At 39.3% G+C, this 144,179-nt stretch overlaps 3 protein-coding genes across 8 annotated transcripts; 1 reads left to right on the top strand and 2 right to left on the bottom strand.

Moving 5' to 3' along the window:
• The first annotated feature begins 4,032 nt into the window (after positions 1 to 4,032).
• LOC142031270 (neurabin-2-like) lies at positions 4,033 to 48,711 on the top strand. 4 transcript variants are annotated; one of them, XM_075028436.1, is made up of 19 exons: positions 4,033 to 4,135; positions 4,693 to 6,561; positions 18,258 to 18,390; positions 18,883 to 19,003; positions 19,479 to 19,583; positions 19,761 to 19,881; positions 20,351 to 20,494; positions 22,324 to 22,377; positions 24,203 to 24,432; positions 26,589 to 26,685; positions 26,766 to 26,955; positions 27,752 to 27,903; positions 28,719 to 29,052; positions 32,491 to 32,578; positions 33,654 to 33,725; positions 34,313 to 34,508; positions 40,780 to 40,896; positions 45,742 to 45,930; positions 47,309 to 48,711. In XM_075028436.1, the coding sequence occupies exons 2-19, from the start codon at positions 4,948 to 4,950 to the stop codon at positions 47,474 to 47,476; spliced, it is 4,125 nt and encodes a 1,374-aa protein (XP_074884537.1). In that variant the 5' UTR covers positions 4,033 to 4,135; positions 4,693 to 4,947; the 3' UTR covers positions 47,477 to 48,711. The 4 variants fall into 4 exon arrangements, with proteins under 4 accessions (XP_074884537.1, XP_074884538.1, XP_074884539.1 ...); XM_075028437.1 differs by having other exon boundaries at positions 32,494 to 32,578; XM_075028438.1 differs by lacking the exon at positions 40,780 to 40,896.
• Positions 48,712 to 49,417: 706 nt separating this feature from the next.
• On the bottom strand, positions 49,418 to 64,330 carry PDK1 (pyruvate dehydrogenase kinase 1). Of its 2 annotated transcripts, XM_075028445.1 has the most exons (12): positions 64,182 to 64,290; positions 62,112 to 62,220; positions 60,702 to 60,843; positions 59,164 to 59,235; positions 58,329 to 58,513; positions 57,941 to 58,030; positions 57,565 to 57,642; positions 55,443 to 55,519; positions 54,640 to 54,738; positions 53,573 to 53,683; positions 52,280 to 52,393; positions 49,418 to 52,155 (listed from the first exon to the last, which is right to left on the bottom strand). In XM_075028445.1, the coding sequence occupies exons 3-12, from the start codon at positions 60,809 to 60,811 to the stop codon at positions 52,015 to 52,017; spliced, it is 1,077 nt and encodes a 358-aa protein (XP_074884546.1). In that variant the 5' UTR covers positions 60,812 to 60,843; positions 62,112 to 62,220; positions 64,182 to 64,290; the 3' UTR covers positions 49,418 to 52,014. The 2 variants fall into 2 exon arrangements, with proteins under 2 accessions (XP_074884546.1, XP_074884544.1); XM_075028443.1 differs by lacking the exon at positions 62,112 to 62,220 and having other exon boundaries at positions 64,182 to 64,330.
• Positions 64,331 to 71,530: 7,200 nt separating this feature from the next.
• Positions 71,531 to 117,776, bottom strand: ITGA6 (integrin subunit alpha 6). 2 transcript variants are annotated; one of them, XM_075028442.1, is made up of 26 exons: positions 117,444 to 117,776; positions 96,891 to 97,018; positions 96,404 to 96,483; positions 94,265 to 94,520; positions 92,608 to 92,739; positions 90,011 to 90,221; positions 89,362 to 89,555; positions 89,141 to 89,229; positions 88,242 to 88,369; positions 86,438 to 86,533; positions 85,869 to 85,930; positions 84,339 to 84,496; positions 83,329 to 83,484; positions 82,482 to 82,597; positions 81,366 to 81,555; positions 81,198 to 81,281; positions 80,918 to 80,997; positions 80,688 to 80,765; positions 80,481 to 80,583; positions 79,187 to 79,360; positions 78,063 to 78,161; positions 77,566 to 77,676; positions 77,384 to 77,482; positions 76,909 to 77,034; positions 75,328 to 75,457; positions 71,531 to 73,622 (listed from the first exon to the last, which is right to left on the bottom strand). In XM_075028442.1, the coding sequence occupies exons 1-25, from the start codon at positions 117,602 to 117,604 to the stop codon at positions 75,350 to 75,352; spliced, it is 3,219 nt and encodes a 1,072-aa protein (XP_074884543.1). In that variant the 5' UTR covers positions 117,605 to 117,776; the 3' UTR covers positions 71,531 to 73,622; positions 75,328 to 75,349. The 2 variants fall into 2 exon arrangements, with proteins under 2 accessions (XP_074884543.1, XP_074884542.1); XM_075028441.1 differs by lacking the exon at positions 117,444 to 117,776 and adding an exon at positions 116,610 to 116,668.
• Positions 117,777 to 144,179: the final 26,403 nt, after the last annotated feature.

Consider the following 144,179-nt stretch of genomic DNA (forward strand, 5'->3'; position numbering starts at 1 on the left):
TACTCGGCCGTGCCCTGCCCAGAGAGCTGTAGGGATCGGTAGGGCAGCAATGGAGAGAGAGGGAGCTTTACCATCCAGCCCCCAGCCAAGGCATTTGCTTGCTCAAGTTTTTTAGTTTCTTAAAAGACTTAAGACCAAAATTTTCATGAGTTGATTAAAGTATGTTAATGGAGTGATGATACCAGTTTCAAACTTGTTTGGTGTAGAACATGCACTTAATGATTTCTCATGCTCATCTTGAACAAACAGCAGCAACTGAATCCACCAGCATCAACAAATATTAACCCAGACCACTAAATACCTGCCCCGTTTTAGCTACATTAATCGTTCAAGTGAAGTCTAAAAGGATGGCTGTCCTTACAAGCTGAAAGTATACAAACCATTTAAGGAATGTTGGTTTATCTAAGCTCATCTATTTATATATTTATTGGTTCTTTCTTACGGGATAATTTCACACCAAAACCAGAATATCACTCTCATCCAGACCTCCTGAGAGTCTTTTTCCTTGCTCAGTTCTGTTTTAGACACTCTTTTGATGTACTCATAGGGAATGCCTGTTGTTCCACTGTTAACATTGCCCCCAAACCATACGCACAGGCATGTGTGTGCAATAGGGGAGGGATTTTGAAACAGTTAAGCCAAGACAAGAGTAGTCACAGGGATATTCAGAAGATGCTTAATCACACTCTGATGACCACTGAAATGGATTCCTTTTGTGCATACATGCCTCTGTAATCAGAGTGAATACTGAAATAAACACTGTACCTCAGTGGCAGTTTAAACAACTGGGTTTGTAGAAGTGCCCTCAATTTTTTTTTTTTTTTTTTTGAAACACTTTCCTCTTTGTCTGTCTTCATGAGATTCATGAGTTCATATACTGCAACACTGATTCCCTTTTTCCCCAAGAAGATTTTGAGCTGCCAAGGTCCCCATTGAAACTCCTATTTTTTTAATAAGCTTAGATTACAAAACGTAGATGCTTCTTGCTCAGTGCAAACCATTTGCTTACTCACCGTTGTTTCACCATCTTTCAAGGAAACAACCACACACTGAATGTGTAAGATACTCTTCCCAGGTTTTATTGCAGTTATTTGCTATGATGAAATCATAAATCACGTCACCTTTCTAGACTTCTTGCTCAAATTCTAGAGGTCTTTATCTTGAATTCTTCTGATCTTTTTAATCATTGTTTCCGTAAACAATTCTATTATTTCTTTCACATCAGTTCACCTAGAATGCAATTCAGAGTCTTTCCTCACTAGAAATCAGTTGACTGTGATAAATGTTGTCCTTCCTAAGCAGCACGGCTAGCTAAAATAACCTGTATGTTTTCCTAGTTAGGATAGGAAATTGTAAGGAAATAAGGGTCCTTTGATGCAACTAAATCTGTTTTCAGGATCTGTAATTACAATTCCTGCTTTCTCAGGCATGGGAGAATTCAAAACACAAGAGTATCTTCCTGTTCCAGCCTTTTAGCCAGCACCCAGTACAAAGGCCTCTGACTTCCCTGGGCACGCTTCAGAGCTGCTTTGGGCTTTATTATGTTGTTCCTGAGCTCTACCTTTGTTTTCTTTCAACAGTCTCCTATGTACTGCCAGGCTCCCCAAGCAGCATGCAGAATGTTCTCTGTCCACAGTGTTCAAACTGCTGAGCAACCTTCTATTTACCTTTGGTTTGTGAATGTCCTGGTTTCAGCTGGGATAGAGTTAACTGTCTTCCTAGCAGCTGGTACGGTGCTATGTTTTGAGTTCAGTATGTGAAGAATGTTGATAACACTGATGTTTTCAGTTGTTGCTAAGTAGTGTTTAGTCTAAATCAAGGATTTTTCAACTTCTCATGCCCAGCCAGCGAGAAAGCTGGAGGGGCACAATAAGTTGGCACAGGACACAGCCAGGGCAGCTGACCCAAACTGGCCAACAGTGTATTCCATACCATGGGACATCCCATCTAGTATAGGAACTGGGAAGTGGGGGCGGAGAATCGCCGCTCGGGGACTGGCTGGGTGTTGGTCGGCGGGTGGTGAGCAATTGCACTGCGCATCATTTGTACATTCCAATCCTTTTATTATTGCTGTTGTCATTTTATTAGTGTTATCATTATCATTGTTTCTTCTTTTCTGTTCTATTAAACCGTTCTTATCTCAACCCACAAGTTTTACTTCTTTTCCCAATTTTCTCCCCCGTCCCACTGGGTGCAGGGGGAGTGAGTGAGCGGCTGCGTGGTGCTTACTTGCTGGCTGGGGTTAAACCATGACAGTGAGAGAGACATTTGCTTAGTATTCTCCTGCAGTCCATGTTATTGAAAGATGGTGGTTAAGTCCTGCAATTTCAACCCAATCTACAAACATGATACGAAGGACAATCTCGGGAGCATGTGGCAGAAAGATCACCGCTACTCGCTCTAGATAAGACCTACATACTCTCAAAATAAAAAACATTTGTTGCACTTACAGTGAAACTATCTGTATTAAAATTTTATTCAAAACGGTGTTTCCAAGTGTACCTAAGACTGCCAGTGGCAGGTCTTGGTGAAATGCCATTGTCCCTGTGATGTTTGAAAACACAGAATAAAGAGTCAACAATTTTGTCCCTGCTTTGTATTGGAAAAACAAAGCGTTAGAAACATTTATCAATAATAAAATTTTCTTTTTATTGCAAAATCACGATGAAGGCTAATTTGAAACTGTATCATTGATTTTGAATCAAGCTGTGAAATATTCCGGGCATTGTGATTCCCAGACAAGCCAGAGTCAATTGGGATGTCTGGGAGAATGTATAAATTTCACCATTGATTTGAGTAATAAACTAGTGAAACAATTCTTTTCAAAGAGTCTAAATAATCGCTACACAATTTGGTAACAACAGTTGCTAAATAATTGGTAACTACCAGTGCTCTTTAGTGCTCGCCTAGTTATTTTGTGTGATTTTTATATGTGCTCCGTGGAAGTGGCTACACGACGAGCCAGTCAGTCGTCCAAATTCTGTCTTTAACTGACAAACAGGTTGAAGCCAGTGCTTTTATGCGGACTAACTAACGAGAGAACTGGATATACGCAATACTCCCTGCAAAACCGCAGTCATTGCTGCCTGCGGCTGCCGATGACGGGCATCACGTCCTCCGTCTCGGGGAGCTCCAGCGACTTCCAGCCCGCGGAGCGTGCGTGGGAACGCGGCCGGCTCGGCCGATCGATCGCCCTGCGCGGACATGTCAAAGCATCCACGAGCATTGCCCGCAGGGCGCAGGGAACGGCGCTGCGCGTCTCCCACGCTGCGGGAACGGGCAGCAGGTGGGCGCGGGCAGCCCCGGACCCCTCCGGCGCCGCGGGGAGGCCGGGAGCTGCCCCGGCTATGTACCTTTGCTTGGGTTCGATACTTACCTGTTCGGGAGGAGTTGAAAACAGCATGATTTAAAAAAAAAAAAGAGGGGGGGGACGTTTGGCACTGTTGTTACTTCCGGCTGTCAGAGCCTGGGTCGTGGCAGCTGCCGCGACTTTCCCTCCACCCGGGAACTGCGCTGCCCCGCGGTGAAGCCGGGGCTACCGCTACCCCCGCCGCGGTGGCCGCCCGGGCTTTGAAAATAGCGCGCAGCTCCCCATCGCCGGCAGCCCGGCGCCCACGCTTCTTCAGGGCCGCGTGGCGCGCCCTCCCTCGCTCTGGGACGCCCCGGCGTCCCCAGTCGCAGCCGTTCCCCCGGCGAGCGACCCGCACCCACCGGCGCTGCGCGGCGCCGCGCCGCCACGCCCTCAGGGCCGCCGGCCCCGCGCCCGCTCGCCTCCCTCACGCGGAGAGGAACAAGGGCGCGCCCGCCGCTCCCTCTCTTTGTGTGCGAGCGAGGCAGCGCGCGCGGGCGGGCGGGCCCGAGACACAGCGCGGAGGAGGGCGCCGAGCGGCGTGAGAGCGGGGCGGGCGGCCGTTTGGAGCGCCGCCGCAGGGGCGGGAGGAAGGTGGAGTGAGGAGCGCGGGGCGGCGGCGGCGGCGGGGGGGGGGGTGAGAGGGAGGGAGGGAGGGAAGGACGGACGGAAGGAGGGCGGGCGGGCGGGCGGCTGGCGGCAGCGGATAATGATGGCGTGGTGTTCGCGGCCGCTGGGCGGCCGGGAGCGCTGAGGGGAAGGAGCCGGCGGGACCCCCGCCCCCAGGTAGGCTGCCTCGGAAAGTTTGGGGCGAGGTACCGGGGCGGCTCCGCGGCGCGCCCCGCAGGCCCCGCGGCGCAGAGGCGCCGCCACGGGGAAGCCCCAACTTGGGGCCGAAACTTGCGGCCGCCCGCCCCGCCCCGCCCCGCTCCGGGCAGCGCGAGGGCGCCCGGGCCCCTCCGTCCCGCCGAGCCGCGGTGCGTGCGGCGGGGTCCGGCCCGGGCCCAGCCTCCCTCGGGCGGCAGGAAGGGCCGGGCGCTGCCCCCCTCCCCCGCCGCCCGGCTCGGTCCGGCCCGGGACGGCCGTTGGCGGGAGGGGCGGGCAGCCGGGAGCGGCGCGGGGGGGGGGCGGGGGCCGCCTGCGGCCGCATCCCCCGCCGGAGCCGCCGGGTCGGTGCCCGGGCGGGCGGCTGGGAGCAGCTGGGTCCGCGCGTCCCGGCGGACACAATGGGCTTTATCCCGCGGGGAGGTCTCGGGCGGCGTTTGCCACCCCGAGTTTCGGATTCGTGTCACACGCCGGCGAGGGAGGCCCCGAGTTAATGAAAACTCTCTGTCTCTTCGCAGATGGCTTTCCGGATACCGCGATCCGCACTGGGGATAATACCCAATGTGGCCATTTACACGCTGTGATTTCTTTCTCTCTACGTCTGCTCCCCTGCGCTCCATTTCAGTGCGAGCGGGGAGGCTGGCCAAGTGAAAGGCTGCGTTTCAGATCTTCTGCGGGATCTATTCTGCCTGGTGTTGGAGGGTGGAAGCTTTGTGCCTGGGAGTTGTCCTTCCCGTTCTTCTTCAGGAGTCGAAGGAGCTTTCTCCCTGACAATGATGAAAACCGAAGGCAAAGGGGAAAGGACTTTGAGAAGTGCTTCTCCACACCGAAATGCCTATAAATCCGATTTCCATGCTATCAAATGTTCTTTTGATGGCGTAAACAATCCTGAAAATGCTTCCAACAAAACAGCCTTGCATCAGAAGCTGAGCACCTCTTCCAATGGAGGCGGAAATGACCCACACAGTCGAGGCAGAGCTGCCACTTACGGCAATAGAGTACACAAGATCAAAAATATGTTTCTGCAAATGGGAGGCTCTTCTTCCACACCCTCTTGTGAAAGCAGTCCACCTGCTGAGACCAAATTAATCAGCCGGGCCGTGGCAGCAGACTACGGACCTTCTCCAGGTAGCCCATCTTTCCTCATTGTCCAAAAAAATAACCATCTTAATACAAGTACCAGCCCCTCTGGCAGCCCTGTGGATTCATTATCTGTGCCTTCTGCTGCCGACAAGGTCATCCGTAGCAACGATGAGGCGGACTTGGACAAAGTTGCCCTGGCAGAAAAATTTTCAGAGACCAGGAAGCTATTTGAGAGAAATATAAAACAGCGGAGCTCAGTGGACAGATACTCCCCCAGCAAATGTGAAAGAAGTGAGGATAAGAGGAGACGCAGTTCAGCTTCTGATTGCAGCAACGTGGTGGACCACTTCAGTTTTAATACAGAAACGAGTCTTCCAGTTGCCCCGGAGAAATCTGAAAATCAAGGTAATGAGGAGTTGAAACAGCAATATCCCAACAGTGGTTCCAAGTCCTCCTTCCTGAATGCAGGGCCCATTTCTAGGAGGCTGGAAAGCTTTCTGGGTGACAGTGATACTGAAGAATCCAAAGAAATTTCCAAAAATGATAGTCCTCCAAATCGGGACCCTTTGAGAGGCCACCGCAGTTTGGATTCATCTGTTGTTGCTGAAGGATGTCCTGAGAAGGCTGCGTCCACCAAAGTGCCTGTGATCCTCAGAGATGAGATGGGCGAGGCACTTCAAAAAGGCAAAAGAGAGCAACTGCTACTTGAGAGAAGCCTGTGGGATGTGGGCAGTACACCTGGTCAGGAGGCTCAGCAGAGATCAGATAGTGTTCTGTCCCGGGTTTCCCCCACTGAGGGGACTTGCACAGAGCTGGGTGCACCAGGTGAAACCTCAGGGCATGAAAAAGAAGGTTTGGAGAAAGATCACATTATTCAAGAGGATCAGCTGTTCAGATGTCACGTACAGGAAGGGAAGAGGAGCGACTACTCCTTGGAAGTGGTAGAAGAGTTTACAGAAGGCAGCAAGACCAATGGGGAAGAAGAAAGAGATAGAGTGTCTGGGAGAGATGGTCCAGTTACACGAGTCCAGGATGTTCTAGAGCAGGAAGGGGATACAGAAGAAGAGGAGCAAGTGGTGGAAAAGCAGAGCGAGAACTTCAGTGCTTTTGGAATAGAGAATGCAGCTTTTGATGATGACAGGGATACAGAGCCAGAAAACCAAGGGCCTGAAGGCAAAGAAATTTTCGAGGGAGAGGAGGAGGAGTATATGTATGACAGTGAATACGAGGAGTTTCCTGGACTTTCTGAAGAGGAAGATCCTGAGCCAGACCGAAAAGTCAAGTTCTCAACAGCTCCTATCAAGGTAAGTACATTTGAATTTTCTTTTTTTTTATTGTTCTGTAGTCAAAAATACCCAGGTAATACATTTTTCAAAGCTTTGAAAAATGTAAGTTTATGGCTTTTATTCAAAACTGAATAAGAGAGAAGTTACAACTTTATGAATTTTATTGAAAAATTTATTAATTAGTCACAAGTGATTTCTGAATCACAGCAGCTTCATAAGATAGCATAGTGAAACGTGAGATTTTACGTACTGGGCGTTTTCAGGAGCACTAAACTTTTAGCAATAGTTGCAAACATGTGACCTGTAATACTTGCCTTCATTTGTTTAAAATTGAGGTGTTGCATTAGGAAGGATTTTTTCACTTTTACTTTTTGTACAAAAGTTCAAAAAAAGAAACCAAACCAAACAACAAAAACCCCCATAGCAAACCTTCAGATTCAACTTCTGACTTGTTTTCAGAATTAACTGTGACAAAATATCAAATGACTGGTTCCCATTATTTAAGAATTTAGAATTCTCTCTAATAATAACCATATATATATGTTGTTTGGGTTTTTTTTATACTGGCTTGGTGAACAAGCTGTAGGAGCATTAGCATGAGTATTTTTTAGTTACGAACTTGCAGAAGTAGAAGTCATAGGGCAGACTGGATAATGAGGAGTAGTGTAAGTTAAAACACTAACAAATTAAAAAGATTTAGGTGTCTGATCTTCCCTCACCAAAAACACCCACAAAATAAGTCATTCCACAACTCAGACAGTAGTTACCCATAGTCTTGTTGCAGACTTCAGTTATTCTAGTCCCTCTTAAAGTTTGGGAGGAGAATTGGGAGGTACAGACCAGGATGGAATGAGAAACTGTTCAGGCTTTCTCAAGCATATTTCTCTTCTTCTACAATTTTTACACTTCGTTAGCACAGAGTCAGGACTCACTTTTACTCATCAGAGGGATGTAAAAAATCTGTTCACTCCTGTACTTCCTACAGCGGAGAGCTGTAATTTCCCAGTTTGCTGAACACACGCCAGTGCTGTACCCCAAAAAATGTTTTGGCTGTGGCAAAAAACGAGTTTTGTTGCGTGTGGGTTTTTTTATAGTCTCTCCATAGACAGGCTGACTTTATATGGCTTTCTTGTAGTTGATGCTGCTTTAGTGGTGACCTGGAGCACTGAAGGGGAGAGTGCCACTATTGGAAACTGCATAACAAGTCTGGTGAGGGCTGTGAGAGAGCCGGAGGGGCATCAGTCCATTTCCCCTTGCATTTGTGCACTGATGAAAGTGCTATGTGGAGTCTACTGTAAATGTGTGTTCGTTGAGTGGCTGCTGGTATCCTGCTGTAGGCAGGGTTTTACTGATCATTGCCGAAACTACTGAGGCATGGAGTGAAGGCTTTTCCTGCCTTCTCTGTTATGTCTATGCCAGACTTAGTTGAAAGCATTAGTAGAAATCTCTGTGCCAGCTGCGATGGAAGCTCTTGTGTAGGCAAAACTCAGTTTTTGGTAAATAGCACTGTTCAATTACAGCTGCTTCTCTGAAAGCCAGAGGAACCAACCTGTACCAGATTATCAATTACACAACCAAGGAATGAATGATTAGCAGCAACTGCTAGCAGTTTGCGATTAAAAATAATGTAGGGAATGAGTCCTGGTGTATGGTTTTCAGCTTTTGTACTCTATAAAATAAAGAATTCCAGCTTTATTTGCACTTACTCAAAATCTTTTTTAGTAATGTACCTTTAATATCTCAGTAACTTTTTAGAAAAATCTCACTTCTACCTCACAGAAGGAAATCTCTCTTGTTTGACTTTATGCACAGATTTTTAGTGCATCTTAAATTGGAAGAGGGGAAAAAACATCCCGAGTGGTAGCAGAAGATTATTCCTCGTCCCCACCACAGCTTAGAGCAGTGCCACAGTGAGAAATGTATCCTAGTAGCTTCTTTTTTCAACTTTATTTAGACGAGTAAGTTTGACCAAAATGTGACTGCCATTCCAGACATCCATAGCCACTAGAGGAGAAGGCCTGCGTTTCTCCTCTTGGATGCTCCTGAGAAAGGCCAGGCTGGCCTTGGCGTTCTTGCTGTTTTCCTTCTGCACCTATCTAGTGATTATGAAGAAACCATCTCTGTATTTTGCAGTTGCTGTTTAGCAGGTGTCTGATAGAGTTGGAGAATTCAAAACATTCAGAAGGTATTTGGACAAGAAAAAGCACATTCTCAGGTCGTCAAGGTTCTGCAGTGATGGAGCTCTGACCATTGTACTTGATATACCTAAAAGGGAAGTTGGATATGTGTGTAGGTAATGGATATAACTTACACACAGGCACCCTAAAACCAGTATTTATGCTGCAGTAGCAAAGAGAACTTGATTAATATCTCTGTTTCAAAGTTTCTAGTCAGTTGCAAATTGGCAAGGCTTTTGAGTAAAAGAAGGAGACTGTGGAGCTCCCAGGGGATGTATAAGGTAGCTAATACTGTTAGCACTGCAGCTGACCCATGCCAGAGATCCATAATTGCTGACATCCTGTAGCAGGGCTTAAAGAACATAAGTTGATCTGATAATTTCAGGAAAGATGGAACATAATTATACAAATACTCTTTTATTTTGTGTTGCCCTGTGCCTGTGAAAATAAGCATAGATGAGACATCTTAAAGTAAGTGTTCTGATTCCGTAGAAGCTGGTCATAAATGATGTGTGGGAAGATTTCTTGCTTGCCATGGGTGACCTGACTCTTTAAGTCCTGCTGCTGTTTGATGTCTGCAGACGTTAAGGAACATTATGTCTCAATTGCTTTTCCTTCCTACAGTAGTGAAGAGAGTGATACTGTACAGTTATTAGCAGAACTTCACAGGCTGGGTTTGTGTTATGGTACATGAGCTATTTTTAGTGTCATGCCACATATGAAGCCAGTAAGGAATGTAAAGCACACTCAGCTGTCCAAGGTATTTGCGAGGGAACCGAATTTGTCTTTGTCTTGAAGCTTTCTGAATAAACTGTGTAAACAATCAGCATTACAGACAGTGCAAATAATGTCAGGTAACTGTGCTGTCATCCCTTTATATTTCACTTTGCTTTTGTAATGTAGAGCTTAAACTCGCTTTCAAACGTGATTACCTTGAGAGGCTTTAATTAACTTAAATGTAAAGACTGAGTGCTGTTTGACATTTGTAATTTTGAAACTTTCCATTGGGAAAACAAATGTGTGTTTCCAAATTGACTTCTTGAGATGTTTTTACCTCTGACTGTGTCAAACTTTGTCGTCAAAACCTTTAATAGCACTATGACTAACTTGTGCAATGATTTATAATCCTTAGAAATTCTGTAGCTCAGGTAAACTGAAAAGATAGTACAGCTGCTGTTTGCTTCCATAAGTCTGTTTAATTAGCAGCGTTATCCAGTTTATGTTGCATGGGAGTCTCTGTTCCCAGCTTTTTGTGAATAATACTTTCATTTAAAATCAGTTAAAAAAAAAAAAAAGAGAAACAAAACTGAAACCTTCACAAAGGCTTTACTTTTATATTTGTCACAGCTGAGCAAAAGTTTAAACTTGTTTCTTTAAAAAGGAAACTGAAAGCAGTTCCATAGCTTGTGTCTTGGTCCTAACCAGCTGAGTATCAGCTGCTCCTGAGAGAATCTGGAAGTCCTTCATAATATTGCCATTTGTCTTGCATATCATAATAGAGCTGTTTTATGTATAGCTGGGACACAAACAGTAATCTTGTTCAGGCTGGCATACTCTTCAATCTTTTTAGTACAGAACTGCTTACTGTGGGAAGTTAATGAAGCAGTAAATGAAGATACACTTGAATTAGATTGCCTGTATAACAGCATATCTGTAAATGCTTACCACTTCTAGGAGATGCACAATTTTTCTAGGTCAACATATATTCTTCTGAACACTTTTAACAAAATCTTGCTGAGTAGTGCTTCGGCTTCATACATCCTCTGATTTTTGAACTGTAACTTCTATACCTACGATGTCATACACAGAAAGGGATACAAAATACACTAACTGGTGGAAGATACCCAGACCCTGGAGTTTCTTCAGTAATTAGAGAATTGATGACTGCATAAATGGTCAATTGTTTGTCAGCCACTGGTCAAGCACTTCAGTGGCATTAAGAAACAAGTATGTGACATGGATGTAGGTTGATCTAGGAAAACAGAGATTTAATTTGACAGTAGATTTAAACAGAATGGACTTGTATGTGGGAAGTCATCTGCTTTTTTTCTTGGCACAAATAATGTAAGTGTATTTCCATCATGCTTTGTTTGGGATCTTTTGCAATGACAGTTTTGTTTGTTGTAACTCATAGTTTTTAATTGTTTTGAAGCTCTGTTTATCACTTGCATCAACATTACAACGTTTGTAACTTAACATCATAACAACTCTTCTTCATATTTTTATCTCAAACTTAAACTTTCCATGGTAGTTTTCAGTGACTTTTCACAAAAAGTAACCCTGTTGTGTTCTGCCTGCATCTGAGAGTATGGCATTTCCAGCTGGTTAACTTAACAGTATAAGATATTAAAAACAGGGATACTAACTGGAAGAAGAGGGTACATATTTTCACACATGTGAAAATTTTGTTATTTTGGGGTTTGGTTTGGGTTTGGGTTTTTTTTGAGAAAAGATAATCTTTAAAATCTTACTGAATTTGAAAATTCAATTTTCATAAAAGTTAAATGTTTATTAAGCCTAAATTCATTTAATTGTGCGTATAGATTTACCTGGGTTTAGAAAGTTCCATATCCAGTATTTCTGATGCCTTTCTGGTCCTTGTTACGTTTTGATTCCACAACCTTTGTTCAGCTCTCCAGAAAGAAGCACTTTCAACTCAAGCTTTCTTTGGCTTTTGTTTTTTTAATCACACGTCTTCTGTTTTGATTTTTAGGAAATATTTGATATGTAAGTTTTACAATGGTAGATTGATTTGGCATTTCAAGAGCCTTTGGATGAGAGTCCAGTGGGAGGGTTTGGGGCTGTAGAGCAGCAATCTAAACCAGAACAGAAAAAGAAAAGAATTTCTTTTTATATCCTGGATCACTGCTGCAGCAGCTTGACTCTTTACCTTAATATCTCAATGTATTTCTAACTGCAATATTCCCTGTATGCAGTTATATGACATACTAGCTGCCCTGTTTCATGTACTCGATGATGGTATAAAACTACAGACAAGTAAGAGAACACTCAGGTTATGGATGTCAGGTGAGGTGACAGTGAGGATGACGGGTTATGACCTGTCTGTCCTCACTCCTTTTTCAGTCCCTCCAACTTCTAACTTCCTAGCAGTTTCACCTGGATTTGACAGGGAAGAGAGAGAGATTTTTAAAGGTATTTTTAAAATACTGCTTCGTTTGGGGAAAATTAGCACATCTGTCAGAGTTGCAGATTTGTGCCCTCACTGATGGCAGGACTACAGCTTTAGTTTTAGTTGTTCTTTTTTGACTTAATGTTAGTTGATCACTATGCATGTCCAGCCTGTGCTGTTTTGCTCTGAGAGTAGCTGTGGGGAGCAGGAGGGAGGAAAGGAAGCGAATAGGAGGCTCATGAGGGTTTCATGGGAGATGTAGTCAGAAGAAACACTGAGCAAAGACAAGCAGATTTATAGGAGGCAAGTTCATTAGCTTAACAGTTAAGCTGCTGGAAGATTCAGCATCTTTTTGATGATGATTGCTGTTATTAGCACCTGCGAATACTTAATCTAGACTGATAAACATGAACAGGCAGTAGCTTAAACTTGTTTGTAGTTTACCTTTTGAGAGATGGAAAAAATAAATTATCCCTTTTCATATCATTCTAACATAAAAGAGAAGGTGAACACTCAGAGGACATCAATAAGAAGAAGTATGCCTCTATTATCTGAGTACATATTTTGTAATCTTGAGATCATGAAGGTGCAGTGTAGCAGAGGGGTTTTTTCAGGGTTCTTATATTTTTATTGCGTAGTAAAGTATTATTCCAAAAGGCACCATGCAAACTCTTTAGATTTATTTCTCAATCATTTTCCTCCATCGCCCTCTGATGTGTCTCGGTATAGTGAGATGATCCTCCTTTTCAGACCTGGGGTATTGATCATTGTTAGTGACAGTATTACTGCAGATTAGGTAATTAAGTTGATCTGGTATGGCAAGGTTACTTTGTCGTTGTTTCTTCTTATGGCCTTTAGAAAACAGCCAGGTCGACCATTTTTGTGTTCATTGTTTTTCTTTTTAAGTTCCTCTTAACAATTTGCTTGCTATTTAGATTTGGTCAGGTCAAGATTTTTGTTTTGGTGAATACTAAATGAAAACACATATCTAATTCTTCTGGATTGCCAGGCTTAAATTGGTGGTACCAAGGCACCTGTGAAGCTTGTGGATGTTGATAATTTAATCACTTTCTTTATATAAAGTCTTTCAGGAGCTAAGATTTTTGGGGGATGCCCCCCCTTTATGTGGTATTGTGAGTAGTTTTTGCCTCTTCTGATCATATGCTATTTATTTGGAGTCTTTCAGTCTCTTTGTCAGTCAGAGAGCAATGCCATCTCAACTGAGATGGTGGTGGAGTACAACCAGGTCACAGTGGAGCTCCACTTCCACAGAGGGAGGACATGGATTGTCTCTCAACTGCTCCTCTGAATGTTTGAACTGAAGTAGAATCAGTGCACCAAATGTGAATGGATGCTTTTCTCTGTCTTCCAATGTTTCTTTCACTGGGATTTAAAAATGAAATACCTGAAAGTGAAGGAGTGTCTCTCCTGGAGTAGGTAGCATGACCTGACTGAAACAGATACCATGTTGTCTTTCTTGCTTTCTAGCTAGCTCCAGTGCCTTTGCCCCTGCAGTACAATACAGAACTAGAGAATAATTTTTATTGGTTTTATTGAGAATTAAGTAGAGAATAGTGAGACTGGTAAAAAACCTGATTTATTTATGATGAAATTATCTATATGAAATTGTCTGTACTGTAGATCTGAAGCAAGGTTGCACCTATGCCTTTATGTAAACTGATTGTTTGGGGTTTTTGATTAAGTCATGCAGAGCTACAGGATTGAGTGCGGAAGTGTGCACAGCCTGCCTGTCCACCTGTTTGGTAACAGAAAATGCTACATTGAGTGTAATGGCTTGTAGTATTAACCTGTTTAACAGTTACCAACCATTCTGAATACTTTTTGGAGAAGAGTGAAAGTGTGTTTAAAAAAAAAAGTAAGCAAGGTATTTCTGTTTGCTGATTAAAGGATTTGATAGCATGAATTGACTTAAATCAGGTATAGTCACTTATTCACTTAAAATGTAACAAGTAGTCGTAATAAAATACTAACTGTGTAGCTTTCAGAAACAGAGGGAACAGTGGGTTGCCGTAATGAGATGTCTACTTTAACCAAAGAGATTTTAAGAGTAAACTGTGAAGTGTACCTTATACTACAGCCCTACTTCAGTGCTACTGTTTCAAATGATTATTCACGTTTGCCTGGGCACTTCACATTTTGCCAGGCATGGCAAAGGCAATTGGTTTGAAAAGCTGAAACTGTTCACTGCTGGACAGTTTTCCCTGAGCTGTAACTTGTGTTTTGAATGTTTGGCTTTATTAGGTGTCAGTAAACTTGCACGTTCAAAGTAAGAATTGTGTTTCAGAGGTGTGGTGTCCTGGCAGAGGTGTTAGTAACACTTCAGTGCCTCTCTCAGCCGTTAAGTGTTCCTTTAATTGCCTGTGCAGGTGTTGTGAGGCTTTCCAGCAAATACTACGGTATTTTAAATTTTAAAGTGATACTGATAGTGCTTCTGTTCCAATTAGTTGGGAGCCCTTTTGGGCAGTTACTGATTTCTTAATCTTAGTTTAATTACTTTTGTAATGTTCTGGTTTTGATCAGGCACAAATTATCTACTAGAAATGAATATAGGAGTGAAGGTCTTTGGACTGTGTTTTATGACTCCATAGCAGTTTCATGCAAACACGTGGTAAATTAGTGTTTACCCTCTAACAAAATGAATGTTCTGCTAAAACTAACATACTTCTTAAGTAGAGCTTTTTATGTGCTGCTAAGATTTTGAATTAAGCGAAGTTGTTGTTTTTCTGTGATGATGCTGTTTTCTGTGATAGTACTAAAATGATAAAATGGAGTTTATTAGTTCCATATGGTAACAGGAACTGAACAGTAAGATCTTTTAGACAGTAGGCTGCATTGATTGTTTTTGAGTGCTGATCTTGATGATGTTGATATTAGCATGTTCATAGGAGGAGGCAAACTGAGTTTTGCATTCAAAAAGTGACTCATTTTCCTGGTGTGAAGAATGCAGTTTGTTCTGTCTCCAAATAAATATGTTTGCTGTCCAAGGACTAAGTATAAAAGACTAAGTTGAAAATTTCCAGTTATGTATATTAACAATTTAATTAAAATAATCTTTGAAAATTCAGCAGTCTGCCAGAACTTTTTTAGATTCAAATTATTTTTATTCATTCTGAAGAAAAGAAGTCTTGAGTGTAAAAAGAAATTCTTTTTTCAGATAGCAGGGTTCTTCATCATTTATTAGCTTGACAGGATCCAGAAGTTATTAATGGTATGTTAAGCTTCTGGATATGTAACAAGCTATGGTAAAAGGCTTGTAAAGTTCACATGGTTTCCACAGTAAAAATTCATCTGGTTTCTCCTATGTTGAGACAATAACTTGTGTTTGCTAAAGCATATCTTTAAAAAATATCACTTGCACACTACACTTTTATGATCTCTGGCTAGCAGTGGCTTTTAAACAGTAAGATCAGAATTTCTTTTGTCCTTTACGCATTTGATTCAGTGACTAAACCCCGCCAGACATGGGGCAGGGGTGAACTGTGTTTAGCATTCTCATCAATCTTCTAAACTTTGTAACTTATTATTTATTATCCACATTTTAACTGTGTTTAATGTTACTTTTGCTGCTTGGCAAGAACAACTTGCTGAGCAGTTCTGTGTTTTCTATATTAGTATCAACAATTTTACTGTTTCCATCTCACAAAAGATGAATACCGTGTTATGATTCCACATGTACACAACAAAAATTTCCGTCTTTTGCCCTTGACTCTTTGGCCATAGTTTTCTTAGTGTGCTCTTGCTTTTCTTTTTGTTATTGCAGTGTTTCACTTCTGGTTATATATCAGTTTTGCTTTTCCTCTATTCTTTGTAAATTCATGTTTTTCCTCAAAATTATTTTTCTGGAGTTGGGGGGGGGGGGATTCTTACCATTTTGAAATGGGTCTATCTTGTCTTAATTGTGAAGTTATGTTTTTTAGAATATTACCTAAACGTCATCACACATTTGCCATCTGTCACTTTAAGAGCAAATTGTGTATTCTTTCTCTCAGTTGATTAGTCAGAATTGATTTCAGATAGGTTTTTCTTAAAAAGCTAGTGTGCATAAATATTAGTAGTTTTCATCTGCATAGATATATTTGTGCTATTATTTTATGAGTAACAATTATAAAGAACACTGGAATCTAAGCTACCACTAATTTTAAATTCTGTGATCCACTCCCGGCAGATGATCAATTCCTATGATCAATTTTGTGTCAAAATAGGCAAATTCCATGAGACTCTCAAGTACAATGGTGTTACTTTCAAACTGGAAAAATATTTAATAATTTTTAGAAATTCCAGAGATATTTTAGGGCTGGCAGCCTAAGATTTGCAGCATATGTAATGCTGTTATGATGGTCCAACTTTGCTTACCCCACATTTCCAGCACTTTATAAATGGTTGTGTAAGAAACTGGTCATTCCTTTGCTAATGTAATTCTTCAGTAGATAGTGAGTACTTGCATCATCTTCTGCTTTGTGAGTTAGACCACTGAATTATAAAGAATCAAGAAAATACAGTTGCCAGTGTCTCCAAAATGAACTACTACCATTATCCACCTTTTGCTCATTCAGCCATTTGGTAGTGATCTTTAACATTTTACTCATATTATTAATACTAGAACATATGTACACTTAGAAATAAGCAAACTTGATTTTTTTCATGCCCCAGTATTAGATTTGTTCTCAAGAATTCACATATTCTCATTAACAAGTTACCATTTGTCCACTCATTAACTTCCTTTTTATAATTATTTTGTAATTCATCTTCTTATAACTTGATTATATTTTTAGAGAGATTGTTTTTTCTATTGAGATGGAAAGGAACCAAACTAGACGGGTCTTGTTCCAAAGGGAGAATAGTGCTTCATGAAATGCTTATGCTTCATATCCTATTTACTGATTTGAGGGGGTGGGGAGGGACATTAAATTAAAGAACTTGGCCACCTTTTTTCTTATAGTGATAGAGTAAGAATACTTGAGACCATTTGGATGGTTTTCTTTGCCTATTTTGCAGATTTTTCTGTAAAATTTATGGAAGACGGATACTGTAATTGCAACCCTTGTTTCAGTGCCCAGTTGTTGCTTACTGGTGTCTGTATGGTAGTCCAAAGGAGTTTATTAGTTTGTCTACCTTTATGCAAGACTTGGGAAGAACAACTTTTCAGGAAGGTTCTTTTATTAGGGGAAACATAAGACTTCCGAGAGTGGGTTTCTTCCTTCCCTTTCAGCCAAGTGCACCTAATCTTGCTTACTTACTGGGCTGGTATATGGCCATGCCATGTTTCTGGAGTAGCTGTTCTGTAGGATTTGGCAAAGAGTTTGTGAAGCTGTCCGCCAGCTGTAATCTGGAGGTGAAGCAGTAAACTCCCCATGGGAAATGCTGAGTTACATTAGTTGCTTTTTGGTAATCTGTTTCAATAAACGTTTTCCTGTGTCTGAGGCTACTGCCATGCAGTGCTAACACCATATACTAGTGGATGTAAATTCACTGGGAAAATGTTAATTACAGCTAATTACAGTTAATTCTGTCTTATTTACATGATTGCAGTTACCTGTCTAGGTAGTCTTAGTGGGAAAATGCAAAAGTTGCAAAAACTTAGTAGGCTCGTGTAAATTAACTGTATGTCAGCACTGTATGTTCTTGATTAGGGAGATGGCTGCTGCAGCTGCAATCCATAACTTTTCTCTTACAGTGACCTTGAGTAAAACACTCAGTGCCTGCAAAAACTTAAGCAGATAAACCTTGTTTTTCAGATAAAGGGGTGGTGGTGTATTATTTTTTCTTTTTTTTTCTAACTTATGAATTTAAATACAATCAATGAACATGCTGATAAGTAAAATTAACCCTGTTACGTGTAGCTCATTATTCTAGATTTCTGTCTTAATTCATGTTGTTTGTTTATCTTTTATTTTTAACAATTCAGAAATTCAGTTGGAGTGATTACCAAAAATAGTAATGTATGTAACAAGGCATTTCCTTTTCCTGGGAAACTGCGTGATTCCCTAGCAAAATCAGAAAACTACATCTGTTTGAAGCACTGCAATTGGCAGATGGTGTGGGGGGAGGGAAGAAGAGAGGAAGAAGGATTTGGGGAAATGTAGTCCTAAAAAAAAAAAAGTCATATCAAAGAGGAGATGACTGATTGCTTGACTGATTTCTTTTAACTGTTTGGTGCATTTACAACACAAAAAGTGTTTAAGGAATTGTTTGAAACTTCTAAAATGTTACTTCTCTGCAAGTTAAAAACTGTCTTGCAGCAGCAGTATTTATTAAATTGATGGTTGTTTAGAAAATGGGATCTCTAAAAATACCACTTTAATTTCCTTACTGATTTTCTTTCAATTATGTCATGTTTGAAATGGGGTGGGAAAGCACTAAAAAAAGTTTTCTGTTACCTTTCTTAGGTTTTCAGTACTTACTCAAATGAAGACTATGATAGACGTAATGAAGAAGTTGACCCTGTGGCAGCCTCAGCTGAGTATGAACTTGAGAAAAGGGTGGAAAAAATGGAAGTGTTTCCTGTGGAAATTGAAAAAGGTGCAAATCAAACCTTGAACATTTGCAAGAGCTACTATGTGCACAAAAGATAAAACAACTGTAAACTCTATTTTCCCTGAAATTAGGTCTTGAATTTTTGAATGTGTGTTCAGGCTTACATTTATGGCTAGTTCTATTGAATTTAGTGAATGTTAACTGGACAGGCCTCTACTAAGTGCAAATTGTCATACTTAATTGAAGTTAGGAAGGCTACATTACTGAGTGACAGATCTGCACCAAAATATATACAATTCATAAACGTTGCTATCTCTTCCAGATACCATGAAGCTTTGAATCTAACAGGCAGTCATAACTGCAGAACAAAAAGGCTTTAAGTAGTATCTAGATAGATAAATATGTTGTCTTTTTTTTTTTAAGTGAATTTTCATATCTTTTGCGTGGAAGGACTTGGAGTGCTTTGAAACAGCTCACTACTGCGAAGTGTTACATCTTGTGTTATGCGGCTAACATTAGATTTTTTTAATCCCTTAGGTGACAGTGGTCTGGGCATCAGTATTATTGGAATGGGAGTTGGTGCTGATCAGGGACTGGAAAAACTAGGTATTTTTGTAAAAACAATAACAGATGGTGGAGCTGCTCAGAGAGATGGACGGTGAGTTTTTCATTGAATTGATTATGCTTTTTACAAATTTCTAACTGAGCCCAATCGTTTTCATTGAATATGCTAAATACTGTGAATAAAAGTACAAAAGCTGAATGTGGCTGAATAAATATTACATTCCTGCATTATTTTAATTTTTTAAAAAAACAATTTTTATTTAATATAGGACATTTTTGCAAAATAAGTGTAGATCTGCTTACAGCATAGATGAGAAAAGCTTAGGATGTACCCAAGTGTAAAAGTGCCACAAAATCATGTTGATACCCCAGGACAGCAATCACTGTGTAAACAGTATAAAAAATATCAAGGCAAATACCATGTAAATGTTAATTGGTGATCTGCATAGTAACTGAGAATTTCTTATTATAAATACTAGTGACTTTTAAGTGATACTTGTCATGTCAAAAATCTGTCAAGCCAAAATATTTTTGTTGAAGTGTTAGCTAAGCATTTATTTATTTTGCAGAATTCAAGTAAATGATCAGATTGTTGAGGTTGATGGCATAAGTCTGGTCGGAGTTACTCAGTTCTTTGCAGCCACTGTATTAAAAAACACCAAAGGCACAGTGAGGTATGTATGTTTTCTATGAAATACAACTTTATTTTTTTCATTCTTCATTAATGGAGAATACAAAACCATAATCTGAAAGTTTTACGAAGACATTGCTGAAGGCAGCAGTATGGCAAACTAATTTCTTAAGCATATCTCAAACTTTTTGCTTCAAGGTAATTTGTTTCTCTTCTGTAGTTTTCTCATTGGGAGAGAGAAGCCAGGGACTCAGAGTGAAGTAGCCCGCCTCATTAGTGAGACCTTAGAGCAAGAGAGATGTCTGTATGAGCAGCACTATGTTCATGATGATACAGAGCAGGTAAAACATCGTACATACTTAAATATTTTTAAAAGTACATGAATACTGCTACGTGCAATAATTTCTGCAAGTGGAATAAATGTTTTTTGAATCAAATTGAAGCAAAAAAAGGGTAAAAGAGGCAACTTGTTAAAAACAGAAAGTACAAACTTCATTCATTACTATTATCAAGGCACATGATTAGCACTACTTGCTATACTTCCAATTTATCAGTAATCCAAAAGGTATCAGCTGTGTGTGATTGTTTTGTGCATGGCTGGCTTAGCTCTCTCTTGTGGTACTTTGATGAAGGTGTTTGCAAGTCATCTTTAAAACTTATCATAGGTATAAGAAACTAAAATGGCATAGTAACTAGTTGAGAAAAGTTTTGCAACTGTTTGGATTCCTTGATTGTATGCTTTTGTTATTGCTGCTACTATAATGCAAAGTGTGTGTGTTAGAGAATGTCATGATCTTCCCATTTTGTCAGGATGATGACTATGATGATGATGATGATACATATGAGTCACATTTACATGGAAAATCTGTAGAAGTTTTTGATCTTCCTGAAAATGAAGATATTGGTTTGCCACTGGATATGGATTCAGCACAGTCTCTTCTTAAATTTAAAGAGGTGTGGTAGCAGTTTCTTAAATATTCTTTGTGATGCACTGGGGAGCACCTGAACCTTGTAAGATTTGGATATAATGTCCTTCATGTCCCCCTTCATGTGGTTTGGGGTTTGTTTCAACATCGCCAATAATCTCTCTGGTAAATGTCCCTTGAAATGTAGGTCTTCTGTAATTTTCTGATCCCAGCTTCCCTATACCTATTCATATTAAATGGTCCTTTCATTTAAACTAAATTAAAAAAAGCCCTGGGAAACAGGTGTTAGAACCCAACATCACCTCCCTCCTTGTTGTGATGTCAGAACATTGCATTAAATAGATATGACACTTCTCTTAGTTCTTCTGTGGCCCATTGGACTTGGCTTTTATTTGCTGCGTAGTAGAATGGCTGTAGCTGTGGGGGGAGCATGGGGGGACAAGTATGCCCATTCTGAATGGTCTTGAATGTTGTGGTTAGATATTCTTCAGAAAGACAAGAAATACACATCTAATCTCTTGCTCTAGTCCCTGAGGTTTTCTGGGTAATATCTGCATACATAAAAGCACTTGATTCTGTAGATAGGCACGTTTTTGGCTTGGAGGGTTTTTTCAGGTAATCCCTTCTGGGTTTTTTTTTTATGTGTATTTTTCTGAAGTAATGAATTTGTAAAGTCAATAGGGCATTCCAGACTGTGAATCCCAACTTAACATAATTGGAAAATTCAGTTCCCTTTTCCCAGGGTTTTTATAAAGGAGCATATTTGCTTTATTCAGGTCTGTGGAATTTAGTTGGGGATTTAAGTGGTATAGTCTTTGGCATTTAGGGGTCTGGGCTTCTTTGGTAGATTTAAGTCCCTGTCATTTTCACTCTGGAGGAGAAAAATATACTGCAAAGAAACTGTTTTGTCAGGTGCCATTTGTACATACACCAGCTTATTTTTTAAAGGATCAGTATTTTGCAGATCTCCTTAAGTTTGCTCTCTTGATGATATTGATGATGTTGTTGGGGAAGTTGAAATTTCAGGCTATTGATCACTAGAGAACATTTACAGTTTTGCTAGGTTAGGAAGCATAGCAGCAGGCTACAGCATCTTTTCATAAGTGCTATATTTACTTGGGATACAATTAAATTCTCAGCTGGAATCATTACTATGCTGTTATTAACATAATCTAAAGAAAGGATAGTCATGGATTCATTTGTTTTAATGTGTTTGGTGCATTATGCCTTGCCAAAAAAAAAAAATCCCCCGAGGGTTACAGATGGAAAGAGATATAAGAAATAACTAACAGTTGTCAAAAAAATGTGCTTTTGTACTCATATATGTGCTGTTTGCTTAAGACATGTAAACAATAATCTTTACATTTGGCTTAGGTGTAGCCTTTATCCATTTCTAATAATCCTATGCAGATTTGTGGTGTAAAGTACAAGGCTTAATTTTAAAACAAAGCCAGCATGTTTATTTGTAAGTGCTGAATAAGTAAAAATATTTACTACTGTTAAATTTTTACTAGATTCTGTGTACCAGTTGTCATCATAAATGCTTGCTGCCTTTTCATTCTTCTGGCACATTGAAACATTATTTTAACCTCCTCGCTTAATGTATAGAAAATGATCACCTATAATTAAAAATCCCACATCATGTATTGATTTTTGTAGCAAGTGGAATACTGTGGAACCTTTTTGGTTTTAATTTGAGTTCAACTTTCTTTTAATAAAAGCTCATGATTGCTTCTCCTGTAATTGACAAATAATTAAGTTGACTTCATGCTACTATAAAAATGGTTTGAGGAAGAAGGGAATCATGGACAAATGCATTTTGTGTATGCTCATACAATTGTTTGTTTGTTGTTTCAGCTACAATTAAAACATGCAGTAACAATAGCTGAAGTGAATCAACTGAAGGAGAAAGTAAGTTTTCAAAGAATCTTATTTGGGGGGGGGGGTTATGTGTTGGGGTTTTTATTTATTTATTTATTTATTTCTACCTACAAATTTTACCAAGAGTAGGCTGAATGCAGAAGGCAGCAATCTGTTTTAGGTCTCAGGCTCAATATAGTCTGTGTTATGCTAGACAGACATTTCTAAGCTGAAGACCTGTGCTCAAATTAAAAAAAAAACAAACAAAACCGAAACAAACCCACTCCCCCAACCCCACAAAACAAATAAACAAACAACCCCCCAACCCCAAAATCCCCCCTGTGCCATTATAAAGTGAACGCTTCAGTATTACTGCTTAGAGCAGAACTGAATATAGTGGAGTACTGTATGAAACAAGCTCCCAAACAAGTATTAGAACATTTTCAGCAGATAGAACTTGATCTGAGTATAGATTTGGCACTTAGAGACAATGGTTTGCAACTGACTTTTTGTTACCAGAAAGTTATTTCTGTTACCTTGTTTCCCCTCTTTCCCTCCTCAAATTTCTGACCTGCTATGGGGAGGGAGTTTTTTCCCAGCTTTTTTTTTTTTTTTTTCTGCGAGAATTGGTTCAAGACTTCTGCTTTCTCTGAGAAAGGGTTTCTTGTTCTTTTTGCTGCTTTTTCCACTGATGGAGATCTGTGCGTGGTTTTTTTCTGGAAATATTTGTTGTAGGTGAGCAGCTTCTTTTATTCCATTGCCCTTCTGTGTTGCCTTACTGAGAAATGTGTACCCTAGGACAAGGTGCAGCACATTGCTGGGCGTGCGTAGCAAGTGCAGAGGGGATAGTGCTTCAGACTGTGATAATTTTGAATAACAGTATCTATTGGGTGTTTTCTTGCACTCTGCAAATGTTCAGAGCTCCAAGCGTAGAGAGGCAAGGCAGCCAAAACTTCTTTGTGTTCTTATGATTTCTGATTTTGATTTCTGACAGTGCTCCTCCTCCTTGCAGTATTCTTGAATTTTGGCCCAACTGGATTGCTAAAAAAGCTGTTTAAAATGTTGGCATTAGTACAACTTACTGCCCCATTTTAAATTCAAGAAATTCTTGGTCCTTACAACATCTCTGTTCCATCAGCAGGTGATCTTAACTGGCTTCAAAAGCAGTGATTTCCTCAGTGTAAATGGTGTCCCCAAAGAAGGAGGCATGGACAAATTAACTGGTATCCTGCTTGCTCATTCCTCCAAGGCCTGGAGAACTTCAGATGTTAACATTCCCTTTTATAATGTGGCTGCTGTCAAGCTGAAGGGGCCCTATCCCTCTCCTTTGTTGAGGGAATGTTTGGTGTTTTTATAAATTAGCCCCAGGAAAGCAAACCATGAGTATATAATAAATTATTAGGAAGACCAATGTTGTATAAAGTACCAGGGAAGATCAACCGGTCTCATTAGCTTTATTCAAAAAGCTGTTGGTAGCAAAGTAGTAGGACAGGGAGCTTGTCTTATACAGGTTAAGATTCTGTATCTCCAGTTGTCTTTGAAGGTAATCAAAATAGGCCTCTCCAGAGGTATTAAGAAATGGTGAGATCTTGAACAAGTCAACATAAGCTAATAATAAAGGTCTCACTCATTTTATCTCTTTAAAAAGAAGCAATACTAATGAGGAAGTAGTAAAAGACTCTTGGGTTTAAGTTCTGAACTTACTTGTATTAGCAAGGGTTAGAAGAGTTGATACCTTTTCTTTAAAAGTTCAGTGTCTTTAATATTAATGGTAAGTACTTGTTATTAGCTATTCTCTACTTACATATGTATAAACAACTGGTTTTTTATTTCATCTTTTAGTTTATATTAATTCCTTAAGTATTAATCTTTTCAGTTAAAAATTGTTGAAGCGGAAAAAAATGAATGGAAACTGAGTCGAGCCCAACTTCAGCAAAACTTAGAGGAAAGCAAAGAGAAAATTAAAAAGTTAGAGACCTACTGGTTAGAGGCACAGAGTTTATGCAAAACAGTAAATGAGCATCTTAAAGAAACTCAAGAACAATGTGATGCCCTTGAAAAGAAATACAAGGCAGCCAAGAAATTGCTTAAAGATTACCAACAAAAGTAAGTACCCCAAAATACCATGTCTCCCTTTCTTGCTGGTACATTTTGTACATTATGGGGAAAACTGACAATGATATGTAGGATTAGGATTTGCTTAACACATTTTCTTTTCATTTGTCAGAGTTCAGTGGGTTATACATGCTGAATTCTTCCATACCTTAAGTCACCAGCTTCTGGAAGGGTTCTCCAAAAACTTTGCTGCTACTTTTGATTCTGTCGTGGTTTAACCCCAGCCAGCAACTAAGCACCACACAGCCGCTCACTCACTCCCCCCCATCCAGTGGGATAGGGGAGAAAATAGGGAAAAGAAGTAAAACTCGTGGGTTGAGATAAGAACAGTTTAATAGAACGGAAAAGAAGAAACTAATAATGATAATGATAACAGTAGTAATAAAAGGATTGAAATGTACAAATGATGTGCAGGGCAATTGCTCACCACCCACTGACCAACACCCCGCCAGTCCCCAAGCGGCGATTCCCAGCCCCCGCTTCCCAGTTCCTAAACTAGACAGGATGTCACATGGTATGGAATACACAGTTGGCCAGTTTGGGTCAGGTGCCCTGGCTGGGCATGAGAAGCTGAAAAATCCTTGACTATAGTCTAAACACTACTTAGCAACAACTGAAAACATCAGTGTTATCAACATTCTTCACATACTGAACTCAAAACATAGCACTGTACCAGCTACTAGGAAGACAGTTAACTCTATCCCAGCTGAAACCAGGACAGATTCTAAGCTTAGGAAAAATTATTGAAATATTTCAAGAACAAATTTTTAAAACAACTTAGTTGAGAAACTGTAATGCATCTATACTTTTGGAAGGACTACTTGAAATTTGGCATGAGGTATTTGCCAATACCTTTTGCTGTTTATGAAAAACCCTCTAGCTTTGACCAACCTGAATGTTCCAGATAGGGTAGGCATCAAAGGATATAAAAGCCAGATATGTGTGATTCAGCCTGACTTAGGAATTATATCTTGTAGGGGGAATAAAAGCAATTCTGAGAAAAATTAAGAGTTTGGCATATGTATCTAGCCGATCAAAATCGCAGCATGAAAACAGTATCTTCAATCTGTTAACAGGTTTGGGTTTTTTAGTAAAGGTAATATTGCTTATTAGATACATCTGTGTAAGACTTGTACACTATTGTCATGCAGTTGTGTCTATTTGTTCTGCCTTCTTTCCTCTCAGCTAAACAAGAGCTAATTGCAAAATACTTGTAGAAGTGTCTCGATAATACAGAACACAACTGTTGCTTTTGGTAGTTATTGTAAGCACATAATTCTCTTGTCCCCAATTTCTCTACTTGTTACTTATTTTTAAAGGCAGTTTGCATGCTTTTTTGCTCTCTAGTCCACATGCAGAAATGTTACTTTTCATAGTGCATTTTTGTGCTGTTTGGTGAGCTTTTTAAAGGTCTTCTTTCCCCTCTCCTCCCAAGATTATATGCGAGGAAGCTCAAAAGTATGTTAAGATGACTGCTAACATGCTAGTTTCTGTTTCCTCGCTGTTTAGCAAATTCCCATTACTCTTCTGACTGTCCCTGAAGCTTTTGCATTTTGTGTAGATGTTCTACACTAATTTTCTATTTTTGTGTGTTATTCCATCTGACTTACAGGAAAAAGCAGCTTTTATTTTTGTTTCCTTCTTGTAATCGTTGTTTCTTTTTTGTAAAACCCAGACATTGCAATTTCTATAGGATGAACCAAGTAGAAACTTGAAATGCAATTTATTTTCCTACAGAGAATTTTACTGTAGCTTTTGGAAGGAAAATACCATGTGTGCATGTATCTTTGTGGAAGAGAGTAAGCTGTAATGGTTGGAGTCGCTTTAAATGTATATGCAACTTGCCAGTTTTAAAGGTAGAGAAATGGCTGTAACTTTTAGAAGAAGTGTTGCAAAGCATCCTTTTTCAGCCCAGAGTAAATTATAGTGTCATATGTACTTTCTTTTGAAGACAGTAGAAACATAGGTCTTTTTGTGACGTTACAAGATTAATGAATCAGTTATACCTTACAGACTGATTTTTTTTTTCAATGTTTACTAACAGAATACTTTTTAGTAAATGCAACTGTGCATATTTCTATTTTATGTATTTTGCTACATTTCTATATGTTACTGTTTCATATATATGTATATATTTCTTTTACCAGAGAAATAGAATTTATGAAAAAAGACGATGACCATTCAAGGCTACTTGAAGAGAGAGACCAGAAATATGCAGAACAGCTGAAAATATATCAGGAAAAAGTAAAGCAGTATTATATTTTGAAATAAACTTCTGCATTCTTGGAGGGTTGTATCTCACTCCTGAATTTTAATTCTTGCAGATTTCAGAGCTTGAAAGTAAATTGAAAGTATATGAGAGAATGCCATACATGTTTGGAAGTGGTAGTTTATTGGCAGATGGCTGTCAAAGTCCAGGCCAATATAATGAGCAGTCAAAGATAAGAGAAGAAAATGAAAAAGAAACAGAATCAATAGAAGAAAGACTAAATTCTTCAGAAATGTTAATTTCTGGTAAGTAGGTCGTAGGATCTTTGATTTGCATTTAACAAAAATCAGGAGTTATATGTGTACTTGTTTTTGTTGTTAAAAAGTTAAGCGTTTGCTGTTTCCTACTGACTGGGTAAATGTTTGACCTGAGCCAGTCTGGATATTTTTGTTTAGGTCCCCCAACATTTTCAGTATTGTAATAATGTATTTCTTAAATTCTGTGGGAAAGAGGAGATAGATGGAGAGAGATCCGTCTTCACTGTTCCTCAGATTCTCTATTAGTGAAACCAATAACGTTAGTAGGACTAATACACTGAGATATGTCAGTTAAAATCCCATTGATTTTAAGCTATGATTTGCACCAAAACTTGCTATGATTTTTTAAATTTGTCTTGTAATTTTATGCCTAGAATGTTATAAAATATCAGATGGTGGTTCAAATGAGAAGCGTATTTTAAAAAGATTTGGTAGATGCTTATGTACTTTGTAAAGAGTTTCTATCTTAAAGAACAAGCATAGGAAAGTACATTTTGGGCACAAATTCTCATCTGTTTGAGAATAAAATTCAGAAATTATATCCTGATTGATTTTTTTTTTTTAATTGAAGAAATTGGGTAGAAATATATTTCAAATTAATTAGAAATTGCTACCACAATGTGTTAAAATATTGTAGTATTATATAAAACAGTATTTCCAGATAGTAATCATTACCAGGTAGAATAATTCTGATTTAACTTCTGAATATTTTTCTGGACAGTGGGTTGGAGAACTTGCCTACCAGTTTGTTTTGTTTTTTAAAAGAACTACATATTTGTTGCAGATTTTGATGCTTTTGTTGGGGATACTCCCAGATTAGATACCAGTGCCCACAAAGCAAAAGCTCAGCTTGCTTTGAAAGTCAAACGCCAGCCACCTTCTCGATCAAAGCTGAAAGAATCTCTTGGGGCTGGACAACAGACTGCAAATCTACAGGTACCGATATTGGTAGATAATTATGCATTCAGGAGCCTGAATGTGTGTTCAGTTTTATCTGTATTTGCAATTTTAAGTGTTCTCTGTGCTTCATTCACACTGTGCCGAAGCATCATATTTTTATGCTGTATCGAGTGAAAAACCCTCTTTGGGTTCATACCACATATGTGATCTCTGACGTTTTTTGTGGCACAGTTAATTTGAAGTTAGCAAAGAAGTATGCAGGCTTGTTGTATTCTACTTCTATTTCCTGAAATATTTTGATACAGTGACAGTGGTATGTTGTGAAATTTGCTTATCTATCTTATAATTCCTTCGTCTGAAATAAGTTAGTTACCAAATTTCTTCAAAAACCGAACACTTCTGAAATGCTTCATTATTCCATAAATAATCATTTAAGGCCACAAAAAATATACCAATAAAATGTTCTTGCACGTTTCTGGAAAACAGTTGAAATACTGAGGTGTATATAGTTGGTATAAGAGAGAGCCTGTCATAGATGGAGAAGATTGAACTACTTCAGTTAGACTGAAAAATGGTTGCATTGAATTGGAATGGCCAAGATATACCAGAACATTTCTGACTTGGCTAGAAAAAGAGGATTTGGGATGTGCACAAGATCTGTATAGAGGTAGGTAAAGAAAAGTCTCTAAAATCAGCTTCATGTGATTCAGATGGTATCTGCAAGTGATTAAGTTAAAATCTTCTGAACTGGGAAGTTTGTCTGTAGCATAGCATATCCTTATATCCTGGTAAAAGATCAGATAGTAAAGGAATATGTCATGCTTATAAAATAACTTTTGAATTTGTTGAAGGATGAGGATTCAGAAGATACTGTTCTCAACAGAGAACTTTCCACTGTGTACCTAACCAAGACCTTAGAAACAAGTGAAAAATTAACTCTCCCATGCCTGGATGACATAGATCGAAAGAGTGAAAAGCCTGAGCAAACAGAAAGCACAGAAAGTCCTCTAGAGTCAAGTCCTTCTGCTTCCACACACTCTTCTCCAGTACACAAACCAAACAACGAAAACAGCACAACTACCGCACGTTCACCTCCTCCTGAAGAGATGGCTTCCAATTCTCCTCAAGGATATCCCAAGAATGTTAAGCAAAGAGAAGCAAAAGGGAAAGGGAAAGAGGCCAAGGGTAAGACTTAAGGGTTTGTTATTATTTTAATCCTTCAGGGTTAAAGTATTACAGATTTTAGATATAAATAAATATTGAACAATAAGCTATTTTAAGGGAAAATGAACTGACTAAAAAACTAATTACTTACTCTAAAACCACTTGTTAACTCTTCAGCAAAGTTTGAAGTTAGCAAAAAAGTATGCAAGTTCTTTGTATTCTATTTTTACTTACTGAAAGATTTTGATAAAATAGTAGTATGTTCTGAAATACGCTTATCTGTCTTTTAATTTCTTCATCTGCAACAAATTAGTTACCAGATTTCTACAAAACCTCAACATTTCCAAAATAATTTATAGTGCCGAGAATCTAAAAGGTGCCTGCAGAATAAATGTTGTTTCAATTAAACAGTTACAGAAAGGACTATGTCTAAGTCAGTTTGGTAAAAGCTCAAACCTCTAAATCTAGAGAGTCTAAATGGTTGCCTTGACATAAGCCTAGAGGGGAGCTAAGTAATTGACTGTGGATAATGAGTAAAGCTCATAACACGTTTCTGCAAAACACTAGCCTCATAAGTGGCAATGTATTGGAGAGCAAGTTTGACTAATTTCCCAATTCCCAGAAAAATTCAGTGTTGACTTTGTGTTTCCCCAACGTTATCCAGGTGTTTAAACAAGATACGGATTCTGAACGTTACGGGAATTACTGCATTATTCATCTTACCCTCTTAGGATATTTCTCACTAGGCAAAAGTTAAAGGTATTATAATCAGCCTAGTCACTACTAATCATTATTTGATAGAAATATTTGGCTTTTTTTCTTGTGAATAATTGAAAAAGGGATCAGATAGAATATTTTAGATGCTTGATGTTTCCTTTAGTCAGCTAGCAGAATATATAAAGGCAGATTATACTTGCTGTCTTTTCTATACAGCTCAGACAAAACCTTTGAGTATTCTGAAAATAGGATTTGTTTTATACTCTCCTCATACTATGTGTTTCTAGAAAGTCTTAAACAAAAACTGTCTCTACCCCAGCTTCTGTTTTGTTTGTTTTTCAAAAAAATCATATGAAAACAAGTACCTAATATATAAGTGATTTTGCTTTCTTTTCTACAACTTTTTTATGATGGCTGAAGCATTGCAAATGTTTTCTTAAAATTGGCAGACTCACTGGAAGAGCTAATTAATGCAGTACATCAAAGACGAGGATTAGTATTGAAAGCTAGCTCTTTGCAGGCACAATGACACTAAATGCTACTTTCTGTTAGATTGTTGCTTTCTAACTATTTAAATATCTACCTATTATTTCATTGAAATAATCCTTTCAATTACCTTCCCATCCATTCGTGTATCAGTCTGTTTTTTAACCTATTGTAATGTGGTTTAGAAGTTACCTCTTTTCTTAAAATATTACCTCTGGAGAGAGAGCTGGTGTTGTGGTTTAACCCCAGCCAGTGACTAAGCACCACGCAGCCGCTCACTCACTCCCCCTTACCCAGTGGGATGGGGGAGAGAATCGGGAAAAGAAGCAAAACCCGTGGGTTGAGATAAGAACAGTTTAATAGAACGGAAAAGAAGAAAATAATAATGATAATGATAATGATAACACTAATAAAATGACAACAGCAATAATAAAAGGATTGGAATGAACAAATGATGCGCAGTGCAATTGCTCACCACCCGCTGACCGACACCCAGTTAGTCCCTGCGCGGCGATCCGCTGTCCCCACTCCCCCCAGTTCCTATACTAGATGTGACATCCCATGGTATGGAATACACTGTTGGCCAGTTTGGGTCAGCTGCCCTGGCTCTGTGCCATCCCAGCTTCTTGTGCCCCTCCAGTTTTCTCGCTGGCTGGGCATGAGAAGTTGAAAAATCCTAGATTTAGTCTAAACATTACTTAGCAACAACTGAAAACATGAGTGTTATCAACATTCTTCTCATACTGAACTCAAAACATAGCACCATACCAGCTACTAGGAAGACAATTAACTGTATCCCAGCTGAAACCAGGACAGCTGGAAACACATGTCAATATTAAAATTAATTCTTCTGGTTTTGTATTTAAGTTGACAGAAAAAATAACCAGTTTAACTGGTAGTTACAATTTATTGGATGTTACATGTTTAGGAAGAGTGGTTAACTAATTAGATAAAGTTCTGATGTTGATCAGAAACTACTGATCAGATATGAAAAAAACCAAAACAAAACCACAAAAACCCTGACTATCCTGACTATTCAGCATGTAAACTTTGAGATAACCACTATATGTTTCAGGAAGGATTATTAGCTGATGGGGTGGTGGGGAGTTGTCCTCAGTTTTGTGTAGTAAACATGATTTTTTTGTTTTTTTATGATCCCTGAAGGCATCTGTGTACATTACTTCATGTCAGGGGTTGTCTTAAAGACAGAGCTTAAAACCTACTTTGTCTCACAAAAAGCAGGGTGCATGTCTTTCATAGGCAGCTTAGTTATGAAACACCTGATTTGCAATATGAAACGTATTTCAATTATTTAAAAAAGTAATAATCTAGTAGCCTGAGAATTCAAAAGGAAGTACGGTCAGGATTTGCAGTAATGTGTCGCATTGGGATGAAGTAGTGTGATGCTTAAATTTGTCACTTAATTTCACTTGATAATTGAGTAGTTGGAATTGAACATGCTCCCTCTGATGAAAAATTAGATCCTAGCAGGTTGTATTCCAGTTTTGAAAATACCACAGTCTTGGAGGAGCTTCAAAGTCCCAATTATTTCTTTAGAATAGTTATAGTTTGTATACTGTTTCCAAGAAACTCGGCTTGTTGGGATCTGTCTGCTCTCCAGGTACTGGCTATCATGTTGGTGAGGCACTCATTCTGGAGCTAGCAACTTGCATATGTAGCCCATGTTCCAAGTAGCTAGCCTGGACTAGCTACTGAACCAGAAAAAATGTAGAAGGAACATCTTTTAATACTTCAGGTGTAATAAAGGATGATTAAATGCTGTACTTGCTCAACTGTTGCTTTAAAACTGAGTTTCTTTCATGCATTTATACTGTTATCTAGTTGTTGTATTTTCAAGTTGATATTTTGCAGAAGAAAGAGGTACTTTTTTCTAAACCTATCTTAAACTATCTTTGTAATTCATTGAATCAAAATACTGTAGTAAGTTTTATCTTTCTGTAGACAGTATAGAATTACTGTTTATCAAAAGCAATATTTTTGATCAGTCATAAGCAACTGTTGTGTTGCCATTTTTCAATGGTACAGCACAGCCAGCATGGTGGGAAGATGCCATAGGAATAACTTATGTTGATATGGCTGTAGTATTTTCAGCTAGTATCTGTATGTGCGAATGAGAATTTTAACACTGTTACTTAGGTTTTAGTATCTTCTTTACTTACAAGCATCATCGTAAGTACTTGAAACTTGCAAGTGTCTTTAGAATAATGTTTTTATTTTTCATCCCTCTATGAAAAGCAGAAGAAAAGAAAAATGAAGACAGGACAATAGAAACAAATGAAGCAACATCATCAGGGAGGTCCAAACGGAGATTTCCAGATTTTGGGTAAGATTTTACTTGTGTTCATTTGGAAATACATGGTTTTCAGTGTTATTTTTGGAGAATATCATGTTCTCTAAATAAAATGTTCAGGAAATCTAGTAATGCTACATCATAGCAACACCACTGGAGAGAGTCTTTTTCATCTAGAATTTGTAACATTGCATTCATATTTCTACCACATTTTGATTTTATTTATCTGTACTTTTTTCCCTCAAAGAATTTCTTCAGGTTCTTCAGTTTTTATCTGAATACACAACTTCTCGATGAATTAAATTGGAAATCCATGCATAGTTTTATGCCAAAAATACTGTTGGAGCTTAGACTCTAATGTTATGTCATGCTGGCATTACAGTCTAAAATAGACACCTGTCTTGCCTTAATTCCTTCTCCAGTAGAGGTGTCATTGCACAGGGTTTGGCTATAGTAGCTGCTTACTGAACTGTTCCTTGGAGGCAGGCAGCAGTGATGAGTGGATTTCTGAATTCCTTTAGAAGATGAGAATGCGAACAGGGGTAAAAAAAAAAGAGCAAGCTGCATATTATCTGGAAATGCAGTGTGGTAACTGAACTCTGGGGATTTGAGAGAGAGTTGCTATGTTTTGCAATAAGCCTTGCTCCTGCGGAGCCAGGTATAAAGCTTGTTGAAGCCAGCTAACATCAAAGACTCAGACTCGTACTGCAACAAATATAACAAATAACATAAAAATGATAACCTCACACAAAGAGGCTCAACTCGCTCTACGTTGCATATGAACATTTATATAGCAGTAAAACTGTGTTCTTCCTCTTGGTTGTATCTACTACATGCTAAGTTTCTTTGGTCATTTCCTGTGTTTATTTTGATTATAGGTGGTCTTTGAAAAGTACTTTCATAATTCTGTCATGGTTCTTAAATAAAATATAACAGTACTTTTTTTAATTGGCATGCATAATCTGCAAAATCGTGCTCTGTGTAACAACATAGGTGTGGCTTTTTCTAACTGTTGAAATCGATGTAAAAACTACCTTGCTGATAAAAAAAAAAATGTTGTACCCTGTAAATGTAAATGCTTTATGAAAATTGTGGTTTTTCACTTCAGTGGATTACGGAAATCTGGGGGCAAGGGCAAGAAACAAGAAAAAGAAAATCTAAGAGGTTCTCTGGATAGCAGGTAGTTGTTTTGTTTTGTTTAATACATACATGCTGCATTCCTAAAATTTTTAACCTAAGAATATCTTTAAAACTATCATGACTGTTTGACCTTAAAGTATATTCAAGTATAACAGTAGCAAAATTCTGTGAAGATTAATACAATGATGTGAAGATGAGTTTCTAATCTCCCGAAATAAGAAAAATACATAGAATATTATAGAGGAAACAGTAAAGCAGAGTTACATTTTAAAGTGGCTCATAAGATTAACATGTTATACCCTATCTTAAATATAAAAACCGTATTTTGCTTAGGAAGATGAATGTTGAGTAAATTAAATTAACAATTTCAAATAATTTGCAAAATTGTTGTGTGAAATACTGCAAAAGCTCTTAAATTTGTGTTGTTCAATAACAAATTATTTTGCATGTATATTTAAAGGCAAGTATTAGTTTTCATTTTAAATATCAATTGTGCTGTGAAACAGGTAAAAATTAGTGGTGTGTGTTTTGAGTTTGTTGCTTTGCGGGTGGGGGTTGTGTCTTTGGTGGGAAGGGTGGGGGTTTTTGCTGCTGTTGTTTAAACACAATTTAATCTACTTATTTCAGGGGTTCCCGAGAACTGCTGGATGACTCTGGCAACAATCTATCTGCATCAGATTCAGATTCCCCTGTCCCTACTTGCATGCCTTTCTCTTGGTTTGGAGACAGCCACAAAGAACCTCACATTTCTAGTAGCAGCCTGCACGTTACTCAGAGTGGGCAGGACAGTTGTGAACATGGTCAAGAGAAGAACAGGAACAAGGTAAAGATGACTTATTTGTGCTTTGAATATTTAAGTGTTGCATCTTGATAAAGTAAAAACATCAGTGCTTAGTATGTGGAAGCTTGATGACTTAGTCCTTGACCACACCACCTCTTACAAACATTGCTGCAGAAGTTTTGAGACTTTACAGCCCTCACAAGCAGAAATGGTGTGTTCCCATTCCCTCCTGTTCAGTTGAAGCATCAGTGGAGGCTATTCAGGCTGAAGTAGCATGAAGGAACAATCACAGGGTATGGTTTTTTTACTGGTTTATAATGCTAAAAGTAACACTAGCTGTAGGACAGTATAGTTTTAAAAGCCAAATCTGTTTCCCTGTTGTTGTGGTTTAAGCCCAGCCAGCAACTAAGTACCACGCAGACACTTACTCACTCCCAGTGGGATGGGAAGGAGAATCGGAAAAAAAAGTAAAACTTGTGGCTTGAGATAAGAACAGTTTAATAACTAAAAGAAAATATAATAACAATAATAATTAAAAATAATTGCAATGAAAAGTAATATAAAAAAGAGAGAGAAATAAAAGCTAAGAAAAAACAAGTGATGCACAGTACAGTTGCTCACCACCTGCTGACCAATGCCCGAGCAGTGATTCATGCCTCCTGGCCAACTCCCCCCAGTTTATATACTGAGCATCATGTTCTATGGTGTGGAATATCCCTTTGGCTAGTTTGGGTCAGCTGTCCTGGCCATGCTCTCTCTCAGCGTCTTGTACACCTGCTTGCTGGCAGAACATGGGAAACTGAAGAATCTTAAATTAAACATAAGTGCTACTTAGCAACAACTAAAACATCAATGTGTTATCAACATTATTCACACACTAAATCCAAAATACAGCACTGTACCATTGTACCAGAAAATTAATTCTATCCCAGCTGAAACCAGGATGCCTGTCTAATACAGTCTTATACTTGGAGGAAGTATACCTAGAGGTCAGGTTCCCAGTCAGCTGGCCAACCAGTTGTTACCATACTGGTATGTAGGGGTGGAGTACCAGACAGGTGGATGAAGATAGCATCCTGGTTTTCATTAATGAATTTAGTATTGAAAGCTAAGAGACACTTCTAGGAAACTGCTTCTGAGTAACTGATAATGTTCTAATAATTTAAAGCCTTTTAACTAGATCTTAAGAGTGAGGCTACACAGTTCAGTCTATAACCATAAAGTTACCATCTTTACAGTTTAAAGTATTTGTAAGAAGTGGCTCTAAAAAGTAAGAAGTTTAATGTGTGCACTCTCTAAATATTTTGTTAAAACCTATTGCAATGTAAGACTATTACTAACAATCTCATTAACTTACCTTCATTCTTGTTTCCTTTGGATTTTGTCAGATTCAAAGTTGTAGCTGTTTGAGTAACCTCATAAGCTAGGTTTATTCTTGAGTTTCACACTTTTTCTTCACTTTGGTTGTCTAAAATACCCTTTCACTTTTTTCCTTTTCCTCTGTGTTATTAGAGAGAAATGAGTTACAAATCTAGAAAAGAAACTTGCCTGGTTGTAGTCCATGAAGTCACTGATATTTTGCACAGATGGCAGATAGCAACAAGTTGGCTTTCCATTTTTCCAGATGCTGATTGCGCTAAAATGCTCTTAAAATAAATTTTTTTTAAATTACCTTGTTTTCTTAGTGTGAATTTACAGTCCCTGTGACAGGAGTAAGCTGTCTGCATACATAGTTTGTAAAAAAAGACAGAAAGTGGTTTTAGAACCATACCATACCTTACTGTAACACTAGAACTCAAGAGTAGGAAATTTTTAATTTCTGAAGTAGAACAACACTTTACAGAATACTATCCAGTGTGTGTCAGTCTTGTGTATTTACACCTCCTGAATTGTTTGCTTCTGTTGAAGCATGCAGTGGCCAAAAGATGTTTCTGTAAATAACCTGAGGATCTTGGGACTGCAAGATCCATGTTGAAGGGGATATGCATACACTTTGGTACAATTTTTTATTAAATAGGAGTGCATGGTTGATCTCTTAATAGGCTGTAGCAAAGCTATCAAGAGATGTTTTCTGTATACAGAAACATACAGTGGTTTAGCTTTCAAAGTCATTGGTTCAGAATAACCCATTCAGGCCCTCTTCATTCCTCCTTTCTGTCCAATTCAAATAATTGTTTTGAGCACAGTAAAAGTCCCACTGCTGCATTTCTACTATAAGCACCCATAATGTGCTTAAGCACCAGACACTTTTTTTTTTGGCAATCAGAAAGGTATAGATCGTACAGATTGGGTGCTCTCTTCCTTTTCACATTGCCCAGAAATAATAGCGTTTTCTTCTCATCGTTGTATCCTTTATCCAAGTTGATTATCACTTCAACCTTCCACCTGGTTTCTTGCCTACTGTTTTATGTTTCCTTCTCATGCTCCAGTATGTAATTGCTGCTTGCTGCTCTTTTCCTTAGTGCCAGTTGCAAACCAGCAGCTGGAAGAATATACAAGTTTTCAGCTGTATTCCTGCTTTGTAAAACAGTAGAAAGCTGACCCTATTAAAGAACAGATTCTCATATATAAATTGATCCTAAAATCATACTCGGCCTCTCCGAAGTCAGGTTGTTTGTTTTAACTTTGCAACATTTGGGCTCTTCTATGAAGATGGTAGTAATTCCAGCTACTGCTGGGAATGACTGATCTTTGTAGATATTAACCTGCAGCTGACCACTATGTTTGCACTACAATAACAAGGCTTTGGCTGGTAAACATCACTTTGAAAAGACATTAAAACTGAGAAAGAAATGTGCTTGACCACTCAGCAGTGAGTCTTGCTACTAAACCAAAATAACAGCAGGGACAAAATCATCTTCCCAGAATTTAACAAAAGAATACTCCTTTTTCTTGATGTTAACTCCATAATATTTATTGCTTTTATGTCTGTAGTATCCCATATGATCAGGCGAAAGCATTTATTAAAGAGCAGGTAAAAGTTGAAACCCTAAAATAAGAACTTTGTCATGTAAAAATCTCTAACTGTTGTATTGAGTCTTTCGCATTATGTATAATTTCTGTAGATGTGTTTTAATATTGATGGTGTAAGCAATGTACCTATATTTTAACTGTTTTCTGTTTCTGCAAAATTTGCCTCCTAAAAATTACTGCACCTAGGAGGATTTTGTTTTCTTAAAATTATACTGAAGTTAATCTTGAAATTATAATTGAGCAAAGTAATGAATCACCTTCTTGTTGCTTGTGAAAACTAGAAACACAAGTACTAAAATCCTGTGATCTGAGTGTTTGCAGACTGTTTAGATTTAGGAGATTCCTGAATTATACAGTTCTTAAATTAGTCCCTTTACATAATCTGCCCCTTGATGTAGTCCCATTCTCTGATACAATACAAACACATGCATACTGTTCATATTAATTATTTTTCTAGAGCATTATTTAGCTTCTGTAAGCTTGTATGCAGTGTTTCATTTTCATTGTGAGGAAGAACAATGTGGTGTAAACTATTTATATCCTAGTACCTTAAATCTTAGGAAGCATACCTATAAAACCTTTCCTATCCAAATTCTGTGCTCTTCAAGAATAAAAAATCTTTGCAACTGGCTCTAAATCCTTAAAAGGAAATTACTACTTTAAACCAAATAGGAGCAGAGGGAGGAGAAAACATTACAACTGGTGATGAGATGCTTTACTTTTGGCTATGTTTTCTTCATGTTTTTTCTAAAGTCTCATTAAATATTTTGCTCAAATATCATCCTGTCTTTTTTGTGTGTGTGTGTTTATACAGTTTTGTTTCTGAATTATTCTCAATTGCTCTGCAAAGGTAGAAGGAGTGAGCTAAGGGTAGCCAAAAGAAAAGCTCCTAAGTAGATTTTCAGTTTGGGTTGAAATTAATTTGAGAATAGGTTGGTAGACATAGTAATTCTGTCATTTCTAGTAATGCTTTTTATATCTAAAAGACTGAAGAAGTCCCTAAAATATAATGTAACTAATAAAATTATCTGCATGATAAATAGAACACCATTTTTCAGTCAGGTACAGTATCACACTCCATGAAAAGGTAGCAGGAAAACTCAAGTTGTGGTTTGGGTTTTTTGGTTGTGGTTTTTTCTTGGTTTTTTTTTGGTTTTCTTTACTTTTTCTCCTTTTTTTTTTTTTAAGACTGGAATGCATATCAGTAACTTAGCGTAAAAGGGAGTGTGAAGATCAAGTATCCACCCCCAAAACAAAAATAGAATAATCTAGAAAATTTAGAGTTCAAGTTAAACTGAAATCAGAACATAAATACAGAAGAGCTCAACGAAGACAACTGCAAGAACATGCTCTTATAGGAGCATAAGTTACTGAAGAAAAATGTCTTTACATTCAGCTTAATTAGGATCTCAGATTATTTATGCATATAGGGATATGGTATGGCATCCTTACAAAGTATACTTAGTTGATTAGAGACTTAGAGAAAATTAGAGAACATAATGATAAATAATTGCTTACTGTTTGAAGGACAGAGTAGTGCTGAGAAGTAAATTTTAGAAAGGCAAAAGTAGGAGGCATGCTTTTGGCAGAATTATTTTTCACTCACTAAAGAAAAATGATGTAGAGGTCAGGATCTGAGTTGGAATGGAGGTAATCAAATCAGAAAATATTCTGGGGAACGCATACATAAGTAGTCTTTAGAAGGATTTTCTTACCAAACCTGCTGTGAAGTTTTCAGGTGTAGCATATGTTTTTTTCATAGTCTTCAGCTTGAGTCACAGGCTGCTCAGGTAACCTGCCTGAGGTTGTATGAGTACTGGCTGCTGGATGAGTTTGAACCTAGGTCCTGCTGCTTTTAGATGCTAAGGCAGGCATACAGATCCAAAAACTTCCTTTAAACACAGACTAAGTGCAAAACTGAATGTAAACAGTAAATGCTATGAAGATTTTACAGTCTTTCAATATGATAGTTCTTACATTAGTCATATTTTTAACCTAAATTTTACTTTGTTACATTAAAAAAAAAGTATTTTATTGATTTATTAAAAGAATAAATCTGTCAAAATCTTTTCTTTCAGAAGACTTTTCTATTTTGCAAATAACTTATTCAGGCTGTCAAACTGCATAATTACTGTAGTTTTACAGTGTTAAACAATTTTTTGTAAAGACAGCCGAGTAATTGTTTAACTTCTTAAATGTTCAGCTTCATTATAAGTTTTTTACATTATTTGGTGCTTTAACTATAAAGAAGACTTTACATAGCTTGATATGGTCCATTTATTATAAAAATTCTTCTAAAGTTATTTTACATCTATGTGGTATTTTTCATATCAAGGTAATTTTCAGATGATGTGATTCTGTGCCTCAAATGCAGCCACCTCAAAATTGAATCATAGAATCATAGAGTAGTTTGGGTTGGAAGGGAGCTTTTAAAGGTCATCTCGTCCAAACCCCTCATCTTCAACTTGATCACGTTGCTCGGAGCCCTATCTGACTTGACCTTGAATGTTTCCAGGGATGTGGCATCTACCACCTCTCTGGGCAACCTGTTCCAGTGTTCAACCACCCTCATTGAAGCTGTTCAAATGAACAGCAATACAATACAGTATCTTGAATCAGAATTTAAAGTTTTGGGAAAGGTTGTCCTTAGGCAAGCTCTCTATTATCTATTAATGAACTAATTTAAACCCTGATCTGCAAGCTGCTGAAAGGTCCTTGCTCTTCTAAGTCTTAATGTATGTCAGGCAAAGACAGCCTATTTGTTTCACTGTTAACTACAGTGCTTCAATAGCAGGTAACTATGAAGTCTAAACCTAGCTCTTGATTTCAGAAACTTTGTAAGTTATGGGGGCACTTCTGTGCCATAAGAATCTTAATGACCGTAAACAATTAGGACTGATTTTTATCTCACCAACAGAAGAGCACCTTCTGAAGCACATTCATAGTGCTTGCGTAGATTTCAGTTGAATACAAAGTTGGCATAATAATTCCACCAAACGAATCTTAAATTGCTTCTCCCCGAGTGTGGTATGCCTGCTGAAAAAGTAACCATGTGTGTTTCCTTGTGTACTTTAACACCATTTCAGTTTATCACCGATTCTCCACACAAGGTGCTTTTATTGGGGATATTGCTTTAAATTTGTTATTGCATTTTTGAATTCAGAAGTTTAACAAAGACAAGTCAGATGCTTGATGTAGTGAGTGCATTTCATATGTGATCTAAAGATAACTGAGTCAAAGTATTCTTTTTTTACCAAAAATCAAAATTACTAGGATGTCACCTTATGACCTGCTTTTCCAAGGAGTGAGTTAATAAAACATTATTTCCACTTGTTTGCAGAGTAGAATTGTCATAGATGATACATACCATAGCAAGCCAAGTTGTGAACTTTCAGGGTTAGTGACAGAACCAAATCTGTCAGGTCGTTCACACACTTTAACCTTCTCTTCAAATGAGGTGAGTTTCAAAGTGTGTATGTGTCTTGTTGATGTTGTTGTTCACACTACAGCATGTTTAATAGAAACGGATTTGTGTAATATGAAACTAGATGGCTGTTTCCATATTTGAATGTTGAAGAGCACTGTAAAGAATTGTTAAGGTGTTACTGAACTAAGGACACAGACTAGTAGATGCCATAACAGCCTTTGTGTTCTGATCCTAGTTATATGATAAAAATTGGAATGAATTAACTGTGATCAAATTGCAGTTTTTAATTTTAAATGTAACACCTTTCTGTTCCACTAATTTAAAGCAACTTCCTGGGTGAATGAAAACTGCAGCGTTTTTGACCTTGCCTTCACATCCGTGCAGGTTTGTTTTACCATAAAATTTCATCTATATAAAAACAAACAGAAGAAAAAAGAACAACCAAAAAAAAAAAGCAGAATATAGTGGTTCTGATATATAGGTAGAAACTAGATGCCTGAAAGTCAGTGTTCATTCCACTGGAGAACTAACTCCTTTGGCTACAGCTGAAACCTGAAGTCTACATTTTGGTAACATTCTGAGATATTGTCTCATTCGATGTTTACGATGGGCGTCTTTATAAATTAAATCCTGTATAGACTAGGAGGAGTCATTAAAAGCTGAACACAGTCATCTTCCAGAAATGAGTTAGAGGGCTTGCCAAACTGGTAGTGATAATGTTTGAAGAAAAAAATTAAATGGTGGTTCATGAATGTGCGGGTTATTAGCTATCTTAAACCAGGCTTTGGTGAAAATCTTAAAATAGTCCAGTAATATGTAGAAAGCCGGAACAGTCTTACAAACAATGTTATAAATATGAAATCACAAACATAAAAATCTGGGGTGTCAAAAATCATATAACTAGTTTACAGGTTTCAGTAGTGGTTTTATTTCTTGCAGATTTTTATCAGAGATGACAGTCATAGATCTAACGAAAACCAGAGGAACTTCAGCTAATACTTGTCATTGCAAGTGCTCCGTGCAGATTTTTGAATTGAATCATTCATGAATAGAATATGTGTTTTTAAAACTTTCAAGCAGTATAAATCATAAGATATATCTTCTTGAATATTGTTCTTTGATCAGTGTTACAACTTTCAGTAAACTTCTGGTCCTAAAACTCAAATGAAAGTTGTCCGTTACTAATTCTGCATGTGTAAAGTGATGATTTTTTTGTTGTTGTTACAGATGAGTCTGATTCTAGTGTTCTGTCTAGTTTATATGTTGCTTAAGTGTATGACCAATGAAAGTCGTTTGTACCTTTTCAGTAATTACATTGGTTATCAGGGTCTGTTCTGAGGATAATGATAAATAAACACTGAGCTAGTTTCTCTTTTGGAAAGCTGTATGTGTAAAGAAAAATAGGTAGTTCTGTTCTTGGGGTTTTTTAAGTAGTAGTAGTATACATTGAGGTCTAGGAAAAAATAATAAACCAATCGTATAGCAATTTTAGATATTTCAAATCCTTAAGCCCTTCACAAGTAGAATTTCTACCTGGTGCTTGTTGTTTGGATGGGTTCACAAATATCCTGCAGGGATCATGCTAGCCAGTGTAACAACCCCTGCTTTCAGAGGAATGGGCTACTGCATGCTGCCCAGAAATCCTGGAACTGTTAGTAGACAGGAGATGGGAACACCTCTTGGAAATCTAGATGGGAGCAACACTGAAGAGTCTGCTTCTGCTGGGCAGGTACTCATGAGCAGTTTGGGGAAGTGACTGCATGGTGAGAATTAGGTTGTTAGCAGCCAGCTGGTTACAGCAAAGGCAAGCTAGCTGGTAATCCCTCCTACCTTTCTAAAGTTTTTTATCTGTTAAATGGTGTGACAGCATTGGTGTTTTCTTGGGTTTTGTATATTTTATCGTTAGAGCTTTCAGTATTTCTGTACTTGCTTTCTGCATCACCTGCATTTTTATGCAGGAGCACATGATTTTCTCATGTTTCCATACCTTATAAGTAGTTTTAGTTCTGCTTTCTGAATTTGTAGCTGATCTTTTGTGTGTGTGTGGTGGCTGTTTTGGGGACTGTAACTCTGATGTACACACAGCTTGGGACAGTCCTTCTGCCTCTGGAAGGACAGTAAACAATTGTAAAAAAAAAAAAAAAAAAAAAAGATGTAGAGGTGTTATTTAATGACCAATAAGCATTACTCAAAAATCTGTGTTCTTCATCTTATTCTTCTACACTTTTATTAACAAAATAGTTATAGATGTGCTTTTCCTTTGTGCAGTAGTGAAAAATTCAAATTATACAGCATTAAATATCTTTCTGTTCACTTCTGTGAGGAGAGGATGTCTAAGTGTTTTAACACAGATTCAGTTTTTGGTACAACTTCTTCTAGTTTTAGGGTTGTGTCTTTACCAATAAGAAGTAGGAGGACTTCATTAGCAACTGATGATGCTGAAAGCCTAGACTGGAATTAGTAGCTCAGTCTGGAGGACTCCTCCCTGGTACAGTCTGTTAGCTGCTCTAATCCGTGCTGCTTGGAGGAACTGGTGCAGAATGCCCCCGAGATTCTGTCGAGGGACTGCATTCCCCTGGCAAAATTAATTAATCTGGGCCTCTTTGTTTGACAGGAGTACACCTTCTTCAAGTATTTACAGTTTGAAATTACAGAAGTGAAGTTGTTGCATGGCTAGCACAGATTAGATAAAACTAGTGAGTGAGTTCCAACTGGAATAAAACATTTTACACATTTCTCAGTTTAAAAGAGATAGATAGATAGATGCACACACACACACACAAAGGATAAAAGTAGTTATATATATATATAAAATATATATATATGTGGCAATATATATTTTAGTATTTTTTTGCTGCTGATAGACCACACACAACTCTAAGATGCAGGATGCAGGTCAAACTTGAAATGTAAAGAGTTTCCTCTTTTTTATGTATTATTCATGAACACTTGCTAGTATGAGACAAAGTTACCAATATATATTTTGTATTACAATATCAGGTTGGGGAGTACTGTTACCTAAAATGATTTAAAATAAACAGGCATTTTTAAATTCCTTTAGTAATTTATACAATGAATCTTCTTTCTCTGTACGAAGCATCTCAAGCGTGATAGCTTGGATAAAAACTCACTGTGCCCCTGTTGTCTCGATACGGATGCTGTATAGAGAGCACTTCAAGCAAAACCTCTTCTAGAGCCCTCTGCTGTTATTTTATGAAAATTGCTATTCTTCTTTGCACATCAGGAGGCGGATGTGTTCACACTTGTTGTATCTACCTAAGCATTTTAATTAGGATTAGGGGTTCATTTTTGAAGTAAATCTCCTGATTGTCCCCACTTGCCTTACTTTGATTTATCTTGGAAATCAAATCAGATGTGCTCCAACAGTGTTCTTGGTGCTTTCCAGCTGCTAGTGGCCATTGAGTCTGTGTGACCAGACTAGAGCTATTCCAAAGTAAAAATCTTTTGAAATGCTTGTAGTATGGATTTAAGACCTCAGCACAAACTGTTCTGCTCTACAAACCTGTTCCTATTTATCTGTGCTACCTCCTAATGTAACCACTGTCCTTTGTTTCACAGACCAGGGAAAGCAAAATCGTTTCTAATTAGCTGTAGTCCTCTGATGCGTCGGAAATTTAAAATTGTATTTGTTTCACCTCAGATGTGTGTTCCATGTTGCACTCTCAGATCCAGTTTACTGTATGATTGATTGGATTGTGTGACAGGCCTATGTCTCAGTATCTTTCACTTGCAATTGCCAGAATTATTTTGTTACATTTAATCAACTCTCCCAAATTTTCTATCAAGGGAGTTGGATTTTGTGAGATCCCTCTGGTTGGGAGTTGTAGTTGTTCACCTGAAACTTAGAGGCCCATATTTCAAACCCATCACTAGAAAGATGCTTATTTCCATATTTTCTGTTTACAGATGACAGGTGTAAGGCTTGCTGGAAAAAATAGGCATACTTTCTGCTGGTTTGCAAATATCTTTGATAAGTGGTGAAAGCTGCCTAGTGGAGCAGTCTGCAAATCTAATGCAGCTTGTACTCAATCATGAGCTAGTGAGAGATCATTCTGGATAGTTAATAAAACTTCAGGTAACTCTGATGTTACTGATTCAAGTATTGCACTAGAATTTCTTCTGTACAGACACTGAGCTCCGTTTTATGTAGCTTTTCTTTTGTGATGAAGTAATAGAGTGCTTCAGGATGAACAGCAGTACCTTTTTCCCCTCAGAAGCCAACTGAAATTGAAGCAGAGAGCTTCAAAAGCTCTGTGAGTTGGCAAAGTGTATTTTCAGTGGAAGGCTACAAGCTCTTATGTTTCTGAAATGGTCTTCTAGGCAGACCCTTTAAAATGTTGACAGGATGTTTAGTCCTTTTTAGAAATGCCCCAAATTTAGTAAAAATGTACCTGAAACAGTCAGTAGATTTACTGACTACTAGAATTGCTTTTATTGGGGACTTCCTTCACTTAACAATAATCAATAATATAGCTGAAGTACTAATTGATCCTTCTTGATGCTGTCTGTGTAAGGCAGTATCTAACATTAGGATTGAGCTACCTTAACTGACTGAGGAAGCTTGTTCATTGTTAGGATACATCAAATTTAAATTAATGCTTTGCTATATAATTTCTTAGAGAAAACCATTTATGTTCTCTATTTCTGACTTAGTTTGTGTTGAATGTTGTAGTGTCTTTTTGTTTATAGCAAACTCCTAGGCAAACCGACTATAAACTGTGATCCCAAGAACTTAAGTCCTTGAGCTAGAGTATGTTTAAAAATGCATTTTGTTCATCAAACTCAATTGGCAACTGGAATTCAACATATAGTCAAGTAAAACATTGCTTACGGTGACTTTTCTCAATTGGTTAGGCATTAGATGATGAATTTACAACAACAGGAAAGCAAAATCAATGGCACAATAGACCTATTTCTGAATGGACCACCCAGCAAGTATGCCACTGGTTAATGGGAATGAACATGGAGCAGTATATTACGGAGTTCACAGCTATGAACATAGATGGACAGCAGTTAATGCAGCTCGACAGTGAGAAGTTAAAGGTATGTGAATATCCCAGAATAGATATGGAACGGTATAAATTTCACTGCTTATTCAGACATATCTTTAACCTACAAAGTCTGTTTTCCTGTTTTTATGGCTTTTTAAGGGATAGAGTTTTGCTTTTGAAATACTTGGAGATTATACAGTTAGATGAGAATTAATAATTGTACAATTAAAGACAAGCCGGTTTAAATCAGAAAAATACCAAGTATTTCTCCCTTGTTTGCATCTTGAGGAAATCAAAGTAAGCATAATTCCCCAAAGGGGCTTGATATATCTATCAATCTCAGCACGAGGTCATATCAAAACAAGATCCAACCAATTCAAATGCATAGAATTGCAGGATCCAGTTTTAGAAATCTGGGGTTTTCACATCTTCTCTTCAAAATCCTATTTGGTGACCTTTTAAATGTTTTTGGTTTTTACTCCTGCTGAAAAAATCTATTCTAAATCAATCTTTTGAGCTTTTTCTTGCCACTTCACCTCTGGAAGCTGCATGGTATGTATCCCTTATAATGCTAGTAAACTCAGTTTTTCTTTCTCATTAGATTATCAGACTGCATTTTGGACAGCCAAGATGTGTGACTAAAATGAGGTTCATTTGTCTGTTCTGGCATAAGACAAATTACTGTTAATGATCAATAGTAGGACTTGAGTGTTTTAGGGAGGAAAAAAAAACCTGTCTAACTTCAGCCTCCAAAATACACCTCCATTTTAGAATAGACGTGCAACACTAAATGTCCTGTGTTTTTGTTAAATAAGTATTTCCTTGAACACAGAGGAAATACCTGTTACTCATCTGTCAGATGACTGTCTCTATTTGGGGAACTTTGGATGTTGATGCTTAAAGCTTAATTTACACCTAATGCCATTCAGAGTTTCATAGAGTGTGAGCGAGTGCTGTCTCTTACTTGGAATTGGGTACTGCCACCTGCTGATTAAAAATCAAAGCATACCATGTACTTCCTGAATACACTTTTTAATAATACACTTTAAAATCCTTAATATTAAAAATTAAATATTAGTTATTGAATATAAATTCCTCTTGTATAAAAAGAGCTAGAAAAATATTTTGAGAATACTACTTAGTTTGCTATTTGCTGGAAATTCTAGAGGTGTCTACCTGTTTGTAAAATGCAATGAGAAGCTGTTATTTCACAACTGAACAAGAGTAGGCCTGTGTTTCCTTACTTACCTTGTTAACCAGATGATCATTTACGATGCTCTTAAGGACTCAGGTCCCTATTTTTCAAATAAACAGACTAGCTTTCAGCGAAGTGAATAACACTTTCTTAAACTGTTCATGCATGAGTACTGTTGACAGTGCTGTTGGAAAAATTAATGATGAGGTATTTTTCTTTTTCCCCTCCCCCAAAGGCTTTGGGAGTTTCCAGTCAAAATGACCGATCAACAATAAAGAAAAAAATTAAGGATATTAGAAAAACACAAGAAAAACTGGAAAAACAGAAGGAAAAGGTTCAAAAGAAGGAGAGAGAAGTTCGCAAGACTGGCAGAGTGGTAGCCACTCTTGAATCCAGCTGCTAAAATGACCCTGTTTTATTTTAGCACAGACTTGCTTCATGTTGAGGAAGTTCAGCAAATTTGTATATAGTTGTACAATTGAGGGAGGAGGGAAAGTGCAACAGTTTAACATGGTAGGTGGTTTTTTACTTTTTAATTATGGTCCCTCCCTGTTACAACCCAGTAAAATGAGATGTTTTCAGTATTTTATTCCTAGTTGACTCTGCCTGTACTAATAGACAATAATTTAACTTTCTGCCTTAAGTAATATTTGTGCTTCTAAGACCTCATATGCCCTTTTCATTGAAATTGATGTTTGTGAAAAGTAGAATACTGTATTAAAAATCATTCCAATATTAGTCAACTAGCATTTGATAGAGTTGAATCTGATAGAGGGACAATAGAAAAATCCTGCCAACAAATTCAGTCTGTGACAGTCTGTTTATCTGTTGCCACTAAAGATGTATAGTAAAAATTAAGTTTAAGAAAACAGTAATGTCAAATTAATTTAAAAAGAAAGCATGTATTTCAAATTTATGGATTATTTTGTTTAAATTCTTGTATTTCTGGGATTTTCTTTCAAAGTTCACTGTAGTAGCACATTGTTTTTGAGTTCTATGTGTTGCAACTTACTGAGAAAATAACAAGAAGTATTAAGTAGTTTTCACAAACTACATATACTAAGCATAATACTAAGCTTTCTGTACACTACCCGTATGGTGTTGGGACAAGGTTTAAACCTATAAATAAGATCTTTTTTAACCTATTTTCCTAAATAATACATAGTTTTATAGATTTATGCTATGAATAAGATCAATTTGCAATACATGTACTTCTCTTTTCTACCTGCTACAAGATTTTTGCGGACCAAATTTATATATTTGCTAATTTTAAACTATACTGTTTTTCAAACTTAAAATACTGAGGGAAGAATTGTAGGAAAAAATATCACTGAAGCACTGGGTTTCTGCATTGTATTTAAATGTTCAATTGTAGACTACAGATTATTTCTCTTTAAAGGAGGATTTGATTCTCAGAATAGTTTAGAACGTGGACTGGTGTTTTGTATGTTTACATACTATTTTCTAGAGATACTACAACAGCACTTCCTTTGATTATTCCAGAAACATAGACTAGTTTAAATATCAATTCCACCATAGAATGGACTAGAACAAAACTTACATAATTTGTTTATGTGGACCAAGTTCTCCTTTAAATCTATGGACTATTTTTCATTTTAATTAAATGAATGAACTTCACTGCTGGTGTTTCACAGTTGTTATTTTTTTGTGTAAATGTCTTATGAATTTCAACAGAAGGACTGTGTGAAATGCTTCTGCACACTATGCATTTCCAAAGTAAAATTTGAAAATCTTGGTAATAATTACTTTGAAAAAGAAGTTCAATTTTCAGGTTTGTGCATTAAGAAACAATTCTTTGGTCAAGATTTAACTTATTTACTTTGTTTCCAGTAGTTTCCAGTTCGTACTCCAAACTTACAGACCTTAAGCCAGAGAGGAATGCTGCCCTACTGATAAAAGAGAAGGGATTTAGAAGTATGGAATGATCAAATGCTTAGGATCACACACATAAAACCACCCTTTGATTAATTCAGTCAAGGAAGTTTTTTTTCTCTGTTGTGCTTTCAGCTAGAACAGAGAATATTGATACAACCATGTATTACCTTTTTCCTTTAAGCCTACTGAACTGAATGTTGCACCCTGTGAAGAGTTTGTTTCTCAGGAAGGAGACTAGTGGAAATAATGATTTCAAAGGTTTGCCTGTGCGCAGAGCTGTTGTAGTTAAACAGAGGCCCCAGCAGGGATGATAAACTCACTTGGCACCTGAGCATAAGAACATTGATTATCACAGACCACAGCATTTAACATCTGTCAGATGCTAAACAAGAAGGCTGGCTCCATGGAACTAGCTTAGTACCAAGCCACAAAATCACCCAACTGAAAGTTTGATTTTTAAAATAGTTTTAATGAAGAAATGTAGTGATTCTTTCAAAAAAATCAAGTTAACACAAACCAAGTTTAATTTTACAGTGCAAGACTGAGCTCATTTGCATACAAAACTATTAATCTCAGCATTTTGATAGCTGAGATAGTATACTAATTTTTTACAGTGATTCACTTCAACTTAACCAGTGTGCTAGCAATGACTTCAGTACAGTAATGAAAATATTAAACACAAAAATTATCTTCTGAACTTCTATTTAAATCAAAAGTAAGATTAAACTTGTAAGCATGGTTAAACATTGTAAACCAAAATACTACGACATTTGTGTTTTCACCACAATCATTCAGGGTGGCAGGTGAGGAGATGGATACAAATATAATTACACAGCAAGTTGTTCTAATAATCAGAATTCAATTGGTAGCTAGCTGAGAGCATGAAAGAGGTTTTATTTCAGTAATACCATATGAAATACTATAATAGACTGTAGAAAACAAACTGTGTTAGCTTTTCTTGTAGTTCTCAGATATTACTAAAATCGGTTCAATTAAGTTAGTTAAAAGAAGATTTAAAACTCAGTGTAAAAGCTACAATGTTCAGCTTCAGAGATGAGTTTTTAAAATCCCTTGCTGTAACTTTCAGCTTTAGTTTAGCAAAAGCCATAGCTGCAAGCATTCCCTCTAACTTTTGTACAGACCCCATTTCACAATGTGGAATTTCTCATATACATCCTCTTGCAGGGCTGAAGAAGAGAACAGCTATAGATTCTCCTCACTTGTAGCCATGCAGATTGAAGGGTATGCCAGTCACCACCTCACATCCTTGTAAAGAAGACAAATAGGGACCTCTCAAAGCGCTCACAAGCGTGAGTGGCGCAGGTAACTGTACTGTTGTGGTGGCAATTAAGCTAGAATAATCCTCCCTCAGTTTAACTGCATATATAGCCCATTCTTTAAATCACTCCTGTTAAAGTGACCTACGTTAGCTTGACCAGGGTATAAAACCATTTTATTGTTTTGCACAACTAGGCTAGGGAGGTAGCAGATGATAATCTTTAATCTGGCTCAGCTACAACTAGAATAGCATGACTTCAATTTCTAACATACCAGCTATTCCCTTCACTTGTGGTTTCTCACCTTCTGCTCTATGCAGACCTAGTAAACTAGCAAAATTTAGGCTTATTCTTTCTGAGCGGGATTATGCATGTCTGCTGCAGAACAAAAATCACAGAATTACATGCAATGAATTAACTGAGAAAAGGATTAGTTCTCAATGTCTTTAACTGCATCACTCCTAAAATGTTCAGGAATGACAGGGGTGGAGGTGCAACATAGATGTGTATGATTTGAACAAAGCTGGCATAATAGGCATTAAAAGAAGTTGAATCCTTTATTAAAAGAAGGACTTTGTACCTGAAATGTAATACTCATTCCCCTCTCTTATCTTCCCCAGTATGTTTTGACAGTTTGCCTTTGACTGATAAACACATTCTGCTTACCTTATTTATGTTATAGTGTGACTTCCAGTTACTACATAAACAATGCCAGAAGCACATCACAAATACAAAGGTATTTTCAAAAACTTTTAATTCCACTTTTTCTAAAATACTCCTGAGAAGGTAGTTTCTATTGTCAAAGTAATAGAGATGCCCTATTAAGGACAAATTTTAAAAATCTGTTTATTAAAATAGTTTCCATTTATAGCTGTAACCTGACACACCCGAATCTGAGATCTTACTAGGGCTAGAACATTGATACTGCATTTTGGTATTACCTACAGAAATATAAGCAAATGCAAGACAGCATTATCTTTACTGTACACAGGCCAAAACTATTTGCTAAGTCACAATGATCATGGCAAGAGAAGTTTTTCACATGTATTAAATATTCACATTACAACCAAAGAAATATGACTGATACCACATACCTGAGATACATTATACCAGTGGTAGCAGCTAGAACTGATTTTTTTTTTTTTTTTCATCCCTACAGACCTAAGTGTGATTTCTACAGCTGCAAAGAACCTTGACGTAGGCAAGGTGTGTAGGCAACATATCTAACTTTGCAAAATTAAGCTTCAGCATGCTTAAGACAAAAGAATAGAAAGTGCCATACAGGTGCAAAGGTATAGCGGTGACCTCCTCAATATTTCTTACATGAGTTTTCCATTAATCTGTAATATTGTATAATGGAAAATGCTCTGGTGAGCTTTTTCAACAGTTCTTCTAGTAAAATAATTTTGTAATTATATGAATTAATACATTTCTCACTAGATATGATATAGATTGCATTGGTCCCTGTAAAACCTGAAATTACTGCTCCTTTGACTTAGCTACTGAAAGTAGTCATAAATAGAAAGTGGAACAAATTAATTGGGGCCTCCTCACTTAAAATTTAGATGTAGAGGTTTGGGGTTTTTCTTGGTTGTTGTTGTTTGTTTTTTTTTTTAATTCCAGAAAAGAGTAATTACATTAAACCTGCTATTACTCCATTTAAAATTACTTTCACATACCAAATGTAGCTCAGCATCTTGGTGTAAATCAGGTCTTTCAAATTCCCTTCACAGACATACCTACTTCATATGAACTGTTGAGGAAAAAGCTATATACTGCGAAAAGTGGTCATGTCCTTTGGCTCACTGCTTGGCACACACCAATCATCTGCTTCATGGTTTGCTTTATAATGTTTCCAGGCTGCTTTGTTATATACAGGGAGTCTTTCAATTGAATCTGTTGATAAGGCCTGTAAGTAGAGAAGACTGTAGCTGACGATTCTTTTTAATCGAAGTTATAGTAACAGAACAAGGAGTTCTATTAGCAGTTAAGGTTGCTGACAGATTTAAAATGGTAAAGTGTTAACATCATACCTTTATGTAAATAACTGCATCTGTACCATAGCCTTCTAAGGAATACAGTTTCAGGTCTCCTTGGAAGTACTGTGCATACAGACGTGATATGGGTAAGCCATAACCAAATCCAGCCTGATCCAGGAGGAAAAAGTGTATTTTCATTAATTGTATCAACCCGTAGTGTTTTCTGTTTTAACTTAATAAGTAAATAGATGAACTAAGCATGATGTTTGACAGTAAGGGAAAGAGTTCAAATGTTAGCTATTATCCCCCCCCAGAACTATTATACACCCCAGACACAGAAGAATGCATGGATGATTGTGATTACGAGAAAACTGTTTTATTCCTTTCTTTGTCAGACAGGGCTGCTAGATGACACTCATTGTATTATGGTAGCTTTTTGAAGAAGACATGACACCATTAGAGAAAACTGTACTGAGTCTGTCCTATGACTCATGGAGCTGCTAATCTTAAGAACGCTGAGTACTTAAGTCAGATACATTTCATCATCAGTACATATAAAAAAAGTCCAAGAAACAATGTCTATGAATTTGTAGCTTATACTAAAATTCTATCAAGCCCTGTCTGTAGTAGCAGGACATAGCCCTAAAGTGTTAAGTTGGTTTTTTTATGTGCTAAATTTTAGAGGTAATCTCTCAGTGAATATACACAACACTTCTCTGTAAAGATCTAGTGTTTAATGAGTTGCAGAGTCATCTAGATGCAGAACACTATATACATTTAAAAAACACATTTTGAAGGATCCAATGTGAGAGAATAAATTCAGGAAAGCTGTTCAGAGCTTCTTACTGAAAGCTAAGGCTTTATTTCTTGTGCATCTATTAAGTTCACATGAGACCAAAGTAGATTCTTCATATGCCCTGTCGCATCTGGATACCTTCATCCTTGCTGGGGGATGGTACAACTGACTACACAGTACAAATGAAACTATGGGCTTGATCCAAAATCATTGCTGTAATTGTTCTTCCTTTCATTCAGTGGCCACAACAGGAATTCAGAGTCCTGTCCTTACTGCAGTACATGCAGCATAGCTAAGTGTTCTGCTTGAGATAGCCTATCTTTATATTTGGTAGAGAAAAAGAGAATCTTGAAGAAGTTTAAATAATTTTTATTTTAGGGTTTTATGCAATTTTCCAGTTACTTTCAGAAATATACTTGAATTAAGCTGTAACATTCAAACAGTGATACTCATTGTACCTATAAAATCAGTACTTCATAGCTTTGGCTATATGGTTTCTTTTGTGACAATTAAACACATCCAAGATGACAACGTATAAAAGATTTGCATACCAAAGGTGTAGCTTGTGATGTCTCAACACGTGGACGTGGTGCTGTTGAATACATGTAGTTGAATAGTCTGTCAATTTTCCTCATAGGAACACCTCCACCACGATCACTCATCTGGAACAAGAAGGAACATGTAGCATTATGTCCCTGAATATATTTTTATAAAAGACAGTTTCTCTCAAACAATGATGCAGAGAAAGTTCAGGTAAAACATAATATAAAGTTGTCCCTATTAAATTATGGGGTTTCTTAAATTGCCATCTCTCAGCTACAACAATGACCAGAGAGAGATGAATCCTTCCCTTTCATTCCTTATCCAAACCATTTAAATAAAATACTATCTTAAGAAGCATTCATAATCCCTTGGAAGCAAGAAAATTCAACTTAAATTATGCATTGCTTTTATCTTGTTCATAACTCCATTTTGTGTGAAGTCAGTACTTAGAACTTTTAGCAAATGCCAAGTTCTGTGTATTTTTATCTTTATTCCTCAGGAATACTGCCAGTTAAATACAATCTATTAAAACGTCTTACTGAAGGAGTAAGTCAGAAGAGTTGTTTTACTACAGTTTAGTTAGATCTACAAAAAAGACAATGCTTGCAGTTGGTCTTTGAAATCCAACATGGAAGTTGTACAGAAAAAGAAGGAATTACTCTGCAAACTGTACTTCAGAGAGGTTTGATTTGTATTGAATATACAATGTTTATTTCCCTTTTTTCAGTTGTTTCACACCTGTATAGCTCTGTCATTGTCACATACAAAATGTGAGTGACTGATACTACAATTGTATAAAGATGCTACTTCATTTTTAGTCATGGTTGCTTATAAGCTAGGCAAGATGTGAGCAGGACGAAAGCAAGTAATTCTACTGCAGAGCCTTCAGTGTGACTGTGCAACCTCTTCATGAATTTCCTACTGATGCAGTATGTGAAGTTCCATAATGGTCTTGTTAGTTACTTACAACATCACATACAATCTGTTGTTAAAACCAGATCACCAGCTAAAGTTAGTAATATGCCGCCTGTGATGGGAAAAAAAACCTAATCAAAATAACCAAAAAAGTGGGTACCTTCACAGTTAAATCCTCATTTCCCAGCGTGATGTGTACATGAATAGGAGGATAAATGCATCGATCAGCATTATGTTCCATGGTGGCTCTCATTGCATTCTGCAATTTTCAAGTACAACTTTAATCCTGTTCTTACCACTTTGTATGTTATCTTAAAACATCAACTTAGGAAAGTTATTTTTATCATATATTTCAGAATCAAGACAAATGTATATGGTTTTAGAGTAGGGTTTTTTTAGCATTTCTGGTTTATTCAGTATCAGTATTTATATAGTTTATTAGAATACACAGACTTCAAATATTTAATTTTTTTAGAACAAACATCTTAATATTTTAATGTATAGTTTTATTTGTAGATTTCTTTAGAATGCACAGTACATGCAATATGACACAAAGATCAAGAAAAGCCTAGGACTGAACAGCTTGAGAAAAGCTCTATAGGACCTGCTACACATTATACCAGATTTGAAGGTATCCCAAAAATTTTATCTCTTACTCTCACTTGCTTTATTAATTAATGTCTTTATACATTTTAAGTTTTTTTGACAAAGCTGTCTACTCAGAAGGTGTCAGATGTATTCAGTGGCTAGGCAAAGGAGATACATCTTCCAAAGCCCTTAATTTTCTGTGCGGTTACTGTTTGTCTAAGTAGTACAATTTAGGTATCTTCCTGCAGTCAAACAGCAAGAGGTTTGCACTTGCAAAAACACTGCTATCTAGAATTAAGTTCAAAAAGTCAAACAAATAAAATCTCACTAAACAAAGAGGTATAAAAAAATTGTGTAATGGTTAAGTGCACAGACCTTGAAAAGTTCAAAAACCATGTGATAGAGATGTGATGGCACATACACCACTTGCATGGGCTGTCCTGGTGATTTAGCTGGAGAAAAGAGAGTCTAAATAATTAAATAGCAAACTAGGTATCTTTTATTCATTCCCGCAGTAATTCAAAATGTGTGTTTGTATTGTTGAGAGAATTTACAAGAGAAGGAAAATTTGAACAGAAATCTTACAAAAAATTGCATGTTAATCAAAAGTCATACTCAAGATTTTCAACTGTGCCTCCTGCTTTAGAATTTAATCTTAAAACCCACTGTGGCATTACTGATTAGGGCATATAATAATTGCTTTCTAATACCTATGAGGAAGTTATGAATATAGAGCCAGGCTATTCAGGTGGTGGGAGAACAAGAAACAGTGAGTGTAGGATGAAATAACAGAGCTTCAGGCTGCATATAGAGCAAAACTTTTTACCATGACAGTTAAGGATTGAAACAGGTTGCCCAGAGATGTTACACAGTCGTCATCCATGGAGGATATGTAAGACCAAACTGAATAAAGCCCTGAGCAACCTGGTCTGACCTTGTAGCTGTCCCTGCAGGTCAGGCTAGAAACCTCCTGAGGTCCCTCCCAACCTGAATTATCTTATGATCCTATAATGCACCAAATAGTAACTACAGCACAGCCTATTCTTGGATTCATTTAGATATTAGCTGATTTCTAGCAAGAAACCGTAACAAAAATTATACAGACAATTCTGTCTATAAAACTGGTATCATTTTCAAAGTTTTTTTAAAGAATAAATTCTAGAAAATACATCATAGCAACACGTTTGTTATATGAAAGATTAAGGAAAGGCTGCTCAGAAAATTCTGCTGGCTCTTAACGTTCTTTCAGTTCAACAAATTAATAATTTCTCACCAGACTGTGTTAGTGACCAGTGCTTTATGAACATAAATGTTGAAGACTAGTGATGTCAAAAGATCGAGAACAAATTATGTACCCAGCAAAAATAAAAGGGGGGGGGGGATCACTCTTTGAAATATGTTAGGTTGCTATCCTCAAGGTAACTGCTTCCCTCCATGCCTCCACCCCCAGATCCCATGCCTAAGGTTTAAATAATGGTCTCCACTCTCAGCTGTGGGCAAGGAACGTGCATTTGCCCTGGATCAGGTTTAACTCACCTTCACAATTCATTGAGCAAAAGGTCACTCCTTTTATAAAAACAACTATTTGTTCTGGCTTCTGGAGCACATACATACACCATTAAATGACCCCTCAGTACAGAGAATTAGCTAGTGTGACTGATAGTTTCCTACAAGTGTTTTTAGTATCATGCTCCAGCAAGAGGTAAACTCTTTAACCTAGATACAGAATGACGGGTTTTGTACAGTAGGAAGAAAAGATCTAGAATGTGTAGTCGAGGCCACGCTTTCTTTGCCTTTAGCTTCACAGGCCAAGTTACTGTGGTTGCACTTTGGCTTTCACAATTACTTGTAGAAGCAATGTTGATTGCTTGTTTTTGTAGGTCTGTCTGAACTTGGCATTTAGTATCTTGTAAAGTACTCTAGTGAGTAGTGTCAGAAAGGCTCTTTAGCATTCAGCAAGACTACAAGGGCAATAGCTGACCTCTGAGTTCACAGCAACACAGCTGTGACTTGAAAAAACAGTTTACAGCCAATGGGTTCAAATAATTTTTACCACAACTTGAGTGTACTATATCTAATTACAACTACAAAAACATGACAGCTGAATAAGCAAGAGAAATTAGAATGGAATGTTTAGTATAAATCTTAAGTGTCACAAGAAATGCAGAGGGCAAGATGCAATAGACAGTGTAGGGTGAAGACATGCAAGAAAACTTAGGGAGGGAAGGAGGCTGCTAAAATCATTTATATCAACAGCTGTACTGTCAAAAACTTTTCTACAGATTCCAGTTTTCTAATTAAAGGGAGGAAGAGGGAAAGCCTTCTGCCAGATTTAACAAAAGAAAAAACACAAAAAAAGCCCCAAACTAATTATGACAGTATAGAAGAGAGAATGCATTAACTATATGAAAAGTGGAAAGAGAACATTTCACCACCAGCTACTTTAGAAGAAGCCATCACTATGTTCAAGAGAGTGCCTTGTCCCATATTCACTTACCATTCAACTCTTCAAGGATGAGTTCTGGAGAGCTCATGTAATATAAATCACAAAGTCTCTTGGCACTTTCATAGCCATCTATAATAAAAACACAGGAAGTTACATTTCCCCCTCCATTTTTTTCTTTTCCTCCTTTACAGCTTGCCAAAAAGAAAAACTAAAATTGAAACCACTGTACTGTCAAGGAGATTTTGTATTTTCTCACACAAACTAGGTTTACAGGGAAAAGTGACAAAACTGTATTACACTTTAAATGAAACTTCTCCTCCACGTAGGAAAGAACTAAACAGTATATGAATATCAAGATGTGTATTGGCTCTCAGTGTAGACGTTCATGTAAGTTTTCTGGATTCTTGTTCTTATCTGCTGAATTTACCTCTAATAACTTCAACAACATTGCAGCTAGGATCAATGCTTCCAATGTGTTTTGGATGAGCTGGATTAATTTTCCCACCAAACAGTAAAGCTGCCAAAAAAGAAAATATTATTTTATTCCCAATATAATTTTATAATTTTAGTTTGTGTCTTCAGTTTTGCTAAACAGAAATTTATAGGCAATCTATAACTCCAATCTTCACCATACTTGAAAGCCTACTACTAATAAATATTTTAAGAAGTGTATTAAGAATGAGTTTATAAATAGCAAGGCAAATAGTGTACTCCTAAGAAGCATCTAAGTACATATTCAGCACTTAAAAATGAGAAGAAAATATGCTGACGATAGTACAGGTATCATTTCCCCTTCTTTCAACAATAGCACTTACAGTGTTGATTAAGGAGCATTCTAATTGAAATGCGACTCATGTAGAAACGATCTAAAAAATACTGCACATTCTGTGAGGTCACTGGATCAATGCCAAAGCTTTCCTTGTACTCTATTACTCCTTGAGCCATCGTAGGAATTACATCATTGTGTCGATTCCGGATTTTTATCACAGTATCTGTAAAACTAAAATAAATACATTGTTAGTATTTCACTTTCAAGTGAATTTAATATTCTGGCAAACACAGTATCTGCCTACAAAAATGAAGACCATTATGTACAGAAATATCACAGGTCTGCCTATGACAATAAAAAGACAGGTCAGTCTTTACAGCATATTTCAAGCGACTAGCATTGAAACAATCATGACTCAACCTTTATTGATTATTTATGAAATTATTAGTTATTATCTTGATTACTGCCAAGAAAAAGAGAAAATTCTGCCAACCATTTTCACGCAGATCATCCCATGCCTGTCAAATGGCAGTTATGGTCAGCCAATGATGATCAAACCTACTCTACAGGTGAAAAGTTCCACACATCGGTTCCAACATTACAAGTAAGGAACTGGTAAACATTTGGTCAAATTTAATGTATTCATAGCTTCTTCAGTGTAACAAAAAAGTCCTGACCAGAATGATACGGCATAAAAGTGTTGTTTTTCATGTTTTAGTGTACCCTCCTTTTAGGGACAGGGGGTGACGTTACTACAATTCTTATGTAAAGATTGGAGATAGCTGAAATTCTTCCTAAGCTATCATTTTCTTGCCAGTACTTCTACATAATATTAACATAATATTACCATAATATTAACATATGTGACAGCAAATCCTTACCTATGAATAGCCCCTGAATCTTCTGAGCTTTTGTCCTTAAAGTCAAGGATCTCCTGAAGACTTTGGACATACCTTTAAAGGAAAGAAAAATGACAAAGACCAATTCTAATATGCCTCCCCAGATCCCTTTGGTTAGCAATTTATGGTCTTCCAAGGTTGCTTGTTTCCAAATCATTGTATTTGATACATTCCATTGACCTATCCCCTGTGAATTTTGTTAGATACTTTTGAATCTATTCATGATGTTTTCTTCCAAAATTTCCAGAGCAGTAAATTCCACAATTTAATCAGAATGCATAAAAGATCTTCTTTGTGTTTTAAACACAGTAGGTGATCACTTATTTGCAGCCCCAGTGAGTTCTGTTATTAGAAAATCTTCCCGGCTTGTTCATGATTTAAGTATTTCTGCCATCTCTTTCCTTAGATGTGCATTTTCCAAGCTGAAGAATTCTATTTGGTTTCTCCTCACGTAGAAGTTGTTCCAACCCTCTGATTATCCCTCTTGGTCTTTTCTGTTCAGGATGGAGTGACTGAAACTGCATGCAATTCAGAGGAATAATGGGCTAACGCAGTGGTACAATTATATTCCTCCCCATTTGTTACTTAGTTCCTAACACTATTTGCCTTCTTGCCCATCAACTGACATATTCAGAAAAATATCCCCAGTAGCATCAAAATTTCTTTTTCCATTGTAAGCAAGCAAGCATACAGGGAGAGGAGGTTCCTCTCTGTGCTCTGCTTTGCATTTGTCCAAGTTGGATTCATTTCCCATCTGATCAATGTCATTTAGTATAATGAGAATTTAAATATTCTTGTTTCATTTATAGCTCTTTTTATATCCAGTCATCTAATCAATCCCACTTATTCACTGGCAGATCTTCTGTTCTCTTAACTTTAAAAGCCTTTCCAGATACCCATGTGCCTTTAGCAGTTGCCAAGCAATCTCCTTGTTTTGCTCTCATCTTACAAAAGCTTATGTTTATGTGTAAGTTCCTTACTTGAAAGCAAATTTTACTTTTCCAATTATGTCTTTTTTATTTTAATAGCCTCATATTCTTTCTGTTGTTTTACATATTTTGGCTTTGGGAGCTTCCTATTGCTCTTTCTTTGTATTTTCTACACCTTCCTTTACTCTTAATCTACAATAACCTGTCTTTTAAATGGTTTCTACTAGCTTTTGCAAGCGTTTTGTGCATTAGCCTTCTTCTGTTGGTTTCTTTAACCAGATTCCTCATTTTAGGTAAGTTCCCTATTAAACATTGTTCTGGTGGATTTTTGGTTTTACTGAGTTCTCATACATGACTATCTGCAATACTTAAAGATTTTTAATTCCCTGTGGGTTCTCTGATTGCTCCTAAAGGGTTTTTTCCAAGTTTGTAAATTTAGTTTCTGATTTATGTTACATTGGGATATTTAGTCTAAATAAGCGATGTTCATGTAACAAGCACATGAAATGTTCTTTCTATGGAAGAGAATTCCTCCAACTTGTATATATGCAGAAAGTCATCTTTAAAGGTATGAAATCATGCTGTTCTTACCAGCTCTGCACCAGCTGAACTGAAGGTGTTCTTAGGAGGTTGTCTGGAAGCAGGCTTATTTCCTTCATTATATTTGCCAATCTCACAGGCAACTCTTGTCGCAGAAACATAAATGAAGTCTTTTCACAAGCATTTTCAGATCCTAAGACCAAAGTAAATATATGACAGCTTCAGAATAAAGTCAGTACTTACAGTAGAGAACTACACAAACTCTTACTTTCTTGCATAAGAGGTCTGTGGTTTGGTTTTAAAGTTGACAGGCCCGTCTGGTAAGCCAATGTTTCTTTCATGGCAGCGGCCCATTTATATTTCAAAATGTAAACTCAAATTGAAACCTACAAGCCCTGTTGCAGTAACAAGAATCTTCAATATATAAAGCATAACTCATGCAATAGTTGCAGACCCATACTATTCAACTTTAAATATTGCTTCTATCCATGTAAATTGTTCCGTTTTATTTGCAGCAAACATTGACTGTAACTAGTACTGATCAAACAGTATGTCATTCTGAGCATGTCAGAGAGGCAAATGAAACCAGCACAGGAAATGATTTGTGGGAATGATGCTTGAGAAAGTATCATAGTCCCATACACTCTGCTTGATCGCTGATCTTACTGAATTACCATAACTCATACTGGAACACTTTAGTAAAAAAATGCTGTAATATTTATCTCATTTTCAGCTAGATCTGTCATAATTTAAATTCACTGTCTTACAGGAACAGAAGACAGATGAATGAATTCACATGAATACTGAGAGAGAAATTAAAGTAGGACAGCTACGGTGCTTAGTCATGAGAATAGTAGTTCTCCCATATATTTACTTTTTAAATTTTTTACATTTTTAAAAGCTAGAAGCTAAATTACTGCACCTGTTGATAACTGACCTGTCCTTTTATAAGGACAGGTGTCATCTGTGTGGGTGGCAATTAAATGTGGTTATTAAGATCAAGACCTAAATTTACTCCCACAACGCGAGAAAGGAGGGTGTGGAGTGGGGAAGAGGCTAAGAAATGCTGTACTTTATTCTCAGCCACACTTTTTTCTAGATTTCAAGAGTGTCATGTAAACAGTATCTGGACTTACTAACCAGTTCATCTGCTGCAGTGAAGTACATACCTCAGGCTTGGTGTTTCACAACAGGTAACTCCTACAAATTAACTCTCATGTTTCTGCTTAGTTCATTCCTTCCGTTTGGCAAGGGAGAGTTGGGGAAGAAGATTAAAGGAAGGGACATGGAAAAAGAGGGAACTGGGAGTGTCTTAAACAGGAAAAATCTTCACCAAATTGAAATGGAGTAGTTTAATGCATCCAGACTCAGATACATCATAAACTACACTGATGAGAGCATGTCAGTTAACTTAATAAAAAATTAATAGCTTACAAGGAATTCCTCCCCAGTGACACTTACCAGTATTATGCGTTGTCTACATATGACCTCTGCCCAGAAACCTTTCATTCTTCTCCCTAGTCAGATTGCACTTCAGGCATGACTGTTACTGGCCTTTCGCTTTTCTCAGCTAAAATTCCATGAACAAGTCAGACTGAAGTATTAGAATGTAAAGATAATCTTCAAATACCTCATATAGTCAGCAAATGACATTCCACAAATTACTTTTTTATCTGGAGGCCGTATCTTTGCAATCCTGGGTCAAATAGGGGAGACAGCTTAGGGTAAACAAGATTTCAGTGAATGGGCAAATGACTTTGTTTCCCTGTGCAGCTATGGTCTATCTAGGCAAAGAATGGGTAAGACTCTTACAGAAAATACTGTGTGCTTATAACCCAAGATATGACAGATGTATATGACCCAGACCTAAATTTGCATATGGCATATTTAATTTGCTAGATCGAAACCTGGGGCAACTAGAAGCAGACTTTTTCTTTTTTAAAGCTAACATTACCAGATTTTATGATTTCCTCTTTGACTGCTCTCACTTTAGCGAAAGGACACAAAAAAATCCTGAATGAAAACACCATCAGATTATAATGGCTTACACAATGTCTTACAGACAAATACTCGGTGTTGCACTCTACTCTTTTTTTGCCTTTGTTATTAGTTTTTACTATCTTTACTATTAAATCCTTAAGTAAAAGAGAGAGAGAGAAAATAATAAAAAGTTTTGAAGCTTATCTTTACCTTCCTTATGTTCAGGTACTAACAGCAAAAAAGTAGCCTAACTTTTGACATGAGGAAATACTACTCCTTGAAAATAAACACTGATTTTAAGATAAGCATTATTTTATCGGTATTTTAGTAGTAAAATAACACAGGTCAAAGCAAACTCTGAATTGCGAGATTCTCTGCTTAAAAGTATGGTAGCAACAGAATGTATGCTGGGGTTCCTGTACAAATCTGGAGTTTTAAATATTGGATACCTTTTATTGCAACGTATGAAATGCTGAATAGATGGATGAAGTGAGAGTGGATAGTTAAGAGAAACTTTTCTTTGTAAGTCTTCCTACTTACACAAAGTATGGCGTTCTAGGATTAGTTCCAGTTATGTTTTACTTATGAAAATGTAAAAAGCAGTGTAACTATTACCTAGTTAAATCTTTATACACAACATTTATGTAAACATTTATGCACATGAGAGCGCCCTGGGTACAATAACAGAATTTATTATAGCATGGCTCCATCCCCAGGCTTTGGAAAGGTTTCTCGTGTGACTTACAAGACCTTTCCCTGCATAGTCTTTGCTTTGAAGCAGAACAGACCAATTCCTGTGATCCCTTTTGTTTCCAAGTGGTCAGTCAAACCTGGGAGCATTACGAGTGGTTTTAGCGCAGAGTGTAAGACTGAGGATCCTGTTATCAATATACTCATTTTCAAGGCTAGATTCCCAGTCCTCCAGAACGGCTCTTGGTGTTTGCGTCCTGCTCCTTCTCTCACACCTCTTCTAAAACAACATCATTTGGGTAAGGTGTTTTTGTAGGGCACACACACGTGGCTGAGAAGTGACATGATTTCAGCTGCTCGGCACCAGCTGAGGTTAAACCTTTCTTGTGTTTGGTGGACCTTAAAAGGTGGCATGCTGCTAGCTTGCAAAAGGCTTGACAAATCTCACTTGGTCCTGAGTCACTGCTCTAACAGTACCAATTGTCATAACTGTCCCCACCCTCTACCCAACCCTGCAGGTTTTGCAGAAAAAAACAAACTACTTCTGTGATGCCAAAAACTGGACTGTTCAGCCGAATTTCAACCTTGCCACAGTTCCAGTCCCCGGGGAAGGAGCCCACTGCGCTCTCTTCTCCCGGAAGGGAGCAGAGCCTTCTTTGCCAAAAAGGACAGTACTAAGAAGTGATAAGCAACAGCTGGGCCACGCGGCAGCGCTAACACGACGGCGTGGGGGGAGGGCAGCGAAGCTCATGGCCGCGCCGGAGCCGCCTCCTGCCTCCCCTCTCGCCCCCCCCCCCCCCCAGCTCCCTCACAGGCACCTGCGGGCAGCGGGGCGGGGAGGCGGAGGCGGCGGGGACTCACCGAAGTCCAGGAACTGCTTCATGGAGAGCGGCGAGGGGGAGAAGCGCGAGTAGAAGTCCACCTGCTGCGGGATGCTGCCCGGGGAGGCGCTGCGCAGCAGGGCGCGCAGCAGCCTCATGGCGCGGCTCTCGTCCCCCCTCAGCTCGGCCCGGCCGCCATTTCCCGCCGCGCCACCTCCCCCGGCCCCTGCCCAGGCCGCGGCCTCCTCCGCCGCGCGGCCGGGAGGAGGTGCCCGAAGAGGCGGGCGTCTCCTCCCGGCCCAGCCCCACGCAGCGGCGACGGGGCGGAGGAGAGGGCGGCACCGAGGGAGCGGGGCGGGGGCGCCCGCAGCAGCTCGGCCCCCGCTGGCAGGGTCGCAGCCGTTGAGGCGGTCGCTCAGGCGCCCCTGTGCCTCGGCCGTCCGCCGGGAGAAGGCGGCGTTCGCTTTCCGGAGCAGCCCGGCCTCGGACAGGTACGGCGGCGTTACTCACGGGGGCGGGTGCCGCCGCCTTCCCGGCGAAGGGCTGCGGGGCGCTCGCCACCCCCGGGGCGGGAAGCCGTGAGGGGGCCGGAGGCAGCGGCCGCCCCGGCGGAGGGGCGGTGGGTGTGAGGGGGCGGGCGGCGGTGGCCGGGACCGCGGGGGCCCTGCGGCGGGTGCGCTCCCGTAGCGGGGCCGAAAGGTGCCCACGCATCGGTGTCTGGGCATTCTTCCGTGGAAGGGTTACCCGAGAGGTTGGCCCGTTGGGTAAACGGCGCGCTGGGGGAGGTGGGGAGGGAGGGCGGGCGGCGCCGCCGCGGCGGTCAGCCCCGCTGCCGCTTCCCCTCGCCGCGGTCCGGGTCTGGGTCTGGGCCGTGGCGGCGGGGACTCGGCTGCCGGCCTCGGTTACCCGCGGCGCTGGAACGGGAGGTAGCACAAACCCACAAAAGCGCCGGCTTTATTCATACCGCTGCCGGCCGGCGTGAGGGCAGAGCCTGACCTGAGGGTTTTAACCCGTGACTTTACAGCCGTGTGTCTTCCTACTAGCGCACCTTGTGTCCGCTTAGCTCCGTGATGGTATGGGAAGGGGCACTACGGCCTCTTCCAGCCCTTCGCGCCTTGCACTGTGTTACAGCGTGCTAATGACAAAAACAAGAGGAGGGATAACTTTGGTTTCAGCTGTCAGGAAAAAGAGAAACAAAAAAATACAGGGGAAAAGTAGGGCTTCTGTCTTTACAGATATACTCCCGATCGGTCAACAATGAACACAGTACGTGCCTTCATTGGTTGAAAAGTATTTGGACCGTATGTCACACTCAATCACTTCACCGGCTTTTAGGCTACTAATGCAACATGTGAGGTACCAAACAGTGGTATTTAATAGTTTTTTGTCCTGCTCAGGTAGAAATATCCAGAACATTAACAAAAAAGGCAGTTAAGAGTGATTATAAGCATTTCTGATAAATTTACTGCAGTGTCGATATTGAATCCTGTAATTAAAAATAATATATAATACAGTCCTATAGTGGATCTGGCCCTATATCACTCACTTCTTTTATTGTGGATACTTGTATTTGCCCCAGAAATTCATCTTATGAAATCAACTCTTAAATATTGCTTGGTTTCCTTTAAACATGCCTTGTACCTGTGACTTGTCCATGATCTGATAGCAGGGATGGATATCCAATGGCCTCCGCTAGAGCAGGAATCATTTTGCTATTTCTGTCACATTTATCTGTTCAGCGCTTTGTTGGATTGCTTGGAGCCTCCCATGAGAGAGATGAAGATACCATAATGAATTAAGGGCTTGGGTTGGGTTTTTTTTGATGTTGCATTGAAATACAGAAAACATTGATTCAATCTGCCTCCAGAGGCAATTTTCTGAGCAGTAACTGCACCAATAGTACGTAAGAATGAATCGGTAATTCAGGATTAGACTGCTTCACGTGGTTTGTAATCAGACTGTACCTCCATCTTGTGCCAAAAAATGAATGGCTTGTTCTGTTCTGGCCAGGGAGTGGTGGCTGAGGGGGTGAACTAACAGCTTGTCTATCTCTGCAAGTCTTCTACAAATAGAGGTTACTGACAGTTTTTGCATTATTGCTGCTTGTAGACCTCCCCCAGAAGCACCAAATAGCAGCTCATGCTACTCAAGTTTGTAATAGTTTGGGACTCCTACTTACAAATTGCTGTGCTTAAAACCATTTTATAATGGCCTCTCAGTTGTGAGCTAGCACGAGTTTAAAGCAGTGCCTACAAGCAGTAAATTGGGTATTCCTAAGTTGTTGCAATCTTATGATGACTTTTGATTGGCTTCATCCTTTATGCCTGTATGTTACTGTCTTGAGGCCTGATGTTTCAACTTACAGGCATGCCTTAAAACTGGCCTACTGCCTAAAGTTATCTTTGGACAGCAGTCCCGAGCCAGAAGTTGTGGCAGAGGCTGTCAGAGGCTGAATAAATCATTGTACTTTGTAAGCTAGAGCCCATTCTCAATAATATAAACAGTGAGCACTTTTCTCAGGGAAAATCATGCAGGATGAGCAGTCACAGAAGTAACTGTGGATAAAGAATTGTGGATAATTCTTTAAGTGCTGTGTTTGGAGCAGGACAAACCCTCTCTGTTTACCTAAAGGCATTTTCTTGGTCTTGTTTAAACTACTGATCAGATACTGCTCCACGTAAACATGTTCTGTTAAAATATTGGAGAATATTTTGAATTCTCTTTCTCTCTTCTCCCAGCCCCATCCCTTTTGAAAACCCATTTCCTCTCATTGATGATCTTCTGGGGACTTACTCTGATCTCATCCAGTGTGACAGTAGCTGGAGTTCTGATGTGCCAATTTCTGCAAATTCTTATGCAAGCCAAAAAGAAGTGTATTATTTTTTTCATTTGGCATTTTTCTACTCATATTCCTGCTTACTGATGTTCCTGAAATTATAATACATCTGGATCCGTAATTTAAATGGGACAGAACAAATCAGACTTCAAGATAATTGGAAAAAAAAAAAAGGGCATTTAGTTTTAGCCTAAGCAATTACATTTTAATTTTTTTTTTTCAATTTAAGGTTTAATAAGGTAATTGGAAGCGTAGGTTTCTTGCAGGGTGTTCCACAGAAAGAATTCTTGGTTTGTTAAGGTGATACTATAAATGACCTCTTACTGGAAGTCACCATTCTTGGTTGCTGCATGTACTGGTGCTTTTTTTCTTTTCCTCCAAAATAGGTGCATCATAGATTAAGAAAAAAAACTTAAGTTGCCAGGTACATATATCCATAGAATATCTCTTTCTCTTCTTCCAATGGTTTATATGCTTTGCTATGATGCCTGCACAGTCAACTGGTTCATCTATCCATGTCTCTTTTCAGCTTGTGTACTTACTCTGCACAAAGGCTTGTTGTTGTTCTTAGGTTTTTGTCAGTAAGTTCAGCTGCTTTTGCTATGCTAGAAAATTTGTAGGGTTACATTAGTTTGATGTGGCTTTGGTCTCTTTTTTGCGGGAGTAGAAATAAAAAGAAAAATGGTGATGAAGTTGGTCAAAAGTATGGAGTGGCTTCTGTATGAGTTATGAAATTGTAGTAGATTCAAGAACAGCATACAGATGGGTTTATTTCTTTTTACCCAGTGTATAATTAAACTTTGGGTTTTGTGAATTTTTGCCACATATAACTTTGTGACTCAAGATCAGAAGGCAGTTGGAGAAGTTTTATGATTATCATGGATGGCTTTTTATTTCATAGGAAAAATATGCTGCATAGCACTGAAGTCGACACTAACTTTTTGTGGGAACAGGAACAACAAAGTATCACCATCATGCGGCTTAATTGTCATTGCCATTGTCAGAGGTGGGATGCTGATTCAGGTGGATCTGTGGTCTAGACCAGAATAGCTATTTTTATGTTCCTCCTTGCTAAGCGGAAGTCAATCACAGGCTGTCTGGTAAGCTGGCTGGCAATGATACGCTTCTCAGCTCTGTTGGTCCCCTCCACCTCAAGAAATCAAGCAATATCCCACAAACTTTCTTTTAATCAACTTAGCAGTTGCATTATTTCATACATTCCTGGCAAAAGTATTTGACTTTTCTGTCCCTTCCTTTCCTATCCCCTGAAGACACTGAGATTGAGAGAGAAAAGGAACGAAATAGTTAGCACTGTATGTCAATGGTGAGGAGGGTCTATGTTGTTCTGTGATAGCTAGGTAAGCAGCAGCAAGGACACCTGCTTGTTAAAAACTCAGTTCTCTGCCTCTGTCTTCTAGGATCTTGAAGGCAGGTACGGCCATGAAGAGGTGCTGCTTGCAAACAACCATTTTGCAGAGCTAGAAAATGAAGGAGGAAAGGGGGACTGTCTTCAAGTTTGGAAAATGCAAACTGCCGGTCCGCCACCCCTGTACAATGACAGTATCACACCCTGGCTGCGGATTAAGGCTGGTTTCTGCAGCAGTCTTTCAGGGTGAAGAGTTGCAGTGTTTTCCTCATGAGGATCATGGTTAGGACTCCAGCAGGGCTTATGAGGTTATAAAAGGTGTATAGTATTAATTATGAATCCACAGCCTGGGAAGACAAATGGACATTTTAAGATGTCTGAGGACTGGGATAAAAACTGAACCAACTGCTTACAGAGCCACCATAGGGGAATACACTGCTGGCATTCTTGTTGCCACACAGGGGTGTGTTGTCTGGCAAGCTGCCCGAAGCATGCCTGTGCACTGCCTCTGGCTCAGAGCACTGGCTACAGTTGCCTGTTTCATCACAGTTTGTTGTCCTGGGTTTTGCAAACCCACTGCTGACACTCTCACCTGCTCTGTGCTGGGAGAAGTTATTATTTCAGTTGTTTGCACATAAGCAGCTTTCTGGTTCTGTTTATTTTAGTCAAGACATGCTGCTGCAGTGATGGTTAGCATTGTAACATAGGTGCTCCAAATGGGGATTGGAGTTTCAATGCTGCTTTCAAAAGCTTCCCTTCACCTTATGTGCCAATTCCTGACATTTACATCTGAACACCCTGTTCCATATCTTCTTCCACGTACAACTTCTGCCCAGGTACTTATTGAAACTCTGCTGTGATAGTCCCTTGTATTGAATGAAAGCTTCTGTCATAAGAGATGTCTCCTGTGCTGTGACAGTGAAACATATGTGAAGGTATTGCTGTTTACTAGCATTCTATTTATGTACCTTAGGCCATAGTATGTGTGTATTATATATACATACTACGCACAAACACTATATATATATATACACACACAGCAAATATAGTACATTAGGTTTTATATATGCATGTATATACATATATACTATACACATACACTTATGTATAGTACTGTACTACTGTGTATATAGTATGTACATCTAGTACTACATGTGTGTATAGTATATATGAACATATATAAAACCTAATATATTTTTACTGCATTTCCTATGATCAGCTACTTAACTGTTCTCCCAGTCCATATTTTGTCTTGTGGGCAACGTGTGTGGGTATAGTTATGTAAATGAGAATAATTGTTTAATAAAAGCAGGTTGAGTCTACGTGCTCTGAAAGATCTAGCAGCATCTTCTGGTTCTAGTCCTAGAAGTTTCTTGGCTATAACAACACTGGTCTACCATGTATCCAGCTAACCCTTATCTTCAGGCTTTGTTTTAACAAAAGGTCTTTCCTTTCAGCAAAGGTGAGCAAGGGTTAACATCCTAAAATTGGAGATAGATAAACAACAGGTTTCCTCTGTTGGGTTAAGGGTTTTTTTTCCCTCCATCTTTTTGGCTTTTCTGAGTGTTTTGTGGAGTTGAAGCTGTACCCTGCAATCATGTAACTGACTGTCAGTATCAAACTTCCCCTGCTAAACACAGATAGGCGTGTGAAGTCCTTGACTAATTTTGGGAGATGCATCCATCTCCCCTATTTACAGAAACACCTGTCTGTCAGGGGAGCTTTTAGAAGACTGCTTGGATTGAAGGTACCCCTGGGCAGCATGAGTGAAGTGTGGAGGGAAAGGGTAGCTCTGCCCCATGGGAGCTGACACTGGGTGCTTTGCCAGAACCTGCTCTGCCATGTTTTGTGCCTGACTCAGCAATGCTGGAAACAGCAGCAAGCAGCAGAGAGCCTGTGAGCATGAGATTGTGTGTTATCTATCTCCTGCAGTTGCCTTATCTGCCTTTATTGGGTTTGTGTGGCAAGATTTTGGTAGCATGGGAGGTTACAGGGGTGTCTTCTCTGAGAAGCTGCTGGAAGCTTCCCCTATGTCCAACAGAGCCAAAACGGGCTGGCTCTAAGACGGACCTGCTGCCAGCCAAGGCCGAGCCAATCAGTGATAGTGGTAGCGCCTCTGGGATAACATATTTAAGAAGGAAAAAAGTTGCAGGGTACACAGAAATGGCAGCTGGAAAGAGGAGTGAGAACATGTAAGAGAAACAACCCTGCGGACACCCAGGTCAGTGAAGGAGGGGGAGAAGATGCTCCAGGTGCCAGAGCAGAGATTCCCTTGCAGCCCTGGTGAAGACCATGGTGAGGCAGGCTGTCCCCCTGCAGCCCATGGATGTTCACAGTGGAGCAGATCTCCACCTGCAGCCCGGGGAGGACCCCACGCTGGAGCAGGTGGGTGCCTGAAGGAGGCTGTGACTCTGCAGGAAGCCTGCACTGGAGCAGGCTCCTGGCAGGACCTGTGGAAAGAGGAGCCCACGGAGCAGGTTTTCTGGCAGGACTTGTGACCCCACAGGGGACCCATGCTGGAACACTGTGCTCCTGAAGGACTGCATGCTGTGGAAGGGACCCACACTGGAGCAGTTCATGGAAGACTGTCTCCTGTGGGAGGGACCCCACACTGGAGCAGGGGAAGAGTGTGAAGAGTCTTGCCCCTGAAGAGGATGAAGCAGCAGAGATAACATGTGATGAACTGACCGTAAACCCTGTCCCCCTGCGCTGCTGTGGGTGGTAGGTAGAGAATCCAGGAGTGAGGTTGTGCCCAGGAAGAAGGGAGGGGTGGAGGGAAGGTGTTTTGAGATTTGGTTTTATTTCTCATTACCTTACTCTGGCTGATTGGTAATAAATTGAATTAATTCCCCAAGTTGAGTCTGTTTTGCCCATGATGGTAACTGGCAAGTGATCTCTCCTGTCCTTATCTTGACCCATGAACCATTTGTTATATTTTCTCTCCCCTGTCCAGCTGAGGGGGGAGGGGGGTGGGAAGTGACAGAATGGCTTTGGTGGGCACCTGGTGTCCAGCCATGGTCAACCCACCACACTGCCCCTTTGCAGGGGGGAGGGCAGTGAGAGTTATGGCAATATTGAGAATGAGACAATTTGTTAAAGCTTGCAACTTTCAGCTTACTCTTCTAGTGAACTTGGCTAAGTTCAACTCCATTAATTATGATAAGAAATCACTATTAACAAAACAATGTTTAATTAAAAAAAATTTATTTCACACTTCTATACAAATATCCACAGGTAATTTCTAATCATGGAATGATGTAGCATTGCTATCTGGTATAAAAAAAGTTTTGAGATAGAAGTATACCAGTGACATGACTTACTTTTCAAGAACTTTCAGTTTAACACTGCTAAGACATTCATGTTCTTAGGTGAGGGCCACAATCTGCTTTTAAATCCAAGGCTATTTGTCATGCTTCTTAGCCCCTGATTAGCCTGGCTTCTGATGCTACTGAGCCTTTCAGCAAATAAGCTAGAATTTTAAAAGCTCAAAAACTGGGTAACAGCTAAATACATGTGTAAGTGTTCATAAAATCAGGGTCACAGCATACTGAGATTATTTAGTGGGAGAAAGAAGAGTCTATTATTAAATCAATGCACTTCCTATAATGATGACTTTTTAGGTGACAGCACCTTCCAAGAAGGCACGTTCAAAGTTAGTAGTAAAAATAAGACACTTGACAACTGCCCTCCTAGCAGGTTTTTACCCTATGAGGGGAAAAAGTACCAAGAGGTTTTTGCATAGTTCAAATTACTAGCAATTAACGTGCATACTTTTTGAGCAGAATTTTGTTTCACGTGGAATAAGCAATTGTGAACTAAATCTTCATTCTTAAATAGTACCAAAGCTTTAGAACATGGGTAAAAAAGTAAACTCTTTAAATAGTTATATCAGTTATGTTACAATAACTAGATTACTGATAAACACAACATTATGGTTCTACTTTTATCAACATTCAGGTATTCAAGACGATTCAGTAGTCTCAACATGGATCAGCTCAGATCCCCATACTTAAGGTAAGTTAGGCATTTATAGCCTCCTTCAAGTGCTATGTAACAGTTGCAGTAGTCAATGCCTTTTGCCAAACAGGAAGTCCTTATGAAGCTGGAAAGCTGTTTCCAGAGAACCTCTCACTTTCTTGCAGTAAGTATAAAACTGTATCTAAAAACCCTATTTCTGCTTGGTGTCCAAATCATTAAATAGTCTGAAGTAATATACAAATCATGTTACAAGACCTGATAATTCCTATTACATAAAGTTACAAGTATCAGGAAAAAAAAGCCCCCATACACATCACTGGAATAAATATTTACATTTTTAGAAAGCATTGGCACCTTCAGTGACTTATTAAAATGCAGTGAAAGCCTCAAGTCTCATAATCTGAAGTTCAAAAACACAGTGGATTTGGAAGTTCAGTTAAGTCTTTGGCCTAACAGTTAGTCAAAGACAGTGATATCTAACAAAAATAAATACAAAAACGACTAAAATATATATATATACAAAAAGTACATCTACTATTCAAGCCTCTCTTTTAAAAAAAACCTGTGTATATTTGTTGTGAATAAGAATCACACAATCTGATCTTCAAAAAAAAATAAAAATCAAGCAACATTACCTATTGCACATGTAATTTAAGATGATGCTTTTTGTTAAGCCCTAACTACTGCAGCAGGCAAAGTTTATGTCTAAAGTAGATTTGCAGGTCTTCAGATTATACTTGAACAAAGTGTGTTAAGGCCACTGTGTGTTGAGGGAAGGATGGAGAACCTGTCTTGACCTTAACCATGCGTTCCTTGCATACCTCGGAATAAGGTTAGGATCACAGGAAAAGGTCTGCTGGTAGTGGTTTTGCATATTTTGCAGAAAAGACCCTAAATCAACACAGCATTGTCTAAAGTGTGAGTTAGATTTGAAGGGGGAAAGAGGCAGTCTGGAAATTAAATAATGCAAATAAAGTCTGTTGAAGCAATTTTAACTGTGCAAACAAAAGCCTCAATATAAGTAGTAATATCTACAATCAAATGGTGAATGTCCATAGTGTTCATAGGTCTAATTCCGTCAGTATTCCATTAATCAAAACCTTAACTTCTATCTGAACTTTGTGGATGAAAAGAATCTTTCCCTAAGAGTAACTTTCATTTTCATTCCATTTTGTGAACCATTGTTTTGTCTCAAGGTCTTTACATTTCCCGTCCTTGATCTGTCGCTCTTCTTTTCGAATTCTTACAGCATGATATCGGGGGACACTGTCTTCGTACCTAGAACGCTGGAAGAACCCGCACTGGGGCAGAGAAGAAAAAGAACAGTTTAGGTTTGAATTGCTGCCAAAGCACTACAATTATAGAGGCAGTAAATTCTTCCTTTGCACAGATACACAGGTAAGAAAATTGAAAACAAACATATGTAGGCCAAAAATGTAGTGTACTTAGCTGTAAAAATGTGAGCCAGCAGGTCTACATTAGTTGTTCCAGCACCAGTTGAAGACAAATGGCACAGTCTGACAATCTGGTGGTAATCTAATACCTTAAAAATATTCCCTCCCTCCTCTAACTTTCTAAATTTGTTTTACAATTCTTAAGTCGCCTTATAAAAGCTATTCATTCATATAATGAGAGAATTTAATGCTACACAAAGAAGTAGATAGAGTTTAGGAAAGCTTGCTTCTGTATCAAAGGTCGGTATGTACTTCAGTATCTGTCTGTATGGTGACATGATTTACCTTTAAAAACCTACAGAAAGATTTCCAGGACCTTCAAGAAAAGTTACAGTAGGGCCTTGTTTTCCCAAGCACTATATCTCAACTGTAGTCACCTGAACTAACACACACATATGCAGCATTAGAACATGAGACTTGCTTAGTTTGCCATGGGATAAAAAAACCAGACATTAACTTGCAAGTTTTGTAATGTGCCACGACAAGTCTCCCTAGATGAAATCTAGTACAGCTAATTTGTGCCCTGCAATTTTTTTATTCAAAGCCACTGTAAAAACAGATTTTAAATATTTAAAATTAATTTCAGTCCATTCCTCAAAACAAAAAGTAGTTATGGCCACAGCATTACAACGATGATGATTGGTAGACACTCAACTTTACATGCTTATGGGTCACTGATGTCAAGATTAAGGTTAAGAGACATTGTGCCATCCAGCTCTCATTAGATACTACTAGAAAAAAAAAAGATTAAAGGGGCAAGATTTTGTTCATAGTATTTGAGGTGGTGAGTTTTTTGTTGTTGGTTGGTTGTTTTTTAAATAATAAAACTTACATGGAACTCAATTTTTAAAAAATTGCATTGAGGCATAGACCAAATCTTTAGCCATCTCTTAGTTTTTCATTAAGCACCGTTCTGATGTATTTTAGTTAAGAACTCCTCCCCATCCCCTCGTCCCAAGCATCACTTATTAATATAATGTACATGCATGTAACATCTTAAGTTGAGTAAAGGTTGCTAGAAGCATCGTGCATCTAGTAGCTTCAGCAGAGGAAAGTACATTCCTAGAAAAGTATACCTTAGAATTGAAGGAAAACAGATGGTTCCACAGCAAATTAAATTCTCATTATGAAAACCCCTTTCATTACAAGCAACATGTAACTTTTAGCATGCACAGAAGGTTAGTAAAGCAAGTTTATCTATTGTCCACATAGTCTTAGCTTTAAATCTCAACTCTGCAGTGTTGGATTACCATCTCTCAAGCTTAAAAACTTACTTGTACTGTTAAAACATAAATTAAAAAAAAAAAAAAAAAACCTAAAAAATTGCCATGGATCAACATTTTCTAGAGAAATAAACAAGCTTTTTAGACCAAGATAAACACTTGTTTGTTCACGTGCACCAAAAGCTGAAAATCTATTGACAGAATGAGCAAGCAAGTACGATAGTTTGAAATCCAAAAGTTAATAGAACATATGCAGTAAAAGCTTCATAGTTAGCCACCGCAACCATAGCAAGTGCCACAGCTAAAAATTAAAAAATATCACCAATTACCAATTACAGAAGTAGATCAATACTATGCATCAGAAGTAAGCCTTTCTTTATCAGATGGCTGAGCATGGATCTCAGCCTTGTGATATGTGGCATCGTAATGATCTTTCTTATTTCTCTTGAAGAAACCACACTACAAGGAAGCAAGGTATTTAGTCAATTTTTGTGGACTGGAAGAAGTCAAACCTATTAAAACTGACTTAAATTAACTCTGTGAACTATGTTCCTATTATCCCTTCACAGGCAGAAAAAAAAAAAATGTAACAAGAACTTAAGACGTTTCTAGATCTGAGAACTTGGACTAACTTGATCTGTAAAATAACAGAATAACCTGAAGTATTTTAGAGGCATTTTGTTAAATTTCTAGTGCATTTGTTGTTTTTTTTTAAGAAAAACTACTATAAAATATGTCCTTAGCAACTAAAACTGGCTGTGAAGAGCCAAAACAAGTCTATACAGAAACCTGTTTGTGAACTACTGCACAGGAGACACAAAAACAGAGGGTAGAACAAATACGAGTACTGCTTTGACCTGTACAACACAAGCATTTGTCTTAAACCAATCATGTAACTGTCTTTGAAGTACCATATTTGTCCTTCATAAGTTGGCACAGTGTTTGTCATCAAAAGAAGCACTGTACACTGTGGGTGTGCCTGTGAAAAATGTGTTTTCATGTGCAGTAAACCACTAGTAGTTATAACCTAACAGCCCACCCAAAGTATTAATTCATCAGGAAGATTTGCAGCAGGAGCTGGGCATTTATTAGAAAATATGGAAGTCAGAACTATCCTGTGAGAAGTAACCTGCAGCAAATAGTAGGTCCTCAGCAAAGCTAACTGGTGCAGCTTCTCCAGAAGAAAGCAAGTGACAGGATATTCTTCTTCCCCTCTTTCTTAATGACCTTCGGCTATCCCGTAACAGCAAATACTAACTGCCTATGCCTGTAAAAACTAAGAGTAAAAAGACTACCCTGTTATACTTGGAACCACAGTTAGTTGTAAAAATGCCAAAGGTATTTAGAAAAATAGGTACTTTATTTTTTCTTTTGCAAACTGTTAACCTTTTGTTATGCACACTCATTTCCTCCTTCAGGGTTTCTAAGATAAAAGACCAGTACTACAGACATTCACCAGCACACTTGGCTTTGTATTATTTCTGTACCTTTTGGTTATTTTCATCTACCATCAGTTGAATGGTATTTCTAGTGTTATGATAACAAAGCCCTGCTAAAACATTCGTACATAGTTCACATGAAGTTTTACACCTAACTGCAGAAGCCCCAATAAGCTGTATCCATCCATATCAAAGTAACTATGGGCTCTGAACATTTGTCTCAAGTTTTGCCCAGACCTCAAAATACTCCCTTTTGAGGATGTGCAAACAGAAAAATTTCATAACAAGTCTTCCCATGTAACCATTTTAATTACAAATGTTGCAAAACTGAAAAACTGATAAAGGTAAACTATGGTTTGGGCAGTTTTGCTCTGTTTTGAGTCCCAAATACAAACCAAAATACTTAATCGTTTGCTGTCTCATCAGCTGTAGACCAGGAAACATAAAATAACCAGATGAATAAAACCTCACCTTCCATAGTAAGAATACCAACAGTGCAAGCATCAGTATTCCAGCAAAAATGGCCACAGAGATGATCCACCAAGGTACTCCTGTATAAAGTGCTACTGGTTTTGCAGGAAAGACAGTAACACGCACCTAAAGGAGAGAAAATATGTGAAGATGGAAAGAACGTTTGAGAAGCATCCATGTTGAATATAAAGCTGCAATTTATACAGTCTTAGCTCTTCTGTAACAAGAAGTCTTCTCTCTCTCATCTACAAAATGTTTTTGAAGAAAAAGTTCCTACTGGTATCATTTCAATATGCTAGTGAATTTTTCTGACCTGATTAAAAGGTTAAAATGATAAATAATTCAAAATTAAGTTAAAGAGCTAAACTTTTAGCTACTTTTTTTTTTAAATGGTTTGGGTTTTTTCCCCAGTCTTTGAGATAAGCTGGAAACATCGCAACCGTAACACATGGTTAGCATTAAATGTTGAACCTACCTGAGCAACTTCATTTGTGAGTTTAACATTCTTAGCTGCAGCAGGAACACTGATCGAAGCCCTAACAAGAATGTCCAGGTAGTTCATTTTGGAGTATTCCTGTTCCAAAATAAAATACGGACATTAGACACAGAACAGGAAAGAACTCCGACCTTCCAAAAATGGCAGGGAAGAAGACTTACTTCTAAGAAAGTACTGTTCCACAATCTGGAACGCAGCACAATAGATGCCTTGCTGTCTAAACCCTTCAGGGGACATTTTATGTCCACACAGCGTGCATTCACATTGCAGTCCTACAATTAAAAATTTCTACGTGTAAATAAAAACAGATCCGCACAAATTGTTTAACACACACACACCCCCGATTAAAAATTGGATTATATTAATATATTAATTATGTGCAAGAACCAAAATCTGTACTGACAGCAATAGGAAAATACAATGAAGTTGCTATTGCCTGTTTATTTTAATGTAGATAACTATGCAGAAATTCTCTCCTATTTCTCTCTCATCAGTAGGATAACCTAAACGGTCAAATTTTCAAAGCATCGATACTTGGATTTAAGATAAAAACAAAGCAAAGAGATAACCTTCTTTTACCCTGCAAAACTCAGAAAAGCCCTCTTATGAGTGCAGGGGGAGGTATCTGACAAGACTACAGTTGGTGCAAAATGCTTACCAAGGTCTTGTATTTTCTTTCTGAGAAAAAAGAAAATGTTTTGCTGTCTGTAATCTGCTTCTCTGCAACCTCACGTTTCCTTCTTGAGTCATGGGATTCCTAAAAGAAAGGGGGGGGGGGAGATAGGAGTTTTAGTAGTTTATCATAACTATATCTTAATTCTCCTAATTCTGACCCCATACAAGCAAAGAAACGAGTTCAGTGTTTTTTTATTTCAAGATCAGCACACGAGTGACATCATTATACATCCCTACTTACCTATACATATTGCTAATAGTAGAGTCAGGACAATTACTAGAATTTGAGATTACCTAAAGAAACGTCAGCTGACTACTTTAATAGGTCAAGGGAGTTTTAGATTTATAAAGCTTTCAATGCTATTTCCATTTTTGTTCTACATAAAGGCTATCAATCTTACTATGCTAAAAGAGTAAGATTGTGCTAAGGTCAGTAGATGCATTTTTTTAACTGTATACTAATTACCCTCACTGAAAGTTTTACTAACTAATGTTGTCATCTGACAAGAATGGGTTTACGTGCATGCACTTTTAATAGTGAAAATTAAAACTCCCAAATGATCTTAAGATATAAAAAAATATAATGAAAATGAAGGCTCAGGGTTTAGGAAAAAATCTTGCTAGATAGGCACAATGAAGGGCTGTGAAACTTGCTTGAGAAATTCTATTTATCATATTTGTTGTAAATAAGTAAATTTAAGTGCAAGCCCTCTCTCTTTAAGAAAGTACATGGAATTCCCCCAGGATGGGGAGATGTTTCCTGTTGTTTATTGTTTTCTGTGTAAGAACTTGACCAGATTTCAAGAATGCTGATGAAATTTGTTAAAGCAATCAGCAATTTCACCCTGTAAGAGCATATGACAGCAGTCCCCATTGCAAAAACAGTCATCATGACATAGCATCTATCCTTCAGCGTATTATCCTCATTAGTTGTTAAGAAGTCTCCTAATAAGCCTAACCCTTTATACATTGTTCATGTACTGTGCTTGTGAGCTGCTCAAGACAAAAAAAAAAGTCCTTCTGAAGGCAAGCTCTTATGCCCTACTATCACATGCCGTGGTGCTTTCATGTTGTACTAATTCCTTAACAGAAGGCAGGGTGACATACCGCAACATGCAAACTATTGATTTCATTCTCAGGTTGACAGGAGACTTTTTCCAAGCCTTTGGAATCTATTTTCATCAAATAAAGCAGCCACTTGCCATTACTAATTTCTTTCGGCCACTGGATGTCCAGGGAAGCAGTACCAAATGTTTTCAGTGGTCTGCCCAAGTTAGTTACCTGTTAAAACAAATATTATTTAAACCGTGAAATACTTTTGAAAGGGATTTTCTTCTCTGTCGAAAGTGTTATTGACTTGGGCAAATTTTAAGCATGCAGCTAACAGGAAATTTAAAGGGAGATGGAAGACAGTCAAAACAGAGTATAAAAACAGAGCATATACTAAAACTAGCATACTTGGTTAGCAAGTAAATACAGAGTTTAAACATATAAGGATTAAAATTCCCTAACATGAACTTTAAGCTGTTGATTTTTAGAAATCTATCTTCATGTGAAACAACAACTCCAATTCAGAGTTAACAAATCATTCAGTTAAATAACTGAGGCAAATTGCAAGTTTATAAGGAACTCTGACACAGAAAGATAACCAGCTCTTGCTCTCCCAAGTCTGAAAGTTGTTTCCCAACCTATTTTTTGCTTTCTTCATGTTACTGTTCATGATAGCAAGTTCTAAAACAGGTATTGTAACTGCTTCTACTTTAATATATGCATGCAAGGTACAGAAGAAAGTAAAGGATTGACAGATGGACTTTAATCCTGACAAACTACTATGTACAAAGACAACGGGGCTTGCATTAATGATGTAGAAAAAGCAACTCTCTTGCTGATGAACGGAATTTTTACAGAACCAAAATTGCCTCTCTTAGCTTTCTCCTTGATTTATTAATTAGGCGGAAGACCAAAAGAGTGAAATAGACCCACACATTCAGAGTGGGTCCCACAGTGTCTTCTTGTGCCTGCTCAATCCTGCACGCAGTAAGTACACATACTCGCTGTCTGTGTGCACCAGCTAACACCTGGGCATGCCACAGTTAGGGGTCTGGGTTTAAGTTTCCTTCCCTACCTGCATAGGGTTTTATGCTGTACAACTGAACATGCATGAACTGGTCCGAAAAAAAAAAGTGTACGGCCAGCCTCAGGTCACTTTCTCAAAATATCATCATAAAACATAGAAGCTCTAGTCTGCAGCCAGACTGCATGTTCTGAACTGGAAGTCAGGATTTTGGGACAAGAAAAGCCAATTTTAAATCTAGCAACTTTTCCAAGTATTCATATGCATAAAGAGAGAAGCTGTTTGTTTGATTAAAAGCAGCTGTTGGCATTAATCTAAATTACTCACTCTGAATTCATACTCTATGAGGTTTCCAATATTATCTTCAGATTTCATAGCACTCTCACCAATGATGTTACCTCCAAAATATACCTGAGAAGGCTTAGCAACTCTGTTCAGGTGGGGATGGGGAAGGAGAATAATCAGATTTTAATGAAGTCTGCAGCAAAAGTGTCATCCCCAGCCCCCCCCATTTGTTATGCTATCAACACTTACCCAGTGAGTGATAAAAGCAATTCGAGAACCACTTTAGCACTAGCTGTAATTGGAGTCGAATTAACTTGAGTGCTTGTTCTACAATGAAAAGGAAACAATGCCGTTTATTTTACAAATTTCACAGTTTTTCACTTTACTATTAAATTGCTTTTGTAAATCGAACAAATTAATTCAAAACATTTACAACTGTATATAAAAACATAGCGAGCACACACACAAAGAAAACTTACGTTTCCAACTTCAGATTAATGTCCAAGTCTGTTGTATCAACATTAACTTTAGTGGTACTTAAGATCAGATAAAAGGTTACCTAGACAAGAAAGAACATCCATGGAATATGTAAACGTTTTATAAAATATATTAATATGTGCAGTATTACAGAAATACACCATCAATTTCTAGAGTTAAAAAAACAGATCCAAATCAAATTTCCAGTTATGACACAGAAACTTTGGACAACTGCGATCAGGAATCAGATTTTATGACTTGAGTAAAATGGGTGCAACTTACATTAGAATTTCTTTTGAAAGGATTTCCAAGTTCGCACTCTGCTTGAGAGCCATTTTGGTTAGCACCACATGTTAGCTGTTTTTCCTGATTAAACAGAATACATTTAAAAATAAATATATGCTGAAAATATTTTAAAATCGAGTATCTTTTCTCTTTAAAAATACTTACAGGATAACCCCTCATCTCCCTGAACGCAGAATACGTCAGACTGTCTGGAAAAGTTGCTATCAGTTTGGCTTCATAGGCATCTTCACCATCTTTTTGGGGATTTTTTGCATCAGATGGATTGTTTGTCACTGTTATCTCCAGGGCAATATCTTTCTGATCTTTCAGAACAAGCACTGGCATGCCATTTTCACTACAGAAACGGAGTATACAGCGTTGGGTACATTAGGAAAACATACATATATGAGAGTTTGCTTTTTACTGTGGCTTACCCAAATATAACTCCCTCTCTTAGGGAAGAATTACTGTAAGACCATAAACACATGAATCGTCATAGGTTTGGGGTTTTTTCCCAGACCAGTATTTAGTCTCTCGAAGTGGGCAGCAGTTAACAGGATAGAACAGACTGATATAGCCCTCAAGTAATCATGAGCTTATAGTATTTCTGAACCAGCACTTGCATCTGGCTCATGTTTAATAGTGATGAATTTTCTCTGAATAAATCCACTGACCTACTTTTTTCTTGTAAAGTATACGTGGTTTTGTCATCCGAGTCAGGTTGTGGCACTCACTGCTAAAGGAGACGAACTGTTGACAGTAAGTAAACATACTTCCTTTTGTTTGTTTCACACCTCTTTTCTAATTTCACTGGCCCTCCAGGGAGGAGAGATGCAGCAGGGTGTTAGCTGTGTGTTATGGTGAAATGATTTCTCTGTTCACTTCTTTGTAACTGCTTCTCTTAGGCTACTAGACGATAGTATATCATGTTATCATACTCGCAATCAAACCTCATCTCAATAATAGTTAACAGTATCACACACAGTAAGCTACTGCAAGGCTGGTTTACAATCTCCTTTCTCCAGGGTTAGAAACTTTTTTTTCTAACCTTTAGCCCACACCTGCATGGTTGTGGCCACCTTGTATCCGTTTGTCTCCATAACCCTACTCTTCTTCTGAAGCTCATCCCCACTCCCCCACCTTCCCCACCCTGACAGATCAGTACTATGTCATAGGGCTGCATTTGCCAGACTAACAGAATAAAGCTGCTCTATCTCCCAAAAGTTCTTTGAAGCACTTGTTAATAATTTGAATTTTAGCAATGCATTAATCAAGGCTTACATTGGTAAATAAGTAAACCTGTCTTCATTTCCTTCTCTAGTGCAAAACCGGTACTGAAGTTTCAGATTGCTGTGACATTTATTGTCTTCTCCACATCCTTCTTTTAAGAACTCCACCTAAATAAAACCAAAGCACTTTTACTGCATGCCACATGATACTAGCTTAAAACAAGATTCTGATGCGCACTGCATAAAGCACCTACAGGGAACTCAGAGACACTTTCCTGGATAGAGTAAGATTTTTAACCTGACTCTTACTTCTCGCCTGTCAAGACAGTTTTTCTTTGTGAGACAGCCCTTGATGCTGATAATTTAGAACTTTAAATGTGACTAAAAGGCAGAGTTAGATAATTCTAAGTAAGAGGTACACTTCTAATGAGAAAAAGCATCTGTAAGTCTGATTCTTCAGTGAGCCCTGAGGAAATGAGATCTTTTACCCAAGATACTCCCTCTATGTCACTGCTGCAAAGCTCTAACTCTGCTGCAGCATCCTTACCATGGAAGAATTAGGCTGTACATTATTTTGTGATGTGGGACAAGTGTTCACAGTGGAAGATGATGGATTTCCATTTTTAATCAAAAGTACATTTCCTGCTAAAATTGTTGGGGACAGAAAAAAAAACCTAGCAGCTATACTATCTTCCCTTTTGTTGCAAAAGAAACACAGGATCTAGTTCATAATGTTTTGTAACAAGTTCATAACAAAATACAAAACAAAAGCCAGTAGTTACAAGTCCAGTGCCACCCCAGTTACTTCCTTTGGTTGTAATTTAGCTTTCTACAGCCTTTAAAAGTCAGTGATGTATCAAAGTGCAGATTTATGGGAAAATGTGGTATCAAAGGCTTACTTTTGTGGTCTTTGTTTCAGATTCATTTGAATTTAGAATTGGTATAAGATCCGGAAGTGCTCTCTCTTTTCTTGTGGACGGTGAACTAGACTCCAGGCCAGCAATTTTAACACTGACTGATATTGGAATGGGGCGTAGCTTATCTTTAATTTTTTCCTGTTAAAATATTTTAAATGACATAATTAGTGCAGAGAAGAAAAAACAACACAACAATACACATTTAGCTTTTGATACACATATTAGAACAAGCAGTGAAGCAAACTCTTCTGCTACATTTTGCCCTATTAAAACTATTCACTATATAGAAACCCAGCATTTTCTAAAAATGGGCAAGAACACAAGGAACCTAGCCCTACTTTTTTTTTTTTTGGCTTCCCAATCTGATGATTTCTCTCACTGTTAAGAATTCCTAGGAACAACAGATGGTAACTCAGGCAAGTGAAATTCACACTACAACAGTAAAATAACATACTTTCTCCCTATTGCGTAAGTTCAAGCTCTTTAATTTGCTGCGGTCAAAAGCAGCCTTGGAGGCTGGCTTATTACTGCTGAGCCACACATACAGAATTTGTTGAGCTCCTGGAGCAGTGCCACCTTTAAGGGCCAGTGTAGCAGCCGAGTCAGAGAGCACATACCAAGCTTTCTAGGGGTTAAAATTCTTTTCCTAGCCAGTCACACCATTAAATTCTGTAACAATTACTTCTGTTGGAAACAGCTCTCCATTTTTGGCATTTATTCTATCTCTTATTCTAAATTAGTTCAGCTCTGTTGACCTCCAGAGCATTCTGCAGTGGCTACAACTTTTATTCATACTTTGTAAGAAAGGCAACAGGAGGAAGCAGCATGTGTGCAGGGAATAGTAAGGTACTACTTCACTATAGTTGTTTTCTAGTTTTGAAACTTTATATTGCATGTGCCTTTAAAATTCTACACAAAGGTACCATGAGGCTGAAAAAAGAGCACACTTTTGTTTTAAACGGATCTAAATGAAATAAAATACTCTGCCTTACCTGCAGTACAAGCTTGGTTGTCACACACTCTTTTGAGTTCTGTCCCCTTAGGGTTGTACTTGCAGTAAACTGATCAGACAGGTGGTCCTTAAACCGTACTCTAGACGGCAGGCCTAGCTGCCTCCTCTCATTTTCTGCTTCAAATGTATAGTTGATCTCTATATGAAGAAATAAAGTAGGTCACTATAAAAAAGAACCCTTGCCTTATTAAAAAGAACTTTTAATTTCTCCAGGTACAATCGCACAACATTATTCTAGAAGACTGTTTCAGCCAGTGCTGGGCTTCACAAACTGTTTTCAGTTATTTACAAAACTTTCTCCATCTGTCAGTTTTGTCCCTCTCCAGTTGAGGGCTGTGTACCCTGTGCGTTTATCTAAAGGAACCTTCTAAACCAAATTCTTTTATTCCAAAAGTACCCCATTACTTCACCAGCACGCAGAGCTGGCTGGAGGAGATGTAATTGCTGCTGTTGAGCCAGCAGAGGGCTGAGATACAAAAACTTTGTAAATACTCTTGACTCGCTGTCCTTGATTTCTGTTTTGTCCCAAATAGCACCTAAGCATCCAGCAGGGTTTTGAGGTCAAGGTACACTGTTGATTTTAACACTGAGGGCAAAAGTGTGACTAGAGCTTTCTAGTTGTATGCTGAGGCATGTTTTGATTAGAGCTGAACTCTGTGCATCTTCTAACCATCTCTGTATTCACAGAGCTAATGCAGTGTTGCAAGGATGGGAACAGCACTGAGCGTGCGAGGCCTCAGGAGCACGCAGATGGGCACACGTGAGCTGCCTCCGAGAGCTGGAAGCACTTGACCTGTTGAAGGACCAGGACCTTATTCAGGCACATCCTACAGCTTTTACTAGTTACTGAGAAACTCAAGACAACCCAGGAGGAAAAGGAGGTTTGGGCTTAAAATTCTTCTCATTTCCTCTCAAAATTCTACAGTTTTCTGAGGTATAGTAACAGCAGCATTGTAATGAGAGAAAACAGGAGTCATGAGAAACTAATGCTTTACATTTTTAACTGTATGGCACAGTCTTCTAGGTTCCTGTTAATATGAAGATTTTTTTTATTTCAGTTACCTATTTCCACAAAACCATTTTCACAAATGCAGAACACTGTTTTATACAGTAAGTCTCCAATAAGAAATGATGCTTACTAGTGATATGTGAAATGGGCTTTTAAAACTATTTTCTAAAGCAGTGGTAACCTAGAGAGGCAAAATGTTTTTGGTCTGTATGGCAGCCATTTGCTCACTGGCAGTAGTATCACCCAGAAAGCTTCAGTTCAGTCTCTCATCCACAAAACTTCCTAATATACCAGCATGACTCTAAATACATGTTACTCTACATACAGATAGTGAGATAGCTGATTGACCTTAGTATTCAGTCACGTTTTAAATTTGATGGTCAGTCTGAGATGAGTCACTATAATTTGCATACTATTCTTCCATGATACACTCTAAAAAAAAAAAAAAAAAAAACCAAACCATGTAACAAACAGATAAAAATACTTCTCTTAAAAACTTACTTATTCTTGGATTTAAATCACTGGGGTTTGCAGTATATTGAAAACATGCTTTCACATCCATCCTGTAAAAAGTGGCAAGAAATTAATATTAACTTCAGTAAGGCATGGTCCAGACTGAAAAGTTTTAATAGTCCGTTGACTGACATTATCAGTCTTAGACTGTGTTATTCATGCTAGAACAGTAATTTGCTGCTTACTAAACTGAATTACAAAGCAAGAAAAAATGGTTGATAAGCAATTAGAAAAAATATTTTCTGGCATTTGCTCTTACATCTCTACTCAGGAGAAAGCTGTACAAGTTAAGGCACTTGCAAGTGTTAAAAGTCTTAAGTGGCAAAGTGACATTCATTTTCAAAAATGGACATTATGAACAGAACATATGCCACACTTTTAGTACAGTAGGCATAGCAAATTCAGGAAGTCAAAATGATCACATATAGATACATTTGCTTAACCTGCGTGACTGTTATATCCCTTCACTTTAACATCATCACTGACGGAATGAATTCTGACAACAGAAAACTTAATACACCAAGGCTTCTGATAGAGTAATTTTTGGTTTTAATTACCATATTTCACTACGGTCCTCAGGGTTCTTTTTCTTTAGATCAATTCTGTCAGGCTGTACTGTAATGCTTCTTCTAATGCTTATCACAGGCCGAGATCTTCATTTGGGGGGAAAACGGGGAGTAAAAAGAAGGAAAAGTTTCTGTTAAGATTAATGAAATAATTCATGTGAATCCTAGGTGTCCTCCATGCCTGCACTGATTTGCAGCAAAGACACCCCAAGAAACACAGAGTTTGGCTTTGATAATGGTTGGAAACAAAAGAAGACTACTTAAAGCTAAGCAAAGCAAGTCACAAAAAACAACTGTATTAAATGCCTGACAGGGAAGCAGGGTATATTAACATGATGTTGTGGTTGTCATTTTATACACATAAAAACCAGAAAATTCAAAGGGATTTTTCCCACCCCAATGGCAATTCAGCCCCTGTGAACAACTGTAGGTACTGAAGTTCATTCAGGTTGATGTCCGCAACAGCTTTAATGTGGAGCCTGGGTGGCTGGGGGAAATGATGTTTTCATTTCCTGACTCCTCTGCATGTAGGCTGTAACCATAATTCAGTCTGACAACTTTTCCTTTCTCCTCCTTTTTGGAAGGGACAAGAAAAGACAGTTCACATGAACAAATGAATGAGCTCATACTGCTCTCATCAAAGCACCTAAGGGTTGTTTAAAATGGCCAGTAAGCCACCTCCTCCTTTTCTAGCAAATTTCTTTTAAATGGGCCACCCATTGCACTCTTCATCACCATAAAGGTTTTCATTCTCACCTTTGTACAAGTTTTTGTACTGCCCATATCAGCAAATGATTAAAGCTCCTTTTGAGTAAGCAGAACACTTAATCTAACCGACTTCCCTTCCACTTACTCTATTCTCTTCCACAAGCAATATGAGTTGCTTTTGTTGAGTGCTGTTTCAGTGTACTTAAGAACATTCCAATTATGTACACAAATCCTATACACCTTAGAGATGTGATCATCAAAAAATTGTAGGAAAGGTCGTTCTGCCTGAAAGGTAGAGTTGTTTTCATCCCCAAAACTGACACAACCAGCTTTAGAATTTCTGCTCCTCCTCCTTTGGGACCTGACAGCAACCACCAAAGACCTGAACCTGATGCAGCCTTCACAGCTCTGATGAGGAGACAGTCCTCTTCCTGCTCATTACTAGTGATTCAACTTAACAGTACATTAAACTGGAAAAAAAGCAGAGGTCTGCAAAAGACCATGACCTCATCCCTAATTAAGGCATGCACTACAGAAATCCAAAAGGATCCTATCTGCAGGGCTTCCTCACAGCTGTTTCATGGACCCCACTGGAACCTCAGCAAGGCTGTATGCCTCACTGTTTTTGGATCCTCAGCTCCAAAAGAAGGGTTTGGTTTGGTTTGGGTCTTTCTTCAATAAAGCAGGATTAGATTTATGTAACAGCAGCAAACAAAAGCTCTAGCAAACGTATCAGTTAACTTCTCTTTTCTTAAGGCAAAAGAATTACTTGTCACCCTTAATTCCATTGAAGGACACGGACATCCAAGTTAGTTACCACAGGGCAAAGCCAGGGTAGTTACAGACACACTACACACATTAGCACTCCACAGTAACTGTCCACATTCACCCTCTTGCCCTGTATTCTCAGTCAGAAGAGGGGCATAAAGTAACAAACCAATTTATGGATTTTTTTCCCCCCAGAATTTCCAACTTCTAGAAGGAAAAATACACTCCAGGCCAAACAGCTTTTTGTTACTTCTAAGCAGTATGTTTTTAAAAAACTAAAAACCAAAACCTTGGTGTAATGCAGTTCTGTATATAATACCTGAAGACAGATACAGAATCCGAAAGGGAACCAACAGCAACATCAGGGTAGGCATTTTTATCCAGGTCCATGTTTCCAGCAATAGAGTAACCAAAGAAACTGGTGCCCGTTTTTTCACCATCAAGAATCTAAAGAGCAAACAGGTTGAGGAAATTCAGACATTTAAAAGCTATAAAAGTGAAGTAAGTAACAAGTGAACATCATTGTCCTATAGCCAGGAAGGGGGGAAAAAAAAAAAAAAAAAAAAAAGACACACAAGGAAATAGGACCTCTATGTTCAGGTAAATGACACTACAGTGCCAAGATGATTTGCTTTTCTTCCAAGAAGCTACTTTGCAACAGTAGTGAGTACCAGAAATGATGGCTGTTTTGCATAGGAATGTTGCCTAGCTTGTGTGTCTTTACAGTATTTATGCAGTGTAGGCACTTGAAACTGAAAAAGTATTCTAGAAAGTATTCTAGCAGTATTCTAGGAAGTGCCAGCAAGTTCCATTCTCACCTTGCTAACTGAACACAGTGGTCCTCACAAAAAAAAGAAAGGCAGAAACTTTTTTTTTTAAAAGGAAGTGAAGTAGTAGTAGTAGTAGTGAAAGAGAAAATGAAGAAACCAATTATTTTCAAATCCCCAAATTTCTTTCAAAAAAACCAAAACTTACACATCTACATGCCTTCTTCCTTCTCTACATATTACTGGTGCTAAAGGACTGCCCCAGAAAGAAAAATGTGTATTAAAATCAAGAATTCCTCATCTTTCTGGTCAGCAGTGCCATCTTTGAAGGGTCCTGTGACTTTTCTGCATACCCACCACCCCATTAATAGAAAAGGAGAAGATGGATAGCCCCATCGTTCCTTTCATTTTGTGCAAGACTAATTATATATAGTAAAGGTTATTTCATTACCTGTGCTGGTTTTGTATTTATTCCATTCTTGGATCCATGATAAATGTATACTTTGCCAAACCCATCATACGGAGCCCCTACTGCAATATCTGTTGAAAATAAGTTGCAACATCTAAAATAATTCTTACTCTTTCTGGAACTTGCAATCATCATAAGGGTAAGATGTTCCAAGTCTGGCATTAGCAAAAAAGTCACACACATTTTTATTGTTTGTCACTCACCAGGATATCCATCCTGATTAATGTCCCCAACATTTTCAACTGCCAGGCCAAACATGGAGTCAGTGGTTCCATTTAAGCGAATAGGTTTTACTCCTTCCCATTTGCCTTGCTGGTTAATGTAGATGTACACAGCACCACCAATATCTCCACTTCTGTCAAAATACTGTGGGGCTCCAACAACAATGTCTTGCCATCTTAGAATTAAAGAAAAAAAAGCAGTCCTTTTACAGAAGAACTGTGAAAAATAACTTATCTGACTGTGGTCTCAAGGTCAGCTAGCCAAAGAGCTCTGAACAAAGACTAAAAAGTACATTAAACTGGCTGAGCAACAACAGCTCCACTGATACTACAAACCGATTATATTCCCTTTGTGACATACAAGGATCTTCTAGGGCCTTCTCTGGGTATGAGATTTGTTTCTTCTTTCTTTGTTTACACTAATTGTTTAAATTGAAATAAAACTCTTTTCTATAATTAGAAATGTCAACTGTGACCTGACTGTTCCCTGAGATGCTCGCCATTTCCTCCAGCAAAATACGGAAGATGGGATTTGGCATTCCTTGTATTTCTCATGCGAAAAACCAAAGCAGAGAGAAACCAGATTGCCATCCTTCATTACACAGGCAGCAGGAGTTAACCAAGGCCATACCCGTCATTGTTGAGATCCACAACAGCAACATCATAGCCGAAAGAAGAGGCCAGCCCTTCTCCTTCAAACATGTGCTCGAGTGAAAGTGCTCTCTGATTTTTCTCTTTCTTCAGTAAAACAACTGCTCCGCTGTGGTTGGCTCTTGGGGCACCAGACACAAAAGTCATCTCATCTTGGGAGACAATTCCTTTACCAGAGTCCAAAGAGAAACCTTTAACAGAGAAAGAAAGAAAATATAAACAAATAAACACACAGCTTGTATTGTTAACCGGAAAAAGAAATTCCCCTACTATATTAAAGTGGTATAATGAATAGAAGTTTTGCCTAAGACAGAGTATGATATACTGGGAATTCCCCATTTCTATTTGGACTGGCGGATGCATCTTTACAAGTCTACACTCCTCCATACATTACATTTAAGTATTTCCCCCACAAAATGTATTATTTCATTGCTCACTCAGATCTACTTTTCACGGACACCAAATACAAGATCATTTTTAAACACACCAGCTTAGAAATTATGAAACCTTACCACTTGAATATAGCTCCAGTATTTCTCCTCTGGCAAAATTATTTATAAAAATTCCCAAGTACAAGTCAGTTTCACTCTACTGCAAACATGCAAAATGTACCGCACAAGCACAGTATTTACACGAATGATGTATACAGTATTTGAGAATTGCGTTGCACAGTAATGGTGAAATTGGCAATTTTGATTTAATGCAGCCCTGAAGGAGATGTTCAAATGAATTTAGTCTTACGTATTCTTTATAAAAGCCAATATGTTTTAAAATATATGAAAAACTGAGTTGAAAGAATATACTGCATATACCAACATATCCAGTGAAGGCCAAAGTAGAAAATTATGCACATGGCAAGGAAGAAAGGTACTAGCCAGCAGACAGCTATCTCCCTTCTGAAACACTTCACCACTACTATGAAAATTCTCAGTTACAGCAATTCACAATGAGACAGTTCCAGAAAAATTGGGGGAGTCCCATCTGGGGGAGGGATGAGAGGGTTTGGAGAAATGCATGACAAATCAGTGTTTCTCTGAAGCCATGTTATTTTGCAAGCTCCTCTTCATCTGAATCCCTGTTTTTACATGCTTTTACTTGCAGTGTATTTGAGATGAGGGCGTATGGAGGGGAGAGGACCATGTCAAAGGTCTGGAGATTATGTCTGACCAGATGCTGCCACCTCAAGTGGTCACAAACCTAAGTAGCTATTCATCATTACATCCACCGATTTGTCCACCTGTATGCCGGGAGGCAATGTTTTGTACACAAACTGATCTGGATGAGTATCAGATACAGCTGTCAAAAATAGAAGACCTGTAAACATGAGTGAAAGATTGAAGAGAAAAAAACAGTAGTTAAGCAAAGCAGCTATAACCATGTTTGTTTACTGTCTAAACAGAGGGAACACAGCAATGCCAGTGAACAGCAGGCTTGCCTGGAAGTGGTTTTGATCATGACAAATCAAAGGCAGCACTTACATTTAGGAGATAAATGCATTTGTTACAAAACTGCAAAAAGTCAGTATTACTCTGTTCACAGCAAAAGACACGTCCACAAGCACTCCTCACCTTGCCAATTCTTATTTCACCAGAAGAGGTTACCAGCTTGTCTTTCTAACGTAAGCTCTTATGATTTCTTTTTTTTTTTTTAACACCCAGTAATTATTGCTGATATTTAACAGAAGTTTATGTTCTATTTCTTCTAACAGATATGTACCTCCAAGCTGGCTCTTTTTTTGACTTGCTTTTACTTTTTGTATTAGCATTGCCCTTCCCAACTGTTCAACTTTCCACCACTCACACAGAAATGCCAGTCTCAAGTTACCAAAATTGTATTTGTTGCATCTGCCAAAAGCAGTGGATCAATACATGACAGAAATCTGCACTAGAACAGAAAGGTTCTTTACACTTTACATGAGGCCTTTCCAAAAATGCAGCATAGCCTTTTCTCTGCACCAACATACCTCACCGGTGTACAGTAACATCCAGTGGCGTAAGGACTTATTTCTGCTTTCACGCATGCACAAAGTGCAAGAGACTCACCTCCTGCAACACGCATGCACAAACACACAGACACACACTTAAAATGCAATCACTACTCATATTCAGGTATTTTAAAGGCCTGTAAAAAGGCCACTGGAGTTTTAAAAACTTGAAGAATAAAGAAAATTGCATTCACCTACCGGGAGAGAGAAACGGTTACATCCAGAAACTCAGATTTTGATAAACCTTCTGATACCACAGGGCAGAGAGCTTGTGACTGAGGACTACAGATCCATACACTGTACTTAACCATTAGAGTGATTATAATCACTCCCCAAGAATCTGTAGGTCCTCATCACAGCTCTTAAATCTCTCATTAAATCAGCAGCTCTTCTAGGTACCTCCACAGAGTATCATCTCACACTTAAAACTGGCCCACAGACATGGACGGAGATGTGAATTACCCATAACGGTTAACATGTTACAGGGTCCACAAATGAAGGATTTTCTGCTCCCATTTTGTATCATTGCACCAGGCTGGGATCACAAATGTTTAAGAAGCCTAAAGAGATTTACCATAGGTGCTTAATCCTACCTAAGTAACTGTTAGCTGGAACAGGAACTAGATTCTTATCTTGGCGGCTCTCATCACCAACTTCGTAAGGCCCATCATCAAAGATACCCAGATCATAAAATGTCTGATTCTTTTGCTCTGCACGAACCACCCCTGAAGAAATGAAATGATAAAATAAAAGCAAATGAATGGTAAGGGAGAAAAATAACATAAATGGTTCTCAACTAACATTAATTACAAAAAATGAGATAGTGACTGCTGTTTAAATGGGACTAACACAGAACAGTACACTCGGTGAAAGTGTTTTCAAAAGGCAATGAATTTCTAAGTTCTATCCACATGCCAGAATCTCACACTGCTCTACAGAGAGGCCATGCAATGATTTGGAAAACATGGGATACTAAGAAAATTCTCAACAAAAACATAGGACCAACTTGGACAGGAACTGCCCTCATCCCACCGTTCTTAACCTCATAAAGCCTCTCTTAAAACAGAGGTAAGTACACAGGAATACAAAAAAAAACTTTACTGTTCAGCTATGACAAACACCAGTGATATATTTAGAAAACATTATTTAAGGGGAAAAGAGCTATTGTTTGATAAAATGTGTGCTTCCCTTTTATCAACAGGCATATTTAACATTTTGGCAAGCACAAACATGTTTTTCCATGATACAAAAGAGTACTCTTATGACCAATACACTGTCATAGCACTTCTCTGCAATTAAAGTAAAACAGGGTCTGAACTAAATATGCTGTTTCAGCTTGGTCAGATTTTGTTGACAGATACGTGGAAGATTAAGTTTTCACTAAAGTACACCTTGTGCCAGAGCTTAACTCAAAAGATTTTGCATGGTTCATATAGCAGGCACAGGTGTAAGAGGGGAAAAATGTAATGGTTGAGGGATCAGATGTTCTAAAGAGGGAAGTATTTACAGCTGTTGGTGTAATAAGTGTGATGGGAAAAATCACTTTAAGAAAAAAAAAAAAGAGAGAGACAGAGCTGGCCACTTAGATACTTCTCAGTTTAAACTAACAGAGAAAATCTATGGGTTTTTTCCCTTAAGTTTTGGAATATCTCCTAGATGATACAGAGTACTTGGCTCTTACTCAGACAGATTATCCATGGAATTTTACATGGATATCCATGGATTTAGATATGAATACATCTAGTATCGGTCTGTTCAGTTATCTTCCTGCAATGCTCCAGTATTTAATTTGGGAAGTACTACCTTCCACAGACTTCACAAAGTGGAGAATACTGTAGGATAAACAGATCTCAGTGCAGCTATCTAACAGTTGCTCAAACCCAGGAGAAAAGGTTCATCAAATAACTTTAAAATGATTTAGTAATTTGTTCCAGTATGGAAGTCTCAAAACAAGCACTCAATCCCACCATAAGGTTAAGACTAATAAGGGAAAAATTTGCTGTACATATATGCAAAGTTCCATTATCCATTCATAAGTACTCCCTCAAAGTTATTTAAAGGAGCTTCAGTAAATTTTTTTGATACATGAGCATAACATTTTGTGAGAACAGGGTAAAATCATTTGATCCCTATTACCCCCCCCCCAAACCCAAAAAACAACAACAACAACAAAAAAACCTTAGGATGCAACCCCTGTGAGCAATCTCAGAGGAAACAGGAAGGGTGGGTAGGAAGGAAGCCAGGTCGTACCTTTCCAATTGTAAGTGCCTGGGGCACCAAACACAATATAGTGATAGTCTCTAGTGAAAGTAGCAGCAACACCTTGCTGACAGGAACCAAACTTCTCATGGCCTCTTAAACGACCATCACAGAAACTCCATACTCCATTATCCATATCATCCTTAATAGTGAGATCCTGGCTCAGCACATAGCACCTTCCAATGATATCCCGGGTTTCCTGCACTGTGTTTACATACTGCCTTTTCTCATAGCGATGTGCACATGTCTGCAAGATAGAAGAGATAATGAGTGATGCTTTCTGTATGTTTGTTTGCAAGTGACCAAAGGAGGCTGGTCTCCTGTAGCAATACTTCATGCTAGCAATGCTGTAAGTCAGTCACCTTGTAGACACATCTGTGCTGCAATGCAGAGAGAGAGTCCACTGTTCCCTACGGGCAATATATGGGAAAAGTTGGGCATCTATGGATACAAGTTGGAACAACTAGCTTCATGGTCAAGGAAGGTCACATGGTTAAATCCCTCTTCTCTGTGGGATTTAGAGTTTTCAGCCCTAAAGCCTTCCCTGATACCTAATCCCTCTCTTCCAAGAAGTGAGGAGAGAACCACCCTCTCTCTCATAAAGAAAGAAGTGGCTGTGTTTCCCCACAGCTGTCAGAATTAAATGACTTACACGCTTGTGCAGGACACGAGAAGCTGGTTCAACTACCATCTACCTGAGACTACTCAGAACTCATCCCTTCCAGACAAGTGCCACAAAGCAGAGGCTGAAAGCTTTTCCAGTGAAGGGGAGAAAAGTTCTTCCTACTTCCTATGCTGGATGTTCCACTTACAGGGTAACTGTCACTGGGACAGAGAGCAGCAGCACTGAGCACAACCTGTTCCTTAACCTTTTAGACCATTCACCTGGGAACAGAATTCTGATCAAATATTTAACACAAAGGATAAACAGCCACTGGGTTAAGTGGTGTAACCACCAAACCATTGTAAAAAGAGGTGGAACAATCAAACCCCTTCGCCAGCAGTGTTTTATGCAGAACCAGATGTAGCAGGTGTGCGAAGAGCACAAGCAAGCCAGGTTTCTCAGCTGACATACCTTTTCTATGCTTCCTATCAAGGCTTAAATATTAAGCAAACACCCAGCTGCTCCACACTTAGAGCACTGCAGTACTGCCCTGCTGCACAGCAACCTCAGGCTGCCAACACCGCATCTAATAAGTGCACTTCCCACTTATCACTTACAAAGAAAAGTTCCTTGTCAGAGAAGATGAGACAGCACTAGTTGATGATTAATTATTCAATGAGCAGGACTCTTTCCGTCTGCTCTTCCACCCTTTGGGTTCTGAGGCAGACTGAAGCAAGTTATTACTGCCTCTATATCCATCAATAACTCCAGATTCACACCCTGAAGTCACCTGCCTCCAGTTTTGGAAGCACTGGCATTAACCTGCAAGAGTATAATTAGATGGGGAAGCTTCACTGCACACCCATTTTATAATGTAGCTGGTATCCTGCAGCACCACCAGAGGTTTATTTAACTGAGAAAGAGCTTAAAAAAAGTAACATTCTCTGGTAATTCCTGAAAGCTTTTTCTCTCTGTATTGTATAAAGAATATATCTGTATTGTATAAAATGAAGAATAACTCTATATTGATAAAGTAAAGGATAGCTAGTAGTCTTACTGCAGTGCAATGACCACATTAATTCATAGGAGCAACTCAGCCAAAGTCCCAGATGAAAGTTAAAGCGAGGCTGATCATCTTGGAAAACAGGCTGATGATAGGCTGCTACTTTTACAACCTTATCACACTATTTCCCCCTACGTCTGTAGCCAATGGTATTTAAAAGAAACAATGTGTATATCAAAAAAAAAAAAAAAAAAAAAGTGGACACCCTGAAAATGAACTGTCCAGCCTAGATTGTTACAAAGGTTATAAAGAAAGGCTAACTCACAGTTAGAAAAATAATTCAAAGCTTTTACAATCTCAAGTGTCTTACTTTGCTAGGAAGACATTTAAGAGCATCCTTACAAGAAATCACAGGAGTAAACATAGGAAAGTTACCCTTCAGAAAGCTGCACAGAAATGCAGACAATTCAGAATATTTACCATAGACCCAAAACGTTTTTGTAAGTTAGTCCTTTAGACTTACCACCACGTTTCCTCCTGGCCCCTGACTTTGGACAGTTACACCCATCCATTGGTCTTCTTTACTCTCCATCTTCGGGTCCGCTGCAGAGCATCATAATACAGCTTCAAATATTAACAGTTAACTACTTTTTCTCTCTTTTTTTTTTTTTAAGTCCCTGTCAGGGCAGGCACTCCATACAGTACATGAGACAGTCTGCAGGTGGCAGTGTCTGTACATTTTATCACTGACAACATCCATTTTATTAAACACTTCCAGCATATTACTTCATGTCACATCAATTTACGAAAAAACAAGAATATCCAAATCTACCGAGATTTAAGCATCTTATGCTATCTTTGCAATTAAACTACAACTTATTCTGATGCAAAATAAGTTACATATAAATCCATAGGAGCAACTGTCTGATACACTGCCTCTGGAAAGGACCACATCAAATAAGAAATCAGACAACTGTTTCAATCCAAAATAAAACCGCTGAAGAACTTACTCTCCTCATCAAATACAACACGTGTGCAGTGTGTATTTGGAGATGCAATGTCACAGCTGTACAATCCACCTGTTCTGTTGGCTTGTTGGGAAGGAAAGGCCTTTTCCCGAGGAGCTCCAACCAGCAATCTGCAGGGAAAGAGAAATAATTTCAAGGGATCTGTAGAGTGAATATTAGAAAACAGGAAGGCAACTGAATCAGGAAGTGTTTTTACCATACTGCTAGAGGTTTGACATGCAAACATTTGAAGATGGATGAAAAGCTACATCACAGCACTGTTCCTTAAAAAAAAAAAAGGGGGCATGGGAGTGGTGCACTGTAAAGCAGTAATAGTCCTGCAATTATTGGACCTGCAAACCAGTAAGCGTATTGTTATTACTGCTATTATTGTTGCAAATTTCACTGAGAGTGGTTGATAAAAATAAAAAAAAAGTAGGTGTCTAGCAGTTCTGCAAAAACCACCCTTCTATCAGGGAGTCAAGTGGAGCATTTTTTGCCTTCTTTCTGTTGGCAATTTTTTAATTGTTGGTAAGGGTGGGTAAAGTATTGTTACCAAAATGACCATAAATCCCCAAAACAGTGAATAAAAGTGCTTTCAGGCTGTCTTGTAGTTTTACTCTAGTCCTATGCCACTGTTCGGCTGAATTTACAGGCACCTTAGCATCTCTTACCCACGAAGCAAAGCAAGATCCCTCCTGGCCCAAGCAAGTGTTCACTGAATTATTCCAGGCTCTGTGCAATGCACTCCTCCTGTCCACTCCTTTGGCCCAATACTCCATTTTGAAGCTGAAAATGTTCCTCTCCAACAAATCTCTCATCAAGACCAGGCCATTGCCACAAAGGACTTATTTCTCCTATAAAAAGGCCACTCTAACGAGCCTTCCTTAGACACTGTTCCAGTAACAGAATGTGAAGGTTCTTATTTTAAAAACTGAACAAAGCAATTTTTTTTCCTGTATCAACTGTCCCCCATGAGTATTATCACAAAATCACCAGTAGACATATTTACTTGCAAAATAAGGGGTTTCAGCCAAAAAAAATTCTTATACTGTCTATGTTTCTTTGAAGTGTCACACACACACAAAGCACAGCTGCCTCTTAAGCAGCTAACTGAAAATAGGAACCACTAGTATGCAATATTTGTGGAAGAAACAAGAAACGTCAAGCTCAGCTGAAAAACGAGGATGAGAGAACAGCATGTGGATAGGGGCAACACAGCAGGTACAATGGATGGATGGATGCTGAACCAGACTCCATGTGTTTCCTGACCCTGGTACAACACATCTGAAAGAGATCCCTGACATTACAGTGTCAAGGAGGGCAAAACTGGAACTACTGTTGGATCCACGAGTCTCAAAGAGGAACTCAGACCCTCGTTAAGGCTTCAGCTATAGAGCTTTGCTTGAGAGAAAAGCTTTTCTGGATGCTTTATAGCCGCAGTGGGACAAAGCACACTGCTGTCCCTCAGAATGCTTTTCTTACTAAAAACAAGACTCATTTTTATTCATATCAAACAGTTAAGACTGGATCAGTTAAGGTCAATACATAATTTTTGTTACTAAGAAAACATTTATTCAGTGTCACTAAAGTAATGAGACACAAAATGAAATTGATGTATTATGAGAAAACACACTTTTTTAAACCAGAAAATTACATCTGTGAAACAGCCATGTTTTCACCACTTTTCCAGAAAAAAATTCTCCCACAACCCATAATTTGCCCTCATGAAGGTAACCCCCTGAATGGTGAAACCTTCAAGTAGAATATTTGCTTTTGACTGATAAGCATGTAAAATCAGGACACACAGTGTGGGTGAGGTTTGGTTTAAAGCGTTTCCTTCTTTTCCCCCTACATATGTGTGGCATCTTTTTCACAGACTTTTTCAGAAACGTAGCAGTCATCACAAGAGTTTGTAATGTAAACAACCACGCTTTTAGAAAGGCCATTAATAACTTCATTTTCTAATTTTGGCAACAGTGCATTTAACTGCAATCTCTTAAGAGTAGTTCTTTTGCAAAGCATCTGTTGCTGAGCTATTCCTAAGGTGGGAGTAGATACATTTTCTCCTCAGTTCTGTTATTCCTCAGGGAAACACAGATGAGACTTTCTTTTTTAACATTAACAACCATAAATATAGGAAAGTAGAGGCGCTGATTTCCTAACTTACAGAAATTTTTATTATTTCTACTTTTTCAGTCAAAGCTTGGGGAGTAAAAATGATGAATTTCACTTACAGAAATTTGATCAGAAACCTTTTGTTTCAACATTGTGAACACAACTAAGAGTTTCTGGAATTGAAATACTTAATTTGGTTTAATTCGCCCACCTGCGTATTACTGACAGCAGCGGTGCTAGATCAAGAAAATTACAACCCTGTTCTTTTCTATGGGATAGCTAGACTATATCCTCTCCCTAGCTAAATGACACCTTTTACAACATCTTGATGACAATTCAGCCAGAGGGAAGACCTACTGAGGCATCAGGGAATAACCCGTATAGCCAACAGAAGACAAAGTGGAAAGATGTGCCACCTGTCATTAGATGCCCCAAACATTCAATGGCATCTCAAACAAACACCTGTTGAGATCAACAGATGAAAAATGCAATTGTTCAGCCTTCTTAAAAAAAAAAAAAAAAAAAAAAAAAAGAGGCATCAATCCAACATGATCTCAAAGGAAACAGGCAACCTTCAATTCTTCTCAGCACCCATACCCCCATCCAAGTCTTGCATAAGTTATTTTCCCCTAATTTTGCATAAATTATTTTCCACTGTAAACAAAGTATTTCAAAACAGACTTATTTAAAAAACCCCAAACTTCAAAGAACTTTTGTCAGTAATCCTGTCACTAGTCTTCAAGGCTCATCAAACACAAAAATCTTGAATCCTGTTAGGTAGATCACTGCAAGTCCTTAATCACACACAGTTCAAAAGTAGCACAGGCTACTTCCAAGGGATTAGATCAGTTCAGGTAGATACTGTGGTAAATCCTGAAATGTATTTTCAAGTAGCAGCCAAAGACCTATTAAAAAGTGGCATAACTCCTTTGTACTTCTTCACTACTTATCTACCCCAAAGACCACAACAGAGAAGACTAAACCTACGCTTCCAAGTTCTGCAAGACAGGTTACTAAAGATGATGAGGATTATAAACATCATGAGGATTATCAACATTATTAGGAACATTAAGTGAGAAAGTCGTATGCATCTAACCTTTGGCTGCATAAATCAAGCAAAACATAAAAATCCCTTGTCAAGCACATTGTGACTTGTGATCAACAGAGCTGCTGTTCACCCTGCCGTATGTTTGAAAAATCAGTATTCTATCATAAAAACCAAATTACTTCATTTAAAAATAAAAGTGTGAACAAAACTAAGGAAGTACAACATGGACCATGCACCAGTGTGAATTTCAGCATGACTGCAGCAGTCCAAATGAATCAGCTTGTACTCTGAGCTGTGCTACGTGCTCAACAGAGTCCTTCCAGACTGAGGAACACATTCCAGTCATTACTGTATGGCTACTTACTCAGCTGTGTTTTAATAGAAGAATTTTCATCAAGTTTGAACTCATTATGCCAAAAATGTTTTTTCTGCAGCTATGCATGTTCCATCTTAGCTTTCTCAGTGGCCAGCAAAATCCCTTTCTGCAAAAGGAAAGAGGTAAGGAGGGGTGAGGAGGTGCTCTCCTAGCTACCACTATATCCTTACATTGGCAGATGAAACGCTGAGATTAAAACCAGAGAAGTTCATCTGCAAACGAAGACTGACAAAAGTTCTTCATTTCTCTCCACCCATGATCACAGTATGATTCATTTTATTCATCAGGACTTCCCCCTGAAGGTGTACAAGGGCATTAGTCCCTACTTTTAATTCAGGTCTGAATGCCCAATGTCAGGCTCCAGAATCCATATTTAGATGCCAAAATAATGCCCCATTGTGAAGACAGGGTAGTCAGAGATGAAAACCCCAGAGACTCCAACATGCTGACATTTTACTGATTTTCTATCCCATGGCAGGTTTGCCTTATTACTATGCAGAGAACAGAAGCTCAGCCATACAGTATACTGAACATGAGCACATATGAACATCAGTTCCTGTTGGATCCTTAGCTTTTTATGATTTATGATGACTTAGTATCTCATGTTTACCGTATGAGCTAAAAGTCTGACAAAAAAAACCACTACTCTTCCTCATGTAAATTACAGAATCAGATGCTTTGTACTACTTGAATCCTGACTTTTCCCATTCATCTTGCTTAAGTATATACTATAAACTGATTAGGTTTTCCCTGAGCCAATCAGACCACACAGGTGTTAAATTAACTTCTATTCATAGTTCATTACGTTACATTTCTATAGATTAAAAGAAGTGCCTATCAAGTGACAATGTTGGGAAAAAAAAATCAGAATTCTCTCATACCCTGGCACGAAACTACAATGCACTTTAGCTCCAGTTATACCCTGTAATTAAAACATGTGCCTCCCAATTTCAAACTAAAATTCTAATTTCAAACCAAATATATCAGTCCTGTTGTTCTATTGGTTAGAATTAGACCAATTATTGCTTTCTCTTAATTACTTCTTGGAGACGTGATAATGACTAAAGTCTCACTGGCAATTATGAGCATCTGCTGGCTTCCAGGGACAGATTTGCTCCCTTGCAACCCTGGATTCAACGCCAAACTTGAGGTAATCCTATAGGATTAGAGCTCCAGGATTGCCATGTAATGCCAGTTTAACTAATTGACCTCACTGAGGCGCAATTTTGGCTCAGGAGGATGGTGCCTGCATTGCACAGACACCAGTACCCCCAGCTGTACCTGCATGTGCGAGGTGCAGCCACAACATGCAACAGGGACAGGCAGAGGACCCCCCCCCAAGAGAGGGACCAGCGCAGCACCACGTCCCTCACATAACCCGAGGGCACAGCTACACCCACCCTACTTCGCTGCAATATTACACTACACCTGCACCAAACAGCTGAGGCAAGAAAAACTCCATTTCATCAGTTATGCTGAGCGCTACTCAAGCCTCAGAAAAGGCATCAAGACATCTTACTGACTTGGTCTAAATTAGGACCAGACCTTTGGATAATTGTATGTAGAAAACATGCTTTATAAATGCACACATTTCCAAGAAGCCGAAGGAGGTTGGAACTCACTGCCCACAATCAGGCAGGCACCAGGCCTCAGTTTGTCGACTGCTGTTGACCAGTGCTCAGCAAGAACAGATGAACATTAAGAAGAAAGGCTGTAACTTAATTCAATCAAAAGTAGCCCAAAAGAGTTATTAAAATCGAAAGCAAAATACACCAGAAAGAGCTTTCCATTTTAACAGATATTACAGAATATTAAGCAGTAGAGTGCAGATTTTAAAACCCTCCCTGCTTTTGTCCGTAATTCTTGAGAAGTTTAGTAGGTGGCTGCAGCTCCTTCTCAGCTAATGAAAACAGTGAGAATTGGGAGTAGTTTCTGCTCACAGCTATCTGAACTCCCTCCAATACTGCTCATGAAACTACCCTGGTCACTTTCAAAAGGAAAGCTGCAGTTAAGATGAGAAAACCGTATCAAAAGAAATCCAGAAAACCTCCAAGCTCCTGCAAGTATTCCCTCACTCTGCAGTGAAATTCTTTTCCTCACTTATAGCCTGGAACTGTCTAAGGACAGCGTACAATTTTCACAACATACTTCAGAGAAGAAAAATTACCAGCAATTCATTAGAGTTCTGCTTTGGAATAAACACTTACTCAAAAGAAATCAAGTCAAAAGAGGGAGAGCATCTTCAACATTTTTTGAAAGCAAATCTTGTTCATCAGAGACTTCCATTGAGTAGATTACACTTTGATTTAAACAGCTCAGATGCTCTGCTACCTCCCAAAGCTCTCTTCATTCCTTAAATTCTTTCCTTTTCCATGGTACTTTCTACCCCAAACAACACACCATGTCTTTGCCATCCTTTCTTTAAAAGTAACAGCAACACATCAACAGCGCCAGCTCCGAGCTTTAACAGACTGGAGTAGAAATCACTGAAAGTGTTTCCTGGGTAACAAACCATTAGCCATTTTCACATATAGGTGGAATAAAATAGTCAGTGGTGTAAGTAATTTCCAATTTTGCAACCTTCATTGAGCACAAATGTCTAATTTGAGGTTGCTGTTCTCAGATAACAATGCTGCCATTGCAGACTTTGCACTTCATTGTGTTTTCAGAAAGACTCCAAACACACAAGGGGGGCAAATTTGGAAAGTGATGAAGCTAAACGCTATGAAACTTCTTCCATCCCAGACTAAACAGATAAGACTCCTGCATCCTTCTCCTCTCACACTCCCAGGACTTGCTTGCAGAGTTTCACTGGATTGAACAAAATGAAGAAGTTAACTATCACTAACTCATATTTAGATTAAATTTTACTACCAAATCACCAGTCACAGTCCCCAGTTGTCTACCAAATGTTTAAAACCTGCAGGCAGAGACCCCTGATCTCAATGTGGACATCTAGAGCTCTCCATTGGAGCTGTATTTTCCATCCCCTGCACTGGTTTGGTCTCAACAGTTTTTAAACTTGACGAAAGGGGAGGACGGGAACATCTTAACCCCCACAATACTTCAACATAACTAAAGTTGGTCAATGGGACAGAGGCTGTGTTTGAATACTGGTGGCACCACCTCTGCTTTGTGCCTGGATTTGGCTTCTCACAACAGAAACAAGTCACAGGACTGGAGCATCATGGACTAATTAGCAATACACTGAGGCTGCTAACAGGAACTGGAGCTGAACCACGGGACTGGGCTTCTCCAGAAAATCCCCTCTCCTGGCAAAATACAGCCAGTAACTATGTCAGCAGTGAACTTGCTTGTGATGCTGTTTACAGAGATACCCATCATTGCCAGCCTGTTATTAACAGCTATTTTAAGTGACTGGTGATTCTCCTAATCTGCTACTCCACAGTTACATTTTCCAACTACCAGTGCAAAGCCATGGCCAAGTACACCATTAATCTCTGTTGCCTGGAGGCTTGGCACTTGAAGGATTGCAATTTTCATTTTATTCGTTCAGCCTTTTTTAGGAAGTGGATTATGACAGAGGCTGGGAAAAGAAGCCAAAGGCAGCAAAAGGACTAGGGCAAGCTACTACAAAGCAAAACTGGAACTACAAAGATACCTGTTGTTCTGGAAAGGCCACTTATTATTGACTTTCTGAAAGTCACATGGAAAAATAAACCCTTTCCCCTCACAGTCCACAGCCCAGCCTGTATGGATTTGAAATAGGTTTCACAGGTCTTATTTTCATTGGTAGAAAGCATTTTTCTTACAAGAAATGGTACAGTCTGCTCCAAAGTCATGTTTCAAAACACAGTTTTCCATTTCAGACACCACTCTGGTTTTAACCAGGAGATACCTCACATTTTTCTTATTGTCAAATAGCAAGTGAAACCTGTCTAATACTTACAGTTTTCATTTCTCCCTTACAGGCTATACATTCCTTCAGATTTAAAAGAAAGAACAACACCCATGCCAGGAACAGACTTGAGCACGAAGCAATACTGTAAAACATGTATTAGACAGTTTTATAATTAATCTATAATAAACTTATGGAAGAAATAATGTTAAAGGGATTTTCACTCAGATTTTCTAACACAGCAGTGCCTGTTACTGCATGAAATCCTCTTATAACAACATGGGGTTTAACTCAAGAAGCGACAAGTGCGCCATTTCGAGAAACAAACTTGGGAGCCGAGGCCCCAGCACTGCCAGCCCAGCCCCTGCCCACAGCCACCTTGCCTGCACTAGGCTCGTCTCACCGCAGTCAGCTGGGCACAACCCAGCGACCCTCCACTGCGGGCAGCGACGGTGCGCCAAGGCACGGGTCCCGACAGCAGCCGCACAACAAGCGAGCAAGGGCGGCTGCAATAAAGCAGAGGTGACCCAGCACTCCACAGCTACCTGCAAGCACAGCAAGCGTGAATTGTCCGCCCCTGCCGCCCCCACACCGCAGTCCCGCTCCCACGCCAACAGCCCACATGCACCAGGGCCCTGGCCCACCGCCTCGCCCAGCGCGGCCCCGGTTCCTGTGGCAGAACAGGCTGTAAAGAAGCAGCTGCATCAGTGTTTTGTGGACATCTACAGGCTCAAGTAAGCAAGTGCATGACAGAAATCAGGAATTACTGTCTCCTGCACCTGGGCCGTTGGCCATGCGTGCCGTAGAAAACCTCTGAATTCAAATTTAAACTTCTGCACATTTGCAGGGCTTGTCTTTGTATCCCCCCACTACACATGCCATCTCCGTTTGAAGTTCATGAAAAATGAAAGGAGTGTCACATCATCTACTAGGTACATGTTTCAGAAACAAATGTGGAAGTAATCAAAATATGGAAACAGCTGCTTAGGCTCCCCCCCCCAAAAAAAAAGCAATCTGAAAGCAAAGTGCTCCCAGTCAGTATTTGAAGGAGCAGCTTGTTAGAGAGGTTACAACTGTAACAGGCATACATTGTTCATCAACATGCCAAAAGCCATTTTAAAAGAAACTGCAGGAGTTTTAATACAGTGCAAAACAAATATTTGGGTTGAAATGTCACTCCTCTACTTCCTTCACTGAATGAAGTACATCAGTTTCATTTATGACCATAATTAAACCATTAAAAGGCATAAAAGAAGTACAGTAAGAGGGCTGGACATTTCACAGTAGAATCAATGGGCAATATAACATGCTACAGCAACTAATTCTAAAGCCCTGCAGTACTTGAAGAGCGACTGCTCCCCAGCTAACCCAAGCCATTGTTCCTCTACCCATACATCCAATTTATGAGACGACTCCTGCTCCTTCTTTTCCAGACTTAGCACCTTCTCCCTCTGAATTGTAGGGGGAAAAATTAGACAGGTAGAAACCTCCTCTACTAGATACACATCCACAGAAATGGTAATATGCAACTTTGGCAGATTCATTTCTGAACGAAGGAATTTCATCGCATTCAGCCATAACGTACCAACCAGAGCCCCAGTGGGAAGCTCACCCACACCAGACCAACCCTGGCACTCTGAGCTAAGCTGTGCCCTCCCAGCTGCTAATAAAAGCCCACGGCACCACAGAGAGGTCAGAGGTACCCTGCAGGAGCAGGCTAAAGAACTCTGCATGTGTAGAAAAGGCATGTACCTTCCTGATACATAATCCCCGATAAATGTTTCGGAGAACGAGTACACAGCCACAGAGCAAACACACACTTCGACAGCCAAAAAGTCACTTGCACGCTGAAGCACAGTTCAAATTATTCTTCCAGTCTTAAAACCATCATAGGTCTGGGTTAAACGCCCGTAACAGGATCCACAGTTTGAGTAAGGCTTTTCTTCAAGCCATGAACTTAATGACAAAAGCAGATGTGTCACTGGGTACGTGTACTGACACATAGTCCCCCCACTCCTTCAAATTAACTGAAAACACAGGCATTCAAATCACTTGGAAGAACATCACTCCAGTGAAGTATTTTCATAGGAGAACCAAGTCATACAAATGTCCATGCAGTTGGGACAGTTAAGGAACCTTTTTTTATGTCACATGCACATACTGAAACACTGATCAAGTGGATCAACAGAAATAAATCTTATATTCACAAGAAACTTCTCCATATACGCCTTTGTGGAAGAAGAAGCAAATATATTTTACTGTGAGTACAAATGTACAAACTCTTAGAATTTCAACCAGCTTGCAAAACCTAAGAACAAGATTTTTCTGTTTGCAAAATAACTTGTATTTGAGACTATGCCAAGAAACCCACTGCATTCTCTTCCGCTATATACTGCTCCCCCTCCACATGCATACATGCTTCATTTTTACATGCCTCCCCCTCACACATACTTTTTTCCCCATCTTTTGCCACTCCCCACGTTCTCACTTGAGCAGAACCTGAAATTAATTATTTGTTTTCAAGTATTTTTAACACCTTATGTTCCTTTAGGCTGAAAGTTGTGCAAACAGTATCGCAGCTATTACCAGGACTGGATCTAATAACAACAAAAGTATTCTTCCACTATACGCAGTAATATAGTTTGGCTGGGAAGAGAGAAGAAACCTACCTCTTCAGCGATATTCTGGGGCCACACTACATAATTATCAAACATTTCTCTAGCAGAAAAATAAGCTGAGTGGATGAAAAGTTTACAGGGACTTGCATAATTACACCGTATTTGTAGTAGCAGCTACAGGAGTTGGCTATATAAGAAAAAAACCATACCAAATTTATTTTAGCATCTTCAGCCAAGGAAATAATGTGATTTTCACTTAAGGTTTGTTTCACGCTAAACAAACATGGATAATTAAAGATGAGCTGTGATCTCTTTTCATATACACTCCTAGACATCACTAAGGTCTCAGAGCCAGCAGATTTAACCACTATGCAGCTTCAGCAGCACCAATGACAAAGTGCAAGGCTAACCAATCTTTATAATCCCCTTACAAGAGTAATGTGAAAAGAGCTATGAGAAAAGAAGGATGCAGAAAATTCAACTACACACGACAATAATGCGCTTGCTATCAGCAACAGCTGGCTGCCACTTTTGAGCACTTCCAGGATAAACATGAATTTCCCTCAGACCTTTGACCCGTGCATGTGCTGCTGAGCAAACAACCTCAGGCATTACAGGGGTGAGACGTTCCCAGCATATTTGCAATCTTGTTTTGCTTTGTTCTTAAAAGATGTATTTTATAGACCTGCTTTTGAGGAGGGTAACAATGCCAGCTGAAACAGGGAGAAGCTAAACATGTTTAGCTCCATTTGAAAAACTGTCTGCCATCTTCACTGAAAAGGAAACAACACTCAGCCTCTGTAAGAAAGTCTGCCATTCCTATGGACACTATCTACGAGCAAACTAAACAACAATGCTGATCATGCCTACTTGCTGTTCCTGGTTTCTTAAAAGATCTCCAAACTCCTTGAAAGTAGAAAACAAATGCAAAGAATACAGCCAAAAAGTAACCTAGAAGCTCACTAGCTGACAGTGAAATCCAGTGCAGGATCCATACATGTTACCTTGGAGGGACTCAGGTACATTTTCATGCTGCAGGTGCCATCTAGACAGGGAGCATCCCATGAACCCCCTTGCTTTTGTTCTTTATCCTGCAGACCTTCTCCCTTCCAAACACAGTCAAAACATCCTCACACACATTAGTACAACTGCTTAAAGGAAATCAATATTAGGAAATGACATATTTTTAGATGCAGTTCTGTAAGAGGAAACAAGAAAAAAACAGCCAACACTCCAACAGAGCCAAAAACAGTCAGTCCATACTAGCAAATGCTCTGAAAATCACAATGCAAGAACCAGTACTTTTTGCCTTCTGCCATCATTTTGATACAAAAATCTAATCTCAGGCACTCCACAGCAGAATACATCTTGGCCTGCTCTTTAAACTAAACCAACCTAACTGCAATTCTCTTTTCCAAAGCAACAGTTATGGAATTCTCAAAATAGTCTTAGAAAATGTGATAGTTGTGACACCTTAAACCCAAGGGAAGTGCTTTTTACCAAGAATACAATACATTTTATGCTAAAGTTGCAAAAGGAGCTTTATTAATGTATGGTGGGGTTAATTTATTTTTAATATACTGAATAATTCCCTTAAAAAGCAAAGTGAGACTTTTTTTCCATATTCACATTCGCTTTTCTAGGCTATATTCTTCTGCCATTACTTACAAAGCAGCAACTTGCTTATATATATCTCAATCAACAATATCCAATGCTAATAAATTAATTATCCAATGTTTTCCAGACCATTCTGTATACTTCCTTCTTCAAATATTTCTGTGCCTCTTACTGTACTTACCCTTGCCAAATACCACTATGAGGTGTTAATTTTCCAGCTAATGTTTCACAGTACAGACCACCATCTGCTCATTCAATAATATGGATTTTTGCTTACTTGTTTTTAAACAGCCATTTGCCTGATAACCTAATCTCAGTCTTGTCCTTTCTACAGGATATTCCCCAAAATGTCGCATTTTTACAGTTATGGCTAGAATGACTCATTCAGCCCCAAGCTGGTTCTGAAACATTTAAACAACAACTTATTTTAAACAGCAGTTCTGAAATTAATGAGGGATCTCCTATGAAAACTTACCAGGTTGCATTCCTTACAAAACTGACAGTTACCCTGGCACACACAGAAAGGGTTTTCAGTAGAGTTTAACAGCAGAGAAAAGAATGGCCCATACTGACTGGTGAACAATTTACTGCTGCAACGTGCCAGGCAACTCAATATACTAATTTGGGAAATGTTCTGGTTTATTTTGTGGAGAATCCAGACAGCAACAAATTAGATCAGTAAACCATTCTTCTCTGCTTGCTATCCTTCAAGAAAAAACATTTATGAGAAGCCAACCTACCTGTCCTGCTTTCTTCATTATTTACAAATTAACGTAAGCAGCATTAGTAACATATAATACACAGAAAATTGCACTCATCTTAGCAAGCACCGTAACAGTGATTTTGTGCTCCTCTTCATTCCTATTTTACAGTTAAAGAAATAATATGACTATAAATTATGTTGAGATTTTTGGATGAAAGAGCCTACAAAACTGCAGAATATTTATTAAAAGGCAGTTCTCAGAAACGTAAATAAAAATTGTTTAAATAAAAACACTTAATTTGACAGTTATACTACAAAGATTTACATTTGTCTTGTACAGTTACAGATTGGATCTGTCAAATAGTCCCGGTGCAGACTGATGGGGTTAGCCAGTACTTCTGAAGAAGATAAAACACAGACTATTTATTATTTCCTGCCACAGTACAAGACATTTTTCTACTAGACCATAACAAAAAAAGGGATTAATTAGTACTCTCTACACAGGTGAATGGTATTTTTAACAGTAGAAAATGCAGTACATGAAACTCCACATCTGGATGAAGACAGATCCATACCTGATGGTAGGGCTGCCTGATGGTTTATTCTTTAAGTATATGCCAGCCATTCTTTAAGTATATTTCACCATCAGGGTAGCCAGCACAAAATTGATACAGAAATTGTAGTGTATCTTCTGATAATACTTCTGACACAGCTGCACTTCTATGCCCAATACTACCAGTACATCTCATCTCTCTGTGCACATCTGTTTGAAAGCTCTTTGCTGCTCTCAAGACCTCAGAGAATTTGGAAAATGAAAACAGAAACCAAAGGAAAACTATGACCTCAAATACAAATGCTAAATGTTAAGATTCCAGCTCATAGATAATGTGACGATCCGGTGCTCCCTTTAATGTCCCTGTCGCAGAAGAACTCCTGGCACATCTGTTCCAAATCCTGCTGCTTTGGAACAGAGCAGCACACAGAAAGCAGGCCTTGTGTTGTGCATGCCACGTACTTCAGATACTTGAATGGTTCACCCTACGCCCCGGCAACTTGGTCAATATTCTCTCTGTCTCCCTCGCTTTCCACCCTTCTGTAGCTGATGGGGTCACATTTTAAGTCTAAACAGCACCATAAATTTTCCTGTGCCAGTCAGTCTGTAATGAAGCAAGGAGCTCCAAGTAGCTGTCTGCCAGCTGAAGCTTTCAGGATGCCAGCACCACAGCGAGCCCTGATTCTTTGCTCAGCTCCAGCCTGCAGAGCACGCAGACAGCACGCAGACAGCACGCACACCCCAGTCAGCACCCCACCTCTCATTGCATGAAGGGAACTGCAGAAAAAAATGCTCCTCCAGCTCACTCCCACCTCAGGTTTTAGATGACAAGTGTTTACGCTCTTCAAACACATTTTAGCTCACCCAACTTAAAACTACATTTCTCAAACTGAACTATACATCAGACTAAGAGCGTACAGGATGACTTTTTCCCCCCCTAATATTTAGAGCAAACACTGTTAAGGACTACAGCCCCTTTTCACAACGGAATACTTCATGGACAGTTTCGTTGAAGGCTTTATGTCAGACATGCACACAGACACATCTATTTGCCCATCTGCGTGTGTCTACATCAGCTTAGTTTGAAAAGCAGGAGAATAATTGTTGGTCTTTCCAACTGTGAGCCCTCCCCCCAACACTTTTCTGCCCAGCCTTCGGGCATCATTAAGCAGAGTTGTCAGGACCCACAGCCCCTGCTCAAGAACACAACAACTTGTCAAGGAGAATACTTTTCCTTTGTCCTTAACTCATATTTTGTGCAGTTCATTAGTCTTCATTCACTTCAGTAAACAGAAAAGCCTCTTCCTCCTTCCTGAGATCAAGGTCTGTCCTTGCCTGCATTGTGTGTTATTTTGTTCCAGTTACACTATTTTAACCTTGCTAGTTTTAGAGGACACAAGATTAAGTTTTTGATCTGTTTCTGAGACATGTCTAATACTTTGGCCGCAACAGAGCTCGCTGGGCTAGCATATACTGTGTTCATCAAGGTTGATTTATATCTTAATACTATTTAATAAGAACTACCTGGTATAAATTCCATCCTTCTAGAAAGGGATGAGTACAACAGACTTGGACCAGAGGAACTTAAAGCAATTTTGGTTAATTGAGCCATCACTTCTATTTTAATGCTCTTGGAACAGCTTGGCAGGTCTGTGTTTTACGCAGAGTAACAGCTTACAGAACACCCTTCTCTTTCCAAACACATAGCCTGAAGAGAGAGGAATTTGTACCACCACAAATTTCCATTCACATCTATTGAGACATTTAAAAATAAGAAAGCATAAGCCAAAATGCTTCTAAACCTGTCATCACCTCTACCCTGTAAATGTTACGGTCCAGCAACCCCACCAAAGACATGGTACCTCTCACATTAGAAACTGACTCATAGATCAGGCTCAGCATAGGTTAAAAAAAAAAAAAGCTACAAAACCAAGGAGCTGTATCAGGTACAAGCATCTTCCAGTAAGAGCATAACAGTTTTATGAGCTGTAATTGAAGCTGATAGCCTAGGCTGTTTCTCAAAGCTGGAGTCTGCACATAAGGCCATTCATCAGCACTGCTGACAAAAGGCATATGCTACAGTCCTTACTCACAGAAGGCTCCCACTAGCACAGCAATGAATTTTGTTAATTCTTAATAACACCAGTATAAGAAAAATGACACATCTACCGCAGGGTTACTTAAGATTCTTATGCACTTACAAGTGACCATAGAAAAAAACACTATCTGAAAAGTATCTGACCTCTTGAAAAGCAAGTTTCTCAAGGGGATGGAGGACTGGGATAAGAGGTTAGCCACTTACCATGTGGGAAGGCTAGCTTTACAGTATGAACATCTGTCACACCAGTTAACACTGCAGTGAACCTGTGAACTCACACCGCTAACGGCAAAGGACTGTACCGCAGCACATCTTTCCTGACACAGCCTTTTTAGAGCCACCTGGACTAAACTGTCCTAGTAGAAGCACATTTTTGCTGTATGACCTGTGACTTCACCCGTGCCTTGCAGGGACTGCTCTTTTTCTACATTGACAGATGTGGTTACGCTATTGCAACTTCCTAGTGTGTATCAGTTCAATGCTCCCTTGCATCCTTCCAGCCTTAGTAGAGTTCTGCAGGATTAAGAGCACAATTCTTTCCTGTTCCTTTGAGGAAAACAACAACAACAACAACAACAACAAAATAATGATGTTAACCTCTTCTTTTCCACCTGCAAGAATGAAAGTCAGATAGTGACAATTATATGACAGAGTTTCCAAACTTTTGTACACCTGACCTGTAAGCGTGTCAGCTGTGTCTCTGCCACAGATATCTCACAGCACAACTCAAACTTGGCACCGGGAAAAAGCTTGCCTTCTGCAGTTTGACTCCACCTACAGCAATTCCACATTCTTCCCCTTTATGCAATGTAAATTTATCTTCTCACTTCTTTCACCCATGACATTAGTATGATGGATCTTCTTTTTAAAAATCTTTCCCCTACCGCTACAGGGAAACTCTTAAACTACTCCTCCCTCCTCCTTCCCAATTTTATTTGATCCTGACCTTTGCCACAGGACACCTATCTCAAACACAGACAAACTCCTCTACTATCACAAATTAAGGAAGTAATCAAGCATGCTAAGCAGGTTATCCAAGAATAGCTTGCATAGACAAAACCAGAGAGACACTCGAGAAAAAAAAATACTAAATGCAGTGAGACAGTAAGGACACAGTCGTCTTTTTTAAAAAAAAAGGAACATTAATAATAAATCTTTTTTTTAAATTGACAGAAGCACTGAAGAACAGCACTATTAAAGCATTTAAATCCTGAAGATGTAAATACGCACTGTTATTAATACAGTCCACCTGAAGCTTGAATTACACACCACCACCTCTGAAAGCAGAAATTGTCATTTTCCACTGCAGACTGGCATAATCCAGTTCTTTTGTTGCTGGAGCAAAGTGTCTATGAGCACAAGCCCTCAGTCAACACAGAAGTACTGGCTAAATGCCACTGAGGATGCACTGCAGCAGTACAGCAATGTCAGCAGCCCTGCTGACCTAAGGCAATTTTGTTATGTATCGATATAACAGCTCACAGCAGAGATATGCAGTATCAGCAAAACCTATCACAAGTAAAAATTTCAGTAAAATACTGCAATTTTTAGGACTTTATGGCTGCTAATGGTCAGTGCAGCCTTGACACAAAGTGCCTATCCACGGCTTTCAACCACACAGCTTTTCAGCTGATGAGATCACCTCTAATGTTGCTTACTACGTTCTCATCCTTTTTTGCCTTAATCAGTAAGAAGCCTACATGAATTCAGCTCCATACTTCTACTGAAAATAATATCAGAATTACTTTCAAGTAAAGTTATACACAAATTCAGATATTCTTGGGGCTTGTGTTCTAATTCAAGATATTTGCTTAAATCATGGTGAATTACAAACAAAAAGGACTGGAAAGACCTGCTGGACATGTCGCATGGAGTATATACACATACATACTATTTATATATATATTCTATATATATAAAACTACACATATGTGATTACACTCACTATATATAGTAACTAGTAATAATATATTTATTATAATAGTATTTATAATATATAGTAGCTAATATATATACATAGCAAGTGTAGTCCCCATTTATAGATGCTAGATACACTCGCATTCTCCATCAAAGGACTACTTAAACTTTACCCACATTACTTCTATAGCTTCGCTGTCCCTGAGTCTCAGGCCCCTCTGAGTTGCAAACCTTCTTCCAGTTTGCAGACAAAATGCACTGCTGTTGTGCCACCACCCCCTCGCAGAACTAGAACTCCCTCATTTTCATCACAGACAGATTAAAAACAGAACAATCTTATATGCAGCAACAAGCTCAGCTCTCTTTGGAGCTCCATTAGCCTCTTCTGCTACTTGATTCACTGTGCTTGACAGTGAACCAGAACTGTACACAGAAATCCAGGCAGGCTGCCCTTGGTACCTCCAACGTTAATGCTCCCCTGATGCACATTAAGATTGCATTCGGCTGTCTTTCACACCCACACGTCATTAGCAGTCCACTTTCAGTCACTGTGAATTAATAAAGTTTTTCTTCTCTCCAACTGACAAACTTTCCACCTTTTCTCACCTGAAAATATTCACGAAGAAAAATGAAAACCTGTTAGTAGTCCATAGCCTTATACTCGGTTAGAGTCAAAGCAGTTGAACAGTCATTTACCCATACTGTTGCGAGTTAAGTAATTCCTCATTGGCAAACATGGCATTAGTAGCTAACACTACTAAATGAAAAGACTGCACTTCGAAGCTTATATGCAATCCACAGTATCCTGTGACCAAGAAAAAAGGTGATCAAAAAGCAAGTACCATTTTTAATCAAAGGCTATTTCAGCTGTACTTTTATTTGTCACGCTTCCTAGACATTCTCCACCCTCATCTTTACAGAAGATTCTCATAATGCTTAATACTGAATTATCTGATGTGAGGAAGAGGGAACTGTTTCACTTAAGGACCACTTAAGTGAGGCAAGAGAAAAATTACACACCATTTAGTTTGTTTTACCAAGCTTTGCTCCAAGCCACAGACTAAACCAGCCCTTGAATAGAATTCATGTATTTCACCTTCTCTCATTTGCTTGTTTTTCCAAGGATTGACTGACTGATCTTGCACATCTGTTACAACTGGTTTCTAATTTTGTAAAATTGGAGGGGCAGGGGGTGCTCGGGTCGGCAATTTTTTTTGAATGGAAGTCCCTGCCAGATGAGAACCCAAGCGTCACTTTCAATTAAGTTTCAACGATGAAATGGAGTTTGTGTATTTTTGGCAACTACTTAACAGTGTTCACACTCAAACTGTAACTGAGCTTTGAAGTTAGCATCCATGTGAGAAGAAGGGGTAAAATAAATACTTCTACCTGACTAAGAAATAGCTGCACATAAAACCATTTTTGCAGTAGAGGCAAGACACAGGCCAAAATGCAGTTGGGAATGCAGAGGTATTGCACCCCTGAGAACAAGCTACTAAAATTCCTGCTGTTACAGATAACGGGCAGCATACAAGCATTAGACATACTTATTTCTCAGTAGGAGACCTCAGTATGACCTCCATTCCCATAATTTTCCACCACCACCCAATGTCTGGACAGCAGACACCGTTTGCTCCACCTGTAAAGTCAAGCTATTTAGAAACTGCACATGGTTTCCGTGGAACAGGCCACACAAATTATTCAGTATTAGTTCAAGGTTGCTCATTTTTATCTGCTATAAATATGCACCCTAACATAAGAGGCTTCACTTCAAGTTTTCCCACCAAAACTCCCACCTATTTCATGAGACAGAACTTACACAAAGCGAGCTAAACACACCTCTGTCCCTATAAAAGACAGCTACAGTTCAGCATGTTTAATGTCTTATTCTCTTACAGCCACACATTACTAGTCCTACAGACTGAAAAACGATGCTCAAAGTGACTGTAAAACGCCTGTATGATGTAAAAGGTTTCGTTCCAAGAGTACTACCCAGCAGCTACCCAGGGTAGCACTCAAATTCTTTATGCTAGAACTATGAATAGATTTTAAAAATGGCCAAGACATCTCTTACTCAGAAGTGCACATCACCATAAAACACAGTTTCTCTAGTCTGGTTTTGTCTCTGTTAGAGACCCCTGATCCTGATGAAAGCCTGGATTCAGAAAACCATGTCAAGGCAGATAGCATCTGGCTCAGCTCTGTCCCCAGATTTGGATTGCCTGAGGAAGCACTGACTATACATACAATACAGAACTTTCATGCTAGTAATCTCTGAAGCATTTCAGCCAAACACTACAGACTAGCTCAATACTGTGACGGCTCTGTGTTTCTACTGACTTCTCAGTAATTGGCTTTCTATCTCTGCATATTCTGACACACTCATTCTACCAGTACTGACAACAGAATAGGAAACTAACAAGCTTCAGGCGCTGCTTTCTTAGTAGAACTAAAATGAGACCAACGCAAGAGTAATCCTGTCCAGAATTAAGATAAAGGCCTCTGAAAAGGCACGCAAAGATTTGTATTTCATTCTTCAGGATACCATAGCTCATCTTGTCTACTAGATGGAAGATGGAAAGCAGGTATTTGTGATTTATAGTCCTTTACACGCTGTGATTTTTATGAAATCATAGAGACCACAAGCGTGAGAAAAACAGGCCCACGGGACTTTTAAGTTTACCAGCTAACTCTACAAAGGATATGATTTCTTTCCAGCTTTCTTATCCCATTAACTCTATATGGATTATGGGCTTGTCGTCCCTCCAATTAAAACTAAATATTTAGGAAAGGAACATTTATTTAATAACAATACCTCATACAAGACACACTCCATCCAGTACTGCTGGATAGGGTGGGGCCAGGCACTGCTCAGATACGGTCACGAAGAAGCAAGGATCCTGAAGATGTGCGGAGGAGCCTTACTTGGCTTCCTGAATCTCCCAAAAGTTCCCAGCTTTCCCCCATATGCCGCCGACATGGATTTATTTTTCCCGACTTCCTTGCACCACCTCCCACCCGCACTCCCGGGCAGGTTCCGTCTTGAACAGCAGCCCCTGCATTGCCCGAGGCCGGGTACGCGCAGGGAGAACAAAACCGAGAGCCCGGACAGGCACGGGTAGCCCCGGGAGCCCGCCGCGGGCTCCAGCCTCCCGGCGCCCCGCTCCGCCCGGGCCCCGCGGGCACAGCCGCCGCCGCGGCACGCCGCCGGCCGGGCCCGCGCAGGAGACCGCTGTGGCGGCTGAGGCGGGAAGGTTTCCCGGCGGGGGCTGCTGCTCGCTTCCCCCTTTCTCGCCCCGGCTCCCCGCAGGCCCCCGGGGAGGGCGGGGCGGCACCTCGCTCCCCGGCACGTCCCCGCCGCTCCGCCCGGGCGCACGCCGCCTCCGGGCGGCCTGCGGCGCCGCAGCACCCCACGGGCCGCGGCAGGTGCCGCCCCGTCCCTCCGGGGCCCCCTCCCTCCCTCGGCTCGCTCTCCGCGGGGCGCCCCGCCGCCCGGCCCCGCTCCCCGCCGCCAGCGGGCGGCCGGCCACCAGGTGGGGGGCTGGCGGCCCCGGCCCGGCGCCAGGGGAAGTTTCCCGGCAGTGGAAGGGAGGAGGGTCCCCCGCGGGGCGGCCCGGGACGGGGCCAGGCGGAGCGCGGGAACACTTACAGCCGTTTCTCCTGCGGCTGCAGCTGCCGGTGCATGGCGAGGGAGAAGCCGAAGAGGCTGCCCGGCTCCCCGCGCCGGCTGATCACGTCGTCCGTGTCCAGGTTGAAGGCGCCGGCCAGCCCCAGCAGGAGGGGCAGGTAGAAGAGGCGCGCGGCCGCCATCTGCTCTCGCCGGCCACGGGAACCTGCCGGCCACGGGAACCTGCCGGCCACGGGAACCTGCCGGCCACGGGAACCTGCCGGCCACGGGAACCTGCCGGCCACGGGAACCTGCCGCCCAGCGCCGCCGCCGCTCCCCGCGCTGAGGGCGCCCGTTGTGCCCCGCCGGCTCCGCGCGCCGCGACGGAGCCCGCCCCGCCCCGCCCTCCCCGCCCTCCGCCGCCGCGGGCTGCCCGGCCCCCGAGCGGCGGGGACGTGCCGGGGAGCCCCGCGCCCCCGCCGCCGCGGTTGGGCACAAAACGTCCCCGGGGCCGGGCACCCGAGGGGGCCGCCCCGCCCGCCGGGACACACCGCCTCCCGCGCCCCCAACCGCGCGGGTCTTTGCTCCTCGCAACCGAAAATAAAGCCGTGCCGGGGAGCGCGGCGAGAGCCGGCGGGTCTGGGTGATGCTGGGCGGCACGTCCGAGTACGGAACACGTGCGTGACACCTTGCTGAAATGCTGCAAGGTCGGTACAGAGCTAAGGACAGCGTGACCCCAGTATACAGGTGCTTCTTGGGTTCAGTCTTCACTCCCCAAACACCACACCGGGGGGGGGGGGGGGAATATCAGTGCATACGTATCTCTGTTTTCCAGACTTCAGACAGCACACGAGGAGACTCAAGACTACATGAGCCTCCTCCAGCATCTCCTATCTCTGAATAGATCTGAGAATTTCTTACCCCTACCTTTTAATTGCTTGAAAACAATACGTGGTTTTGGATCCCAGATCATTTTATCTCATGCTTTCACCTGTAACTCCGGAAGGGTATTTGCAAGCATGCCTTCATGCACTTCATCCACCCGAGAGAGAGAGGTTTGGGTCCAACAGAGTCTTTGTTTAGTGCTCTGGTTTAGGGAAGCAGATGCAAGGTTTTAAAACCTCACAAGTGCCAAGCAGCGTGACACTACTCTGTTCTTCTTTTCTACCGATATCCAGGATATGAAGAGAGAAGCTTCTCTTCTCACACAAGAGATTCCAGAGAAAGTGAGAAAAGAGCAATCAAGACAGAGCACTCAAATATGTCAATACTCCAAATAACTCCTTCTAGAACAACACTCTGCTCCCATGGAGTTAATCCAGGCTACTTTTTCCAGAGTAATTATTCTAGGATAACTCCATGTACAGACAAGTCTTTGGCGCAAGTCCAAAACACCCTTGATCAAAAGAGAGGAGAAAACGCACCAGAAATGTGCATCTAATGTGGAAACAAAACATTTTGTTAAATTAGACTCCCAGATATTTATTGCTAATAGATTTCCCTGCTTGCTCTTCATGCCCAACTCATTCAAAGTCTTAATCCAGTGTTCAATCACTTCACAGTCACTGCCACAGCAGAAAACTGTACTGGCATAAACACCGCCCTATGGTTTCACTAAAGGACCCATAAGGGGAAAGGGTCTCAGACTAATTACAAGTAGGCTTACTACAATCCACGTATTTCACAGTAATTAGTAAAGATTTGAAAACAAGTCTTTTAAAATAGCGTTGAGGTCTGTACCAAAGTCTTAGCAGTTTTCCCTTCGGGACCATTTCAACTTGCATGCTTACAATACTCTTATAGTAACTATAGTTACTTTTTAAGTAATGCTTGTACTTGACTTGTGTAGAGAGTCACAGAAATACTTTCATCCCGAGCCATCTGAATGATACTGACACATTAGGTTCATCTGACTTCTCCCTCTCCCTCCCTCCCTCTAGTGCTGCCTGGGCACGTTGTACCTGTTTGTTGTTATCCACAGAGGTTGCTGAGGGGAGACAGAGTTTTCTCATCTCCAGATGCAGTAATGGGCATTCCAAGACACAGTTCTATTAAAACCTGTCTCGAGTGACCACAGTAGGAAAAACAAAAATAGACCATATACAGGGTGGAGCAGAAATGCACACAAACAACTTAGGGTTACCTTAGATAGTCTCTCATAATTTTGTACTATTTTCATTTGCTCTAGTTGAGGAGAGGCAAAAAAAGGTTTTTTTTAAAAAGTCAGTTTCCTTCCTTTGCTCTTCCTCCAAAACAAACATGCTGTGGGTTATAGATAACTAACACATACTTCAGGAATTCCTCTTTTGTACCATCCCTGTTTAAAGGGGGACCAAGATTAGGTATGATGACCAATTAAACGTGAGCACTCTGCTACACATAATACTGGAGTGATTCTAAGAAAGGCAATGGCCAGATCAAAGGTGTCTCTCTTTTTTGTAACAAATGCTCTGCTATTGCCAAATTTTCAAGCTGTCTGCTTATTAACGGTGTGTTGATACTCGGCCAAAGGGCTACAAGGTGTTTGCCTGCTGTGTCTACATATTGAGCAAGCCTTACTGCCAGCAATACTTTCCTCCTCCATACAACCGTGTAGTTAATTACAAAGGAAAAAAATAATTTCTAGAAAATAGAAGAGGTGGGATGGAAAAGCTAGAGCTTGGCAAGACATTTTAGGCTTTCACTAGAAGGAAGGCAAGACACAATGCTTTACATTTCTGAACTTTTGTATGAACAAAACATACTACGCAAAGAAATACACAACTTGTGGATACTCAGATGTGCAGCTTTAATGCAGCACATCAAATGGTCCTGAAAAGCCAAAATACGTAAACATCCCCTTCCCATTTCATTAAAAAAAGGGCTTGATTTTATAATTGATGTAATTCCAGATGAAAAAAGATACAAGCCAAAAAGGTTTGTTCACTGTGCAAGGTCTAAAGCTACGAGTTTTTTCAGCTCAGAAACATAACCTAGTTTTAAGCGTTAGTAGCTGGATCAACCTTCTGGATGGTTTCTCCTAAACGCAATACACATATCATTTTTAGAACCGCATGTTCTCTAAGTTGTTTACATTTATTGAACAGATGCATCTCAACAGCTACAATAAACAGTTGAATTCTTATGTAGCCAGGTTATCAGACTATTTTTGCCAGTATATCCTCTATGGCTGTTCTTGGTTCTCAGTTAACAATGACATTAGGACTAGCAAACAGCAGCACAGGGGATAAAGGTGCTTACAGTGGTAAGGGAGACAAACTGCTCAACACCACGTAAACAAAACGTTTTGCTCTGAGCAGTCTAGAAACCAGAGCATTAAAATAGATATATTTATACACTTGGTATTCTGAATTATGCAGAACTGACACTCATCATATTTATATCATTTATAACAATGAAGAATATCTCAATCTCTCTTTCTCTGATATCTTTTCAGAAAGATTCCCAAGATGCAGCTTTTTACGTGTTGCTATATTTAAATCCGATTAACTACAGTGCCAGATGAAGATGTCAGTATGTTCTTAAAACTTTTATTTTTCTCTTTGATGTCTAAAACAACTACAGACATAATTCTGCCATTCCTTACTGGCTTGCAAAGTAAAAATATTTTACCTCTGTAGACAAATTGCTTAGGATTTGACATATTCCATGTTTAAAGTCTTTAAGTCTGAGTTTGTAACATTTAGTGTCGGGGCTTTAACTTAATGTTTCTATATAATATACAAAGTATTACACAAATAAGAGTTGAAAGAAATATTTCGGTCCAGACTCAGAATTTTGGCAAACACTGTGACCAGTGTTATATAGCAGTTCTTTAAGTCTTTTACATAGAGAGAATATTTTTCCACCCAAGCTGTCAGGTACATTCCTTAAGTAGTTTCAGAATGACCAGCCTGAACTGTTTGGAGAGTAAACATCTTTGTAAACATACTTGGAGGTACTTTATGAGTGTAGCTAGGCAGAGATCAGAGAAATGCTGGTGACAAATGGGAACTAAACACCATAGTTTGGATTGCTGTGGAAGGAATTAAGGATGTTCCTTCAAAATTACTGATAACTAAGGCATAAAACTGTGGCCATTTTGAATGTATGCCTGTATTCTAATTCACTAGTTACATACACCACTATATAAGATTTCCCCCCCAGTAAGGGCAGCCTAAGCTTAAACATCATTATATACATCATAGGCCCCTTTGCAGCCCCATTTTGTGGCGCTCTCAGCCAGACATATATATCCCCAAATCTCTTGCATCACCACAGGTGAAACTTGTAGTACTGCCTGCGTCCCAGACTCCTCTATACCACATATGCTCCTTGATCTACAACACTTTCCTGCATGTAAAACCTTGCTTGTTTTATACCATTGTTCACCAGGGCAGACACATAACCTGATACCAGATGCAAACTTTTGGGCAATTCTAGCCAACTCTCCCTCAATGTCTGTCTATATGTGCATCTTCCAGCCAATTTGGGCCAAAACAGCCAACCATTGCTCATAGGCTAGCAGAGGACATTAAAAAAGTAAGCAAGGTATTTCTTGAGTAGGTGCTGGCAGAGAGCCAGGGAGGAAAAGAGAAGGCTGACAAGCAAGATATTCACAGGATCTCCGTGGAGATTCTCCCTAGGAACTCAGGAAGCAAGATGAACCTTCATGGGACATACTTTAACTCTATCAAGAGCCAAAAATAATCATTGTTTAGCACAGAACACTTTTGTTCTCCTAGCTCACACAGACTCTGACTAAAGAATCTTTGGCCATCACCCAAAGCACAACTCCACACAACCTTGATAGCACTTACCTCCAAGAGCTGCACGGGGTGCTGGACACACAGGACATGGCCCTGGGACAGAGTCTGAGAAGCACAAGACCAGGAATTAGTCACTTGAAGAATCTGGTCTCTAGGTCACTACCTAGCTTACTGTAACAGTACAGCACAGCTGAGACCCCCGGCTCCCCTTGCACTGAACTAGTGGAAGCAGCTGCTTGGTCATTACTACACTTGTTACACCTGCTCCCCCCATCACGTCCTGGATCAGACCCAGCTGTGAGGGCAGCCAGCTGGCTGTTTGGCTTCCATGGAGCAGCTAAAGCCCACTCAGTTTGCACAGAGGTTTCCAGTGATTGACAAGAACGGTGCAAAGAAATCTGACCTTTTTTTTAAAAAAAAAAAAACAGATTTAAGTTTTTTGATAGTCACTATCTATAACAATTTTACGACTTTGGTACTACAGACACCTCATTCACACGTGCCAAACAAACCATGTCTGCCACTAATTCAACAGGACCTGTGTTCAAGACATGTTTAAACACGGCTTTCAGACCACTGCCAACAAAGCCAGCAGAGGATGCTTCTCTGGTTAAGGCCTAAAGCCAGTAGCCTCAGAAAGATGCTTCCTCTACTTTCTTTACCTTTTCTTTCCTAATAGAAGTTTTTTCTCTTTTCTTTTTTAAATAAAAATAAATTTAACAAATGCATTCACTTTTCTCTTTAGATTAACGTCCTGATTTCTTAAGTACAAATTGGACAAGGTAGAACTGAGGACCACAGTAATCTTTTTTACTTCATTTGGATCACCATTTAAAAATATTTCTTTTCTGGACAATCTATAGTTTTAATTAATCTTAGTCCTTTAAATCAATCCATAATGAACAAATCCAATCTTCTGTTAAATTAAGTCTCACTTGCTAATGTGCTGACTAACAATGATGAAAGTGTTAATTATGCAAAGGCTGTAAAAAAAAGGTAAATAAAGTCTGTAAAGGCCCAGTCCACTCAGGATGTGAATTACTGTCTGAATGAAAATCAGGTTGTTCTCTCCCTGCTTTGCCTGGATGTGAAGAGCAGTTATGTGGACACTGAGGACACTCTGTAGTTCTCGTAAGCTCCCCACTGAGCAATGCAACCTTTAGTTTCTAGAGCCTTATGAGTTATTATACAGAAACAAAAGATTCTTCTACCTTCATGCCTATCTACCTGTACTGTTATTTTACATGCAAAAACTATCAGATACTTTCACTTTCTCATTTAGTCCAACAAATTAAGAAATTCAGAAAATCAACAAATTAAGAAAGTCTGTTATCCAAGGAAGAATTTTTAAAAATACCACTTCTTTATCCAACCACTAACCATTTGCATCCACCAAAGGAATATGACTGAGGATTGTCTGCATATGCAGTATTTTCCAATTAACTGCTTCTGTTTAATTATTGAACAACTACATTAAGCTTAACAGGAAGATTTTTATTTTTTTTTTTCCAGAATAAGACTGCTCACACATGAGTTAATCAGGAACAATTTCATGTTTAAACAAGTACTACAGAAGTATTCATACAAAACAAAAATTAGTTTCTCTGAAATTCCAGTTTTATTCAATGAAAGGATTCATTGCATGATGCTGCCATGACCAGGCAGGCTTAGTGAGTGAATTGCAAATCTAATCAGTTTGGCAAAGGGTTTTATGGAAGCTGTTGTGTTGGCTTCGCTGACTTCAAGTGATTTGTTCATTTGTTGCAAACAACTAAAATCTGGGGCAAGGAAGGAAAGGTCATTCATTAATTATGAAAGTGCAAATTTTTCTATTGTATTGGAAAGGTTTCAAATGCAGTTTTTAATTTTATATTCATTGTGTATTCAGTTTTCTTACTATTTTTTCCTCATCTTTCTATATACCTAAATTTCAAGTGCCCTTCCTAGGAAAAGGCAAAATGACTTGTAGGCAATCAAGATTTAAGGCATCAAGTTTTAAATAATTATTCCAATAACATCATAAATTGGTAAAGGATTTATGGCACACATTTCCACATTTCTATACACTGTAACTACTCTAATGTTTATTTTCAGACCATGACCTGCTTGGTCATTCTCTCCAGATTAATTCTGTCAGGAGAAATTTTCTGAGTTCTAAAAATCAGGTTTTGAAATTTTGTATAGTATTCACATTTAAATAAGCCCAGTCTTATTTTATGTGCTGAGGAACTATTCTAAAATACACATTATAACAACTATGTATATTTTCTTCAACTGCAATTAACAGTCCTTTTGTGGGTGTGCTGGGAGTTCTCTGCCTTGTTTATTTACCTGTCTCTCACTCCAGCAGTCTCAAAGAGAACACCCCAAACCTATCCAAGCTCATTCCATACATCTGGGAATACGAACAACTGAGGAAGGTAAGATGATACAGTCAGGGAGAGGTGTTCTCAGTTTTCACTAGTGCTGTACCTTTCCTATCATTTCTTGCATGGCACACATATATTGCTTTCTTTTACTTGTGGGTGTGTGTTTTTAGTACATACCAGACAAATAGTATGTTTACCAGCATACAAGCAAGTAAACTTCTGTGAATTTCTGACCACATTGAGTGAAATGCATGCATCAGTTCCTATTACTCAACTTTTTCTAAAGTCAATCAGCATCTCCAAGGATCAAGGTCCACTTTTAAGCAATTCAGCAACCTAACTGGCAGTTAGATCAAGGCATGATTATTTGCTTCTTGAGCACAAATAAAGGTACACTGACCCATTTTACTGTTGATCTGTTCTTAACATTAATCAAATAAAATGCAGTTATTCTACAGTAATGATGTGTTTTCCATGCAGAACATAAAGGACTATCTCAAAGCATTTTCATTCTTCCCTTGTGAGGTACAGAAGTATTATAATCTCCATTTCCAAGTGGAAAAGATTGATGGTCTACTTAAGGGCAAGAGAGTGCTCCAGTATCACAGAGGAAAGCTGCAGCAGAACCCACAGTCAGATCTGTTTTCCAGATTCTCGTTCCTCCTTGGCCTTGTTATAAAAGCCCCATCTAAATCTGAAAATTCATAAGTTCACTTCTGCCCAGCTATCAGCTGCTGCGCTGGGATACCAGAACAAATGTACATTTGGCTGACAGTCCCAATCCTTTGAGTAACACACTGTGTTAGTAAAAAGCATTCATTGTAGGTAAGCACTAATGTCCCTCATGACACTTTCTGACTCTCTGCCTCTGGGAATTTTTTCAGTACAGTGTGGGTTGCAGCTGTACTTATCAGGGAGTAAGTGTTCAGTGTCAAAAAATTCCTTCTGTTCCACTTCATCAGTTCATTTTCACATAATATTTAAAGACTCCAGAAGTTCTCTCTGTTCCACTCCAAGCTTCAACATGCCAGTTTTCAAGCCCTTTACTGTCACCCCTGGAGCCAACTGACCATTGCTGGGAGAAGGAACTGATTTGTCCGTATTTGTGGAAATACACCTACCAGATCTGCCAGGTGTGCAGCAGCTAGAAAAGAAATCCGAGCAGATGAGTGTTCTGCAGACAATAAACAACAATCAACAGATGTTACAAGCACTTGGTGACCAAATGCACATGGCAGGGCAATCACCATGCAGTGGGATCAGGTCATGGTACAAGCCTGTGCCTGTCAGCAGTGACTGGAAGCCCTTCGGATCCCGTGTTCCTGAGGCTGCCCACCAAGTTTATTTCAGCCTTAGGATCCCAAAACAACAGCTGCTTTGAGAGGGAAGAATCAGGGTATCAGTCTTATGGGGAAAGTTTGCATGACTCAACAATCTGTTTGGTGTCAGAAAAAGAAGCTATTACAGGAGCTAGTCAATTTGCAGATATGTGTAATCATTAACCATAGCCTGCATGCGGAAGCACTAGTATGGATAAAGCACAGGAATTAATATTTAAGTCAATTAAGAAGGCTTCCCTAGATGTCTAGGTAACAGACTGACCCTATCTAGAAGCCAAAGCATTGTGGTGAAGTAGAAACATAAAAATACTCTATTGTAGATAATAAAATTTGAAGTACATTTGAAATAATAGTCCTATAGCATTATATAGTCTTAGTATCAAATTGCCATACTGCGTAGCAGCAGTTCTACTTCTTGTCGATAAATTTCTTGTACGTGCTTTGTATTGCTGGGTGCATACCCTTATTCCAATTCTGTTTTCATTGTAATAAAAGACATGGTTTTTATTTACTTCAATTTGAACAGCACCTTTTTGCTAAAGTTTATGATAGGGAATGCTGCACAGTTTCAATCTATTCATTCTGTTATTTTAGAATTCTTGTTGCATGTACATAATCACAAAGTGATCTGCTACCTTCAGCTAGGGTGTCTTGCTCCCTATCTACATGTAGTCTGTTGCTGTTTGAGGTACAAAGGAGAAAAGAAAGCCGCGTGCCACAGTCCACTGGTAGAGTTCTTTTAACACACACTTGATTTGTAAAGTACCTGAGATCCGTCATCTTTTGTGAATAACATCACACAAGGTATTGAAATAACTTGGGTACCTAAAAACAGTCCAACCATGGCAATATATATCTATCTTTACAGATGCCACTGTGAGCCTGCATTCCAGTACTTCAAGGTAGGTCATGAAGGTATCTTAAGTATCTCCACCCTACCACAGACCTGCCCTCTGTGAATCCCTCAGAAGCTTTTCCTTGCTCTGCTGGCCGAAGGTGCATTTTCCTAAGGGGCATGGGAACACAGTCAGCTGCAGGTTGCTGATGTGCCCCAGACAGTATGGGACTGCGCCCTGCAGAGAAATAGCAGCTCTGACAAGGCTGCCACAGCTCTTGCTGCATTTCCTGACATTTTTTCATTATCTAACACTTCCTCATCCTTTTGGGACCGTCTGAATAATCTTTATTCCTGCAAAACGCGTACAGCTTGACCTTGCATAGACCCACACTAATGCTCATAATACATCTGTAAATTTTTACTTTAAAGGCACCCTGAGTCAGGGAAAGAATAAAAATTAAAAAATCTAAGTATCAAGCTTCTTTATTATTCCGGCATCACAGAACACAAGACTTTCTGTTCATAGTACAAGGAATGTTTTACTCTGGTTAGCATGAGGTTAATACCTAGCCAGATCTTTCTTTCTTTTTTCATTATTATTAGTAAGTCAACAGCAGCTTTTAGTATCTTGCAAGACAAGTTTCAGCAAAGCTGCAGTATGATTTTTTCTGTGATTAGTAAATCAAGACTAGAACATATGCCCACACACATCCTCCACGATCAATTCACAAGAGAGGGAAGATGTTAGCGATCTCTGTTGCACCATTCTTTATTTTTATCCCAAAGATCAAGATCCATTGAGAAAGAGAGGGCATGGCCTGTTAAGAAACTAAGAGAAGGTTTCTTGATTAACCCCAAAAAAGAGAGAGACTGCATTACCTTTACCACAAATCAGCCTCTGCAGGGATTTTCCCAGCGTGGAGGTGTTCAAGAGGTAGCCACAGCTGGGAAGGTCTCATTAACAGCAACATAGCTTCATTGGCAACACAGCTCCAGAGGTGAAACGGCAGGAGGCACTGCGATCTTTTAGGGACTCACAGGTGTACTCTTGGCCTTCTCCAAATCTTGCAATCTGTGAATTTCAAAGTTAGAGCCGTGATTTATTGGAGGGACAGGGCAAATACTCACTTTTAATAGACCAATACTGAGGAAAAGTCTCAATAGGACCCTGGCAGAGTTTCACCCACTGCAACTCCTCTCCTTTCCCAACAATTATAACATTATCATTTTAATTTTATGAAATTACAGACATACTGACTGAGCAAAAAAGTTCAGCAGGCCAATATCCTGTGTAACAGCTGTCAGTAGTAGTCACCTGAAAGAGTGTATGAGAGTGCTCCTCCTCTTACACTTTCCTGCTGGTACCCTGCAGATTATGGACTTAGTCTGTCCATGGGTTCATTCAGACCACTGTGTTTATTGACAGTTTCTAATGTATATAATCTAATTTATATTTATAATTATGTTATTAGCCTCTACAGCAGATGTGGAAACAAGAACTGCAATTAAATTGTGCACTGTGTGAAAATGGACTTTCTGCTTCAAACTCCCTTGCACAGTAACTTCACTGTGTGCCCACTGTATTATATGATCATAAGTGAATGAACATTCCTTAGTCATCTTATTCATGATTTTATAAACTTCTGTCATACCCCACTTCAATCATCTGTTTTCACACAGAAGACTCCTTGTCCAATTCATATCTCAAATAGAAATCATTATACATTTCTAAACACTTCAGGCATTCTTTGTACTTTTATCATTTCACTATATGCCTTTTGAGACAGAATTGTCAGAACACCACACAACATTCAAGATGCAGCAAGACATGGACTTAACAGCAGTAGCATCATTATACACTCTGTTTCATATGGTATCCCATTTGTAATTCCTAATTTTCTAATTCCCTTTTTGACTGCTACTAAACACCGAGATGACAGCAAATTTACCACAGGAAGACCAAGATCCTGAATGGAACAAATTAATTCAGAATCCATTTTTTAGTTCAAGCATATTGCTTTGTACAGTACAGACCTTAGTCTTGCTATTTTATTTCTCAGTCATTTATATAGCAAAACTTTTCTTTAGAGGCAGCTTTAGTTTCGACGAAAAAATAATTTTATAGAGTCAGCAAACACTATCTCCCTAATACTCACATCTCTTCTTAGGTCTTTAACCACACGTCCCTCTGGGATCTCTCTCTGTGAAAAATACACGTTCCTCCCATTTTCTTCCTTTCCTTCAACCAGCTCTTAATCTACAAAAGGATCTTCTCTTTATTGCATACCAGTTTAAGTTCTCAAGGGCTCAAAGCAACTTGAAAATCCAAGGAGGTTGTGACAACTGACTCATCTTTTTATCTACAGGCTCGTTGCCTGCTTGAAAGAATTCCAAGAGGTGTGATGCCCCTTTGCAAACTCCGTACTTTCCATGTATCCGCTAATAGTGTTCTCATTACAATTCCTGTCATGTTCCTGGCTTAGAAGTCAGCTTAGTTTCTGTAATTCTCCCAAGCACCCTATTTCAAACTGTTCTCAAACGTGCTCCCCTTTATTCCTCTGGTACCATGATGATAAATTACAGTTAAAACTCCACTTTGGGGGAGCTCAGCAATTTCATACATGCACTCCTTCAAATCTCAAGAACATTAAATCCATATAAAACTCACAATTAAGAAAATACTGAATCAACTGATGATGCACTGAGCAAACAGGATGAACACACGCACAGAATCTTTACTTCCATGCTCATAATTACACACTTATGTGCTGTTTCAACATGTGCAATTGCCAAATCAGAGCGTAAGAACGGCAGGCTGCTATCTGTTCCTTATCCCCAGCCTTATCAAGTTGTGACTTCAGGAACTGAAGAAGCATTATGAACCCAGAAGTCATGTTTGCCCTTCAGGGTTACAAATATCTCCTCCTCCCCTCACCCTCCAAATTAACAGCCAGGCTGTAGTCTCCCTAGTATAAATAATGCCAAATGCACCTACTCTTTTGAAGCAGGCTGCTGGTAGCAACTGCCTCGTTGCAATGCAACTGGCAGCCTCAAAATCCTCTTAGAAAGCAGGAATCCATGAAAATCCCTTTAATTTCCTTGGGCCCCTGCTCATCTTCCAGCAATGACATCAGTAAAAAGGAGTCATTTGTCAAGCAACACCAATTTTCTAAATTCTCCATAGTTTTTCATAGCTCAGTGCTACTGTCTTCTCATCTCCTATTTCATGATGAGAACATGGGCTACCCCTGTGTACTTGTTATTAACATAGCATCTCAGAAGAAAAGCACTTCTAAAATATTTTATGAAAAGACATGAGGCTCTTTCATGTTAAAGAAGCTGCATGACTACAATAAGCCAACACCTAAATATTTGTGTGCCTTGTCTCCACATGCCTTCATTAGAGAGATATATCCTCAGGTGTTATTTATATGAATGCACATTCATAGCCGTAAAATTCTTGGCAGTTCCATATTATCATACTTACAAACTGTGTAGTTGACTGCAGACTCTTGGCTGAGCAATAACCTTCCAATGGATCAACCTCTGTCACCACAATAGAAGGGGGTTCTAAGAACAGATTGTTAATCTCTGCATAAAACAGGTAGCGCTCTATGCTTTTTCTGAGACTCAGCAGGTATTTCCCTTGCACCAAAAAGGATGGCACTTAACCGTTGAAGTTGCACTGTGTTGTTATCTAGCCAACATAAATCTCATTCTAATACATAATATCCAACACAGCATTTCATCATTATCTGTAACATTCAGAAACTGCATCCAACAGAATGAATCTTCACTTTAAGCAGCACATTTCCACTTACTTGCAACTCACTGCTTTTCCACACACTGCATATTTGACCCTTTCAAACTTTATAGCCTCAAAAATACATTATGCAGAATGGAAGTTCATTGTTTAAAGGTATAAAAAGCCCCTTTATTTTAAAACCTGTAGCTCAGAAATGTAGTTTTTAACTGTAGAAAAACTGAAGATTTTTCCACAAACTACTAGTGGAAATAAAAGCAGAACAGGTTTTTCAGATCTCAACAAAGAGGATGCTTATATGTTTCTAAGGAATAACAAGAAAGATGAGCTAGGACAGAGGCAACAGAAAGTACTTTAAAAATCATATTTTTGCACTAGTTGCTGCAAATGGTTTATTTTCCTGAAAACTGCAGTTCTAGAACTTCTAAAAAAATAAGATCTGTTTTCTTCAAGGGGAAAATACATCCACCGTGTTTTTCTAAAACCTGTTTCAAGATTTGCATTTGTCAAAATCAGAAAAGGCACATTTGGAAAGACTGAGACATTGGCAGTGACAGCACTATGATGGTAGGTTTTTGGATCAGCAGCTAAGTTTCCCTCCTCCTCTTCCTCCCCTCCCCGCCCCCTTTCCTCTTCCTCCTCTATAAAGCAGTAATTGATGCGATTCCTGTTATAAAGCTTCATTTCTTGACTAATTTAGTTTTTTCTACCCATTCATATTATTTAGTTTGAATAATGAGGGAACAGTTGGGAAGAGAAATGAACACTTTAGTGATATTTAAGCCCTATTCCTGAAGATGTACATGTGCTAACTTTATTACATGAGTACTTCCAATAATTGTAGAGGAAGTAATCATTGGAGTATAATTAGGCATATGAATAAATACGTGGAAAAAGGAGGGCCTAGTCAGCTGCTAAATATAGGATTTTACTCACTTTCTTATTTAAAACAAACATGTTCAAAATGAGATCTGCAGAGCTCTCAAACAAGGCCTGTGGATGCCTGACAACTGACTTCCGGACAACACAGTCCAAAACACCCTTTTTGGAGAAATAGTTTCACATGCTGAATGATGTGGACACAATCTCAACTCCTGCCCAGCATCCATCATATCTTTTGAGTGGTATGCATGTTAACACAGAAAACATATAGCTGCATCTCCCTTCCCACTCCCTGCTCTTTCCCAAAACACAACCATCTGGTGCAAAACCATGCAAAGTGGGTGCTTGGTGTCACCACATATGGACACCCCCGCCAGCATAACACTGCCACTCTGTTGTCACCTTTTGTGGTTCTTGTTCTGTAACTGCCACCCTGCAACTGTGGGATGCAGCCTGTGGCCAGGGTGATGAGCAGGAAACCAGAAATTAGGGCTTTAAAGCCTTTTCCGTTGGGACTTTGGTTTATGCCACTTTTGCCCACCCACATAGGTATATTTATCTTTATTTTCCATCATTTATCTTTATGATTTTCCATCATTTACCTTTATGATTTTCCATCATTTGCCTTTATTTTCCATCATTATTCTTTAGACACAACTGAGGCTCAGAATGACCCCCTCTGAACAGAACAGAGCACTTGCCCTTTGATATTTGAACTATGTAGGTTCCTTTTCAGAACAGAATTGTGCAGGAACCATGTATGCTTATCACCCAAGGATGAAAGAGGCCCTGGTTCTCCACTGCCCAGTTGCACCTGCAGACACTTATGCCTCTGAAAATGTAGTGTAAAATTATATCATAATGACCATCATTCCAAACAGGCATTACAATGAAACCCCCTCAAATGTTAACCTGTTAGTGATGGCACATTATTTTAGGATTAAAACAGCTGCCTATACTTATCCACTATGGAACAAATCCTTGATCAGAACCCAATTCATCCTTCTGCCTCTCTAATTTGACCCTACTGACTTCTGTTGTCTGACTGATTTTGGATTTATAGGAGTACATTTTTGCATTTTTGTCAATTGAACTCTCTAGAATAGTGTCTGAATGATTGTCGGTTGGTTTCCACAACTTCATTTGAAAGTCACATTAATGCATTTGAAGAGCTTTTAAAAGTATCTATCTTGCTCTTGGAAGGCAAAGCTAGGAAGTAATACATTATACAAAAAAACTTCTACTGTGAAAAGTAAGTGATTTTGGTTTGTCGTTTCCTTACTTTTCTATCCTGAACACGCAGAAATATGGTGAACACCCCAAATGCCACTGTGAACCTTTTCAGAAATTACATCTCATCCTTGCTCTTAGTCTAAGGGCCATTATTTCACTTGCAGCTAGAACAAGAGCTATAACAAATAAAACCTTTTTATAATTCTGCAAGGCAGAAATTAGAACAAAGTTTTCAAGTGTCATAAAAGTGAATTGCAAAGTATAAAGTGGCACACTATTTTGACTGCTGTGAATTAGGGCTAAATATGATTTCAGCTTTTATATAAGTAACAGAAATAAGAAATTAAGTCCTTTGTTTCAACCTGAGAAGCATTCAGTTGTAGCGAATTATTCCTTTGAGGTGATTTTTGAAGTGATACATTGTCTTTTTCTAACATGCCGGAAAGCCTTATCTTGAAAGCCATTGCCTGTGATCAGCCTGCACATGAGCAACTCCTGCTATTTCTTACGTTTGCGTTCATTTCTATTTTTGCCTTTTAGGCTAGAATTGTCCAAATGCAACTCTCCCAGGAGTATTTTACAAGTTATTTCTGAAACAAAATGTTTAAAATCATATGAAGTTCTCCCTCACAGGTTAGGAAGTCCAAAACTGAGCCTTAGACTGAAGCTTTCCAATGAAGGCATGATTTCTCCCCTGGAATCCATTCTCAAATGCATCATGAAAGATCAACCTGTCACACCATTGCTTAACAAACCCTAACAACTTCTTAAAAATACAAGTGTTCCGAAATAATCAAAATGTTAATTCAAAATTGTTTTAGCCTGTAGGGCTCAGATCTGTGTATGACCATCATTATCTAGCAACAATAAGAATAAAAAATAGTCTAGTATTAAGTTATGATAAAATTTTAGTCATACCAGATCAATTTCAGTCTGATACTCGCGTATTTCAATGTCAAACCATGGCAGACATTTACCTGCACAAATATGTCTTTCCTGCCCACTGCAGGGTTGTGCTGGGATATCTAGGTTAGATCAAGAGCAATGAATCTATCCATGCAGCACTCTCACTAGCCCCAGTACTGTATAATAACCTGCCTGTCAGCAGGGCTGATAAGACAGAGACTAGAAGGGAACTAAAAACCCTGGGACATTTCAACTAGGAGATACAGCAGATAGAAGCTTCTGGGTCACCTGCTTGGTAGAAGCCACCCCTTTGCTCCAGCCTTCCTCCAGCAAAAGAGACTGCAACGTGCCGAGAAAGATTTTTTCCTCCCCCAAATAACGTGCCCTATCATGAACCACAGAAACATAACTTACTCAAAAGAGGAACAAACCCCACTTTGTTTTCTAGCAAGTAGCAGTATTCTTTCTATTGTATTTGACATACCAGAGCTTTGCTTATGGCCATATGAAAATGCATAGACAGTTTTGCACCCACAGTCCTGCTCTTTCTGGGATTATATGTTTTCTTTTGTATCTTGTCCTCCTCTCCTCCTCACTATTCTGATAAATCAGCTTTTTAGGTGGTAGTTGCAGGTACTTGGCAAGTTTTACCATCTTTACATATAGCCTAATATTGCTTTCATCTTCTATTTAACCTTGGACAAGTCTACACAAAAGAATGATACCAAAGACCCAATTTCAGGGTGATACACATAGCTCTAGTTCTACAATATTTCTACCCTGTGAGGTTAGCTTTTAGGCACTTTTATAAGCTTTGAATTTCATATGCAGAGCAGAAAAATGAACTGACATGATGCATCTCATTTCTAAGCCACATCATATAATCCATGAGAAGAACTAATAGAAAGAAAGACTTGTTTCAGTATTATTATGAGCTCACCCCCATTTGTTTTACAGAAATAGTAGCAGGTTTTGAATGAAAATGTGTGAAGAATGTGCAGTACTCTTGTGATGGATATGGTATTTCAGTGATCTAATTTAAAAAGAAACTAAGTAAATGAAATGTAGAGAAGAGCAAGCCTGAAGGAAACTTCACCAAAGCACAATTTGAAGAGGAGAGCTCTACGATTTACTTTGAAAAGAAATCCATATGGTACAATTTTCAAGCCACTTTCTCTATAATTTTCAGTTTGAACAAGAAGTTGCTATGCTACAGTATTGTTTGAGAACATACGATTCTGTGCTAGTAAAGTAAGGAAAAGTAAACTCAGATTATTTATTGGAGTTTGTCACAGCCCTCAGATCTCAGCAATGCATACCAGAAGATACCCATGATCCCAGACCCAAAACCCTTTTCATGGTTTTCAACAGAACATTTCAGGGTTTTTTCTAATGACTTATTTCATGAAATTCCTGAGGTTGAATGGGACGATTTCTTATCTGGCCTGCACAATGGTACGGAGCACACAAAAAATTTGGCTGGAAGCATCTGACAAAGATCATCTCTGGCAAAGAAGTGGGACTATGCCATTCCTAAGACAGTACACAGGGACTTTGTTACTGAATGGCTCAAGTAGCAGCATGAAAAGGCTTTTAAAAATTGTCCTTAGGACATATGGAGAAAGTCTGGAATATTTATTTTAATTTTACTCTGTATTTTAACCTCAGAAATACCAGTGGCAGGCCCAGATTCCCTGGTCACAGCACAGCGATTTCTCAGGAAGTTTTAGGTATTTGCTGAGTCAAAATTTTGTTTAAGTTATACATCTTTTTTCCCCTCCAGAAGCGAATTTTAATGCATTGGAGCTAATTTCCATTCTGTTTATTCTTAGACTCTTAATATTTAAAACACTGAAAATCACAAATATAAGTTAAACACACCAACAGCCCACCAGTCCATGAACATACATAGACCACCACAGACCTTCTCTGCATAAGTATACTTGAAAAAGGAACACTCTCCAGGCTTGGCTGGTGAGTGCAACCCGTGAAATACATTAAGCAGGATGGGTGAAAAACAAAGTTATGACACCTGTTAGCACTCAGTGGAGAAGGGAGATAACATGGAGCTGCTCCTCCTCTCCACACTTCTTAGACAGCATCCATTTACAGCCATCACCCCTTAATGGCAGGCAGTGGGAGGTTCCCACACTGTCCTTTTCTCATACCAAACTGAGAAGACAACAAGGTTTTCAGGTGTTTCCACCCCTCCTATTTACAGCCTCCACCAATCCATGCCCTGTCTCACATGAGAAACCTCTTCCCCACAGCTGCTCTGCATCCTCCCACACAAACACCCCTTCCTAAAGGGGACCCCCAGCTCTTGCTTGTCCCCTCTCACTTTTGTAATTACTAGTTTTTCACCTCTTTCACTTGTGTAATTGAAAGTTTCCTCCTTATCTGTGCATCTCCGGGGTGGCAGACAGGCTGGGGATCCTCCTGCAGCTGCTAAACACCTCTTGCCCCCGAGTGCGCTGGATGCAGGAGAGCAGGGACCAGCTCTGCATTGCTGCAGGTACAAAAGCCCCCTAGATAACTGTACTCCCCAGGCAGCACCAAATTTCTCTCAGCACTCACCCCAGCACCATCAGCACGTACCCACCAGCAGCATATTGCTGGCCTTCCCAACCCTGTGCCTTTGGGTCAGGGTGCCCAGTGCACACCTTTCCTCCCAAATGAGAGCAATGCATGTGAAAAACAAAACACCTGGTGCTCTGCTCTAGTCCTAGCACAAGACATGAGGGAGGCACCTCAGGGGCTGTCAGCACCGTGGCTGTTTGCTATGTACCCCTGAGTACTGGGAGGCAGGAGGATGGCAGTGGGACAGGAACCAGTTCAAAGCTCGACTTCGCGGTCTGCAAAGTTGGGGCGGGGAGCAGGGCATGAGGGAAAAGGAGAGCAGTGCAGACAAGACTGAGCAGCCTTGATGTCTGAAAAATCAAAGCCAATTAAGAGCTGCTATCTCTCAATTCCCCCTTCCCACTGCTGGGAGCCCTGCTTGTGGCTAAGAGGTGACAGCAGTCTCTTCTGAACAGAGGAACTGCTCCTCTCTGACGCCCCTAGCTATGGAGAGGCAGAACCTGTAGGAATTGGACGCTCTAGCTGGGATCCCACAGCTGCTGCACTGACAGATGGGAAAGGCACGCAGGCAATTCCTGCCTGCCCTGGGATGCACTGGCAAACTGCACTGCACAGCACCAGCCAGCTATTAATAAATACAGGAGTGAAACCAAATGCCTCTGCTCGACTTCTTTAAAAGCCCAAACTGCCTCTGAATGGGTGTATTTCTGGCTGTCCATCCAACCCCCAATTCCAGTGCTGGAGCTCCCCCATCCAGGCATACAAATCCTGCTGATTTAGCAAGCTCAGTGTTACGGCCACAGCAAGACGTGGGATTAGGCAGTCTGAGGATTTAACAAAGTGACTTTTGTTGCTGTTCAAGCCATCGTGTAACACATGAAGGGAATTGCAGTTCTGCAGCAGTACCTTACCTGCTAACACGCCCCTTAGTTTTTTTGCATCTGTCTGTCCTCCAGTCCTACTCAATAAACACAACTTCATATCTGATACTTGCTGACCCCGCTTTCTGCATTACAGAAGTCCCTGACCTGTCGACTTACAAAGCAGAAGACAACAGACCTCCTCCCAGAGTTTGCACAGACCACCTCTGAGGTAAGGAAGGGTTTGCATGGACACAGCAGTCTGGCTGCAAGAACATGCACATAACCATATCAAATATGCACTAAACATGCAGCTAAGGCACAGGTCCCTGTAAGCAAACAGACAAATAACCAAACCCCTCAACATAATAAAGATTTAGGGGAAAAGGCTCTATTGTTTGTAAAACAGAAAAAACAACATTCTGAAAACTGATGACATTTCCCCATTTTCTGCAGCATAAGCAGAGTTTCAAGTCTCCTCATGAAACTCTGCAATAAATATTCTTTATTATTTTGCCACCTTATTAGATATTTTGGGGACTGAATTACACGTAATATTCCACATATAATGTCTTGTTAGCAGATAAGAATTTTATAAAGTTCCAGTGCAGTCCACTGCCACATGGAGGTACACTCTTGCAAACCAAACACAATGGTACTACTGGGATGTAGAAGAATCATCATTCCATCTGATACAAGAGAAACTCTTAAAAAGCTTTACAGGGAGAATAATCAGTCTTTGTAATTGTTTCACTCTTTAGACGTTTGGAGTTGCCTTGTTTCCTTTCAAGTGCCCAAAAACTCTAGAAGGGAAGCAGTTGTTTCCTGCATACCAAAATGCTTTGTCATTTACACAGAAAAAACTGCCCAAAATAGTTGCTAACATTTGTTTTCCCCTTCTCTCCAAATAAACATGTAAAGATGTAAAAAAAGTTGGTCTGTCTTCTCCATCCTCTTATTCACCTTTGATGCTGATCAATCCACTTTCAGCAGCCAGCACTCTACTGGGCAGCAGAAGGGGACATGTCTTGAATTTCCAAATCACATTCCAACTGTGAAGTCACTCCCTCCTCCCCGCACTGCACGTAGCAGTGTATGTTTACAGGCCCTTCCAGGAGAGCCGAATAGGCTCTTTAAGAAGTGGCTTGGGCCACAAGGACACAATGCCACTGGCAGGAAACTTGTGATGCAGGAACCATGTCGTGGGATCTCCAACATGGTATCAAGGGGTGATGCAACGGGGACATTCAAGAAACTGCTCAGAGAAGCGGGTCAGTTGATCTCTCCTCAGAAATCACTGATCTCCCAGAGTGGTGCGTTAGCAGATATGACTGGGTTTTGTAGAGATCAAGAACATGATGGAAAACATCAGTGAAAGTTTTTCTCAACTCCCAAGGCCACCTTCTGCACAACCTATCCTCACAGAGGTGGGAGAGGCTGCCTCTCCCCATGGCAGCTCTACACCTTACCACATCCTTATTTTGTCCTCACTACTCGTTTTCACTGTTGATACTAGGTGTGCTCACCCGTTTACACACCTTTGCTAGTACCATGTGGCAAAGCAGATATATAGCCCTCAGAGCTTCAGGGAAAACCCTGAAGAAAATGCAGCAGAAATGGAATAACCAGGTACCTATTGATGTCATGATACACCATGAAGCCCCCAGGCACCACCTTTCTATGGACCTGAGATCTCACCTGAAGTATTCTGCTTTTTATTCCTCTGCTCTTTTAGTCTCACTGTATGCAATGCTTATCCAGCTGCACCCATCCCTCACACTAAAATAAAATAAAATAGAGCCACAGCATCTGACCAGCAGGCAGCCACCTGGCCATGCAAGCATGCAAATTTCTTGGTAGAGCCTGGATTCTAGCACGTAGCTTTACTTAGCACAGAAAGGAATTGTAATAATTCTATAAATTGAGATTTTCCAACAGTTACCAGGAATTGCTGGCTGGTGTCTTGGGACAAGGACAAAGACTGCAGCACTTCTTGCGGTGGCCACATACAATACCATTACAGAGACTCGAGTGACTTCAGCAGGCTAATGCTGATAATGAGCTTGTGGCAGCACAGACAATCACACATGGATGAGCATTCAATTACTCACCCCGTGGTTAACACACAGTGAAAGCAAAGACTATAGCCATGCAGGCCTCTGCAACTTTCATTTCATAATGTGCCATTAAATCTCCATCAAATAATGACAGCTTTGTCCCAAGGGCTGGGGCTGAGCAGGGGGTGGCCCATCTCATTGCAATTTGCGGAGCCCATGGAAACCCAGCTCAGGCCCTTGCCCACTGATATGGGGGCACCACTGCCTGCCCCCGGCAGGACCTAAAGATGTGCCTTCAAGATGAAACTGTTCCTACTCCATTTCCTGCCCCCAATATCCTCCCAGCCTCACAGACCAGGTGCAGTTACTGTAGCTCAGCAGCCTCAGAAATAAAGAAATCCTCCTTGAAGTCCTTGAAAGATATATTTTTGAATTTTTTTTAAGACCTAGTTTGAGAGAGTGGCATTTTTGTCACATGAAACATGAAGTGTAGTTTGTATAGGAAACTTTTTCTAATGGAACAAAACTATTTCTAGTACTCTTGCCACAACCTGTGATGCTACATTTAAAAATCAGTTCAAGGAGACACATGAGTAAACATACCATCGGCAACAGCTCCACTTCCTTGTGAAGATGGATCCTTAGAAAAAATGGTATTTTCAAGGATCCTTTTGTGTCTAAATAGGCAGATGTGTTCTCTGAAGATTTTCTTTGGGACTGAAACAGGGAAAGAGCTTAATTACCACTGAAAACAAGCTAAACTTAAAATCAAAGTTAGATGCCCAAACACTCAGGCACTTTGTAAAACGTACTTTGTATCTGTCTGCATATTTAAGCACTTGTATATATTGAAGATATATCATCTCTACAGTGTTACTATACTATACCTGTGGACGGTATTCTTAAATAAATAAATTCTTACTGTAGCAAAATCACGAATCTGAAGACTGTCCCCTCACCAAAATGAAGATTAATACTAGCAGTTCAAATACTACTAACTAATAAATCAGATTATTTTAAAAAACAGCACTGAAAAGAATCTTTTCACAGCTTGAAGAGTAGGTTCTTTAATTTACTAGGATGTGGTTTTCTAAAAGCAAAATCATTAAAAAAAACCCCAACAAAACACTCAATCCACAGATGTTTTTCCTAAGTCAATTCCTTTAGAGTTGGTGGAAGCCATCCTTGAAAATTCTCTAAGCTTTGCCATAAAAAGTATTTGGGGAGCAAGCGGAAGTGTGACACTCCCAAGTCACTTAACTTCTGTGCATAAGTCCTGCTCCTAAACTGTGCACTAAACACAGAGTGGAAACAGTTTCCATTTGGTACCTGTAGGTAGACTGCCCTTGCCCTGCTGTAGAAATGAACCCAGGCACAACCCTGAACTGTGATATTTGGAACAAAATTCAGTCCTTCAGGGCTGTTGCTATTTTGTGACCCAAAAAAAAATGCAGGTGCTTACACCAACCCCTGTGTAACTATTTCAGCATAGTATTTGAAAGGGGCAAAGTGGTAGACAACAAAACAAAATTAGAGTTTTCCAGCTCCTTGTCTCAGTCACTTCTGCAACCAAACCAATTTAAGATGAAAGCTTTCAAGGTATCAAGTTTTTCATAAAGAGTTTACCACCAGCCCTGCCCAGCTCAGTCCTGGGAGCTACAGGGGCAAAGGGGGGAGTGTGGATGGAGACTTATTTACACTTCGACTCATTAGAGCATCATCTATATGGGAAAAGATTTTCTAGTGATACACACACAATACAGTGACACAAAAACCTGCTTTATTCTCCTTCCACTTAACCCCTTCCCAGGTGACATAAACTGAATTGATCCTTCTGAAGCTGAGATTTAAGTGCTCATATGCAAGCTCATGTTATGACAAGAGCAAAGCCTGGACTGTGTTGAAGAAAGAATGTGGACTGGCTGACCTGGGCACTGCCATGCAGAACCTGTCCATGAGTTTCTAAACTTTTTAAATTTTAAAATAAAGAGAAAAATGAGCACTGCAACATCAGTTACCATTGGAGAGTAATATGCCCAGTTTTAGAAATTAGTAGTGTAGACCACAAACACAGAACACCGCAACATTTCTAGAGAGCAACTATATTGAACTCCATTTCTCTAACTGAACCTGGCGCCCTTTTTGAAGACAGAAAGGTGCTTGTCCCCCAGCTTGAAGTAGGATCTCAGTTTTCTTAGCAATGGAGACAGCATTGTGGCTACTACCATTACTTAAAAAAAAAACAAAAAAAGAGAGAGAGCAGAAAAAAAATCTTCAGCTATGCAGTTAAAATCTGAGCTTCTCAAGTTTTGCTGGGCTTCTGATTGGGACCATCCCCGCACATGCAGTGTCCATATGGAAAAACAAGAACAAATATAAAAGGGACACAGGAGTCACATGCATGACAATCCAAACTAGAATCAGCAGCTTCCCCCCCACCCCCGCCCCAGTCTCAGCATGAAAAAGAAAAAAAGAATTAGGTATTTGCATAAATACATTTTGTATTTGCTGATGAATCTTTCACAGCTTTGCAGATAACTTTTAAGTAATAATATTGTCACAATGGTTGTAGAACAAATTTGCAACTAAACAGATAAAAAAAACCTACATGCCTGTGAAGGACCCAGCAGCAACCATTTAGGGAATGGACTCCTTGGAACTGAACATTCATAATCCAGTGCCTACTGTGCATTCACTCCCTTCAATAGCTATGGTAATTAGGTTGTCTCATGTTATTGTGACCTACAATCTATCTATGGGGACACTCCAGGGGAGCTCTGGGTCCTAAATCTACTAATTTCACATTTAGAAAGACCAAGGCATAACAACAATGCTGAATTGATATGCAGAACATTCAGATAATTTTAAACACTTGAATCATTGTCCTCAGATGTAAAAAGATCAGGGCTTCCTTCAAGCACACATTGTGCAAATTCACTGGGTGTGTCACGTTACACTGAAGGGATGTTTGCTGAAATGCAACTGGGCCATGGAAGTGGTAGTTGATTAAGTGGAAAATAAGGAGCCTTGGGCACAATGACCTTTATAAACCATGCACAAAATTGAAGCTGAGATTTACAGCAAACTTTTCTGGCCAGTTTTTTCTATGCTGATAGAAAATAAGGTAATAAACCAGAGTATGCAATTAATTTCTTGCATAAGTTACAACCTTCTTATGAAATTTTTCTCAATCAAGCTTCTGGCTTTAGCAATATATAGTATCACTTGATCCAGCCCTAATAAACAGTCCAGACAAAGCTACAGTCTAGTAATACCATCATGTTCAGTAGTTCCTCAGTGCCCTAGTATTTGCAGTCCTGGATGACTTATTTGCATGGTCTCACTCTGCTCATACATTTTAGCTGAATGGGTAATCATATGGAAACTTTGCAAACAAGTTTCCAGTTTAGGGCAGAGCATCAACCCAGATCAGGCAAATAACCTACAGTCTAATTCTGTATGAGAGATTTGGGGGATCATCTTACCATCTCCTTTACCCAAATCTAACCAAAGTGCCATTTCTTAGAGACAGGTCATTACAAGCAAATATTCCCTATGAGTTTCTGGACATTGACAGATGAGCTCTTGAGGGCCTGGCAGCAGCTGTGCTTTAGGACATCACTAACCCTACCTTCCCAGCCCTTCACGGGCAGTTTAAGCGAGTGCAGCAGCCTGGGGACTGGAGAAGGGAGACATAAGTACACATTTCCCTGCTGCCCTGCCAGAGAATGGAAAGAAAGAGGAGGGCAGACACCTAGAAAGAGAAATGTCAAACTGCCTCAGCAAGACTTGCCAGGTCTTCCAGAGCCCTTATTAATGCAATAAATTCATTTTTGGGAGGGTTAAAAAGAATTCAAATCACTGCCACAGTGAATGCTTAAAATTACATCCTATGAGTTAGATTGAATATGAAGCATGTACAGGTTCTCCACTGAGAAAACGGAATGTATTTATCTTTTTAATTGAATCTAGCCATATAAAATGATCCTGTTAAGTAGATTAGAAATCTTATGTACTGGGCCCCCATGTGGTTTGCCTTTAATATTTGTGCATTCAATTACTGTTTTTGAAAAGCAGGAATTACTCATTGCAACCTTAATGCTGTATTTATTCGGGATTTAGGCCTATTTTAAGATTAGACCTGACTTAATTGTACCAAACTATCAGCAATGTTGGAGTCAGACTACTGAAACTCATTATCATATATCTGCCTGATACCTGCATTCTGCAAATCTGTGAAGAAAAAGAGAATACTTCCTCTTGCTGCTACTGGAATAAAATTAGAGGATGTCTGGGGAGTCTGAAAAGCAGTTTTATCCAGATGCTCCAGTAAAGTATTTCTTTTTTGATGGAAAAAGTTAAAATATGAAAACTGTTCTAATAAAAAAAGATGTATGACAGCAGGAAAAAAATCAGTTACATCCCTCTACATAATTCACAGGGAAAAATTAACTGTAATAGCAAGAAGGCATTGCAAGAGTCCATGTTATGGGCTAGGAGCTCACATCAATTGCTGCACACAATATGCATTAGGAAGAAGTGAACAGTCAGTCACTCCTATCTTTTCCTTGCAAAAGATTCACCGACATCTCGACTAGATCTGCAGAAGGAAGGGCTGCACTTCTAGTGCTTAAGGCAGCTCTACGGAGATCAACCAGACGCTGCCCACGCCAAGGGTAGAGAACAGCCCTCTCCTCTCACCATGCAATGCCTGCCTTCAGCTTCATTAGCAGTTCCTTCACAACAGCAGTGCTCCTCTCAGCTTCTGCAAGACAAGGAGGCAACTTTAAAAGACTAAAGGAAACATGGTCAAAGGACCTTCAGATTTCTATTACACTGTCACTATTTCTGCATTTATGCCTTAAATGTCAACAGCAAATTACATCTATATGCTTTCTTTCTAAATCACACATCAATTTTCTTTGTTTAACCATTAGCTAAGTAAGCATATGTATATATGTATAGACACCTACTTATATTATTTCCAGCCTGCCTCTTCCTCACTCACATTGCAATTCCTAGGGAGATTCCCATCACAGTTTTTGGAAAAGCCTTCTTAAGCATCATGTTAAACTCTTGCAGAAATCCTAGCTTTGACATTGTTCTAGGTGAAAGGTACTGCAGAAGTTCAGCACAGTCGCATGTGGCTCTAACTCTGAAGCTTTGCAGATTATATCATTTGTCTAATGAAGCTGAAGTGTT

The sequence above is a fragment of the Buteo buteo genome, chromosome 5 (assembly GCF_964188355.1).
Source record: "Buteo buteo chromosome 5, bButBut1.hap1.1, whole genome shotgun sequence".
NCBI lineage: Eukaryota > Metazoa > Chordata > Aves > Accipitriformes > Accipitridae > Buteo > Buteo buteo.

What these genes read in the sequence shown, in the direction of transcription:
- LOC142031270 (XM_075028436.1), top strand. Translation starts at nt 4,948, where the DNA reads ATGATGAAAACCGAAGGCAAAGGGGAAAGGACTTTGAGAAGTGCTTCT. An exon ending in GAAAGGGAAAGAGGCCAAGG is followed by an intron (nt 29,053 to 32,490) that starts GTAAGACTTAAG and finishes CTCTATGAAAAG; the next exon opens with CAGAAGAAAAGAAAAATGAA. An exon ending in TAACCTTCTCTTCAAATGAG is followed by an intron (nt 40,897 to 45,741) that starts GTGAGTTTCAAA and finishes TCAATTGGTTAG; the next exon opens with GCATTAGATGATGAATTTAC.
- PDK1 (XM_075028443.1), bottom strand. Translation starts at nt 64,299, where the DNA reads ATGAGGCTGCTGCGCGCCCTGCTGCGCAGCGCCTCCCCGGGCAGCATC. An exon ending in GTTCAGCTGGTGCAGAGCTG is followed by an intron (nt 59,236 to 60,701) that starts GTAAGAACAGCA and finishes TTTCCTTTAAAG; the next exon opens with GTATGTCCAAAGTCTTCAGG. An exon ending in CATCACAAGCTACACCTTTG is followed by an intron (nt 52,394 to 53,572) that starts GTATGCAAATCT and finishes CTCCTGGATCAG; the next exon opens with GCTGGATTTGGTTATGGCTT.
- ITGA6 (XM_075028442.1), bottom strand. Translation starts at nt 117,604, where the DNA reads ATGGCGGCCGCGCGCCTCTTCTACCTGCCCCTCCTGCTGGGGCTGGCC. An exon ending in GTGGATCTCAACAATGACGG is followed by an intron (nt 89,556 to 90,010) that starts GTATGGCCTTGG and finishes TTTAATTCTAAG; the next exon opens with ATGGCAAGACATTGTTGTTG. An exon ending in AAAGAAAATACAAGACCTTG is followed by an intron (nt 77,677 to 78,062) that starts GTAAGCATTTTG and finishes TTTTAATTGTAG; the next exon opens with GACTGCAATGTGAATGCACG.